The 107,646-nt window shown below is 32.3% G+C and overlaps 9 protein-coding genes across 21 annotated transcripts; 3 read left to right on the top strand and 6 right to left on the bottom strand.

Annotated features, from left to right (window-relative positions):
- The first annotated feature begins 1,766 nt into the window (after window positions 1–1,766).
- LOC114196012 (probable E3 ubiquitin-protein ligase RZFP34) lies at window positions 1,767–8,641 on the top strand. Of its 8 annotated transcripts, none has more exons than XM_028086491.1 (13): window positions 1,771–1,926; window positions 2,041–2,149; window positions 4,334–4,536; window positions 4,621–4,708; window positions 5,126–5,185; window positions 5,298–5,330; window positions 6,349–6,426; window positions 6,689–6,732; window positions 7,049–7,089; window positions 7,198–7,280; window positions 7,380–7,471; window positions 7,569–7,680; window positions 8,148–8,641. In XM_028086491.1, exons 2-13 carry the CDS (start codon window positions 2,135–2,137, stop codon window positions 8,256–8,258), a joined length of 960 nt encoding a protein of 319 aa, XP_027942292.1. In that variant the 5' UTR covers window positions 1,771–1,926; window positions 2,041–2,134; the 3' UTR covers window positions 8,259–8,641. The 8 variants fall into 8 exon arrangements, with proteins under 8 accessions (XP_027942299.1, XP_027942300.1, XP_027942292.1 ...); XM_028086494.1 differs by adding an exon at window positions 2,921–2,966 and having other exon boundaries at window positions 1,772–2,149; window positions 3,804–4,536; XM_028086498.1 differs by lacking the exon at window positions 2,041–2,149 and having other exon boundaries at window positions 1,767–1,926; window positions 4,285–4,536.
- A 2,561-nt stretch (window positions 8,642–11,202) lies between these two features.
- LOC114196011 (FCS-Like Zinc finger 11-like) lies at window positions 11,203–14,149 on the bottom strand. The gene is made up of 3 exons (XM_028086490.1): window positions 13,579–14,149; window positions 12,023–13,144; window positions 11,203–11,763 (listed from the first exon to the last, which is right to left on the bottom strand). Exons 2-3 carry the CDS (start codon window positions 13,129–13,131, stop codon window positions 11,607–11,609), a joined length of 1,266 nt encoding a protein of 421 aa, XP_027942291.1. The 5' UTR covers window positions 13,132–13,144; window positions 13,579–14,149; the 3' UTR covers window positions 11,203–11,606.
- A 9,721-nt stretch (window positions 14,150–23,870) lies between these two features.
- LOC114163020 lies at window positions 23,871–26,365 on the top strand. Its single transcript, XM_028047065.1, has 4 exons — window positions 23,871–23,981; window positions 24,184–24,235; window positions 24,390–24,547; window positions 25,649–26,365. Exons 1-3 carry the CDS (start codon window positions 23,915–23,917, stop codon window positions 24,535–24,537), a joined length of 267 nt encoding a protein of 88 aa, XP_027902866.1. The 5' UTR covers window positions 23,871–23,914; the 3' UTR covers window positions 24,538–24,547; window positions 25,649–26,365.
- Window positions 24,554–30,032, bottom strand: LOC114163021 (potassium channel KAT3). The gene is made up of 13 exons (XM_028047066.1): window positions 29,864–30,032; window positions 29,547–29,765; window positions 29,286–29,447; window positions 28,284–28,341; window positions 27,874–28,191; window positions 27,331–27,567; window positions 27,133–27,231; window positions 27,025–27,057; window positions 26,622–26,807; window positions 26,393–26,464; window positions 25,588–25,666; window positions 25,073–25,225; window positions 24,554–24,783 (listed from the first exon to the last, which is right to left on the bottom strand). The coding sequence occupies exons 1-13, from the start codon at window positions 30,016–30,018 to the stop codon at window positions 24,680–24,682; spliced, it is 1,875 nt and encodes a 624-aa protein (XP_027902867.1). The 5' UTR covers window positions 30,019–30,032; the 3' UTR covers window positions 24,554–24,679.
- A 571-nt stretch (window positions 30,033–30,603) lies between these two features.
- LOC114163864 lies at window positions 30,604–67,152 on the bottom strand. 5 transcript variants are annotated; one of them, XM_028048228.1, is made up of 36 exons: window positions 66,229–67,152; window positions 65,269–65,413; window positions 64,039–64,317; window positions 63,737–63,904; window positions 63,423–63,638; window positions 63,036–63,130; window positions 56,022–56,196; window positions 55,005–55,429; window positions 54,150–54,273; window positions 51,679–51,753; window positions 51,499–51,570; window positions 50,416–50,553; window positions 49,421–49,574; window positions 48,820–49,187; window positions 47,683–48,146; window positions 46,690–47,028; window positions 46,083–46,307; window positions 44,991–45,081; window positions 44,417–44,494; window positions 43,888–44,178; window positions 43,574–43,771; window positions 41,324–41,812; window positions 40,943–41,104; window positions 40,437–40,760; window positions 40,256–40,338; window positions 40,001–40,105; window positions 39,331–39,559; window positions 37,861–38,223; window positions 37,091–37,192; window positions 36,105–36,248; window positions 35,707–35,795; window positions 35,120–35,202; window positions 34,898–35,013; window positions 33,699–33,784; window positions 32,878–32,977; window positions 30,604–31,320 (listed from the first exon to the last, which is right to left on the bottom strand). In XM_028048228.1, exons 1-36 carry the CDS (start codon window positions 66,981–66,983, stop codon window positions 31,255–31,257), a joined length of 7,416 nt encoding a protein of 2,471 aa, XP_027904029.1. In that variant the 5' UTR covers window positions 66,984–67,152; the 3' UTR covers window positions 30,604–31,254. The 5 variants fall into 5 exon arrangements, with proteins under 5 accessions (XP_027904029.1, XP_027904030.1, XP_027904031.1 ...); XM_028048229.1 differs by having other exon boundaries at window positions 54,177–54,273; XM_028048230.1 differs by having other exon boundaries at window positions 65,269–65,408; window positions 66,229–66,576.
- Window positions 67,153–72,460: 5,308 nt separating this feature from the next.
- Window positions 72,461–77,153, top strand: LOC114162767 (DDT domain-containing protein DDR4). Of its 2 annotated transcripts, none has more exons than XM_028046742.1 (11): window positions 72,461–72,827; window positions 72,997–73,107; window positions 73,766–73,852; window positions 73,932–73,969; window positions 74,061–74,142; window positions 74,355–74,461; window positions 74,550–74,706; window positions 74,793–74,885; window positions 75,002–75,125; window positions 76,266–76,308; window positions 76,624–77,153. In XM_028046742.1, exons 1-11 carry the CDS (start codon window positions 72,708–72,710, stop codon window positions 77,048–77,050), a joined length of 1,389 nt encoding a protein of 462 aa, XP_027902543.1. In that variant the 5' UTR covers window positions 72,461–72,707; the 3' UTR covers window positions 77,051–77,153. The 2 variants fall into 2 exon arrangements, with proteins under 2 accessions (XP_027902543.1, XP_027902542.1); XM_028046741.1 differs by having other exon boundaries at window positions 72,498–72,827; window positions 73,745–73,852.
- A 3,072-nt stretch (window positions 77,154–80,225) lies between these two features.
- On the bottom strand, window positions 80,226–81,818 carry LOC114164598 (acetylglutamate kinase, chloroplastic). Its single transcript, XM_028049323.1, has one exon. It carries the CDS (start codon window positions 81,700–81,702, stop codon window positions 80,659–80,661), a length of 1,044 nt encoding a protein of 347 aa, XP_027905124.1. The 5' UTR covers window positions 81,703–81,818; the 3' UTR covers window positions 80,226–80,658.
- An 885-nt stretch (window positions 81,819–82,703) lies between these two features.
- LOC114163152 (DDB1- and CUL4-associated factor homolog 1) lies at window positions 82,704–92,320 on the bottom strand. Its single transcript, XM_028047280.1, has 14 exons — window positions 91,888–92,320; window positions 91,538–91,619; window positions 91,315–91,431; window positions 91,037–91,218; window positions 89,996–90,857; window positions 89,767–89,864; window positions 89,244–89,667; window positions 88,482–89,078; window positions 88,225–88,407; window positions 87,515–88,081; window positions 87,195–87,305; window positions 85,670–85,788; window positions 83,966–85,544; window positions 82,704–83,668 (listed from the first exon to the last, which is right to left on the bottom strand). Exons 1-14 carry the CDS (start codon window positions 92,067–92,069, stop codon window positions 82,964–82,966), a joined length of 5,808 nt encoding a protein of 1,935 aa, XP_027903081.1. The 5' UTR covers window positions 92,070–92,320; the 3' UTR covers window positions 82,704–82,963.
- A 2,340-nt stretch (window positions 92,321–94,660) lies between these two features.
- LOC114196159 (glucan endo-1,3-beta-glucosidase 5-like) lies at window positions 94,661–98,476 on the bottom strand. Its single transcript, XM_028086709.1, has 2 exons — window positions 97,828–98,476; window positions 94,661–95,996 (listed from the first exon to the last, which is right to left on the bottom strand). Exons 1-2 carry the CDS (start codon window positions 98,178–98,180, stop codon window positions 94,880–94,882), a joined length of 1,470 nt encoding a protein of 489 aa, XP_027942510.1. The 5' UTR covers window positions 98,181–98,476; the 3' UTR covers window positions 94,661–94,879.
- Between the last annotated feature and the right edge of the window lie 9,170 nt (window positions 98,477–107,646).

Raw genomic sequence — 107,646 nt, 5'->3', positions numbered from 1 at the left:
TTCAAGTATCTTGAAAGTGAGTACATTTATAAGTCTTCTGAAAACTTGATATCCAAGTAATTATTTAATTAAACAGGTAAATAATGAATTCTTCATTTAAAAAATAATAAAAATGAACGAGTTTAATGTGTCCACTTATTATTACACCTAAAGAAAACAAAACTCTATTAATAAGATCTAATTTTATCATACTAATATGTATATGAGCAATATTTCAAGTGAACTAAAAAGTCTCTCCTTATTTAATAGATGTCAAAAGTTATTTATATACACTTTATCTCTTTACTAATAAATGATTTAATATCAACATAGATTTTAAATTATATTATTTATAAATATTATTAGTATACATAAATTTGGGAGAAAATAATTGAAGATAAAACCAGTCCAGTTTAACTATCTCAAGTACGAAAAAATTACTATTTATAAAATTTCATAATTTATTTAACGAGAATAAATGATGTGTTGGATATGACTAATTTGAAAAGTTAAAAAATATATGAAGAAGATCTATCAAAATAAAAGGTTACGCGAAATATCTTTAATAAAAAAAAAGAGAAAGTTAAATAGATAAAGTTTAATATAAAATTTTGAATTTTTTCCTGAAGACATTTAAATTACTAATTTATTATACAAGTATAGATTAAAATTATGTGTAAATTGTAATTTTTTTTAAATATTTACATTTATTGCGATTAATTTTGAATTCATTTCTAATTTCATAATTAATTATCATAATATTTCACCCATTAATCTATTGTATATACAATAACCAAAGAAGCATTATGATTTCAGTTTTCAATCATATGTTATTATTGAAAGTATATAAGTATTATATACCATACCTTTCGTACAGTTTACTTTTTTACTTCTTCTTCTTTTTATCGAGGGTCGATAAAAACTTATATTATATAAAATAATCTTGGCCTAGAGAACAGCGAAGGTAAAACATTAAAAAATGTAATTAAATCGGTGTCATGTCAACGATCATCTTCATGTGCAATTTTAAAGGCTATTTAAGGATATCGTTGGAAACCATGGGCGAGGATACTCGCAAACCGACCATGTCAGATATTCGCGGTGCGGTTGTCGTGTTGTGTCATCGATAGCGGTGTCACTTGTAATCACACATAACAAGGTGTTCAACACACGTGCCCTCTCTAAATATCTACGTGCCTTCTTTCAAATTTATACGTGTCCTCTCCCCCTTCGCTTCAAAGATATTTCACATATGTTAATTAAAATTAGTTATCATGAAATCTTCAAAAGAATTTATATCTTAATTAACATAATCCAAAAGTAATATAATTTATAATTTCTTTCTAATTACTTCTAATTACTAAACAACTTATATTCAATCCAAAACAAAAGATATGTGATCATTTAAATTATGAGTATATTCATATGTCTCTTAAATTTCCATATTAAGGAGATCATTTGGATAGATTCATAAGGTTTAAGTGTCTTTCAACTTGTTTCTATAACAATGTTAAAATGGGATAAAAGTCATGACACACATTTTACATAAACAGATAAATAATCTATAGAGAGTTTTTAACAATTCAAAATTTTATAATTTTGAAATTAAAATTTAATTATTTCCATTAGAAAAATAGTGTTGAATATAGATTAAGTTAAGCATGGGAAAACCAATCTTATCTTATATGAAGAGTTGAGATGTAAAATGCAGAATGCAAAAGGGTATTCTTGGAAATTTGAGAAGAGTCTGGAAGAACTTACGTATCCCAGACCTATAAATTGAGATGTGATTTTCAATTACTTTCTCCCTGTGTGTTCCTCCTCCACATCCTTTTGTGCTGGGTCAGGGGAGAGATACCAATCGCAACTTTCGATTTGGGACACCACGACACCACCGTCGTATCTATATCTTGAATTGGATCGCCTACCATTCTCTCTGGTTCTAAAGTTCGTAGTACTGTCGCAAAATTTTCACCATTTCTTCTTCTTTCTTTGCTACCTTTGTCTGCTATTGTGCTTATTTTATTATTCTCTTTAAATTTGTGTGTGCCTTGTTTCTAGAAATGCAGCATCATTTCAAGTATCGGCAAAGCTTGGTTGAATTGATGCTGTCAATTGACAAAATGTGTGGGATTGCGTTTCTTTGTGGTGTTTGATGATTTTATGGACGGTTAGTTTTGGACTTGAATTGTGTGTTATTAAATGATTTGAGAAGCATTGATTGCGTTTATGTTATGTTGTTGTTGTGTTTATAGTTCTTCAGGTTGTAAGGCGATGTGTATGTGCACAAATGAAAATTCAGTGTCTGATAGCGTTTTCTGCTTTTGCTATTTCCTCCATTGTTCTCGTTAGTGTATTCTGCATTCAAACGCAGAATCACAAACAGCTATTTACAGTGGTGTATTGAGTGTTATACCTTTAGGAGGTAGATTCTGCTGCTCCGACTACTGTAATCGTATTTTCTGTTTGTGGAGTCGCATTACGGTGACAATTGGACTACCTAGTATTATGTAAGCGTTTTCGTACTAATCTTATGGAGATGCTCTATTGTGGAGAATCTCTATAACTCTTCTTTGCCAGTCGAATAATATAGAGGATCTGTGACTGCAAATGTTTTGAGGTAGAAGGGTGATGCTGGTGATGTCGGTAGCGTGCATTTTGAGTTGAAATATTTTGCAGGGTATTGTAATTTCAGAGGATGCCCTTTATCAAACATTATCCCTTTATTTAAGAAGGGTAGAGTTTCCCAAAAAGCACATCTTTGTTACCGTATCCTTACCTTTTGTCTGCAATTCCTTTTTTTTTAGTTTGTCTTTAATACCTTTTATTAGCGGCGAAAAAAGATATATGATAGTAATTTGGTCTGGTTGAAGCATTTATGGACTTTCCTTTTGCATAATTCATTACGATTATGCATCTGCTTCTTTGCCTATATGAACAGTGAAAGGGTTGGCTTGATGCTTCGGCTGTTCAAAAAACACTTTCTGGTGAGTTCCACTTATTTTCTCTTCGATTCAGAAATTAAACCACTAAAAATTATGATTTCTAATAAATTCTAACCAAGTCTTGGGAAGAGAGTGTCAGAGACTATTAGCATTATATGACTATACCGATCTTGTTCTTTTTTCTTCCGTCCCGCCTTTTATCTACGGCCTAGTGAAGTTTCTATAAGAGACAAACCTATTTGGAATATGGACAAGGAAATCATGATTTTGAATCTTTAATATGAATTTGTCCTTGGAGTAGTGTGAACCTTCCTTTTGCAAAGGGGTCACGACATTGAACGAATACGTTGTCAAATAAACTAACTGAAATAAGAAGGAGAAAAAAAAAATTAACCAAAAGGGATCTATCAAGGTGCAGATTGAATGAAATTTTAATAAAAGGTTAAACTTTTGGTCCTTTAGTTTCATTGAATTTTCAAATAGGCGGCAAAAAGTCCTGCATAGACTTTAAACAAACATCAATGGGGTCTAAATGGCGTTAGCCAATATAGCCTATATGAAAACATATATGTGAGTGTTTGAAGGGGTTTATTTGGTCTTGTGACTTTGGAAGTTTTTTCAGCTGAAAAGGTTTTATGAGCAAATTTTTCAAAATAAGTTTTTTGGCCTAAATTTGCGGTTATGTTTTGTATAACTAAGCTGCCATTTAATAAACATGTTAGAAACTTGATTAAATTGTTCTTCCAAATGTATCCTGATAGTTAGTAAAATATACCATGGTAAATTTCAGTTTTTGGAGGACTCACGCAGAAAAGTTTAGCAAGTTAGGGACCAATTGAAAAAATAACCTTTTAAGTATTTGCTTTTGGTAAGTTTCAGTTCTTGGAGGAGTCGTGCAGAACCGCCAAGTAAGGAAGGCTCGGTCCTCCATGGAGAATAAAATTAAGACATATTACTCCATCTTCATATTTGGAAGGCATTTTTGGTCGAGTGATTTATTGCTCTAAACATAGTTGGGTTGTCTATTGCTTGGCTCCAGTATACTGGGACTTGATTCAAGAAGTTCTTCGACTTGATTCCAGAAGTTCTTCAAGAAATCAAGTGATCATTGTGTTGGTTGCAATCTATTGGTTTATGTAGAATTATTGTGTATGCTCTTGTTTTGGTGTGTTCCCTCTTGGAGTATTACTGATTGAAGCTGGCCAACCTGAATTCAATTTTGTTGTTGCTGCTTTCAATTGATCTTCAGCAGTGTAGAAGAGAGCAACAGTGCATTCAGTGTTTACCTGGTTTGATGGGGGCGACAACATATGACTTGTAGAAGTTTTGGGCTTATTTCTAAATACTTTCTTGCATGCAGATCATCAAGCTTACTTCTGCTTCTTGATAGCTTTTAATCTTATCTGAAGATAGCTAGCATCATGGGAGTGGTGGCAGTATTGCACACTGAGTCTCTGCAGCTTGACTGCAAGGACACGAAGCATGTGACTGAGAAAGACGTGTATAATCATCTACCATCAAACGAAGAGCGCATACTTGGAGAAGAATCAAGTCAATCAACAGATCACCAAAAGATCAATAATTTGCGTGAGAGAGGATATATGGAATATGGGTAAATTCTATGTTCCCACACTATTTCTATCTACATTTTTGCGTTCCCTTTTCTTTTCGTAAAAGACACTGGTTTCTTCTGCAGATGTCAACATTACCGGAGAAGATGCCGTATTAGGGCCCCCTGTTGCAATGAGATTTTTAGCTGCCGCCATTGTCACAATGAAGCAAAAGTGAGTTAATTTCCCATCCTAGTATTATCCTAGTATTTCGCTATGGTTGTTTTCATTCAAATACTTTATCTACGCTTGTTGTCCTTTTGACATAAATTATAGTTTCCATCCTATTTCAGAATTAGGAAACCTTTCTCTCTTTTTCTTTTGTTTTCTTGTAATTAAGGCAATATGCATAGAACCACACGAATACTGATTTCAATTTTTCTAGCCCATTTATTTTGGGGCCATTTTGTGGCCCTGCCTACGAGAAAAGGTTCTGTAAACTTGAACAGCAAATGTCAGTAAATTCAACTTACTTTTTTAATGTGTGATCCTTTCGTATAAACTATTTGCAAGGTGACTCCAGTTCTGTATCAAAACATAACCTTTATGTTTAGCATTCCTTTTAATTTTTGGTGCTGTGTTATTTTCTAGAATAATATCGACATTGATCAGAAGCACAGACACGATATTCCCCGGCATCAAGTTAAACAGGTATCCTTATTTATTTTAACATAACTTATTTGGATATCCGCTATTCCGTGCTCCATTTCCCTTTGTTGTTTCACTCTTGAAGCATTGCTAATTAGTAACTCGACAAATGCAGGTCATATGTTCACTTTGTGAGACCGAACAAGAGGTGAGTTTAGATTTTCTTGTTATCTTTCAGTGTAATCTTCCACAATGTAATGTTAATGGTAATGCAAGATTTAACACTTGATTAGCCGATTAAATAAGTTTTATCAAATAATAGAGTAATGATGACCTATGAAGCACCTCCTGTTGTGACAGGCACCTGGACATAACTAATATCTAAAATATAAGATATAGTGACACCATGGTATATAATCCTTCCAGTCCTTGGTATAAGTCACTTCTATCATAATCACATTGACCAATAAAAATAATTAATTCAGTTATCAACGTACCAAATTTACCTTCACTATTAAAAGAATACACATATTCATTCATAATATTTAATAAGAACAAATAAGGAAAAGAAATTTAATGTTTGTAGAAATTATGAAATCATCTGTACAATAGGAACACCGATTTCTGCTAAAGTATCCTTCATATTAAGGACTATGGGTAGTATATAATTAACACGACAAAAATCATAACATAACATATTTATTAATAGTTAAAATAACTAGTTTAGTCGTACAAATATTAAGCTATTCTTTTAATTTCTTCTTATTTAATTTTAGTGATAGCAGTATCTAGAGAGTATTTAACCAAGAATAGGTGTTTGTTTATTTCTTTATTCCTCTTCTGTATAAGAGGTTTCCGGGGGCCAGGGTATTAGTAAGATGTGTTGGTACTTCCTGGGAGATAATCTCTGCAGGATCTGCATGTGAGTACGCAAGAGCGCTCACATGCCTAGAAAGAAACAGAACGACACATTCTTGAGAGGAATTTTATAGCTTTTTACTTTATGAAATATCTTTTAGATGGTGTAGGCAAAGTGTAAACAGTTACTAGTTTTGTTACAATCTTCTAGATATGACCGGGTAATGTGCCCTTAAAGTTGAAACTACTGAATTATTCATGCATTGTTTGTCAAACCGTCCATAAGATCACTATGAATATTGATATTGCATTATTAAGAATATGCCATGAAAGTATTTTTTCCTTGTGTCGATATATGTTACTTCCAGGTTCAGCAAAACTGTATTAACTGTGGTGTTTGTATGGGCAAGTACTTCTGTGGGACGTGTAAGCTCTTTGATGATGATGTGAGTGCTTAGTCCATGAACTTTTTTTTAATTTGTTTTATGTATAGCTGTCTATTTATTCTATCTGCGAAATAGCCAGATTCTATTCTCTCTACTGAGGTAAGTGGTTTAGTGATGGATTTGAACTGATTATAAGAACTGTTAAGCATCCAGATTTCCATTATGTTGCATGTTCTTCGGTAATGCTGACAGTCTTTTCACATATATGTTAGACAGAATGTGTTACATTATTAAACTGTGTTGTTCATTTTATCTGCTGCAGGTATCTAAGAAGCAATATCATTGCAGTGGCTGTGGAATTTGCAGGTATGAAGTGAGTTAAGGGTCTATTTGGACGAATTCTACCTGTATTTTTAGGAGAGAAAAATATGAACTAAAACGAAAGTTAGTTTTTGCATAAATTTCTTATTTCTTATAGAAGTTTTTGTGAGAATGAAGTTAGAATTATCTAAAATATTGAAACCCCCCACCCCACCCACCCAGCTATATCTTAAGGGTTAAAACTGCATCTTGTGCGTGTTCTTTACATATCGATTGACTCATCAGTGTACTTTGCACTGTGAGATTGATTTTATTTAGTATCAAGACTCAGACTGATTGATTTGGATATGTTTTGATACAGAACTGGAGGATGTGAAAATGTCTTCCACTGCTACAGATGTGGTAAGTAATATGTTCGTTTCCCATGTTGTTTTAATTAACACTAAATGTCAACACTATGGTGTCAAAATGATTTACATACTGATAATGCTTTCATGATTCTATGCACAGGTTGTTGCTATCCAACTCAGATGAAAAACAGTCACCCTTGTGTGGAAGGAGCAATGCATCACGATTGCCCCATTTGTTTCGAGGTAACATTTTAAAAATCTTTTATTTCAGTATTCCGTGACTATTCCCAATTTGTTGAGTTGCTGAAATTGACAAAAGTACAACAAATTTGGTGATTACAGTATTTGTTTGAATCTGTGAATGATGTCCTTGTTTTGCCCTGCGGACATACAATACATAAGAGCTGCCTGAACGAAATGAGGGAACATTTCCAGTGAGTATCACAGCCTTTTCTCCTCTCTTGTGCACTTCTATGTGCTTGAAGTCCTATTGCAGTATATGAGCTGATTTTTTGTTTGATTCTGCATCAGGTATGCATGCCCTCTCTGCTCGAAGTCAGTTTGTGACATGTCAATGATTTGGGAGAAGTTTGACATGGAGATTGCTGCTACACCAATGCCTGAAGCATATCGGAACAAAATGGTCAGTATCTTTATTTTTATTTTTGCTTTCGTGTAATAAGAACAAATTATACGAAAATATATATAGTCCTTGATTTATTGATGCTGAATGATAGAGGGCAGTGGCAGACTTACCTATACACCTGGGTGTGCAGGTGTCTTTGTTGTTTTTAAAATTATTACTAAGTATTTGAAAAAAAAAATTATTTACTCTCCTAGTTTTATATATTTGAATTTATTGGCAACGGTATAGTTGAGAGTGTACAAATACACCTCACCGTTTGACTTGTCCTCGTTAACATTTGACTTGTCCTCAGTTAACTTAGGATCTTAGATCCGGGTCTTAATTTTAATCTGATCAGTAGAGGGTAAAGGTTGTATAATGAATCAGTAGTTAAACTTTTAGAAATTTGTTGTGAATTGAATACTACAGATAAGTTACCTGACCTTTTGATTTGTGAAGAACTAAAGGTGATATTCTCTCTACAGATTTGGATCCTTTGCAATGATTGTACTAAAACTTCTCACGTCCAATACCATCTTGTTGCCCATAAGTGCTTAAACTGCAAATCCTACAACACACGACAAATAAGAGGCTGAGGAAATGTCCTTACATGTGGGACTTTTTATTTCAACTACGGGCAACCCAAACCACATGTAAGAAAAAAAATGGTTTATCATGTGGCTCAGCAGTTATCATGTTCAGGTTGGGGGCAAACTAGTTTTTAGTTTTAGTGTTCCAGTCTTCTTCACTGTGTAACTTGTTTGTTTGGGATGATGCCAACTGTCAAATTAGCTGTTACTTTATATATATGTTCCTATAGGTACTTATGAACATGGTACCAATCTTAAGAGTTGAGCTATGTTCAATTTTATCCTAATTTTCTCAACATCTGTGGTAGTTTATTTGAGTTCTTTGTAGTAAAGAAATGTGTTTTGTGTTCCTTGTATTTGTATTTCAATGATATTGTTTTTTTAAAGAATTTAAGTAGTTTATAATTTTATAGATTCTAATTTAGATTTAGTTAGAGAACATAATAAATTTTTTTATTATTATAATGTCGGAGAAATATCTTGTTATTTTTAAGCTGCAGCTACGTGTAAAAGATTTAAAAAAAGATAAATAAATAGCTTCAAATGTCATAAGAATGTTTTAGCAACTTCCCTTCCACTCTTAAGAAACAGTTTCAAGAAAATTATTATATGGGCAGTAAAAACTACACACACAAAATGAGGGCAGTTTCTTGCACCTTAACAATTTTTTTTCTACACCCATTATTCTGGATTTTACTTTTTGGAATGCACTAAATTAATTTCGAAAATAATTTTCTGGAAGACACTCACCACTCTTAGATGGGTTGCAACAATAAATTTGGTAAGCTGCAGAATGAAATTGCCAAAAATGAGATATTGTTACGTAATTCAAAATGTATTTTTTAATGTGAATACTAAGAAAGAGGGAAGAAAGAAAGGAAACGAAGAAAATGGTGGAAGAGGAAGAAGATGGAGGAAGAAGAAAAAGACATATTGGTCATTTCACAACTCTACGGAATGCATGTTGAAATGTACCGGAGGTGCAAGAAGAAGTTTTATTAACATGGTCAGTATTTACTTTCTTCTTTTCTCATTATCTGTAGTCACTGTGGTGGGTTTGTTAATAGTAATTTTGCATAAAAGTTATTTTGATTCATAATAGTTATAGAGATTTTCAGGCTTTGTTTAGATTAAAAGAAGGTTGGACGTCAGAAAAAACAACTATAAAAAGTGAGTTATTTAAATAGAATGAAAGTGGGTGGATTTTTTTTAATAAATTTTATTAATGTAAAAAAATTTACTTGCATACTTACATGTTTAGAAAATAACTTATAAAATATTTTTTTGAATAATTTAATATAAAGGTCATTTGAATAGAGAGAAAGTGGCTGAATTTTTTTTAATTGATATGATTGAGGAAATAAAAAAAAATTATATGTTTAAATTAAAATTATACTGAATTTTAAATTAAAAAAATTACTATAACTTTTAAATACATCAAAATATATTTTAAAATAATAGTATAATAAAATAAATTATTTTACATAATAATAAAATTTAAATTAATTAATTTTATTTATTCACAAAATATCATTATTAGTAATATTAATGCATATATTTTGATTTCAGATAATAGAGATAACATTAATCATCGCAATACTAATACTTAAGATATTATCTGCTTTGAATTATATATATATATATATATATATATATATATATATATATATATATATATATATATATATATATATATATATAATTTGTAATATTAATATTGACTTTTTTAAATGATGTATCAAAACAAGTCCTTAATCAAGGACCAAGAAAACGAGGTTAGTCTTTGGATTCCTGGTGAGTGTTTTTCAGTTAAAAAATGTCATTTGCTTTAATTCATTCTTAAGCTACCAAAAAACTTTACTATATTCATGAAACAAGTTCGTATTTTCCCCTCATATCATATTTGGTAAAAAAATGTCCAAGTTTTATGCGGCGGATTGTAATCTGGATAAGAGAATAATCTTTTGCATGATATTGGTGGTGCTGTTAATAAAGGTTTCTATGCAGATTCTTCAACTTTTACATTATACAATTTTTTATTCTATGTTTCTAGTCCAGTGATTCTAGTTCCTCAATTTTATCACGTGTGAAAATTTAGTTCCTTTATTATTATCCTCACATCTAAATACTAATGAAATTTATTTATATGAATACTATAAATTTTATGCAGAAGAGAGGGGTATTGTGGACTTTCAACACCCCTAAAGAATTGGGGGATAAAATCATGGGGTGGCAGAAAGAAGAAGCCGCATTTCCAATGCCACTTTAACACTTTATACTCCTTCAAATCTCGTTTCTCATTTGTTTACTTTGGGTACTATTATTTTCACTACTTTTGACAAACTTATTTTTTATAAAAGATCTCCAAAAGCTAAAGTTTATTTTTTAACACGTACTAAACTTTTTTCTTTTCTTTCAAAGTCATTCTAAATATTTTTTTCATATTTTTTCATTTCACCACAATGTTAAAAAATATTTTTCCTACTTCTACAGAATAATTTTACACACATTTTACTTCTATTATTTACTCTTTTTTTAAATGACCAAAATATCATTGTCAAGTACAAGTTGTGTCGAAAAAATATTTCCTTTTGCCTGGATGCTTCAGTTTTAAAAATATTTGATGTGTAATATTAATTCTAAAAGAAGGTTAGTTTAGAAGATATGCCCATACTCTCACCCTTTTGCTTGAGACCTATAAATGCATTATTATTTTGGTTTTTGACCAGTAAAATGTAATTTTGAACGTGAGATACATCCACTTCTGACATTTGAGGAAAATGAGAATAATGGAAAGAAATTACACATTATGTAAAATGTATTTCTCTAAACTCTGGCAACTTTTTTACCAAAATAGGAGTCACATGAACCATCTAAATGAAGCATAACCAAATACACTCAGGTTCAGCTTTCCGATTTTCAGTTCAAAAGCTCAGGAAAAGGTAAAATGTTGTGTAAACTAGGACAATAGCATATATCATTGAAGTTTATAAAAAAAACTTTTTTTTTTGGGTTGTATACATTGACACAATATAGAGATAATGCAAGAAAAGTTCAAAAGGGTATAAAGCCAGAAAAATAGACCTCAACCCTTTGATTTTCTGCAGGCTATCAATGGTTTGATAACATATAATATCTCTATTTATATGGAAAACAAAACTAACTTATTGAGAGCCACAATTCACCAAAGACCATGCCAAAGCTGAAACACCAATTCCAGCTTAGACACAATGATGTACAAAACGATCATCCATGGCTGCTAACAGATGCACATAAAACAGCTCCTTCTGAACAGATGATCAGGTGCGTGTGTCATTCTCATGAAGCAAATGGTGCATGTGGCAGATAATTCTTCTATGAACCTGTGACAATGCTTGTTTCAAAAAGTAGCTCACCGAGTTTTGGCTTTGCAGAGTTTTCACAAGGAGGGTCGGTGTTGGATTTCTCCAGTTCCTCATCAATCATCATCTCCATGGCACGACAAGTTAAACTGCAGAATGCCTTTTCACCCCTGCAACATATCAAACCATGCCAACCTCAAAATCAGATTAAGGAGCATCAGCATAATTTGGAATGTCTACTGGTTTTTCTATGTTTTTCTATTCTGCTTTCAAAATACACTAATTTTTAAAGTGCCAGTATCAGTACCAAAAAAACTCAGTAGGGTATAACACACACTGATAGCATACTATAAGCTTTTTAAAATTACATCACAATGTGAACATGGTGTGAGTCACAATATAAAGGATGTTGTAAAACAACTAACTCACCCATAAATATAAATGTCCTTTCCCTCTTCTAGTTTCTTGTTGCAATGGTGGCAGAAACTCAAGAAGTCGCTTGAGGGGTATGGGTTTGGACTCCCTGACCAGTTAGCAACAGTGTTCACTAACTTCTCCTTCTCTTCATTCTTAGAATGGATTTTGAATGCATTGGAATGAGTCTCCAGAATGCAATCCCCAAAAATGTGAGTTGTTTTGGGATTAGGGCCGTAGGAAATCACACATGTGTAGTCCTCAGAGAGTTCAATCTCAGTAGCAGACAGAGACTTGATAAATTCATTGGAGGAGCTAACAGAAAGAGGGTTTGTGTTCAACTTTGTAGGTGGGAAGGTATTTGAGTTCTGGCTTCCCCCAATAAAATGAGGGGGAGAGCTCCATTGAATGTTCACATCTTTCACAGCAAAATTATCAGTGTCTGAATCAGAGAAGGAAGTGTTCAAGCCAGAAAGGCCTTTCAGTGGACTGCAAGAGTCCAATGAACAAGACCTGGTTCTGGTTCTGGTTCTCCCAAACAGTTCATGCTCAAGGTCACTTTCTCCAATTTCAAAAAGAACAGTGGACTCAGATTCACCCTTGTGGGTAACAGAGTCATTTTTAGGGGCCTTGCAAAAATCTTTGGGCAAAGACTTGGATCCCTCAAGAAAATCCCTATGGTTTTGGCAATTTGGGGCTTTGATCATCACTTGGGGACTGAGACTAACCCTCTTGCTCTCTGGTGACTGCAGAATTTTCCCAGAAAACCTAGAACAGTCTTCCAAAGACTCCACAATGCCTAGACCTACTTTGCAACAATCCCAACTCCTTGGGTGCCCTTCATGAGGTGAAGATCTTGGCCTCCTAACAGGGTTTCCTAGATTTGAAAGAACTCTAGCATCAAGTGGAGAAGTGGGGCTCCTAACTGAATCAGAATCCAACAACCCTTTCGGACCTAGACCCACAAACAGACAAGGAACATTGAAAATTGGGTGTCCCTTGATGTTGTTGCGCCCCAAACCATGATGAGTCTGCGAATAGTGCTCTGAATTGGCTTCACACTGTGTCAGATTACTCATGTGGTGTTGTTCCTTCTGCACGGACCTGTTCCTCTTCCTCAGCATTATCTCAAAACACCTGCACACGACACCAATACGACCAATTTCAAATCGCAGACAATGCTACAGAAGTAACCAAACCGCACCCCAGAAAATAAAAATCACAACTTTGAAACCATGTCACTAATTGCAAGATTCCCTCAAAACTCAGAAGAGAAACAAACAAAAAAATGGAAGTAAAGAAGCCAAACACAATCTTTAGCCATTTTTCGTGACAATTTCACCCCATGAACTCCAATCACGAAAAAGTGAATTAAAAACCCCGAAAGAACAAAACTTTTTTTATGTGATTGAAAGATCAGTGAGCTTCCCAACTACAAACAAAACCCCAACAGCCAAAGGGTACAATACAATACAATCAGTGAGCGACATGGGGCAAGAAAACCAGAGAATGAAAAAGAAGAACAAAAACAAGAACAAGGCAAAGGAAAAGAAAACCACTAATTTACCCACCCGGTTCTCTCTCTCTGCTATGGAAACTTGACAGAGATGAGGGTGTGTGAAGAAGAGTGTTGAGTCCCGAATGCAGTAAAAAAAGATAGCAGATGTGTGAAACTTGTGCAGTACGAATCCTCTCTCTTCTTGCATGCCTCAAAATCAGCGAAGCAGTGAGCTTCTGAAATACTCCTCTCTCTCTCTCTCCCCCTCTCACAGACACACACTCTCTCTCTCTAAATAAATGTACTATACAATAATACTGTATCTATCTGCCCACAGAATTGTTTTCCGTTTGTACTTTCCCCATTTTTGCTCAATGCTTCATTGCGAAGCGGTGCTTCTTTTTTTGCTAAATTAGCAATGAAATTGAACTCAGCAAACTAATTCATGGAAGCGGTGAAGGGTTATGGTCTTAATTAAATTAACTACCGATTAAATTAATGTTTAAGACAACTGTTTGCACTTTCTGTGGACAACAACAGATTTTTTCCTTTGCCCAATTTACTCTTCAGTGTCTCTGAATCACCCATAAATTTCTATGCAGAAATATGCACACGCATAATTGATGCCTTCCATTTACATATCTTGAAAATTTAATGTTGATGCTGCTGCAGTATTCACAATGAATTTTATTTCCATAATATCTGTTGTAGTACATAAATCAAAATTACATTGTGTGGCCCTTCTGTTTTTTTCAGTTTTACTTTGATTATTTACATTCTACAGTTAGTTTAACGTTAATTTGGGATTCTGTGTTTAATAAAAATGTTGAATTACTTAATTAATATCATAATTGATGTTTTTGTTTTTAATCATATTAAGAAATGGAATGAAAGGGAAAAGCTAGCCGAAACAGAATGACAATTGTTGCTGGTTCGAAAACACTTTAACTGAAACCAACAAAAACGAGAAACACTTTAACTGTGTGATTTCTCTAAACTTAGTAGTTATCAGTGTTTTATAAGCAAAATGTAAATATTAATGGAAGTTTTTCTAAACAATTTTTAATTTTGTATTGGCAGTAAGTAGGAGGAAACATGATCCAATGTATGGGGATAAACTTGTTCTTACTTTTGTTTTGTTTGAAAAATATAATCTTGATTTTAAATAAGTATTTGGCTAACAATTTTTTTAATGTTGTTGTTATTTCTAGTTTAACAGTTCTTAAGAAAATATTTCTTAAAATTATCATTGAAAAAATACAAGAAGTTAAACTACCATGATGAAAGGTAACATAAAATGATAACCATGATTAAGGTTATTTTTTACAAAAAAAAAAAAAAAGTATTGGAAATGATAATCATGATTAAGATTTTTTTTTTCGACAAAAAGTAACTGATAAATTAACAAGTACTTATGAATAGTTTTCATCTAAAGTGTAATGAAATTTTGTTACTTTAATATATAATTTAAGTTTTTCCAGCTGGAATTGCATGAAAAACAATAAATATAAAAATAGCATAATAACTAATAATAAATGAATAGAAATTTATAACAATATATTAACCAATATCATATTTAATAAAGGTGGTAGGTAATGTTCAGTGTTTAATTCTGAAATAAATGCTTAACAGAAATAATATGTTAAACTAGTATTTAATGTTATTCAATGAAATTAATGAAACGAACATCACGAAAAAAGAAAACACCTAATTAAAGAAAAAATGATCCTACAAAGTTGAAGATTGATATATTAAAAGGGTGAGTTTGGTATGATTAATTAGTGTGTGAAAATTGTAGTTGTTGTTTGTGTGAAGAAAAATGATGAAACATTTGGAAGCAGAAAAGGAAAAAAAGAAAAAAAGTTAGTAACAGAGAGAAAGAGATTAGAGAGTGAGTGATGAGAAAACGACAAAAGAGGGTTTGTGATGATTGAATTAGAACTGACAATGCGTCACGGTCTTGGTCAGTTGACTGGGCAAGCTGGGCCCACAAAACCATCACACATTACAAAGAAGAGCAAAAGATGCTAAAACAAAACTGCACCGTTTTTAATTTTCTACCCTACGCAAACCCAATCCCCAAAACTTCAATTTCAATTCAATGTTTCCTTTCTCTCTCTCACAAATTAAATCCTATCTCTATTTTCATCATTCCTATTAAAGGTTACTCTTTCTACGCAATAATAATATACTCGATATTTTTAATATATAGTGAGATTCATTGTTTATAGAACATTTTTTATGTATAAAATTTAATCAAACCTTGAAAAACATTGTTTAATTTTCTCTACAATATTCTTAAGATACAGAGATTCAATTCTCAGATATTTTTCGATACATAAATTTTAATTAACCTTGAGAAATATTTATCCGTTGAGCTTTTCATTTGATGGAAATATTAGCATATTTAGATTTCTCTTAATTATACCACGAGAATATATTATACATTCTTTACAGTGCTTTTTTATTAATTTAAATTGATTAAAATCCATAAAATTGTTAAAGACATTCATGTAGTAAGACCGCTGATTTAAAAACTTAGTAATTTATGTAAATTTTTAAGTAATAAAAATATATACGTAAATTTACCTTAAATATTATATTATCTAATACTTCTAATATATATCAATAAAAGCTTATGGTTTACAAATATAATATGTATCGGATATGATACGTATGATAATACACTAATTTTAAAAATAATATATATATATATGTGAATTTAAATTAAAATTAAATGTAATAACTATTTTTAATATAAAAAATTATAAATTATTGTCCTTATAAAAATATTATTGATTTATATTTTACATATTTAATTGATAAGTATCGATAAAGTATTTGAAAGAATCGAGTACAGAGTACAGGTACAAAATACATGTCAGATACGGATACATGACACAAATTGAAGTATTAGTGGTATAAACACAATGTGTATTTGTGTCGATCATTTTTATTCTAATAGAAATTTATTAAACTATAAAATAACTTTTATTATGTTTACATTTTTTGAAAATTAAAAGGAACAAAATTATTTTTGTTATTTTTATAATTGTAGCTTTTATTTATTTTATAGGCAGATTTTTAATTAAGAAAATGGTTAGGGTTTAAAAATCTGTCAATAGGTCATAATTTGTTGGTCAATTTGATAACTATGAAATTGGGTTGAATTGAGTTAAAATTTCTTACAAATTTTAATATGGATTAATTTTTTATTCGACCACCAAAAATCTAACTGATTCAAATTGAACTTGTAGTCAACTTACAAATCCACCTAGAGATAAACGATCATACAATTTTTAGACATGGAAATTATAGTAAAATTTGTCCATTTAGATGAATGGAGTAGAAGGAAAAATGATGGAAGATAATAAATTGGTTAACAAGCATCTTAGATACTGTACATGCTCAGATTTGCTCTCTTTCTTCAGAATAAAACGAGGTTCTTTAGGACTTTATTTCTTTCTTCTTCTTCCACGCACTATGTTGAAACCTTAAATTATCATGTTAAACATTTATATTGTGGAGACATATATTACTTTCTACTCTTTTCACATGTGTTGCTCTGTTTCCACAACTATATATCCTAACATTGGTAAAAAAAAGTTATTTTTTTTTTTCAAATTATTATAAAATATTATATATATTTTAAATCAAATCATAAAATATTTTATCTATACATTCTTATAAAAATTATAGAAAACATTAGTTTCAACGTAATTATTATTAGGGTAGGAACTTCACACGAATAAATTTAACTAACGCTTTCGTAATTATTTATTAATATAGGCCGAAATATAAACTAGCAACATATTTTTCTAGTGATATATTTCAAAATACTTCATCGTTGATTGAAATTTCTCGCAAAAGAAAAAAAAAAAACTATGTAGGTTTTATAATTTTTATCTAATGAGTTTAACTCATAATTTACAAATCTTAACAAGTTATAGGTAATAATAATAATAAAGTACACATTAGATTAATGGTCATTGGTCTTATTATTAATACCTACCCACGGAAGATAAACAATCACTGAGTTAATATCCTGATAACTTATTTCAACACATGTCTTGAAAAAAAAATTAAAAAAAAATTAATTTATAACTATTAAGATTAAGGGTTAAATGTGATTTTGATCCTCAACTTAATCATTTTATCTTTAAAAATAGTAGATTTAATACTTCTTACCAAATTTTATTAAGTTTATTTGATATTTTAAATGTATTTTATGATAATATTTGAGTTAATATTAAAACGAAAATATGTCAAATAGTGTAAATAATTTGAATATTATCATGAAATGCGGTTAAAACGTCGTATAAATAAAAAATTTAGTTGGAAGGACTAAATTTATGTATTTTTAAAATAAATGAATAAATGAATAAAAAATAAATAAATTTTACTGAAAACTAAACTATTAACCAAGATGATTATTTTTAAAATTAATACAAATTTTTAGTAATGCGAAGGTAAAAAATGGGTGATCGGAGAGGATAATTATTGATTTCACCGTATACGGAGCGGTGATAACTGGGTGTGGTGGTGAGTGGTGAGAGAAAAAAGTGAGGTGAGTGAAGAAATAAAGTGGCATAGTGTATTTTATGGTCCTTGCTTCTTGTCGTTTTCCCTGACTCTACTTTTCATGATTTAGTACTCACTGTGTCTAAGAAAGAGAGTGAACAGTTAGCAGGCACGTGTGTGCCTCTTCGCTTATCTCCATATAATCCAACCGTCCTCATTGCAAGATTCTTCCACAATCATTTTTTTTTATCTTTCATTCTGCTGCTTTCTTCTGCACCACACGCGCACGTGTTCTAATATCACTCGCCTCTTCCTTAACACTTTTTTTTTTCTTTTTTCTTTTTTTTTCTCTTTTTCCTTTTCGCTTCACTTCGTCAATTACTTCTTTTCCATCTTTCTCACTCCCTCGAAATAACAAATACCACTATATTTTATTTTAAATATATAATAAATTATATCTAAAAGAGTGTCTAGAATAATCAAGGGCATATTTTTTCGTGTTATTTATTTTCACTTATAAAAGAATAGCTGAAAGAGGTTTTTCTTCTTCCTTTTTTTTTTCTGTATCAAAACGATAAACCTTTCTCAGCTTCTTTTCAATTTTGTCTTCGTATACATTTTCTTTTATTTCTCTGAACTCTATTTTATTCGAATAAACTATTAGTATTTTCTTTTTATTTTCCTGTTTAGATCACAAATCTTTTTTTTTTCTAGTACTCGTTTGAGTGGGGATGTAAAATAAAAAATAGCTAATAAAAACACAATTTAAAAGGAGTGAATAATTTGAAATGTGTTAAAATATTCATATAATTTTTTGTTTAGAATTGATAACAATGGTAGACCTTTATAGTTCACTGGTTAATGAGTATTGATGATGATAAACAAAAGTAAAACTCAATAAATATTTTTATAGAGATTCGACTCTACTTGAATTAAGTCAGTTGATCCAAAAAATCTGAGTTAACATTTTCATTGAAATGTTCAATTAAAAAAAATATCTATATAAAATAGGATATATACAAACTACTTCTTGAAACACTTAAAAAATATTTATAAACGTTGAGTTATCCTATAACGTAACTTTATTGATAAACATTGAACACTTCTTTTTTCAAAAAAAATTAATATGTAAAAGTATTACTCATAAGGATTAAGAAATCAAGCCTCTTGAAAATTGTGAAGTTATATCTATGAATGTGGAAGAACTTTCTTCTTAAATAATTTTCATGTAATTGAATTGAATTATCATTGTTTTTAAAACTAATTGATTATTGTATTCATTCATCAATTGTAAAAATACTTCCAGATAATTATAATCAATTATTTCTGAAATATTAATTTTTTAAAAATTATTTATTTATATAACATGTGACTACCAAATTTAACAAAAGAAATACTTAAAGATTGATTTATATTTTATAGTTTAATCAAATTAAAACGATACAAAAGAAATCAACACAGAATAATACAAACATCACCAACTCATTACATCATGCTTTGCCGCGTGCGCTTTAGTAACAATAAAGAAAAAAATGGTATAATCTCTCCAGTTTCAGTAAAATTTGAAATCGGTTTTTTTTTAAAAATTTTGATCAATTTTAATTTTTAATTTTTAAAAGTATGTGAAATTAGTTATTTTAAATATTTTTTTTAAAGTTAATTTAACATTTCAAACACGTTTTATAATAATATTTAAGTTAACATTGAAATAAAAATATGTTAAATGATATAAACAATTCAAATACTATCATGAAATGCATTTGAAATATTAAATAAACTTAACAAAATTTCGTTAAATGTACGCATGTCTAAAAATAAAAGACTAAATTAATTAAAAAATTCAAAAAAAAAACTAATTTTAAATTTTACTAAAAGAATAAAAATATATTTAACATAAAAAAGAACTCTGGAAAAATAAAAGACCTTATTCAAAATTTATTTTAAAGCATTTACTTTCGTTTTACTTCAACTAAATAACAAAATACATAATTTATTTTCTTTCTCTTATATATGTTGTTTAGGTCGTTTAAAAGCGAAATAGAAAAAAGAAAAGTACAAAGAACAAACAAAGTAAAAGAGAAAGAAAGTAAAAATGTATTTATTGATTTAAATATAAATGAAAGATAAATATCTGAACTTCATTTATTCCATGATTTTTTAATATCGATAAAAATTTTATTCCTTCTGTATTTTATTTTCTTTTTGTGACTAATATATGGTTATATATATATATATATATATATATTAAATGGGTGTATTTATGATGACAGCAGCATTTAATGGTGCGGTGTGGGGAACTTGATCCAAGAAGATGCATGGATGATGATGATGCATTGCACATGAACATGCACGCATGCGGTCAATCGATTGACCAATCAAAGTTGCGAAAGAAGTAGCTATAAGCCTAGCCATGCCATTGCTACTAATAATACTGAAAAAGGGTCCTATCTCGCGTCTTCCAAGCTAATGCACAAAATTTATGTACCTCTGTACTCTAATTTTTCAAGCTTAATCCATATTTTTATCACGTATTCCGTATATTCTGTCTCCAACAACACTCTCGTACAACAACCATTGACCACGCACGCCACAAAACAAAACACAAAACAACGAACCCTCACCATGCTCCACTTTGCTCACTTAACCTAACCTACTTCGTATTTCTAGTACAACGTCACACAATGTTTAAAACATATATAATATTAAAACAAAATGTGAATATGTACATTTTCATATTTATATTCATTTTTTCTTTCGATTATACCTTTTCATGTTTCATAGTTGTATATTTGCACACAGGTCTACCGGAGTTAAGAATATTACAGATGAGTTACTTATTGTGTGAAGTCTGAAATGAATAATGAGTTATCGTGAAGCAGATAATCATAAATTAAAGGGCATTTATTTGATGGATCAAATCGTAATGTACAACATTTAATTCGAACGCATCGTTTTAATTAAGAGCCTGACACACAATATTTTCTCTCAATTTTGAAGATAGGGTATCAATTGAAACCCCACTTACCCTATTTCCGCCGGCCTATTTCTGAATGGGTGAAAAACAAGTCATCTTCCAACGCTTCAATTATAGCTCTATAGCTTCAGCTGACACCCTTTACAACCCATCAATTTATTGCATTCATTTGCTTCACAGATATATTTATTCATATACTTACATTTTTAAATATCAAATTTAACTCAATTATTCTAAACATTTCATTCTAATTATTATAAACACACATGCCTTTATTTATACATAACATTAGTAATATTAAATATAACATCTTATTTGTCAAAATACTATGTATGATTATAGTAGCATAGCATTCACAGACTCTTTCAGCTCATATAATGTTACAACCTGTGTATATCTTATTCTCTAAGTTATTCGAGTTTATATAATTCAAGATTTCTTAAACTTTATTATTTATACACGTTTTTTTAAAGAAAAAAAAATGTAATAGATTTCATTGTACATAGACATGCATCACAGACATGTAGATTTAATTAGGGTTGGGTTTAGGTGCTGAAATTTCAAAATATTGTGGTTAAACTTAGTCTATGAAATATATATTTGTAAAATTATATAACATATATCCATTAAACATAAATATATATTTGACGAATTAGATAGACGTGACCAATATATTTTATTCTTTGCACATTGTATATAACCATATTGGTTAAACGACTTGTATTGTATTTCTAATTTTCTCTTGTACATTCTATTGAATACTTGCCAAAAAAATTGTGAGTCAAGTGATAAAGAAGAATGCGAGATTTAGAAAATGAGAATTTCATAAATGAAAAAGTAAAAAATAAAAAATGAGAGAATTTAAAAAACAAGAGAAGTACGAGAAAATAAAAAATATAACAAAATTGATAATTAAGAAAACAGGAAAATACACTTAAGTGAGAATAGATTATATATATATATATATATATATATATATATATATATATATATATATATATATATATGTGTGTGTATGTATATTTGTTTTTAAAAAAATGGACTTTAAAATATTATAATTTTCTGACAATTAGCAAATTAACAACTATACTTTACATAATAGTAAATATGACAATTCTACTACTATCATATTATTAATGTAAAAAACAAATTTAAAGCTGTCCCGTGTACATGATTAGATTTAACAATTTTTTTTTTGTAACAAGAGACTTGTATTAAAAAAAATGATTTATTAAAAAAAGAATATTAGAAAGATGTTGACTAGGCCAACTTCTGTCTAAAAAGGCTAATTCGAAAAGCCAATTGCGTTGAAAGAGTTCTTTATCATATTCTTACAATGCGTGAGACATTTAAAAAGTATTGAATGATTTTTAGTGTCCAATGTGTTAAATATATACATCAATTAATCATGTCTATTTAATAGAATTACTTTATATTTTAAAACAAAAGCTATCAATTTCTTAAGATAATGATGAACAAAAGCGGAACAAAAGGTCTCCTTCATTATTTCGATAATAAACAAACATAAACATGTTGGAGCTTTATCCGACAGATTCGATAAATGACACGAAATAAACACTAATCTATTAGCCACCATTTGATGAAATTTAAAAAGAAAAACTATTTTTTGCCGTCATCATCATGTATAGTATGAGGTTATAGTTAGTTAATTATTTGGCACCACCATTTTTTTCTAACGTCTAGTGAGGCTTCCTATGTTCCCAAGTACCCAAAAATTCTTGCGGGGAATTATGAAGTACTATTCTAAGCCAATTTGTATTGTTTCGTGGGCACTGCATTTGGTTAAGTTACGAATACACGTGAACATGGAAGGGTACCACTCAAGTAATCTTTCTGCTTAATACTAATTTATTAGATTTGTTCCAGATGCCACAGATTTGTCTGCCACAAATATAATTTTGTTTTTGGCAAAGTCTCCAATTAAACTATTTGGCGGAAAGTAGAGTATTTTTTTTCCGTCTTCGGTTAAGGACAAAAAGTCTGATAGGTGGGAAGGTTGAAATACCTTATTTGTTAAGCAAAAGCAGGAAAAAAAAAACCTTTTTAAATTATGTTCTAAGAACTTTGTATAACCTTCGCAGAAATAATAATTTTATCTCAATAATAATATCTTATTAGAATGGTACATTATCAAACTATATTTAAATTCAATATTATATTATAGTTTTAAAATTAGTTTATTTCAAAACTTTAGATTAATTTAGTTTTTTATTTTTTAAAATACGTGAATTTAGTCATTTTAATCAAATTTGTTAAATTTATTTGACATTTCAAATACGTTTCATAATAGTATTTGACTTAACATTAGAGCGAAAATGTGTCAAACAGTATAAACAACTCAAATACAATCTTGAAATGCGTACGAAATATCAAATAAACCTAACAAAATTTGATTAAAATGATTAAATTCACGTATTTTGGAAGATGAAAGACTAAATTGGTCAAAAGTTTTGAAATAGACTAATTTCAAGATTAGTTAGGGAAGCAAAAATATATTTAACCCTTTAATTTTTGATATTTTAATTAATGAAATAGTTTTTATGATTCATTAAATGATATGATACTCATGATTATGTGTAGAATTCAGTTCAATTAAAATAAAAATTATAAAACACATTAAAAATTAAGGATTAAACTAAAATCTTTATCTTGCAATGAGAAAAACTAAATTCTGTGACGGGCCGAAAGAACACTGTGAAAACAACTTGCTCAACAAGCTGGGCCTGACGAAAATAAAGCCCGCCATGGATAAAAAGGTAAAAGGCTTATGTTAAATAAATTAATTTCCTTTTTTAACCCGTATGTATATATAGACACACACATGTTATAATTTGAAAATAAATTCAAAGCGCGGGTATAGTTTGCCATTTCGCTCGAAGCAAGGTTCACGTCGATGGCGTCCTCAGAGCTAATAACTACAGAAGTAGAATCCGAAAATCCCCTTTCTTCTCTCATCTACGGTGAGTCGTAACTGCTCCTTCCAGCTTTCATTGTAATAATTCATCCACATTCATGAAATTCGAGGGTTAATAATCTCTGCAAATGCAAGTATTAAACCTAATTGTTAATTCAAACCACGCGTGACGCGATGCGATTTTTCGCTTGTTATGAACTATAATCATTTCGTGTGTTTAATCGTTTTCTGTTTGTTCCGCTGTGCAGAGGTATCTAATGAAGCCCAAGAGATCATGGAGAACATATTTAAGACGATCACGTCAGTTACCTAATCATCGTTGCTTCTTCAATATCAATATTATATCCGTTTTTTTTTTTTCATTACAGTTACTATTTATTCATTACGATTCGGTCAAAACCTGTGATTATTTTATGGTGTTTAATTTAAACGGAGATTTGTTTCTTCTGTGCAGTGAAATCAATCATAGTTCTGCAGTTATAGAAGAGGAGATAGAGAAATGCAAAGGTTCTGCTCTTGAGAGGAAAAGAGCCTTAAACGAAGACAGAGATAACTTTCAAAAAGCTGCTTATGCTGTTCTGGACATGCTCAACAGAGAGTAAAGCGCTCTAGGTATTGTTCTACATTTTTCATTTTTATACATTTTATTCCCATATATCTTGTTTGATTAAGTAGATCGCCACCTGAAACGGAAACGTACCGAAATGAGCAGAGCACATTGTTAATCTCTCTTTAGTTTGATCATTAGAGAATATACAACTCATCATTCTCCCTTATCGCGTTTAATTCTTCTACTTCTGTGCCGTCAGCCATGAGAATTTTGCTTCCTCTTTTTCCGAATTTTCTCTCTGCGTACGCAAGGCTTCAATCAACTTAGTTATCCTATTGAATTTGTGTTACCTCAGTATGTTCAGTTCTATGAATACAAGTGCGAAATCATGATAATTTTTTTGTCCAATATATTTCTGTTGCTGAACGTAAAGGCTTTAAATAATGAGCGCTGTCTGTGTGGAATGCGGGCAAATGAGGGATTTCAGATTATTTTGTGATTAGGTTATTTTCTGTAATTGATGTCATTTAATCATGAAACACTGAGAATCTTTTGTAGGCATGCATGCATGTTAAATGCAATCATACCTGCAGCTCTGAAAATATCTTCTATCGAATTTGGGAGAAGTATGAGCTTTGGCGTTGTTCCATTTCCCATTTTGTTTTCATTGGGATGGTGTCCGTGGATTGTAACTCTAACGGGGACTGGTCTTCTCAGTGGTTTGAAATTTCCTATTTTTCCTGCAATTAGTAAGTAGCATGAGCCTATGCCGTTACTTTAGGTAAGCAGGTAAGTTGATGAATTCCATAGCATGTTCATTTTTTGGACACTGATAAAGCAATGAAAACAAATAAAGCAACCTAGGCTACATTTCGAAATGAAACAAATAAAGGAATGTAAAGATAATGTTACACTGTTTGGGATGTCATCAAATCAGCATCCATATCCACAGACAGAAATGAACATGAAGTTTCTTGGGTTGTCATTTACAGAACCCCCTAGTGTCTGATGATTCTTTTTCTTAATTCTACCGTGTCTAACTACTATAGATTAGACTATTAAAATTTCGTATTGCTGTAACTAGATACTGGATTAAGGCTACCTTCTTTATATGGATCTTGATATCTTGAAACTTCATGGAGTGTGCCCTCATTTTGTTTCAGATGCTGCAAAAACCAGTGCTCATCATATATGAAGCGATTCACATATGTACATTTGGATTACTAGTAGTACATATAGTCTAAAAACCATTGTTCACTCAAAAATAATGTGTTCGGAAAGGCAATTAAAGAGTATGCTGTTGCCATATGTGGCCAAAATTATCATTGATTAATTTGTCATAAATTTTACTTGATGGAGTGTAAATTATATATTTAGGAATTCTTTATTCATTTGCCGGTCTATGATATCTAATGCTTGAGATGTAATATAAAACTATTCTTGTGCTTTTACCCTAAGCTTTCGGGGAGCTGTTGACTTAGTTCCACACGCATGATATAATCAAATCTTCTTTGAGATGTTAACGTGTATCTCAACGGTACATACGGTTCAATTCAAAGAAAGCGATTATCCACGCATCATCAGGTAACTTTAAGGTCCCTTTAGGGAAAAACGACGAAGGGAAGTTTTCTATTTTTATGGGCTTTTCTTCTGTTCTTAATTTATCCAATATATCCTTTCTCAGAAACATGGTTTAAAGAAGGATATTGAAGAGCTTTGGGACTTCCTTGCAGAATTCTGTACTTTGGCAGTCATTGCTCTGTCATATACTAATTGCATATAAGTTTGCCTAAAGTTTTAGCTCTGCCAATGCAACGTTTACCATCCAAGGAGTTTTGTGCATCCTTTTCTTATATTCTATATTTGCGCATTAATTAAATGTATATGCTTCAAAATTAAAGAAATACCTCAAGGTCACCCAGCAATTCCGTTACATAAGATATTTCTTCTAGCACCTTGCCTTTGAGGCCGTTCAAATGCTGAGAATAGAAGAACCAACATCAGCTGGGAAATGTACGAGCATGTTGACGTGTGAATTGAGATACCGATACAAATTTTGGATATAATGAATTGACAATGATATTTGGTTAGTGTTAAAGTGTGCAAATTAATTATTCGGTTGATGAACTTTCAAACCCGAATAAAGTTGTACATGATAGCCTTCCCATCGTCACTAAATGGTTGCACCATCTGCTTGAAGTGATGATGATTGATTCGTATGACCTGGGAGAGCCCTCTACTTCTTACTGTAAAAGGTTGTGGAATATTAAACATCACGCCTATTTCTCCTGCCATGTCTCCAGACTCAAGTTCGAATAAAAACTGAAAAACTTTCACGAGCTCAGTCAAGCAATGCGTGAATTGTTATCTGTGTAGAAACATAGATACTTCTTTTAAATCATTACTATTTATCCTCATTGTAGTAGTTTATGCACTACTCCTTCCATTGACTAGGTATCTAGGAGTTATTACCTCTTTACTTTCTTTTGAATATGTTACATATAGCCTTAAATTAATCACTTGGGAGATCTCATCTTACCTGTTCTGACCCATTATTGTATTTCAACACATCCTGCGGAATAGTTCAGTTAGTTAGCAGTTAAACCTTGTTCAGAGGGTAGGATTTGAATATGCAATAGATGTTTACCAGTGACCCAGATACCAAGATGTACAAATATTTTGGCATCTCATTTTGCAAGATAATGTCAACCTTAGATGGGTAGTATTCTGCCTTCGTTTCTGACACCTGTTTAGTGTCATGATTTCGAATTTAGTTACTGTTGAGATGTTCAGAATATCGCTACCTAGAAGAAAAAAAGAAGAGAACTGGAACAAAAAGTTTTACCAGCTGGGTGATAAAATAATCAGAAACTCCTTTGAATAAATATGCTGTTTCAACTATGTTTCTGAAAAGGTGGTGAGCAATACAGGATCTTATAGTTTTAGGCAGGTCTTCTAACAGTTCTTGCTGCAACTCTGCAGTCTTAAACTTCAATTGCATGTGTGCCAATATTTGCTCCTTTAGTCGTCCCGGGAGTCTATTTTTGTTTGCATACTGTAATATTTTGTTGAAGACATCCCTCTGTGAAGCCTGGAGGTGAAATGTATTAGTTTTTGGCCGGAAAATTATCATTTAACACCAACTTTTATATTTGGCTACCACTTTTTGATTATAAAAAAAATATATAAAAATTCAAAAGAAAATAATAATAATAATATATATAGTTGTTATATGATGGTGTAAAAAGAGGGAGATTGTCAAGCTATCATGATGTTTTGGTATATAACCATTCAGATAAGCCTTTTAGAAGCATGATTACTGCGTTAAGGGTTATATGAAAAGTAAAGCTAAGAGTTAAACGATCATGGAAGTCGTCGTAAGACTTACTACGGCAAAGGTTCCGACAGAGCTATGAACCAACAGAGTTGTCATGTTTCCAATAATATATGCACCGAGGCCGATGTTAAAGAGCATGTAAAAAATGCAGAAAAGCATCTCCGTTAAATTTACTGCATAAAAATCTCCATATCCAACGCTGGTAAGGGTTGAAACAGACCAGTACACAGAATAAGTGTAACCCAACCCGACTCCCAATTCATGAAAGTCCTGTGTTTTGTTCCCTAACCACGTGTGTTTCGGTGTCTTGTGCTCGACAGCCAACCAAAAAAACATGCAGCCTGCGAAGTGTGCTGCAAATAGTGTAACCTGTGACAAAAACAAAATGAACCAACTTACATTAATAAAAATATTGCTAAATGAAGATACGCTCAAAACAGAAGATTTAGAAATTTCCTTACACATATAAGTTTGCAAAATCTTGTCGCAGAATAATTGATTCGTATGTCTTTCTCTAGCCTGGGAAACAGTTTGCAGTTTCAGTTACAAATAGGAAATCCTGATCATTCCTTTTTCTGCTTAATGGATGATTGATAGTACTTGTATAATCTGCAAAACATCTATTTCACATTCCTTATTCTTCTTTATATTTCTTTTTGTCACCTTATCACAACCATATGATCTTCCACACTTTATATTGTCAACCTTATTTATTTACCGGGAGACTTGTAATTAAAAGAAAACATAATAGTTAAAAGATTTAGTATTCTTTTTAAATTTTTTTTTAAGTTTTATAACTTTGGACATTTAATTATAATGTTTTGATATTACATACTTATTTGTTTACTTAAAGACTGAGATCCTTTGACGTACATAAAATTTAGGTTTATTAATTATTTAGACATAGGGTTATAGGCCCATTTGAAGTCTTAGTATAATTCACTTGTAAATAATCTTTAGAAAAATATCATGAAGATATTTTTTAAGGTAGTTATAGGCGTTACTTTCTATTTTAGTTTTATTTGGTTTTGATCTTTGTTTTTTTGACGTGTGAACGGGTTAGAAAATTTTAAGTACTTTTCTATTTATATATTTTTTACTGTTAATAAAAAACGAAGGGGGTTTTTTTATGTTAAAAAAGTACGAAATAAATGAACTAATAGCTTTTATAAGCAATAACTGAATATTATATCTAAACTTATGAGGCCTTTTTAAATTTCACAATTTCAAAATTAGGTGGCACACTTATAGTGAAGTTGCCTGAATGGGATTGATATTTACCAAGTATATAATCAACTAACACACTCCTATAGTCCAATTATATCTTTGCAATTCACTCCCTGAACAAGGAAGAGGTAAATGTATTTCCCACAAAAAAATGAAGAGGTATAAATTTGACTGTTTTTTTATTGTCGTTAGTTGCTTTTTCTTTCGTTCTAACTTCACTTTGTTTGTGAATGTACCTTGCGAAGAGTTCGCTAACACGCCTCAATCTCCAGAGTCTTAGCATAATTAGGAAACCAAATAACTCGCTTCTGCTTGGCTTGCCCGTCAGAATTTGATATATCTGCTCAATTGGCAGAGTGGAGGCTAGATCCATGGTGAAGTGCAACTTTTTGACGTACCTGTTGAAATCAAAATTAAAAAAATTTCCATAAAGAGGACAAAAAATATGGGCCTTTAAAACTGTAAAATGCTAGAACTTCTCCACATGCATGTGAAACCTGAGAGCAATCTTGTTATGATCATGGACGAGGAGATAAGTTGATGTATCGAAGTAAGCCACAAAGAAAGTAAGGATTATGTCAACTGCAAAGAAGGCATCAACAAGGAGATCGACAACGGTCAACAATGACCCAGCTAACAGTTTTCTGAAAGCTAGCTCGAATGGAGATGCCCATGCAGAGTACACTACCAAAGCCACTACCAACGTTTGCCACAATCTACATGTAAATTGCAATTCCATTCCACAATTAATGCATGTATAATATATAATAAACTGAATAACTAATTGTGTGAAGGAAATTAATTAAACACGTACTGATATCTACGGTCATAGGGAGAAATGACGTATTTTCTTAGGTTGGAATAAGGTTCTACATGAAAGATGGGGGTGCCAAATGCTGGAAAGATGGTACTTGAAACAGAGGCCATTTCGTTGCTTGAGCATCTTCTCTCTCGAGACGACATCGACATTCTTTGAGCCAACGTCTGACAAAATGGTTTTCTGATGACAGAGAGATAGAGAGTGATCAACACTTTTCTTGTTATCGACGTTGTTACAGATATGCACAAGGCAAGACCTTGGCTTCTTGTTGAGACTTCAGACTCTCAAAATTATATGTAGTACAACTTAATGACATAATTTAGCACAAAGAGAGCTTTGTATATGGAGCGAGGAGATGCTGTACGGGTGAACCAAGGATGTGTCAACGTGCAGAACATGACAAGACAAAACCTTTTGCTTTTGTAGAGAACTAGAAGAATTACCCATGATTTAAGAATGTTCGTAAAACCAAACACAATGTCAACGGAGTTTTTTCCTATATAAATCTAAACTCCGTCACATATATTTCATATGATTTAATAATGAAATTATCTTAATAATTACGTGATGAACTATTATATTATATTATATACTTTGATAAAATGGTACATAACGGGCATTTCATGACGTAATATCATGGACGTAGCAGACCTCTTTATTGTTCAATTTTTTTAGAAAAAAATCAGTGAAGAGATGGTACCCCAATTAATGGACGTTATTCTAATAGATACTGATTAAAAAAAATGTAAAAGCTGTTTATATATGCTTAAAAAATTGGGAATAGATGCTACCCCAATCACTGACTGTCGTAGAATCAAATTAATGACATCTTTACAACTAACTTTGATACAATGAGAAAAGCTCAAAATTCATGTACAAATATTCTATTCTAAAAGATCCAAATTGTACTGAAAATTTTAGACTTATCTTTCTTAATGTCGTATTAAAAGAGTAACTTTTCTTGGCTGAACGAGAGTCATATTCATTGAGCGTGTAAAAACTTGATGTATCGTTACTCACATTCAGATGGTCTCAAATTCAGTGATTGTTTGAGATTCAAGGATAAAATAGGACCAATTTCTGCGTAGGGCATGTGATGATTTATTTCCCACCAATCTTTCAAACCTGGCAACGATAGCAATACCAGGCAGATGCTGGACGAACTTGGATGTTGTATGTACCTCAAGATCAATAAACCAACTTCAACTGTGAAATCAATGACACAAAAGGAGATATTTTTTATTTTTTCAATAATCACGGGTAAACAATTGCTTTGGTTAATTCCACTTCTCCCGATAAATGGCTATGATCTAACTCCAGCTTTCTCTGTTGAATAAATAAACCAAAAGATGCGCTTTGGACACTCAGATTCTTCTAGCAATAGGTTACATGTATTGAGCCAACCATTGCTTACACATATCAAGCACGGGAAGTGCATTTGCATGCAGTGCCTGCACGAAGAATGATAGCAAGTTAAGAGAAATAGAACGTTTTATTTTCAGAAATACATGTCTACAGGCCATTAAAATACTATGTCAAGTTCACCCATGATGAAAAGAAAATTCTTGATAAGTAATGTGCAGGTGGTATTGATAACCCAGGGCAAGTACTAGCCTACCAAATAAAAGGAGCTGTAGGATCCATCAAGTCAAAGAAATGTATTTTTCTCAATTTTTCAGTTCATTGGATGCATTATAGGAAGTTGAGAGAAAAAAAAAAGATGACAAGAACAAGTCCCTAGACATTGAATGTAGCATCAGGTTCTTTCCAATGAGATTCGAGGGACTTCCTCCTTTATCACTGAGAATTTTCCTCAAGTGATTGCCGATTAGAAGTCAGATGCATAACAAATTGTTAATTTTTTAAAAGTTAATATATGAAATCTTAGTAGAAAGACACGGCAATGGAAGAGAAGGATATACGGTATACAATGATACACAATAACATGACCATTTTATTGATAAGTTTGGTATAGTATATAACAGAAGAAATAAATAAGGGTGGTGTGCCCAGCAGTTTTTGGGAAGGAAAAGTTTAGAAGAATTGTAGGGAGTGAGGTTCTCGCGAACAACCTCAGTGGGAGAATACTTTGTTAACATTGGTAGGAGCGGAATTGGAGTAAAGCAATAAAACATTACAAGAGAGTCTTGTATTTCCAATTCTTAATACGCAGTTCTATCAACTAGAGCATCGGTCTTGGTACTGTGGTGATTGTGTGGGGGGTTATGGTCAATACCAGGATGGAATCCAGATTGGACGCATTAGAAAGCATGTTCCAAGAAGTTCTTCGACAAAGAGAAAGCGGAAAATGAACAACATGAGTGGTTTCAGAGGTTGGAAAATCTAATCAGTGGTCTTACAGTGGTGGTTGAAAAAATGTCGTGCAGTTTGAAATCCATGGCAGATCATAAAATAATAACAACACGAACGGATGAAGGGAAGAAGAAGAAGCGTTACAACCACAAAGTCATAATAATCCATCCTAATTGTCAGTCAATCATTATTTTCCAGTTCATAATTTAAGAAATGAAAAAGCACAATTTCTATTAACTGGGTGGTACAGTTAGAAAACGCTATGAATAATGCGAATCCAAACTTGGAAGTGGCTTGTAACATGCCGGAGTCAAAGATAGAAAACAGTACCAATGTTAGATAATCCATGTGAAACTAGTAGAATGAATCAACCTTGACGCAACAGATGAGGTTAATCAGAATATCCGACCACTCAATCAGAATACCAGATTTATTATTAATTGAAAGACATGTAATTCCGAAGTTCGAATATGAAAATTTAGAATACACACACATATGTAGGGTATTCAATCCAAGCTAATATGTATTTGAAGGTTAGGATTCAGTGTAGATGTTAGGTTAATCCCCATAACTAACTACAAATGGGGATTATCTAACAGTAAACCTCAATTGGCTAGCTGATTAGTTAAGTTTCCATTTGGAAAGTTACTAAAAAAGAAATCAAAGGATGAGGATAAAATAGATAGATAGTTTACCTGATGCGCAACATATTGAACATCAGCCACACTACCACTCCTTGAAGCAATTTGAAATGCACTTTTTAATCGACCACAAACAACACAAGCAAGAACCTTCCTGCATGACCAATTCAAAAATAAAGCAAAACATGTTACAGCGGTGAATTTGATGGACACTCAGTTCAGGGCAGTTGTGAAAGTTGTGTAGAAAATAAATTAGAAAACAGTTCTGCATTAGAAATTCTAGAATTATGTGTACACAATAACTGGGTACAGTTACTTCTATGTTTTATTATATTAGAAATTGAAGGATGACATAGTTATAGAAAATAACAGCTAGTAGTTATGTAATAGGAATAGCTGATGGAATGCTGTGTAATCGGGGAGTGTGAAGTCTATTGTTTGTAGTTTGTAGACAGAGAACACTCTTTGTAGGAGACTTTGTCTCTGGGACAGCAGGGTATTGCTGCACTGTATGTGACAGGAGACTTTAGTTTCTGAACTATCAGTGTATCGCTGTATTGTGTGATCAGTGTTCTATATTATATATTTTTTTACTTTATCAATTGGTGTTCTATCAGAATAAATACAAAGAAAAGCCTATGGAGAAGGCACCTGGCATCATGTATTGAGAGCATTATAGTTAGAAACTGTTTGTCTAGTTCTCTTTCGAAAAATGGCAGTAGATATAAGACTTTCAAAATTTTGCCATTAAATCTTCTAGGGAATGAAGATAGATTATAAAAATATCAAAGATTTTCTATATAAAAGTCCCCCGCCCCCCCCCCCCCCCAAAAAATATAGGAGGTGCATGAAGAAAAATAGATAAAAGCCCTCACCTGTGGCTGCTAGTTAACATGTCTATCAGACGGTCTGGACGCTCTTTATGCTTATTAGCATATACATTTATTGCGGCACCTAACACCTGCATCATTGAAAACGTTCAAAATATTTCTTTAAGATAAGTTCCCTTGTTACAATAGATAGAATTCCCTCTTGTAACAGGACCAAGAATCACTAATAATAAACCATAAGCTCAAGTGATTAGAAAAAGCAAATTTTAGCCTCCTAACCTGTTTTGACAGTATAAAGCTCATGTCTATATAGGACTCTACGAACCTACTTTTCACAGTCAAGTTTCATCATTAACAGAACAATAATCTAAAACAATTTTAATAAAGAGGGTGGTAGACGGATCATTGACAAGAAACAGAAAGATAACCCTATCTGTAGAAAAGGACTGTTGGATATGAGAGGACAAAAAAGAGAACAAGGTCAGAAATAGGATTTTTTTTTTTAATATTGTTTTAAGAGGTGATATGTAATGTGGAGGCAGTTATTAAACTTTTAGTTCGCGTGCTCTATATATGGAGCAAAAGTGTAATACAATTCAAATATTAACATATCCTAATCTTAAAATCAAACTGAAAAGGTCCTAAAATCTAAATGTTAAGAATATTATTTTGTAAACAATTCCTAAATTTCGAAACAACAAAATTTCCTACAACCAAATTATTTAAATCCAAATTACGTAAATTTAGGCATATACTTTCAACAGGATGAAAGGGACTGAAGGAATGGAGAATTTGGTTGGGTCAGAAAAATGACTAACAGTATGGAAAGTTGGAAAGACAGAATTGGAGAATCATGGGCAGAATAACAAGAGGAATGATATTGGAGAGGAGCTGAAATATGAGGAAATCATCAAAGAATTTGGGAAGGAGGAAGCCTTTGGCCTGGAGGAGTGGCACTATGTCTGGTGTCCAATCTTATTTTCCATGTTCTTTTTTGTTTCCGCTTTCCCCAGTATGCCATGCTGTATGTTTTGGGATTGTTTGTTACAGAACCTTTCTAGTGTAAGGAGCTGAGCTCCATTTTTAGAAGTGGAATTTTGAATATTTAGGTCTATAAATCTGGTAGAATCAAACACATGCTATAAGATTTATAGTCATTGAACTTTTGAGACACATTATTAAATCATTAAACTAAAATAAAAAAAAAAATTTAAGAGTACTAGAAAAAAAAAAATTAGGATTACCTGATCCCAGTCATCGTCATCTATTGTACCCTTGATGTTTCTAAAGAATTCTGTCAATTGGCTGCCTCTTTTTCTCTCAGCAAGAGATGCAGCAACGCCAGCATATATATCAACAGCTGCACGATACAATGAAAAAACCTAGATAAGTATGCTGAAAAACTTTGTGGAGCTAAAAAACAAGAAAACAGAGCCAGATTGTAAAGAAAGAAAAATCAATGTAACCAGGAAGATTGAATTCATAGATCAATTGGAATGCCAAATCAAAATTCTTCTCGACAAGAACCTCTGCAATTTTACATCTTCGTCTGAAATTTCAAAAAGATCACGAGCATTTGTAATAATTGTCATTATGTGAATAGCAATACTACATATCACAACAGAAACATGTAAAAGCATGTAGTATAGACAGTGGAAAGATCCATATAGCATTCTACAGTTAACTTAAGCAGTCTTTAAGAACACTATAATCACAGTTGACCCTATCATTATCAAATGACTTCAAAATACTTGAGAAGAAAGATAAAAACTATATCTTGTCATCTAAACACTTTTGTGTTTTAACCAAACAGTATAGCTTCTAGGATAGATGCTTTATAAAATGGTATCGAATCACGTAGTTATTAGTTTAACCCCCATTCTTCTATATAATAAGTTAATTTCAGCAAATGTTGTCCATGCTAACTATTTCACAAACATTCATGTGCTATCACCCACACTTTTTTACAGTGAACTTTAAAAAAATTGAACTAACCCCATTAAAGAGGAATGGATAGTCGAAGTTGCTAAATAAAACTTAAAATTGAACAAACCTAAAAGTTTCTGGATCATTTGGATTCCCAAAAAGTGAATGCTTCCACTGTGGTCCTTCCGAGTCATTAAAGGATTTAACAACTTCAACCTACAAAATACAACAAATCTGCATAACCATAGGCTTTCACAATCCATTCTTCATCAAAATATATTGAAGAGCAGAAAAATTAAAACTAAAACGAATTATTTGAGAACTCTAATTCAAAGAAGAAAACATACCATGAAATTTCTATTAATAAGAAATAATGCCTTGAATCAAAGCTTACCAAAAAAAATAGTCGACAACTAAGCAGCCACATATATTTACATGTCCATTACCGTATAGCCACATTTACTCTTAGAAGTTGATAGTTAAACCATTTAGAATTCAGTATTGGATTTGGGCATATCTGATTACCTGGATTGATACCCGAGCAGAAAATTTTACAAGACCTTCTTCTGTAAGCTTTTCAGATGCACTTTTTCCTCTAACACCTTTTGTTACAAGCTTAGTAGATTCCCCACCTTTATGCCTTGCAGACAATCCTTCGTCAAAGTGCATCTATATCAATAACCAGAGAAACAAAGAGTTATTAACAAATAATAACATAAGTTAAACAAGATTATTATAATTGCTATAATTAAATGTCTTTTTATGATTTGTTGCATTATTTTCTAGGTAAATTTATAAGAATTTACAAGTAAAAGGATCAGAGGACAGAAGTTGAAGGCTTCTTTTGACTTTGTAAGTCGAATAAGAAGGTTGTCTGCACAAGAAAGAATGCTTGCCCTTTCGTCTATAACTCCCAAACTCCTCTTCTTGTCCGTTGTTCAGTTTATGACATCTCATGTAATCCAGGAGCATCATTAACCATTTAATAACTATCTTTGTGACTAAAAAATGCTTTAACTTAAGTTCTGCATCTACTAACAGGATATACCTCGAAAGATCTCATCCTTCTTTCCAAAAAAAAAAATCTATTTAAGGGTGAATCTATATTGGTACTTCAAAAAAATCAACCTCCATATGTTAGCAACAAATAGTAATATCTAGCTGGATAAGTTAACTGTAACTTCTCCTTGAATTAGTCTTCAATGAACCAAGCACAATTCCAGATTATGTCCCATAATGATGTCCTTTTGCCTTCTTTAAATGTAATGTTCTTCCTTGTAACAAGGTGCTCAAAACAAAGCATGTAGAATGTACTTGAAGAAAAAAAGAAGGTACTTAGAAAAGTAAGCCAATTATTACTTATAAATTTAACAAAATAAGCATTGTTAAAGATTTCACATTGATTAGACATATGACCTAAAATACACTTCCTAAAAACCATAAATGTATTGCGCATGCTGAAAAGTCAGTATGCTATCTTTGCCTTTTATTTTATCAAATTATGGACATACCTTGGCATGTTCCAAATGTCTAATGGCTTCCTCTAGTGAAGAAGAATTCACAAACAACTGAATGCAACACAGTCCAGCAGCAACATGGTCCATTTTGATTACCTGAGTATTGTACATCATTAGAAACTAAAAAGATCCCCATAAAAAAAAATTTAAAAAGTCACAACACGTATGAAAGCCTGTTATTGTGGTGATGAAATATTTTGTTCCATGCAGATAATATAAGTTACACAAACAATGTAGTTTTGCTCCATGCACGAAACTGCGTTCTAGTTGACAACCTCTTTCCTTGCTTGCATAAGATTGTGTATAAAGGAGGTCATGTGTTTATGCATTTTTTTATGAATTGCTGTGGATATTAGGTCTGAGATTTACGGATATATCTCAAGAAGTCTCTTATCTTTGCGGGCATTGGCACTGACTTGCAGTCAAACTGAAAAACATGTATAGGTTCTCATGTTGTCCAAGAAAGTATTTCTAAAGATGTTTTACACTCTTGGGCCAAACATTGGTTAACCATTGCGTTTTGAATTATAGGACAGAATAAGAACTTAATGATCACTGACAAGAACCATACTAAATGGAAACTAAAAAAGTAAAGGAAACTTGTTACAGGACCCAAGAGAATTTTGGAAAAAAGAGCAAAGAATCCGAGCATATAACTCTAAATGATCTTTTGTGTTCCAAATGAAAAATGCAGACACTATGCTCTCCAAAGATAAAGGGCAGACACAGTAAAATTTTATAATGACTCATTACTTGATAATTACCTGAAACCTGTATAAATAATTGAAATGCTTGTGAGTTTCACAATAGAGGCAAATCCGGGCAAGGGCTGTCATTGTATACTGATTCACCGCTGCATCCTGAGATTCAGTTGATGACATTCTAGTTGAAAGGACTTCCTCCAAAATAGGCATAGCACCATAACCAATGCACAATTCACACAGATCATCAATTGTTCCATAATCAGTTGCCAAAGAATCTAGTCGTTGGGGGGATGAAGAAGACACTCCACTTGTTATTGATGGTTGTGGTGGTGGGGGAACTTCATCAGGGGGAAAGAACAAGAAGCAAGCATCATGGTAGTGACCATGCCTAAACATAAAGCCAAGCAAATGCTGGCGTGCATACTGCAAAATTTGAAACAACCATCAGGGAATCCAAAAGTTGCAAGCAAATTATAAAGAACACAAGTCCCATATGGCTTAGAGACTGCCAAAATAGAGAATATAAGTGGGAACAATTTTCATCTTATAAGCTGGTTTTGTATGGTTAAGTTAAATTCACTGTGTAATATGGTATCAAAATCATTCAAGGAGTCACTTAACATGTCATCCTCATATTAAGCTCAATACTGCTAGACATAATGGATGATGCAATAGGATAAATCCAAGTGGAGACAATTCTCGTTTTACAAGTTGATTTTATAAGGTTGAATTAGGCCTAAACTACTTTAGTCCCAATAATATATATATATATATATATATATATATATATATATATATATATATATATATAAGCATGTTTTTATCACCTATAAGATGAACTTATTTTTGGTTTGGTCTGTAAAATATTTTTCTTTGGCTTTTAATCCCTCCAATCTAAAGTAACTATTTGTGGTTTCTAAAGTTCTTTTTAAGGTTGATGGATAACATTTAGTTTAGGCATCCAGAAATTTTTTTAACATATTGCATGTTGGCATGGACCACAGCTCTATCAAGTGTTACTTATGAACAGTTACCTGACCTTCCACTAAACACAAATATTGGATGACATTAGGGACCAAAAGCAAATTTCAAGCTTTATAGGGATGAAAACCGAAAAAAAAAAATTTTACTAGGATGAAATCAAAGCAAATTTTACAGGACCTAAATACATATTTAAGCCATATATATACAAGATTATCAATGGAGGCATAAGGCCAAATTTTGGCATATAAACACAACTGAAAACCCTAAGGCACCACCACAGCGAGCCTTGGGTCACAAATTGTCACACAATACCATTATGGTGGAGTAACACAAATATATTAAAAGCATGGATTAGTCAAACTTTTTAAATTTTAGTTTAACAATAAAAAAAGGTAGAATAAAGACTTCCTACACAAGCCCAAAATCTACATACATTTTTAAAAATAATGTGTAGCTATTATAATTTGACAAAATATTAAGCAAACTGTGACGTTATGAGAGCATTTGTGATCCATTTATTGAGATACAAGGGAGAGTTATTCTCACCTCTTTTAAGTAATTAACACATTCAGCATATCTAGCATTATCCAGGTTACTCCGAGGACCATCTTCAAAGTCTCGACTATACACAGAATTACTATTTGCAGACAGTTGTGAACGCCTTGACCTCTCAGAACGGGGGAATGTTGATGGCATGTATAAGATGTTGAGATATGAATCAGCAGAAAGAGAATCATCCAAGATTGTGGGTGCACTTTTAGCCAGGTGTTCATACCTGAAGCAAAAACGTAGTCAGATTTTACTTATGTGCAGTGTAAAGGATCCAGAGGAGCCATTTTTAACCATTACTCCTTCCTTTTCCCAGCAAGCAATAATCACAATCAATACTTTTAAAAAACTGACCAGCTTTACCAGTCAGAAGTGAAAGCATAAACATGTTTAGGATTTTACTTGAGTACAACAAAACATGTACCAAGACATCAGATAACTTTTTTTGTAAAATTAGCAGCAAAAACCCAGATATCCAAACATCTAGTTATCTAATTATCTGAACAACACCTTTAACCAAAAAGATAAAATAAATTTGAATAGGGAACACAATGCAAATATATGATACAAATATAGAGACATTCTTGACTCTTGACTATGATATACCAATAAAAGCTCGAGCACATTGCAGCAAAAAGAAATATAACATGAATGCATAACATCTTACATAGAACGAACAGCTGAAACATCAACTGGGGGGCCACCTTCAATTGTATTAATAATGTCTAGAATAACTGGTCCAGGGTCACCCTTGTGCAACTGAAGAGCTTGCCTGAAATGAGATAAATATATAATTTGTATATCCCCTTGTCCTAAATACATATGTAATATTTATCTGTGTTTGAGTCCTGACACTAAAATTGATTCAAAGCTTTAACGATGAACTAGCAAAGGCAAAATCACCAGAAAAAGGTTAACATACTTAAATTTCACACGAGCATGTCCATAGCGCTCCATCCGAATTAATGCATGACCCCATGCATTCCACACTGGGAAGACATCAATCTAAAGGGCAATATTCTTTCTTTAAAACCCATAATAACATAAATCAAGCACTTCTAGTACATTAAAGAGTAAGACTGGTAGGCAGGAGATTTGTTTACCTTACACTTTTTGCAAGTATAAACAGCCATGCTGTACCGTTCCTCTGCAACCAATCTGTCACGAAGACGGGCAGATGAGTCTCCATCAGCTATGTCATCAAGAGAAGCTGCAATCCCTGATCCCAAAAGGCTTTGGAGCAGCTCTGCGCGACCCAGCCAGATATCTGCCTGTGACAAGATTTCAGAAAGCTCATCTGTGGATTGACTACCCACACTGGAGCTACCAGCATCAGATGATGTGTCATCGGTATTTCTTTCCCAATTACTTGCCAATTCACTACCACCTGCAAGTTTTCTTAGCAATGATTTGGCATAAAGTAGACCCTGTAAATTTAACATTAGATTAATTACATTTTTATTACAAGAAAATGATAATGATGGACATTCACAGCAATTCCGACAACTTACTGTGCAAGTAAAGCATTTACATATGTTACCTAAGACCCATCGTTATTAACCACAGATAAAACCTAAAATCAATAAATTACTCTATTCCCATTAAATACCTGGACAAATGTTTCTGTGGCATGATATGCTCGCCCAATTGTTTCCATAGATGCATTCTCAGGCAACTGCTGAGAATTCAAGACATTCTTCATTTGATTAATGCACAAGTCAAGGGCAATTTTGGCGGACACTAATTCATCAGAGCAAAGAGCAAGCAGTGCCTATGGAGTGGAAACCCAAGGAGTCAGCAGAAACGAAATGAGACATATTGTATGAAGACACTAAGCAACTACAATCGCTTCAATTATCACTATCAGCAGTCCCAAGTAGGATGGTTTCAATTATATCAGAGCTTAGAAATGCAGAAATATTCTTTGAAGTAAACAACAGCAGTAAATTCTAATATGATATCCTAATGGAAGATCATCTCATTGCTATACCTTGAACAATGTGATGTCAGGGGCACTTTCATATCTGTGAGAAGAACGAATGCTTTCATCTTTTGATGGGTCACCTGTAAGCATCCATTCCTCAGTAATTGAAACGGAAGGAAGCCGCTCTTGCCCATCTGTTGAAAAAGATGAAACACGGTCCTCTTGTATTCCAGTCATTGCTTCCCAAGCAACTCTATCAGAGGGAGACAATCCAGAGCTTTTTCTTTTCCTATAAACATCTTTTGGAGCGTTTTTGTCCACAGTATTTTTTGGAGCCCATGAAAAAGCTCTACGAGCCTCTTTTTGTAAATTACTTAGACTGCTTGTAAAGGATGATCTTTGTGGGGCACCTGATCTTGTCTTCTGTTTTGGTCTGGATCCTGTAACAGATATGCGATGTTCCCTAGGAGGCAAGCTGATACTGACAGCAATAGCCTTAGTAGCATATGTAGTAATCACATGATTGTCTCGTAAAGAAGGAAATTCCTTTAATATCTACAGAAATGGAGGAAAACATTACATTGAATTAGAGATAAGTAATTTAGACGAGTAAACAAAATGTTGCATAAAAATTACAAACATAAACTTGTCATACATAAGGCAGGGGTATCCCAAATGTTTCACTATCGTAGTTCTAAAAATCACACACTTGCCCATAGGATGGCCCAACTCTATGCTTTCATGAGGATGAGTCCCATTTCTACACAAGATTGAGGGCTGGTGGGATATTTAGGGAAGATTGTGACGATGATGGAATAACCAATCTTCACAAGCTGCTGTAACTTTAAAGAGTTGAACAGAAGAACCATGACCTAAGTGGTTTTGATCAAACTATCCTTGTCTCTCTCAATTGCCTATCAGTTTGTCATGGTTCATTGCTCTTCATCTGTCTCCACTCTTAAAGATCCCTCTAGACATTATCAATCTTGCAAACCAGCAACCTAGCACTATGTTCTTTGCTGCTCTCAATAACAGCATGAGTGGTTCTTTGTTCCCAACATAACCACTCACACCCACAATCTATGCTTACGTTCCTTGCCACCCTCTTTTGCAGGGTTAGTGGTTCAGTATGCTAGACATCTGCAAGCTACATCTATTTTCTTCACCAACATCTAGTATAGGACGAAGGGTTCAATTTTAGTAAGTGAAAGTGTCTTTAACGCTAAATTGTTCTCTCAAATACGCATGTCATCTTTTTTAGAGGGTTACAATTTTATTATGCATAAGACCGTCATTATCCAGAAGCCACTTTGGGCCATCATAGAATTTGGATTTATGTCTAGCAATTATGGCATGTCTACACACTACTTATATACACTACTTTGGCGTAATCACTAGCCAACATAGGACTAGAATTTTTTTTTTCAATACACGCCCGTGTCCACTATTGGGCTTGGTTCGTGGATAATATGGTAGCTGACATGTTAATAGATTTAGGTTAGACTCTACTATTTTAAGATTTGAGTTTACGTCAGGCAATTATGGCATGTCTTGTTAAAAATATTACGTTGTTTCTATTAGGATATTAAGCTTTTGAATTGAGTGATAACTTACTGTACGGAGTAATATAAAATCTTTATATATAATTGTTATTTGTGATTTGTTGGTCTCTAAAGGGACAAGAGAAAAAGGTGAGGGTACCAAAATAAGAATGTTACAACATATTGTGACAGCAAAAAAAGGACAAAAATTTAGCTTGAGCGAGTGAAATTTTCAGCATTCCCTAATCAAAAACAAAACCAAAATACCAAATATAATGTAATTGCCCTAATTAGTATACAAAATGATTGTATAGGAGGAGGTATTTGGAGGCATCAATGCAAAAAGTAGATAATAACAAACTGAACCAATAGAATACTACGTAAATAACATCCCTAGGAATTTAGCTGTGAAGATGGGGAAACGGAGAGCACAAAGGACATTATAACAAATTGCTAAGAGGGAATACTACGTAAATAATATCCCTAGGAATTTGGCTATCAATTAAACCAATGGAATAGTACAGTAAGTGTAGCCAACCTCACTTAGTAACTTAAGGATTTTGTTGTCGTTGTTGCTGTGAGTTGTCATTTAAAGTTTCTTTTTGTTATTTTATGTCTATACAAATTTAAACACAACTTTGTATTTTAGGAACGATTTTAAAATCCATGTTTCATGTATTTCAAGATCTTTATTTTGACAACCTTACTATCAATACTCCAAAATAAATTAGTAGATGGAAAAGAATTTTTGCTAATTGAAGTAAATTTGCGTTACCAATGTGGCAGATTGCAATTGTTTTCTCATCAGTAGCACTTCCATAATCAGATGAGGATGCTCATGCAGGGAAGAACACCTTTGTTGCCATGGTAAGGGCAAGACAGCCAGCACACGAAGCCCTAAAGCCCATGAATTAAGCCGGGAAATCTCAACATCTGACAGATTCCCTTCTCTTCGCTTCAGGAAGAAATGAACCTTCAAATATACAGAAATGGTCATTTGAGAGATTGAGTTTCAAAACTTCAAAGAACAGTTTAAAATAATTTACAGATTGAACAAGGTAAAAATATGCTAAATAAATGCTTGATTACAAGAAGTTGCTTTGACCGCAAATTGGGTAAAAGCTGCATTGCACCCATAGCAACTGGCAAAGCATCATCTGTGTCCCTTAATGAAGAAAGAAAGCGTGAGGCTTCAGCTGGTCCTCCTCCATTAAGGGGGTCAGCAGTCAGAAGCTTCACAAGCTGCCGCCCCTGCAATTCTCTCCGTAAATCAATTGATAATCCTGCACTTTCTGCCACTTTAAGTGCAGCAGAAACAGCTCCTTTTCCAGCTAACCTAAGTGCCAGACCCTCTGGATCTTCCTTGCAATCTGCTTCAACCTGAAATACAAAGATATTTTAAGGAGGGAATATGAGCGACCACAGAAAACAGGAAATTGAAAAGGAAAAATATGTTACCTAAAATCTAATATATTATTGGCTTTGGCATTTAATTACACGTAGTTCTAATTCAAGCTATCATGTACAGAGATGATATAGAAACCTCTGGAGAAAAAGAATAAAACTGGCATAGAATTTCTACATCAGACATGTAACAGTTCAAATGAAAGAATAGAACCTCTTGCCAGCTTGTATAATGATCATCTGCACTCAATATGTGGCTGTACCTCTGCAAAGCTTGTTTCATTTGCAAAACCTAAGCATCACAACACGATAAATAATGTGAATTAAGACTAAAAAGAATGGATGAGATATCGGGGAAAAATTAAAACCAGAGTACAGGTATGGGAGAAAGAGTATATTGTATAGTATATAAAAACAAAGAAACAACAAAGTCATTAAATCATAAAATACATGTAGTAATGTGAAATTACAAGAGGGTGCAAGATTTAAAGGAATGATGTCTCTGCTTTTTTCATTTAGAGAAAAAAAAAAGTATCTTTTACATGGCTGGCATGTATTTGAGTGCTGTTAAAGTCATTGTAATGCTTGACCAAGATGTTGGCATTTAATGCAAGAGAAATCAATACCATTTATCTTTCATTTACTAGCAAAAATGTACCTTGCACCCAACAGCCTACATTAGGTATGTACTTTGTTCACACAGTAACCATTTAAGAGTATCCAGGCATCACACCATGGTAGTAATATTGATATAACAATAGAGTATCAAAATAAAAGTATAACTTCACCTCCTTCCTTATGGAAACGTTTTCAGGAAGATGGCAGCTGCACATTGTAAGAACATCCAAAGCAGCATCTAATTCCCATGAGTGCACATACCTGTGACAATTTTGAAATTTAAAATTGACATCACAGGCTGAGAAAAATAATTATAAACATGCTACAAATAAATAGAAACCATTAGAATGCCTTTTATATCTCCAACATGGCCCACTCATGCACAAACCCACTTTACCAAGTGTTGAAATTTAATTACTTATGAAAAATGAGGCAGAATGGACTGAAATCTTGACCATTTGGTCATAGCTACTATGATCCCATGTAAAGAATTAAATCACCTAAAAACTTAAGCTGTCAGGTGAAGGAGGCTTATGAATGGTTTGATACGAATAGAATAAACCCTACTCATGTATTTATATACTAACTGTTTGTGATTTCATGGAAAGTCAAGCAACGGAAAGGGCTATCTACAGGTCAGATTAAGTTGAAAAATAAATATTAATAGGTGAGTGAAACCATGAAAGGGAAAAGTATACCATTGACCCAGTGTCAATGAAGTGGAAGTCATTGTGGACATTGGTTGTTCACAGGAGTGACAATGCTAGGACCCCACAGAGTAGAATAAATTAATAGATTTGGTACTTAAGCCTCAATACTTTCTTACTTAATGGACAAATCTTTGGATCTTTGTGCTCAAGTCCTAACAGGCTTCTTGTCTCTATCGGAAAAAAAAATGCCAATCACAGGAGAAGACCCTTGAAGAATGCAAAATCACACACTCTTTACAACATACCACTATCAGTAAATGTAAAATAAGTCCCAGCAAAAACTTTAAGCCAACTACTCTTTTGGGATCCACATAAAATTCACCCAATAATAGTTTGTCGAAAAGAGTATTTAAAATAGTTGGTTACTAGCATTTCCTATAAATCCTTCATCAGATATATTTAAGGCTACTTTCTTTTTAGTGAGATCCACATGAAATTGACCCAAGAATAATTTGTTGGAAAAAGTTCACCGCTAGCACTTCCTAGAAACCCTCCACCAGATATATAAACTTGCATCCCACAAAACCATGAAAAAGGAAATTATTTACAAACCTTAGGGCTAATCTAGCAGCCAGCTGTTTGTCTTTCAACCTTAGGCAGTATTGCCAACTATTGCTCCAAATATTTCGCCCCCCAAATCCTTGATGTTGTGCAGAATTTGAATGGACTTCTTCTGTTCGTTCAATGACTAACTGAAGAAGCTGATCAGAAGCCCCATTCCGTAGAAAGCGATCAGATAGTGCAAGAGCATCCATTAACTTTCCTTCATCAATCAGTCTAAAAGGAAAGCACAAAGGACAATCAGTAACATGTAAATTGCTAAGAAAGGCAAGTTGCAATTATTAAATGTCTCAAATATATTCAAGAATATTCAGAATATTGGTAAAAACACTGATCGTGGTACAAAACGTATGCTTGTTCTCTGTTCCATCTCATAAAAAGGTTTAATGGCTTTTCACTTTAAAGTCAATGCAAAGTTCTGATCACCATGAATGAAGCAAAATTGCAATTACAATAGCATCACTAATCACTAACATGAAACAACGTTGAGTAAATAGTGGATGTGTATATCCTGTTTGCATTGATTATACTAAACTGGCAACATTCTAGTTTAAGTGTAATGGATCGTGAAAAAATACTACAATTTGAACTATAATACCGTTCTACAGCCCTTTCATATGGTTGCTCATTATCCCAATCAAAGGAAAGGAAAACTGTCGTGTCAAGTTGAGAGCCTTCAGATTTTGAGGAATCCAGCCAGAAATCTGTGGCTTCAATCCCATGGCTACTTAGGTCAGACAGAGCTCCAGGGATTGTACTACTACTCACAATGTCATCAGCATCTGACTCTGTCTCAGTGTCAAGTTCACGAACTCTCTTAACAGAAGTTCTTGCTTCAAGATTGCTGTCATCAGCTGTTTGATTTGCAGTTACAGCAAATTCTGACACACGATGGAGGTTAGTTTGCATCTGTATCCACCTGTTCAGAGTTGGGAACCTGCACACCAGGAGAAAAGGTTGAACTAATTATTCAATAAAATTTCCAAAGAGACAGAGAATCAGCTGCCCCCCACCCCTTAAAAAAAAATAATAATAAAGAGAGCATAAAACCAGACACTAAAATAAGATGTGAACAAAATGTACAAGGAAAAAATATCAAGCATTATGTTTGTCTATAAGCACCAAAACACAAAAGAAAAATTATGAAAGGATGTTAAATATTTTCTTCTACCAAACCCATTGCTCCTTACAAATTCCAATTCCTTTCTACCTTACATCTTAAAATAAAATACTTTTAATCTTATCTTTATAAAATTTATGAAAGGCTTTTCTTCAAGAAAAAGTAAGAACTAGCATGACCTACTAAAATAATTTTAATTGACATACCCTAACTCATACATTCATAGTATAAATGTAAGTTACAAAAGGGTGGATGTGTAATGTTATTTATATCTTGGAAAAGGGGGGACTATATGTTCATTTGCGAACAAGAATACTTCATAGAAAATCTAATAAAGTCAATAATATTAAAATGAAGAAGACTTTTAATATTTTACATTAATGATTAAGTATCTAAGAACTTTAAGATTAGGTAAATATATTGTATATATAAAACTGTCATGCCAACCAATTCACACAATAAAACAACTACCTTTCAGATTGATCAAGAGCAAACTCGTAAAACAAGCGATCAGCATCAGGAGCCTGAAGTAATCCATCACTCAAAGAGCTTGAAATTGATGAGCTACTGCTGTTGTACAGTATACTACTCCCAAATACACATGCTAAAACAGCCCTCACTGGGGATATTTTTGCCAAATGTTTCACCAAATCCAGCTGGAGAGGGTACAAAGCAACTCCAGGTGTTGCTGAAGAACGGCAATAGCAATTAGGTTTTGCATCTTTAGATGAGGGAGACAGCACTTTGTTTTCAGAGCTACTCTTAGGAAATGTAGGAACAACAGGAATGCATGCCCACCCATTTCCAGATCGTGGAGGATAAACTGGAGGCACACATGCAGAAATCACCTCATGTACAAAATCCGCGTACATAATTTCTGCTACCTTCCCAGCAGCATCAGTACTGCCTCTTTCAAACACAAGACGGGTCAAAAGCTGCAAGACATTAACAGTAAAACATAGGCAATCAAAAGAACGCCACATATGCTTAACGCATAAAATATGAAAATTTCTAAAATGGCAAAATAAAAGGAGATTAAGCACATGAGGTTCCATCATTGCAAGGTTTAGAATCAAATGTCTTCAGCCTTATCTCCGGGAGCAGAAAGGGTATTCTATAGAATACCTGACCACCTAGTCATAAGGCACCAACCTTACCAACATCAAGGCCCAACCTCCACATAAAAAACCCAAACAAGACTTTATAAGTAAAAGCATATTTTATTTCTAATTATATGTGAAAGTGCCACGATGGCTGTAGATGTAAATACAAATATATAGTCAATGTTGAACACGTGCAGTAATAGAACAGTTTTTTTCTAAAATAACAAGTATGTTGTCAACAATAAACATAAGTAATGATAAAACATGTTTTTACTTTAGTAAAAAAGAGATAGGTACTTTTTTCAAAATTTTGCAAATCCCCGTGTGTAGCAACAATTGCAATACAAAGGGGTAAGAGATATAAGAATAACTTCTGGTTATGAAAACAAATCTGCCCTCATGTGCAACAGAAACTTGCTTATGATATTCATAACAACAGTAGTTCTCATCTCTAAACTCTAAAATAAAGCACTGTCAAATTATTTAAATATTTTGAGAACCTTACATCTTTAGGCCATTCATACACGACGGAGAAAAAGTTAAAATCATGTGTAGTATCAGTCCCATCAACTATGTCACCAATTGCAGCAACATGAAGAATGAATTGTGAGAGATATGTCATGGGTTTTCCACTCAAGGGAACAAATATTCTCTTCCCAGCATCTTTAATGTCATAACCAGCAGACTGCAGGCTAGATTCTCCGCCACTTGAACTTAAAGGTATTTGTTTAACAACTCTTAACCCAAGCCCAAGTACAATGTCCTTGTCACTGTTGGAAGTAACACCCTGATCAGCATACAATCCTTCAGCTCTAGTAGTACTTGACTCAGTTTCTTCATCAGCAACAGCTCTTGCAAGGTTATGAAGCTTACCTGATTTAAGTATAAATATATACTATAACCATATAAGAAAGAGAACTAAAATGCCTCCACGCATGCACCCACCCACCCACACATGTGTATATATATATATATATATATATATATATATATATATATATATATATATATATATATATATATATATACATACCTGTGTGGATACAAATTTTTTTCTAAATAACAACATTGTTAACATCATGCTTAAAGGAAAAAGAAAGACATACCACTCAAAAACTGTCGCTTGCCCATGTGCGCATCTTCAATCATCAGATGTAGTAAAGCAAGAGCACGCTCCCTCTGCTCTTGCCGGTGGAACTCTTTAGATGATGTGAAAACAATTTCCCCAGATAGGATTGCCTGAAGTGCTGGAGGGTTGTCCTGGAGAAGCAGATGATATAAAAGTCATTACCAAGATCACAGCATTTGCATGTGCCAACTTTTTTGGGATGGAGTTTAGATGTGCTCTTAAAAGGATAGAGGCATGAAAGTATAGGTGGAACTTTGGCACAATCTCTGATACAACAGAAGCCCCAACAAGTATATACCAAACCAAACCATAAATAACTGAATTTGACAACTATCAGTAACAAAATCTGAATAGCAAGGACAGGATACAATGGCAGTCACTTTAAAGCCGTACATGCAGCACCAAATTCTGATGTGTACAAATTCACTCGGCATATCCTGACTTACCAAAGTAAATCGTGGGAAAGGACCAAATGACAAGTACTTATGCTAAGTGAAGCTTACGATAAGAAGCGTTGCAGAAGGAGGGAAGTCTTTTAAAAAAAAATATTGAATAATTAATGAACCAAGCTGACCCAACATACCCCCAAAAACTTTAAACTATGACCACTTCCTATCATTCAAAAGCCCATTAGGTTTTACTTTTGCAGAGCATCTTGTGCAAAAAATTGCATTGCTAAGTGAGAGAAGGATATTCAACTCTAAATTAATTACTTGGAAAACCTACGGTACCATGTCAAACAATTGCATACCTTCAAAACTAAAACAGCTAGCCAAGGAAAAAGAAAGTGTTTTGTATCTGTGTATACAATTCAATGGAAATAACAAAAGCTGACATGGGCAATATAGTTGGCTGAGGCCTCTAAAATAAAAAAATTTAAAAAATATTATAGCTTGCGAGTTGCAAGGGACATTCTAGTTTTCTTGAAATTGGTTCCTACTACACCACTAAATAATATATTCAAGTCCTCACCTGCTCCAAGAACTTATGTAAGCGCTTCAGAAGACGCCCTGCCACAGAGATAACTCCTATCTCGAGGATCTGGTCCCAATAAGTGGAGCCATCTTTGGGAGATCCTCCTGGATATATATCGGACAACATATTTTCGGCCTGCACATTGTATAATAAAGCAAACATCCGATCAACAGGACAAAAGCTTGTAAGAGTAAAGAACAAAAAGAGGACTAGATATCAACATTATCCAAAGCATATCATGAAAGTAAAATATGCCAACTGGGTGACAGTCAATGGGAAAATTACCAAATAGAATAATGAATATGTCTAGAATGGTTAGTTCCTCACCAATATAAAAAAGAATTTACAACTTCTTTACTCTAAAAATCTCTCCCTTGTCTAGAACTTCTAAGTTCTTCAATAGAAGAAGGATTAAAACTGATGAAAAGAATTGGTTTTACCCTATTTGTTATTGTACGTTGAGATCACATCTATAGATTTGACAAAAGAAGAGTTTACGAAGGCTTGGACAATCCGCATCTAATAAGTTAGCTTTTGAGGTTATTATGTCTAACCAAAACAAAAGATGGTAATAGAGCTTACCATAGATTCGATATTGACCACCCTCCACTATCCAAAAAATATACCTGGCCCTCTGGTTTTCCCAATGCAATATTAAAAAAAAAAAAAGTCCTACAGTCTTCTCACTAAAGATCCTCAATCCCATGGATCACAGGCTTTCCCAATGAAACATAAAAAACAAAAAGCAGACCTAAATCAGCGCACTCAAGATATTCAATCTTAGGTATGAGAGGCTTGTTGAAATCTCACATCAACTATAGATATAGCTAAAGTAGAGCTCTTAAAGGCTTGGACAACCCAAAGAGAAAACCCAATCTACAATTAGAAACAAACTTCCCTAAACCAAAAATTTGTAAACTTCATTGTCTGTCTATTCCTTAATTAAGTGTGTCGTGAAAATTTCTTCTGCTGCTGCTTGATTTCATCTTCCCATTCTCCCTTCCATCTAGGTAATTAGTTTTGTATGACAACGGGAAAAGATTAACCTGAGTGAAATCTATTGAAAAAAGATAGAAGCACCTGTTTAAGTAATTGCTGAGACATCTTTGCCGACTTCGCAGAAGTTGCAGCAACATCAATACAAAGAAGAATCTGGCAAGAAGTGTACATTCTCAGAACTGATGATACACCAAGCATTTTTTTCCTTTTCATTTGAAATAATAAATTCTAAATTGCTCTCTTATTATTTTAGGCACTTACTGTAGCCAAGGGACCCAACTGGGAACATAAAGACGAAAAATCTAAATCCTGTACACGAGACACCACGTCATCAACCTGCAAACATGCAACAAAAGTATGTGAAATAGCAATTAGAAACCATTAAGAATGTACTAAAAAGAAAGCCATACAAAAGATTGCAACCCTGACTAGTCAAATGAGTAAGTAATACTGAATAAAAAGTATATTTCATAATTTGAATTGCTGTTGCGAAAAAGAGTGGGGTAAGAGACAAATCATACAGGTCATGATTTGAGAGGGGCTATGCTGCCTATCAACCTTTCAACTTATGACCAGTGTAGTAACCCAAAGAAAAAAGCATGCCTCACACTGCTCTTCCTACACAACATAGTACTTATACCGTGCAGTCATTGCATGATCACTGCACATAAGCATTTTTGGTTGGTTAATTATAAGTGTCTTGGCAGAATTAGAAAAGGAACCAGAATTCTGGCAATGAACAGTGCCTCTATTTTGTGGTGCATTTGACTGGAGCACAACATGCATGGGGTGTCCCCTAAATATGCTTTTGAAATGTGATTCAGGTTTTTAGTTTCTGTTTGATGTCTGCCCATGGATGTTTTCAGTGGAAAGATTCAGCTTAGGGATGTCAATAGGGCGGGTAGGGTACGGGTAGTAGCTTCCCCCTACCCTACCTGGATAAATATTTGTCCCGTACCCGTATTTATATCCGTCCGGTATCCGTTATGCAGGTACCCGCCTATTTTTTTCATATCCGCAGGTATCCACGGTTACTTGAATGTATTTGCAAAATTATTTAAAAAACAAATATTTAAACATAAATTCAAATAAAATACATTTGTCATAAATTTTAAATAGATTTCAAATAAACTCAAGTTGATACAACTCCAAATAATAAATAATTGTAAAAGTAAATATAAAATGATGTTCAACACAATGAAAATTCATTAATTAGTGTTTTGATCAACAAACTCACTTTCTTCGATTGATTCCTGAAAAATAAACAAAATAAACAAATAATAAACCTCAATTGCCACGTGCCAAATATTCTTATTTTGATTCCATCATTTGACAACAAACATACCATAAACGTCATTGTCTATATAAGGTTTGATGTATATGTCTAATTTCAAAGAAAGGAAAGAGAAGAATGTCAAGGGGTGTAAGTTTAGCAGGTACGAGTAGATACTATGATACCCGTACCCGCCCCGTTAACATGCGGATATCAAAAATATTCATACCTGCGGGTAGCGGATATCCATTTTTAATATTCGTTTTCTACCCGTTGCGGATTTTATTCACGGATATCCGCGGGTATGGATTTTTTTGACATCCCTAGTTCAGTCTTGTGTGATATGTGGTATACCACTTCCAAAACCTTTTCCACAATCATATGCCTTCCTGAGACTAAACCAGATATCAAGCATTTAAAACAGTGTCAATTCTCTCCCGAATACCAAACTTTACTTTTGTTGAAAAGTAGCACTTTGAAGCATGTAAACTCCGGAACAACTTCCCATGCATATTTCAATTGTCCAAATGCTACTTTCTAATGGACTAATATGATTGGAGCACTTGGAAAATACCCAATTCCATTGGCCAAGTAAGAGTTTCTCATAAGGCATTCACAGGTTTCAACAAGAATGGGAAGGCAAAAACTCTATACTAGTGTGCAATTTACATGGTTATTTATGCATTACTAGGTTGGAAGAAACTCACATTTATAAGGTTGTCTTTTTGAACTTACAAGTGATAAGGATACCTAATTGCTCCTCTACCATGGTATTTATTTTAAGAAGTTTCTTTTTTGTTAGAAGTCTCTCATTGACTAGAAATAAGGTCAATTTACAGTATAGAAGTGGGTGTAAATCTCACCTTATAAGTTGATTTTGTGGATTGAGTTAGATTTAAAATTCACTTCTTGACATGATATCAAAGCCATGGGTTAGAATTTATTCTAGCAAGTTTGTTGTTTGTTGGTGTCTATTGTTTCATTACTAGACCACTCATTAATATCTAGTTCGACAATCGAGATGTATATATCTCGGCATGAAGAGTTGTGTTAGAAGTCTAAAATTAACCAAAGATAAAGCTAATGTACAATTTATAAGTGGGTGTAAACCTCACCTTACAAACCGGTTTTATGGGGTTGAAATAGGCTTAAAGTCCACTAATTAACACTTTCATTATTTTTCTTACCTGCTAAAAATAATTTCCGCACCTACCCCGCTTTATTCTCTTTTCTCTCATGGAGTTTCAGCTTTTGCCATAAAAAGAATTGCAATTTACAAGAAAATCACTTCCAGAAATGTAAATGGCATCTGGTAAAGGAAAATACAAGATAAATATTTTCAAAATCAATAACTAGATCCTGCTTAAATGTTCCAATAACACATTGGTAAGGCAAAACAAGTTGACCAAACCCACAAGTTCAACCGTTATAGGAAATCTAAAGGCAATAAAGAACATACAGATTTTGTTCTAAAGGCACTATCTACCCATTCAGCTAACTCGAGAGTAGCTTTATCTTCAGCAGATAATGAAAACCGATGAACTGCTTCTTCTCCAATATCAAACTTTGCCTTCTGCATGCAACTGCAAAAGAAAAAATGATATAAAATTCTTAGAGACAGAGAAGATCAATTAAAACAAAAACTACATTGAAGGACAACAGATTTCCCAAATAGATAAATAAACAAAAGAAAGAAAACCGGTAAAAGCAAATTGACAGAATCCCTTGATTTATGCTATAGTTAATATTTTTTTGTACAGTTTTAATTACATAATTAGGAGATTTAATTACATTTCATAATTAAGAGGATTAATAGGCTGATAGTATAAATTTTTTTAAAGAAAAGTCTCATGTTAGGCATCACTATGATCCTAAATTTAGTCACTAGCCTTAAAATTTCCTATATTTACATATTTGGTTCCATAACTGTCCTTAATATCAATGAGATATACTATTATTGATTTTTTTTTAAAAAAAAACATTGACTCTAATTTTTTAATCTCTCTCCTCATTCATATATTTATTGCTTTAATTTTTATTGGATGTGAATGTGAAGGGACAAAGTAAGGTTTTCAAAGAAATGATTTGAACTCAGAAATGATTCATAAGGATATTTTGGAAAAAAATAATTAATGGAGATTGGTTCTTACAAAAAGGACCAGAGACAGTATTGAATATTCTTATTAACAACAAAAAAAAAGGATAATCAGTGTTATTGTGACTATACCCCTTCCATGTGTAACTCGATATACAAAAACAAAAATGAAGTTGCACATTTGTTGAATTTCATGCATTAGAAATAGGTAAAACTCACAGGTTGAGTAGCTTGGAAGGAGCTGCACGTAACACTGTCAGTGCCTCTTTCCATCTCCATTGGCGTTCAGATAATGGTAGGAGATGCTGCAAAATTGACAAACGCCATTCCCACTCTTCAATGAAACTCTTTGAGATTAAGATTCTCCACTCGAGAGCCTGTCTGCTGGTTGTGCTTATACTATCATCTAGTGAGTTCTCTAATTCAATCATAGAGGATGGAATATTATGGCGCAATATATCAAGTAGCACACTAGTAAAGGATATAACCATTTTATTGCCCCCTTCACTTCTAGTTGAATAACTATCTTCTGAAGACCAAGCAGTTGATAGTTTGAAACTGCTTCCCGGTAATCCACAATGCATCAAGTTAACAGAGGTATTATCCATATGCAGTAGTGAAATGATGACATTCACCATCAAAATCTACATCATCAAAAGATTATTCGTACACTATAATAATAACCAGAAAAGGAAGTCACCACAGCTCTGGACAATTGATATCAACACTTCAAATATTAAATGTAATAAATGTCAAAGATCATGAAAAATGCAAAAGAATGTCAGATAGGCCCTTTTTCTTAGATGTATCATACCACATAGATACAACTTGATAATTTTTACAACTGGTCTCAGATACATAGTAAGTTACATCCGACAGAAACTTTTCCCCCATGTCTTTTTTAGTGAAAAAAAATCAATTAAGGATACAAAATAGAACATATTTTTATATTTTAAGTCAACTGAAGTAATATCATAAAGAGTAAAAAAAATTAACAACATGTCCTAATACAGCACCGAACACTTGCCACCATGAGATACTTCATCTAAGTCAGAAGGGACAAAAATGATTGAAAAGAAAAATAAAAATAAAAATACATGTGTGGACTGAGGAGAATAAGATTATTCGAAAATCTTGCATATAAAACTACATAAAGAAAGTTGCTAATATATTACAATATTATCATTTGGAGAACAGAGTATTTAGTCCAAAAAAAAAAAATGAAAAGTGACTTACCTTGCGTGGAAGATTACTAATTGCATCCAAATGGTTCTGCAAGTCCTTTAAATGAAATAATGGCACATCTTGGTGGATTTCTATTTCGCCAGACATACTCCTTTCCATTGCTCCTAAAGCAAGAACAGTTGATTCTAAAGCATAACGCATATGCATGAGTTCTATATCTTGTTTCCTATGCCAAAAGAAGGAAATTCAGAAGAGCAAATAAAGCACAAAGAACAAAATAAATCGTAATCATAAGAGATTACTTATAAGAAAGCATAATGTCAAGGAAGTCAAACCACCCAAGTACAGATTTCCCCCAGTACAGGGCCATCAGGTTACATGGGAATGAAAAAAGAGATAATACAACTGAGTCAAATCTAAAGCCAAACCAAGCGGCATAGAAAAGAAAGGTCTAGGCCTGGCATTACTCTTTAAGTTTAATGTATGAACAGAACCCACTGCAAGTTGGTTAATAAAATGCTCATCATACACAAACAGTAGTCAAAATTATCATTAATCCCATCTTAAACAAATAAAAAATAATCAATTATCACATTTTAACTGCAGACAAGAATAACAAGATAATTAAACTGATGAAAGGACACTAATAGATTGCAGAAATAAAATAGTCGATGTAGGAAAACTATAATTTTATTCTATAATAAACACATGTGAGAAGTTGTTGGCAGTCTTGTGGCATTCATGAAGCATTCATCTTCTGTTTGCTTTTTATAATGCTTTTGGTACATACCCATTGGTTAGTTATACTACAAATCTTATGGCATTTTTCAATTGCTCTTTTAATTACCGCCAATGTACTCCTTATAATGCTCACATAATAATAAGTCAGTTTTGTAAGACTGAATATAACATGTTAACATACTACTGTAGAATTCTCAGAGCCTGCTCTCATTCTCTTCGCTCATCTCTTTCTATATACTCAATTAAAGTCTGACTCATAAACACGAAATTGAGTTAGTTACCCTTGGCCTTGCACTTTTCCTGGTTATCCTTGCCTTCGGAACTGCAGCCACCTGTCCTTTCTCTTTTTCCCCCAATTTACATTCCAATTTGGCATTGCCTTGATTGTACTTGTGTCATTATCCTCCCCTTTAAAATCAACTTTCTCCTCAAGGTTGAAATTAGGATAGTCATGTTCAAAGGAGTGAACATCTTCCAAATAGCATTAGATATGTCCAAATCTTCCCATTTAATTAAACAAATGAGACACCAATCAGTTGCCTTTAACGAGGGCACATGCTTAGTTTCTAAAATAAAAACCTATTCATTGGAAGGCAAAGGTAATGGAGTATTTGATGCTCCACTATGCTCAACACCAATTTCACAAACATTTGCCAATATCGTGTTGGAAATCGACTTCTAAAGTGATATTCGCACTCACTTATATCCTATAATTTTATCATACTTTTAGTCTATGGGATCTCTAAGACGCCCACTCATGCGGAGGACTAAAATCTTGGGGCTAGATGCTTGTGGGTGGTTCAATAGCACATGGTATAATAAGCCAAATAAACCTCACTAGGATATACTTTGATATCATCTTAAAAAGTAAACTTTAATTCTTACTCAACATTTCAAAATTAGCTTATAAAGTGATATTTGCATCCACTTATATAATATAATTTGATCATATCTCTAGTCAACAAGGATCTTCAATAACTCAAATCAAGGACTGGACATCTCAAATATGGAACTAGATATTTGTGGGTAGTTCAATAACAAACCGATAGCAAGTAATATGATAGATCCAACAAACTAACATAGGCTCTAATACTACCTTAAAAGGTGGACTTTAAATTTAACTCAACCTCCCAAATTATATACTATCATTTGATCATATCTCTAGTCAACAAGGATCTTCAATAACTCAAATCAAGGACTGGACATCTCAAATATGGAAGTAGATATTTGTGGGTAGTTTAATAACAAACTGATAGCAAGTGATGTGATAAACCCAACAAACTAAAATAGGCTCGGATACTACCTTCAAAGATAGACTTTAAGTTTAACTCAACCTCATAAGACTAGTTTGTAAGGTAATGTTTGCACTCACTTATATACTATAATTTGGTTGTCTTTCTACTCGATGTGTGATCTCAAACATATTCATTAAAAACACAAACATGAAGATTTAATGAAAAAGAAGCACTGAAGCATCATCATGCTCTAAAAAAGTGCATAAGAATTCTAAACAGAGAGTTATACATTTGTACCAATGTCACCAAAAAGTAATTGAATTTGTAGTCTAAAATTCAAGTCTCACTAAATCAATTAAGAAATTATCTATCCAACGTTTTCAAAAGGTGGAACTTAATCCAATAACGTTTGGCTAATATGTGAACGAATTGAAACACAAAACACCAATCTTGCAAAATTATGATAAAAGATTAAGCCTTCAGTTCTCATTAATTGCCCGCTCTTCTTTAATCACAGTCACCAAAAAGTGATTAATTATAGTCAACGTAGTGTTATCAATATCGGATAACGGAAAATAGCGGTGACCCCCAAAAACCTTTATAAAGTTATAACGGAACCATAACGGGTTATGGCGGAAATATTGTAGTAAACAAAATATAATACCACCACATATAATTTTAATGAAAAAGTAATGATATTATGTCTCTTTTCAATTTTTTGGAATCTTGAATTGATACTAAAATCTTTTGAATGACATTGGTCACTTGTGAGCCGATATAACTAAAACAACTCTTCAAAGAATTTCAATTTGAAGAAAGTTCCCAAATGCATGTGAATTGTAATTTCATAGCAAAACTGGAATCTAGATATATCAGTGCTAGATTTGTCAAATTGGATGACAATGTTTCCAATCCGGTCACTTCTATGAGATGTTTTTGAAGTATCATGATCATTGCCCATTATTATTGCTGGAAAATAAGTATATTTTCTTCAAAATAATTATAGTCATAGAGAAGTAGAAAAAAAAAATAAAAAAGACTTAGGAGACGGCCGACGGTGGCTTACGGCGACAATTAAGGCCGGAGGTGGCGGCCGGAGGTGGCAGCAACTAGCGGCAGTAGTGAGTAGCAGTGCAGTTGTCGTAGTACCATGGTGAAGGAAGGAGTGATGTTTTATTTCTAAAGAGAAGGAAAGAAAACTTTATGGGGGTTGCAATAACAGAAGTAAATTAAGTAAAAGAAAAAAAGAAGGTAAAAGAATGATAATGGTTAGAAATATTCGTAGGCTTGTTTAAATAAAAAATTTAGTGGGCCAGGTCCAATTTGCTGAAGACTAAAAGGCAAAGATCAAATTAGGGTTTTTGGTCATCTTCTATTTCTCACCATGCCACCGCTGCAAACCACCATCATTTTGGGCGTTTATTCTCTTCTTCTCTTCTGTTCAAGATTTGGGATTTTGATTTTTGGTCCGCTTTTTTCGCTAAAACCGCTACGTCACCATCATCCGTCATGCCAAAGCGGCCACCATGAAAACCCGATTCGCCTCCGCCTTGTTATGGCGGCAGGCCGAAAAACCGATACCGATTTCCGCCATGGCCAAAATTCGTCATGCTCTAAGCATTTTATGCTAGTTGAAATAAATCTATTATTTACATCTCTAATATAGAGCATGTGAATTTCATAGAGCTTGTTGATCATGTCTTCATGAATGTTCCCTCCACTAGGCACACAAATTGAAATACAATCTTGCATTTGTAGATTTTTTAACTCTCGTTGACACGGCTATGAGTGTCAGGAAATAGCATCGATCAAGAAGATAGTATTGATCCTCATCACATAAATACTTGAAATATTGTGCAAAATTGTGTCTAGTTTTCATGGTGGCCGCTTTTGGCATGACGGATGATGGTGACGTAGCAGTTTTAGCGAAAAAAGCGGACCACAAATCCAAATCCCAAATCTTGAAGAGAAGAGAAGAGAAGAAACGCCCAAAATGATGGTGGTTTGCAGCAACGGCATGGTGAGAAAAAGAAGATGACCAAAAACCCTAATTTGATCTTTGCCTTTTAGTCTTCAGCAAATTGGACCTGGCCCACTAAATTTTTTATTTAAACAAGCCTACGCATATTTCTAACCATTATCATTCTTTTACCCTCTTTTTTTCTTTTACTTAATTTACTTCCGTTACTGCAGTAAAGTTTTCTTTACCCCTATAAAGTTTTCTTTCCTTCTCTTTAGAAATAAAACATCACTCCTTCCTTCACCATGGTACTACAGCAACTGCACTGCTACTCACTACTGCCGCCAGTTGCTGCCACCGCCAGTTGCTGCCACAGCCAGTCCCCACCGCTGGCTGCCACCTCCGGCCTTCACCATCCCCGGTCACTTTTATTTCTTTTTTCTACTTCTCTATGACTATAATTATTTTGAAGAAAATATGCTTATTTTCCAGCAATAATAATGGTCAATGATCATGATACTTTAAGAACATCTCATAGAAGTGACCGGGTTGGAAACATTGTCATCCAATTTGACAAATCTAGCACTGATATATCTAGATTCCAGTTTTGCTATGAAATTACAATTCACATGCATTTGGGAACTTTCTTCAAATTGAAATTCTTTGAAGAGTTGTTTTAGCTATATCGACTCACAAGTGACCAATGTCATTCAAAAGATTTTAGGATCAATTCAAGATTCCAAAAATTGAAAAGAGACATAATATCATTACTTTTTCATTAAAACTATATGTGGTGGTATTATATTTTGTATACTACAATATTTCCGTCATAACCCGTTATGGTTCCGTTATAACTTTATAAAGGTTTTTGGGGGTCACCGCTATTTTCCGTTATCCGATATTGATAACACTGGTTAATATTCTAAGGGACTCGATAGTTTGATCACCACATAGTATATAAAGACCAACGTGCTCATTTCAAAACCACACTAGAATCTTACTCACAAGGTTTTTAAGTTTGGACTTTGCCTTCTACTCATGATGAACAAAATCACAGCTTTGTTGATAAATAAGAGACCCAAGCATGCATTGCTTGAGCTTGATCTAGACCAAATCGGATGTACACTTTAGTGTTTGTAACATTGGAAAAAAGCCTTTGTAGCATAAATCCGATTGGACATGCAGGAGAGTTATCCGATGTTGGGTTTCTCAACAGTATGAAATAATACAATCTAGAATTACCAAGCAATGGGCAAAATCTAGGTTAGAAAGTAGATAAGCACGTAAAAAAGCGTATGTCGCCTGTACTAGGAGTCTAAATGTTTGAGTTTCCACCAACAACAGTGGTAAAGCAGCAGTTGTGGCGGATTCAGATTGCTTGTTGAAGAGCATAACATGAAGAAAACATGGGTGCAAAGTTGTTTATTTTGGACAGGACTAGACATGAACGTCATATTCATACATCTTAGAAAATGGGTTTTTAGCATAATCCAACCTTACAAACTCACTCTTGTAAAGTAAGGTTTGCACCTACTTATATGATAATTTAATCATATCCCTAGTTGATATAGAATCTTCAATACACCCTATCACTTGAATACTTCATTTTGAATATGGAACTAAACATTTGTGATGGTCAAGCAAATAGATGACACTATAAACCCAACAAACCTCATTAGGATAAGCATCTCAGAAAATGAACTTTAGGTCCAATTTAAACTTACAAAACTGGATTGTAAAGTGAGGTTTACACCTACTTACATACTATATTTTAATCATATCTCTCTCTATAAGATATGAAATCTTCAACAATTTCACTTTTAAAGTGCACATATCTACAAGGCCACACTTTGGCAGAATTGCTACCATGCAAAATATTAATAGACTCCGATTAAATAATAAGGAATGACAAATGGAATGATGTGACGCTAGTATTATTAAATCAGTATTAAAATACTAAGACTCTTCTATAAGGAAAAGCAGAATCCATGATTACAGAAATATTCCACGAGAGAGAAGATAACAGAATTCTCAGTTCCTGCCCCATTCCCTTGCCTCATCCTTTCCTGCATACTTATTTCAAGTCTCACTCATAATCACAAAATTAAGAGTTAGTTTCCACTTTTCCTGACTTCTCTTGCCTTCAAATCGGCAACAACCTGTTCTTTCTTTTTCCTCCAATTTATCTTCTAAGTTTTCCCTTGCCTTGACTTTACTTGTGACATTGAGTTAGGTCCAACGTTCATATTTTAAGATGGAATTAAAAATCCAACCTTACATCCCTTAGTGGGTCGCTCATATTTGTCTATGCTCTATATGTCTAACCCTAGGTATGAAGTGGTACCGTAATTGTCACCCATATTTGTTCGGATTCCAAATGTTCAGACTTGAATGCAAAAGAATGGCTTAAGATCTCACATAAACTAGAAATATGACAAGGTCCTTATAAAACTTGGGAAGTTTCTACCTTATAAGTTGGTTTTGTAGAGTTGGCTTAGGCCCTAGACCCAAAAATCTAAGAGTTGCATGAAGAAATAAGGCATGTTCCCTATAACTAGGAATGGAGGTGTTGATAGATCTATTGTCTAAATTTGAGAGAATTGTGGCCTTTGAACATCGGGAGGTGCAAAACCTCTAAGTCCTCCAGTAAGTTATATTTTGTAAATTCGACAATTCTTCCCAGACTTACTGTTGTTCGACAAATAAAATTTTATCTTCATCACTGTAAAGATACCAGTTCTATCCACTGAACTTTGTAAGATATTTTATCCTACTTCATTTCACTTTTCTCTTAAGCTCTTTATAGAATTCCTTTTACTTTTAGAAAAAAATAAACGAATATAACTTCTAGGATGAAAAGTATATGCCTTTCTTTATTTTCCAATCAAGATGTATGTTTATTAAGTGTGTGGACACATGCACAAAAGACAACAAATTTCACGTCTCAACATCATTCTTTTTTAAAAGTATTCCATTACTTGTATTTATTTCTACGAAAATATACTCTAATAATGATGTCTTATCTATTAACAAAGAAACTCAGTGCAACCAAACATTTGGGAAATATCTGTCTTAATATCAAGATGAATCTAAAAGCAGACACTGAAAGAGAAAACATCAGAAGCACACCTCTTGTTGGCTTCTATAGTAGAAGAAATTGGCTGCATACTAATCAATTCAATGGCTTCCTGGAATTTTATGCCTGGAACAACATCAAATAGTACCTACAGAGAAAATGATGCAAACATATTCAACACTAAGATTTCTTAGTACAACAAATCCTGAAATATTTCTTTAAAAGTGTTACTACAATCAACATTTGATATATTTCATTTAACATAAAGGCTGCACTTTTATATTAATTAAGTGCTATTTAAGGCTGAGTAATTGACCTTTATGATTTTACATATCATCACAATCTTTCTTAATCAATTCTCTTCATTCTTCAACAATAAAGATAAGCAAGAATATTATCTATACCAATTAAAAAGCCATGTCTTCCACATAAAGTATTACCCGAAGAGGACTCTGGACCGAAAGTCGCTCCAACACAAAGTTCTCAACAAAAGGATCAGAATAAGCATCTTCGTCTCTAAATTCCACTTGTTCTTTTCCGGAAAGCATTAATGAGAATTCTGAATTCCAAGACTGGCCAGAATTTACACAAGCAACAAAAGAGGCAAGATCAAGCTGATAGCATAAGGTATCACATAGATGCTCCACACAGGACATCTGCAACAAAATTAAATCAGTTTTTTCACTATAGTTTCACCAACTCGCTCATTTAGTACCAACAAACCACATTCCAAAACATAAAAGTTGAAAAATACCTCATCTGATTTATTACCATAAAGAGAAGATTCTTCAAGCCGAATTACTTGTGACTTACTTGTCCAGAGAAGTTGGATTAATTTCCTTCGTGCTGCTATTTTACCAGCCAATAAATCCCAACCCATGGCCGCTACCAAAGGCTGAAGTAGTGGGAACAACTGGAGGACCTGTCACAAAAATTAGTACTTAAGCATTAGAGCTACACGAGTAGACTTATGTCGGAAGTTCACATAACAATTAACATAATATCAACTTTTATACAAAGGAACTTATCATAGAGTTAACAAAGATGGGTACATACACTGCTAGCTTCATCCAGCTGCTCCCTCTTCACAGCAGACAGAGAAGTATCCATAATACACTCAAGAACGTGTAGTCCAGAAACACGGGCATAATGATACATAGATGTCTTGCAGTGTCTAATTACGTCATGCAGGGGTAATGCTTTATCATCTGAATTCTTACCAGATTTTACTTCTTCTAGATATTTTTGAAGACGTACAAGAGGATGTGGAATGAAGTTCTCAGTTTGAACTCTATCAATTTCAATCTCTTCAGACAATAGCTCATCGTGAATGCTCTAAAGAAAAGCATTGCCATTGAATATAGTTAGACAAAATAAAGTTTCTTTCATATTAAATGGATAGGGGAGGGGGACTATATGTTGTAAACTCATTTCATCAACAGTAAGACACATAAACCCCATAATAATCTGACAGACTGAAGGAAGAGTGTTCAGGAATCAATTCCTCCAAGTTGGTTTCATGGAGAAAGAGGAAGAAAGCCGAAAAATGTATGCATGGTTCTCTGTAAAGGGGCCTTATTTAAAAGAAGTTGGAACAATTTAATAAATCATTAAAATGACTCTTTAAGGAGAAAAAGCATTCCCAGAATTTTCTGTTAGCCTGAAAAATGGTTTAGCCTGCTTTCTTTAACAAGAGGTGTTTCCAAATTATATGATTCTTATTACTTTTTGCTTTCTCTTTTATTAATGTTAGATATTGTTTAGATATTGTTTGATATTATTAAGATATTGTTAGATATTGTTAATCACAATATCAAACAATATCTTCTATTTACTCTATTTATTTTCAGTTACTCGTTTTAATTGTACCTCTCTCTATTATAAATAGATTACCCTATGTGTCGTTTATACCCAGGGAGATTAATCCCAATCCCTATTTTCTTTATTTTCAACATTGTTAGATATTATTAATCACAATATCAAACAATATCTTCTATTTACTCTATTTATTTTCAGTTACTCTTTTTAATTGTACCTCTTTCTATTATAAATAGATTATCCTATGTGTGGTTTATACACAAGGGAGATTAATCTCAATTCCTATTTTATTTATTTTCAACAATTAACAAGCGCTTGTGTGTCACTTTGACACTTCCTGAGAATACAATATGACAAAGAAATCTTATTCCACGCAAAGTATTCTACAAACTGAAGGCTTTGTTAAGATAATATCATCAAGAAAAAAAAAACAAAACAAAATCCTGTGGAGAAAGACGAGAGACTGACCTGCAACATTTGAACAATATCACTGCAATTTGACGAAATGGCTTCACTATAGATCTGTAGCAATTGATTACGCATGATAAGCCATGAGTCCCCAAACTTCTCACTTTTTGACAAGACAACCTTGAGGAGATCTTTCAAAACTATGCTACAAAAGAATTAGAAAACATGCAGGTATGAACATCTAGGGGAAAAAAATGTTGAAAGGGAACTTAAAAAACAAATACAATATAATTAATTAAGACAGAGGAAGATCCTTAACTACTTCAAGAACAAGTTATTACCTATTCTTATTTTACCTAAATAAAAATAAATATGAGAGAGCGTCCACCATAACTGAACATACAAGTAAGAATGAATTTAAAAAATGAGTGTATTATTTGCTTACTAATCTAGAAACAAAAAATACAAAATCTATACAGGCTTCCTGAACTTGATGAAACGTTCTATTTTAAAAGGTCAAATATGTTTTTAATCCCTAAACTTAGACACGAAATTGAAATTTTTGCCTGTCTCAAACTTTGATACATTTTAGTCTTCAAACTTTAAAAATGAATGGATATAGTTTTTTTAATCCAATGACATTAAATTTCTTTTACATAATAAATTGTGTTCCTCGAATGTATAAATGAGTTATATCTATTTATTTTTAAAATTTAAGGATCAAATTGAACAAGGACCAATTTTAATTTCATATAGAAGTTTAGAAACTAACGCTTGTTTTAAATACTATTCTATATCATAAGGGATTCACCTGGTGCTATGATACTTCTTTCACTACTGTTATTACAATAATATCAAAGGGGAAACTAATTTTTTCATTGAAGAATGGTCCAAATTCCCTAGGCAAAATGCATGCATCTACTTCAAACAGAAAAAACAGGGTCAACACTCTACACAAGAAAGACAACAAACCACACAGCTTGTTTGTGTTTGCAAAGGAAAAGATAGAGAGAGACATACCGGTACTCAGATTGCTCCTCGACTCCATAATCAAAATGCAGATAACGTATATGAGAAACGGCCCCTTCTGCATCACCCGATTCAAGACTGTCCCTCATAGCATTCAAATGAACAACCTGCACCGTTCTCTGTATCCCACGAATCACCCTAACATCCTCCTCTTCCAACTCTCCACTTCCCTCCCCCGAATCCTCACATTCCCAGTGCCTAATTTGCCTATGTATATTCCCACAGAGAGAGTCAAAAACACGCGCGTGATCCAAAATCAATTTCCTCATACTCACCAACTCTCCTTCTTCGATCACAGTAACACTCACAGTCCCATCAATTTCACCATCTCCGTCCACTCTCAACCACTTCGCTCCCAATTCCAAAAGTTTATCCAATACTCCTCTACAATTCCCCAACTCTCCATCACCCTCCGGCAGTACGTCTATCAAATCCTGAACTAACAACAGAAACTCGGCGCGCAAACGCAGCGTTTCAGAGTCAAAGTTCCACGCCGAGGATGCGTTGTCCAATTGCAGCAATTCCTGCGTGGATAAGAAGGTGAGGAGCGCGGGGGACGAACAGGAACTGGACCACGCAACATTAGGGACCCGACCCGATCGGGCAACGATGGTCTGAAGAATATCGCGGGCGAGGTCACGGTTTCGCGCCCGTAGGGCTAGGATAACACCGCGCAAGGGCTCGAATTGAGCGAGGTGGAGGTGGTTCGCGGCGAGGCGAGAGAGGATTTCTGTTTCTCTCCCCATTGCAATGCGATGATGCTTCCGATTTCACTGCATCAGGAACCGGTTGAATTTAAGGTGTGTGGGTTTATCGGTATGATTTCTTTTCTTGTTTGGTTTTGCTGGCCCAGAGATGAAGATGAATTGAATTGAAGGAGTTAGTGAAAGAGAGAGGGTTGTATTGGAACATGAAAGTGTGAGATATTCAAGAAATGGTGTTTTATTATGCAATTATTGGTGCTGTGATTTTTATATTTAGACAGTAAAATCATTTTAAATGGTTACATTTTTCAAACCAACATTATAATGTAGGAAATTAAAATTAACTATTATTATTATTATTAAATTTTAAAAATATATTTATAAAACTATTATTATTGTTTTTAAAATTGAAAAGTATATGTATAAAAATAAAAGTAACTATTTTTTATTAGAGGTACTGTAGAGTAATCATTAAATTAAAAAAAAAAAAACAGTTTTAAAATTTAAATATATAATAATAAGAAAGATAAAATTAATAATAAAATATTTACACTAAAAAAATTAAAAATGTTATAAAAAATAACTCTTTATTATAATAATAATAATAAATAAGTTAATTAAGTTTTCTTATAAAATAGAAGATATAATTTATATCATTAGATTAGAGGAATTTTGTACATAATCTTTTAATTAAAAAATTGTTAAGTTTAAAATATTGGTTAATTCGAAAAAAATATTAAATTTAAATAAAAGATTATTTAAAATATAAAATTAATAAAATTATTATTTTAATTTAAAAAATATATTTAAGTTGTTAAATTTAAAAACAAATATAGATTGAAAAAATCCTCTTTATATATAATTTTATATATAATCATAGATACATAAATTAAATGCTTTAATAATCAAATAGTGAAAATAAAGTCATGTGCACGTGAATTTGTTTTTTTAACCGATGATACGAGTTATTTATAATTAAAAAAAAAGTATTATTACAATTAGGTCAGTTTATATTTTAAAGTTTATATTTTAAGTTTATGAAAATTTTGATAATTTTTATTTGACTCCTTTATAAATTTTGTATAGTCAATTAAGTATTTAATAAATTTAAATTATTCTATCAAAACATCGCTGTTAACTTCTTTTTTAATGTTAATTTAGTGAAATTTAGTGATGTAGCTTTTAAGTGAATAACATTATTATTATTTTGACATGGTTTTTGTTGTCGTCATATATAATTTTATTATTTTTAAAATTTTATAACATAATTTTATAACTTATTTATAATTTTAAAATTTTATATCTTTATAATTTTATTGTTATATTATCATATTGTCAGATCGTTATATCGTTGTATCTTTGTATTATCATATTATTTTGATAGTCATATTATCATAGTTATATTATCATGGTCATATCATCTTGTATATATTTATATTGTTTATTGTTATATTGTTATATTTTTATATCATATATCGTTATATTGTTATATCACTATATGATCATATTGTGATATTGTCATACCGTTACATCGACATATATTGTTGTATCGTCATATTATTTTATTGGTAGTGTGTCATTATTATATCATCATATTGTTATATTGTCATATATTCATATTCTCATATTATTATATCGTCATATCTTCGTATCGTTATATACAAGGACAGTGACAAATCTTAGTATAGACAAATTGGGATCATGTGCCCCATCATTTTTTTATATATTTATATAATTTCTATACATTCATTGCTGAGGAAAAGTTTTTCTTTTTTTCTCATTCATTCTTTAATTTTACCTTTCAAGTTTTTTTAAATAAAAATAATTATTTTATTAATATTATATTTTAATTGATTATTTTTTTAATTTAACTATATTTCATTTGATTATTTTTTAAACTTAATCATTGTAAATGAAATTAATTATAGTAAGAAAATATTTATATTTAATTTTATAATTATAATAATAAGAATAATTATAATTTTATTAATTTTTATTATCATAAAAAAGTAAATATAATAGTTTACTAGTTTATATAAAAATGTTGGAATTACTCTTTTTGCTTGTATTTTATATTTTTTTTCAAAAATATCAATTTGGTCCTCTAACTTTTTTTAGTCTTAATTTTAATTTTTTGAAAAAATGATGCAGTTTTGTTATTTTTTCGTTAAATATCTTAAATCGGATAAAGGTTTTTTCATCAAAAACTGAGTTGTGAATAATGATAGTTTGATTTGTTGGTGTAATTGACATAATCTTATTGTTGATTTTGATAACAAATTATTGTTTCACTTAAAAAAAATTAACAAAAATATATCAAATTACATCAACAGGGATGACATATAAACTTTTGTTTGTGGGTATTGTTCGAACTCATCCCCATTTTGACGGAAAATTCTCACATTTATTGGGTTTGAATATCGATATGAAGAATTTCTGACTATTTCAACTGGGTATAGGGATGTACATATCCGCCTCATCCCTGCCAAAATACTCGTTCCTGTCATATCTCATCTTGTTTAAATTATTAAAATATTTATAGTCAATTAAGTAAACTTATATATATATATATATATATATATATATATATATATATATATATATATATACACACACATTTTATATATTTTTTCTAATTATTTGGTTTGCCATAAAATTCATTCGCATCTCCAATATATTTTACATCTTGTCTCTCCAATATATTTTTTATCTTATCAAAACATTTATGCAATTATATTTAAATGATGTATGTCAATTAAATACTGACTTATCTTTTATCTCCCACATTTTAATATATATGTTTTTTAATATTTTTATTTTACATGAAAACGTTTGACACTCTCAATTTAAGTGTTCAATAGTATAAATCTTTAATTTAGTAATTAATATAAAAAATTTATCTTTTTTACTCTATCATTATTAATTTTTCTTCTTTCTTTTGAATAAATAATTTGTTTTGCTAATTTTTTTTGTTATTTATCAACAATTGTCTATGTTAATATTTGAAAAGTCTTCTTATATATGTAAAGTATTTTTTATTTTATCAGATACTTAATTATATATATATATATATATATATATATGTTCATTTGTCTCATTTCATTTAACGGTCGTTCAAAATGTTTTCGAGACACACATTTTATCATTTTTTTAATATTTTTATTTGTTTTTTATTTGAATAGTGTAAGATACTATTTTGATATATTTTATATACTTATTTTTTATTTTTTAAATCATTATCATATTATGATTTTGTCACAATAATTGTATAAATAAACTTTATTTACTATAATATAAAATTTTAATGCAATTGTCCTATATTTTTTTATTATCATCCAACATATATTGAAATTCAAAAGATTAAATTCAAAAGATACAATATCCATGTTAATTTACTATTATTATTATTAATTTAATATTTGTTTTTTGTGTTATTTGAATCAAGTGATTTATTATAACTTGTATTAGTGTATTAAAAAAAATATTCATTAAAATTTTAAAAAATCAAGTAAACAAACATTTAACATGTATTTTAACCTTAATATTTGTTTTCCTTATATATATATATATATATATATATATATATATATTTAAGAAAAAAAAATTATCAACTAGAATTCATTAACGTTTGCAAATTTAATAGATATTTTGGTTCTCATAAAATTTTATTTGATATTTTAATTTAAAATGTATAAAATTATAATATAATTATAATATAATTTTTTTTAATATTTGATATCAAAAAAATAACCTTCACCTTAATATTATAATATTATACTTCCTTTGTAGTAATTTTTATTATTTTATAAAATTTAATTATTTAATATTGAAACAGTAACAAAATGGATATGAGTATATATTCCTTATTTGATAGGAATGATGATGAGACAAAAATTTAATACACATTGAATTTAAGTATTTGAATGAGGATGAATTTTGTTTTTTTGTTAATAAAGATGAGTATAAGATAGCCAATCTCGTCCCATTCCATCCCGTTACTATCTCTATTTTGTAAGAAAAGGCGAGGACACATAAAGTATCTTAACCTAATCTACCTATATAGTCCACAGTTTGTGTTGGCCAACATCGAAGTGGGAAGGGTTGACATGCATAATTTGTATTATATGATTTTTTAAAAAAATGTTTTCATAATTCAGTATCCTCTTATACAAATATTGTGTATATTTATCTCTAAATAAGTTTGTTTTTTTTGATGATCTTGAATTAGTTGTAAATTCCATTTGAAATTTAGTTTCTGATGTTAGTTTTATTCATATACATATTTTATAAAATTTATAACAATTTGTAAAATTATTATTTATTTTATTGAATAAATTTATAAAGTTTATTATTTGTACTAATTTAATTAAATGAAAATAAAGTTATTAAAATATTGTATCCTAATATTCTAAAATAAGAAGTTAGTTTATACTTTACATGTTATAATTATGTTATAATTGAGAGAATAAATTACAAAAAAAAAATTATGTATATGTTGATCAAATATTATGTAAGACAGGTAAGAAAAATAAATTGGTATTTCTTTTGTAGGGTGAGATGACCCCAGATGTAGATAAGTGGGTTGTGACAACATGTATTGTCATTCCTACTTTTTTTTTTTTTTTTTCTTTCTACACATATCTTTTGTGTGTTAATATAAATTGATATCATTGTTTATATAAAATAACTTTTAAATAAATAACTAGGTCGTTATGTTTTTTACACATAATCAGTTACGATCATTAAGGGATTATTCCACGTCAACATTAACAATATAAAAGTAATAAAACGCACATATTTTACATTAATCACAATATTATATCATATTAATTATAAAAATTCATATTATTAGCAAATTAATAAGAGAGAATAATAATCATATAACTTTATTGGCAAAAATATTAAAATGACACATACTAAGCAAAATATTAAATATTAATTAAATATTTATTAGATTAAATTTATTTTAATAGAACTTAATTAAAAATATGAAAATTCGTGATCAAGTTAAACTTATAAAAAATAAGTTGACATATGAGGATAAAAATGAATAGATTTTGATTAATGTAAAATGTAGATGTAACATGGAATTCAATACCTCAATTAAATAAATTCTTCACCTTTTTTCAATTTTATATAGCACCAAACTTTCAAATTATATCTAAATTTCTAATATAAATTTTTAACTGAATCAAAAATAAGATATTATTGTTGCTATTATAGTAGATTTTCAAATATTATTGCGAAGAAAAATACTTTATAATAATGATAATATAAAATACTTTATAATATAAAATAACAAACCAGATAACACTGTCACAAAATATTAGCACAAAAAATAGTAAAATATGATTTTATATGTTCCCCTACCTATAGTAATAATTGTTACAAACTTTAATTAATTTACAAATTGAAATAAATTTATGTCAAGATTAGTACAAAAATGTGCAATAGTAGTAGTTACTATTACTTTGGCAATCAATACTGTGAACATATTGCTGGGATTAAACTGTGCGTTTAATGAACCGCGAGGGAATCCAATTTTGAAGGCGCCATTCTGAAAAAATTAACCCTAGAAACTACAAAATACAGAAGAGTGTGTTATGTTATGTTAAACTTTCCAGTGGTAAAAAGTGAAACTATATTTGAGCGGGAAACTACAATGTGTTCTTTGATATCTTACACATCACAATATTAGTGTTTTAATTTTTCATATTGATCATTTGTTGGTGGTTCTAATTGAGACGGCAAAGTTACCGAGAAACCATGCAGGCAGCAGAAGAAGGTGGTGACAATAAGCAAGGTTTTGAGGAGAGCGATTTGGAGATAGAAATATCGAAGCTGCGCGGGAGATGGGAACTCGCGTCCGTTCTGAATTTTTTGGAGGTAAGAGATCTGTAATTTATTTTCCTTTTGAATGGCGTTTTGAGACAGGTGTGAAATTGTTTCAGTAGGTCGCAAATTGCGTAAAGGATTGTATATTCTTTATTTTTTCAGTAGAGTGACTAATGTTTATGCCTATTCTTATGTACTTGCTATCTTGTTATCTGTTTAGGTGTTTAATCCCGTACTTGGAAAAAATTTGAAGCTTTCTGCTGAGGATATTGAGATTGGGCTTGTTAAGCCTGACGCTTCGCTTGCTCACCTTCATATTGAGCTTTTGAAGGTACTTTATTGTCCGTGGGTTGTTGAAAGTTCTATTTTTGTGTGTGGAAAAGAAAAACATTTTTTTTCCAGAATATTATTAATTGATGTGTGGATGCATGAGATTGATAGTGGTAGTAATAGAGAGGTTTTGTACAAATGTAGAAATGTTGCAATTTTGGTAATTTTTGTGTTTCTAGATTGAGTTCTTGCATGTAGAATGGCTGGAGGATTGTTTGTGTTTTTCCATGTCCTTGTGTGTGGTTTCTGGTATGGGTAAGAAGTGTTAGACGGTGATAATTACTTGGTTGATGTGATTGTATGGCAATAATACGAGTTGAACTTGTTCAATGCTCCAATTTATTAGTTTTTACTTCAAATGAAGTGTTTCATTGGATTTTAATATTAATTTTAGATCCACTGGTCAAATACTCCAAGTCCAATAGAGACACAGGAGAGTGGACAATTTTTGGTTGCCTGAATATTGTAAAGATAGCCCCAAATATGCAATGGGGTGCATTTTGTCATGAAAGTTGAATATACTAATTCTGTAAATTGGTTTACTCCCTCAAATCAATCATATTATTATATTCTTCACATGGATTTTATTTTTCTGTCGATGCCTTCCTATCCTATCATTATTTTTGTTGTGGATTTAGCATAGATTGTGTTCCTGCCAGGGAATGCCACCTGTGAGTAAAACAATGGAGGATTCTGACAAATGGGTGACTGCACTCTGTAAGAAACTTACTATGTGGTGGCCATGGGTAAATCACTAACACTGTGTTTGACTTTGCTTTATCTATTTTCTTAATTTCTGACTGAATATACTTGCATGTGTTACAGGTTGCTGAGGGTGAGATTCCACTTGTACCATCAAAAGGGTACTGAGATACACCGATCATGTTTGATTGTTACTGATTGCAATGATTTTTTTTTTTTTTAATAAAACTATTGTCATCAATGCCTGTGCAGGCAGGAGATATCCAAGTACAAGGAAATTGATCCATCAGATCGCTTACTACTGCTAAAAGCGCTTTGCGAAGTTAGAGCTGATGTATTATCATCTCCTGATTGGTTTCTTTATATTTTTGTTTATTTAATATATAAACATATGAATACTTTTGCATTCTCATGACTTCATAATCCTCGTAGACTATTTTGCTGATATCATCTTTGATTATTCCACCCTTTTCTTATTTAATCCCTTTTGCTGTTTTAATTTTGTCTGATATAAATTATTTTGCTTGGTTGTTTGTTTATATTCAGCAACATGATGCAGTGTTATACATAAATAAAGCTTTAAAAGAAGGAACTCAAATCTCATCTTTTCGCAAAGAAGCCTTAGGAAGAGATAGAACTGGCACATCTTACTGGTACTTTTTCCTTATCAAGTATGATCCAATCTTTAAGATTCCCAAAACCTTAAAATTGTCATTGCTAATGTGTCTATTTTTGTCATAGGTACGATGCAACTTCAAAAGGTCAGAGTCACAGATTGTACAGGGAAGTTATTAAATCAGACTCAATTCCAAAAGATGAGGGTAATAGGCGTTTATCACTCCCCACCATTCAGTGGGAAACCCTTGCTTCCAATCTTGAAGAATTTTCAGAAGCAGCTGTGAGATGAATTTATCCACCTTTTGCCATGCTTTTCCCCATGGATTCGAAACCTTTATTAACTTAATCTTTAAATGTTAATTGCAGGAAAAACTCTCGCTCAGCAAGTCTGCCGTGGAAGTTTCTGTCAGTACAAAGCTTCAGAGCGATGCTATTCCTGCTCTTGAAAAGCTTCGGGAGGTATGGACATCCTTTTTGTTTAGTGTTTGATAGGTGGACATTCACTCTACAGAACATCACATCACATCTTCGGTTGTGATATTGATGTATGAGAATATTTCCTTTAATTTGTGCAGAAGAAAGCAAAAGCAATAAAGAGAAAGCAGAGACAGGATATGCTGTTAAAGGATGTTCAGAACTCCTACTGTTCTGGAAATACACGTGCCTGTCGCACTCGAAGACCTATTTGTTATACATTTGGTAAGTATGTGTTAAATGTTCAATTACACCGCATCAGCATCTTGCAATCTGACACCTACTAATTCTGATGCACTTGACAATTGTTATCCTGCATGTTAATGAATTTGCCTGTCTTGTGCATTGCTTTGTAGTTTGTTTATGTATTGCATGCTTGGTTAGTGAGGATGGGTCTTGTTCACTGAGCAGGAGAGGATGTTTGTACACTTGTGAATGTCCTAACATTTCATAATATTATGCATAGAACTTGAATTCTTACTTTTCACTGTTTGGAATTCCTATAAATTATTTATCTAAACTTTCTCTGATCGAATGAACCCAATCTTAGTTTCACCAGTTTTGTGTACTTTATTTTAGTTTCTCTTCGGGAGTGATGATGGTGTTCACATGAAACAGTTAAGGCTCGTTCAGGGTGATTGCAGGTTTTTTATTTTCGAATGCAATTTTCAATATAAACTCATTTGGTAAACGTGGAGTTGTAATGGTTTTTAGCTAAATTCCAACACACTTCTACGTTCATTTTCAAAACTGAGAAAAACATATTTGAGATTTTGGTTCAGATTTTAAGATTCTCTTGCTACATTTGACAATTTTTTTTGTTACTATTGGAAATTATCTTTCTCACCTTTATTCTCAATTATAAGATTGCTGTATGTATTGTATCGTCACCATTGATATAACAACTGTTTTTAATGTGACAGAATTTTGAAATTAATATATTTTTGAAACTAAAAGTTAGAAAAAGCTATTTGTTAAAACATGCCTTAAACTAGACTAGTTTTTAAAAACTAAAACATGCTTAGATTTAAAAATCTTTGAAACTTAAACTATCTAGAATAAGATTTTAAATTATTTAAAAATCAATCCTCATCTCTGATATTTCAATCTTATAATTGAGTTTCTAATTTTATCTTGACCCCTACTTTTTCCCCATTGCTGTCAATTCAAACGTGTTTGTGAATTAGATTGAGTGAATCGTTAATGGCAAAATTCATAATATGACAAGTATTCACGAGTTTTTTTTTAATGCTTCTAACATTATCAAGCGACTATAAGTTCGTTTTGATTCTTTCCTTTGCCAGCTTCTCTATGGTATCAATTTAAAGTTCAGATATTGATTAGTTCTGTTTGGGTATATCGCAGAAGCTTATGATCGAACAATGAGGGAGGCAATACAGCTGACAAAGTATGTTTTACATCATATTCTCTACCTTGTCATCAATGTTCTATTTGCTTTTAGGATTATCCCTGCTGAATAGGAATAACTTTTTCAACTATTAAATGAAACGAAAAAAAGGAGCGAAGTAAAACTTTTCTTTCAACTTATACTCTTTTACATCATTGCTTTGTCACACATGCTCACTCGATGAACTGGAAGTGATGGAGAACAACTTGTTTTGACTTCGGTTAAAGCAAAACATGCTAATATGTAATTGTTGTTTCAATTTTCTAGATGTGTTTGTCTCCATCTGACTCTGGTTGTATAATTTTTAATATTCAGTAAAAGGAAAACATCTCATGTTGCTGACCAAGACAAAACCAGACAATCAGAAGATCAATCCAACACAAAAGATGTTTCAACAGGCAGTGATTCTGAGCAGGATATCGTGCAAGTATCTGATGATGATGATGATGATGGTTATGATGTTGAGAATCATGGTAGCAGCGAGGAGGAGAATTGTGTTGATGGAGAGTTAGTGAACTCAGAAGCTCCCTCAAGCCATGCAGTTTCTTATCCCAAGGGGGTTCGCTGCAGCAAGAGGCTAGCTGGAGTTCCTAGCCATGCTATTTTAGAAAGCAGAGGCTTAACTACAAAGCAAACATTGAGACAGAGACCCACTCGCAATTCTGCATTAGAATCTATAATGGTATTGGATTCAGAGAACGAGTCACATGAAGGGAAGACAGATTTGTCCGAGTCTATTTAGGGCTGGCATGAACCTGCATTTTGACTAAAGCATATGTCACCAAATTTTGGGGGATTTGAAGAGCCATAATTTTTGAAGGATTAAATTTTTTGCTTCTCCGATATTTGGTCTCTTTGATAAGATCCTAGAAATTTCTTGAGTATTTGAGTATATAATATTTAGTTATGGCTAGAGAATCTATATGCAGTTTAGTTTGATGTATGCGCACTGTAGGTCATCATGAATCTAAGAAAACAAGGGCAGCCACCTCTGCATGATTCACAGGATTTAAATGCCACAATAAAAACATTTCCCTTTTATTTTAGAAAGAAATATAAATTAAATAAAATTTGGGGAATAAATTAAATATACTCTTACATCAAAATTAAATAAATTACATTTTGAAAACAATTTTTTAAATAATTTTGAAAAATTATTTTCAAAATGTATTTGATGTAAAATGTATTTGATGTAAGAGTATTCTTGAAAATTTATTCCAGAAAGCATTATAGGCATTCTGAAATTTTGATTATGAAAATCTGATTTAAAGGATTTTGTTCTGAAAGTTTTATTTCAAAAATCTTATTTTGAAAATCCCATAAACCGGTTCAGGATTTTTTTTTAATATATTTTCTAGAAGCCACTTTTTCAGATAATAAAATGGTTATTTTGAAAATTTGTGAGGAAGAGCTGGAATTGAGGGAAGTAAAAGTCTGATGAATAAGAGTTGTTGCCAGCAATTACAAGTTAAAAAAATTACTTTTGAAGAAGTTGCCATACGTGGTACCTCGACATCATGATCATTTTCATATGGATTTGGAATGTGGAGTTAACTACAACGTTGATTTTATAGAATTTAACAGGTTAGTAAAATGAAATTGGTAGTAAAACAAAACGAATAAATAAGAACATTTCCACAGGAAACATCAACGGAGATTAATATTTAGTTGTACTCATTTTTTCTTTCATAAATATTGCTTAAGCTCTTTAAAACTATGTTAAATTTGTTTTCGATATAAACTTGAATATAAAATTGAAATTAGTTTCAATTTCAAATTTTGATACAATTTCTAAGTGAATGGTGTAAAATATTCTTGATATGTTTTTATATAATGTTTGATATATTTTAATTTAAATATAAGTATGAAATATTATTTAATACGTGAAAAAATTAAACTTAAAATTATTTAATTGTTATGATAAAAAGAAATATATTTATTCATTTTTAAATTTGACAACTAAAATTAATTAGAAAAATATACGGTCGTCCTGATTTTGTATCAAATTTGGATATTAAAAGTATATTTAACCGATTAACAAAATGTTGGCTTGGACCCAGCTTTTGTTATACCTTACCTTAATATGTCTAAAACATAAATGAGATTTGAAATTATTGTAATGCAATCAAAATTTCAATTTATGATCATCGTGGGTTGTAATTAAATTTAACGTTTTTAATTATATTTAATAAAAATATACTGCTGAAATTACTATTATTTATATGAAATTTTGATAACTAGTGTTACATTAAGTAGTAATTATTCATTTATACTTTTGTTATTTTATAAGTTTTCAATTATAAAGTGGTTCACCCTTTTGTTTAAAATTATTTCTTGTTATATATTGCTCACTTGATTATTTAAAGTTTTGGTATTATGTCTTATTTCTTTTATGTTGTACTAACGTAAACACACAACATTAACACAATACTAACGCAAACACAGGGACACTACCACGCCTACGCCTATTTTTATGTAATTTTTAGATATGAGTGATATTATATTAATAGGTGATAATATTATAATATTATTAAGTAAATATATAAACTAAAATTATATTTATTAAAAATAAAGTAAAATATATCATAACATACAAATAATAACCATTAATAAATAAAGAAGAAAAGAAAAAACAAATATAACTAATTTTATAAAAAGCTTGTAAAAATACCCATCAATTTTTAAAAATTTAATAAATTATTATATTTAAAGGATAAAATTAATATTTTTAAATGTGAACACAAAAAGAAAAATCCCTTTTATATATTATTATAGATTACGTAAAATATTTTAATGATGATTCCTTTATAGTTTAATTTAATATACTTATATAAAGAAAAAAAGATAAAAAAAAAATGCAAGTAATTTTAATTTACTCTATACATAAAAAGAAATCACTTACACAAGCTCTGTTATTATAATTATATTTTTTAATTATTCTTTAATGTTCTTTGGGATTATGTATATAAAAATTGATTATGTAAATCACATGAATTTTAGTAGCCATGAAGTCTTATTATCCTTTCAATCACATGTCACACAATATGTAGTTGAACATATGCTTTAAGGTGAATATTTATGTGAGTAATAACAATATGTAGCTGAACATATGCTTTCAAGGTGAATATTTATGTGGGTAATTCTCCAGGATATACTTTTTGACACTTTTTTTTTTTTTTACAATTTGACAAAGTTTTCTTTTCAAACCACACCAAAATTTTCTCTTCTCTTTTCAAACTACATCAGACCTCTCTTGTATCAAATGATTTTATCAAATGAGGTAAGTCACATCAAACCTCTCTTTTATCAAATGAGGTGATGTTAAGACGACATTGTCAAAACTGTCAAAAAATAATTTTCCTATTCTAAAAGAAAATGTCCTTAGTAAGAACAGGGTTGCAAAATACTCCAAAGCCACAAATTAGTTCAATCCTGAGATGATAAAGCATGTTAACCTAGACTTCCACAAAATCTAACATAGCTTATTTCAATCCCATAGTCCCAACACATGCAAAAGTTAAAATCTGTAAAAAGTACTAGTAATTGTAATCTCTAGTGCCAGATGTGAATTATAGATTGAGTGAATCATTGACTTCCAGAACATTGCATTTGATAAGTAATCACACATTGCTTAATATCTCTAACAAACTCTCAGTTGAGTATAAGTTATGTTGATTTTTTTTCCTTGCCTCTTCATGATATCAATTGCAAATTTAGGCATTAAACGAATCTGTGCTAACAAAATAAACCTTCCGTTTGCTTTCATCACATTACAAAGGCTAGTTCTCCAAACAAAAAGGGACCAATTCAAAAAAAAAAATCTGCAGGCATTTTATTATGATGATTATGCATCACAGCATTGTAAAAAATGATCATCATGAGATGAAAGTGGATGTGAGTGACAATAACAATGGACACAAACCAAGCAAGCCAAGCGGTAGTGATATAAAATGTTCATAATCAAATTGCAGAATCCATTAATCAAACTTTGGTACCCTAGCCAAAGGCTTCTTGTAATGCAGAACTAAAGAAAAAATCATTATCCATAACCCTATCCTTGGGGTGATACTAGCTCCCAAGTTTATTGGAATTAATAACCCAATTTGTGTGCCTCATGGAAATGATCCATGAAATCTCTTAAATAATTGACCATTCAGAGATGGCTAATGACTCTGCATGCTATGATTGATCAACTACCTTATATTCAATTCAATTCTACATTAGACGCACTTAAAAAATCAAGAATCTAACAAAACAAATGCTGCAATGCACCTCAACTGAAGGTAGTTCATAGGGGATTGAGAAAAAGAGAGGATTGAAACAAAATAAGAAGAAAATGCATAAATAGAGTTAGCCAGTTATCATAGTTCCAGCACCTTCATCAGTTAAAATCTCGAGCAACAAAGAGTGAGGAACCCTACCATCAATGATACTCGCAGTGGTGACCCCTTGTGCCAGTGATCTCACGCAACAATTAACCTTAGGTATCATTCCACCTCCAACTTTTCCCTCTTCAACCATTTTCTTCACTCCTTTTATGTCAATCTTCTTCACCAAGCTGTTGGGATCGTTGCGATCCTCCAGGATCCCCGCCACGTCGGTCAGCAGAATCAGCTTCTCCGCGCCGAGTGCTGCAGCCAGTTCTCCAGCGACGGTGTCGGCATTAATGTTGTAGGGCTGTCCGGACTCATCGGCGGCAACGGAGGTGACGACTGGGATGTGGTTGGTGTCGATGAGGGAGCGGAGGACGGCGGGGTCGACTCTGGCGACCTCGCCGACGAATCCTAGATCGGCGGCCCTGGGGCTGGGGCGGGCGGTGAGGAGGCGGCCATCGAGGCCCGAGAGACCCACGGCGGTGGCCCCGGCCTTGTTGATGAGGGAGACGAGGGTTTTGTTGACCTTGCCGACGAGGACCATGGAGACGATCTCCATGGTATCGGCGTCGGTGACGCGGAGGCCGTCGCGGAAGACAGCGGGGATGTTAAGGCGTCCAAGCCAGGTGTTGATCTCGGGGCCGCCGCCGTGCACCATGACGGGACGGAGGCCCACGCAGGATAAGAGGACCAGGTCGTTGATTACGGAAGCCTGAAGCTCCGGGGACTTCATGGCAGCGCCACCGTACTTGACGACTATGGTCTTGCCGCGAAATTTCTGAATGAAGGGGAGCGATTCAGAGAGCACGTCGACTCGGTACTGACCCGGAGTGGTTGAGTCGGTGGCTAATTGTGGAGGTTGAACCGGGTTGGCAACCGCGTAGATGGCACGGTGGCGGAGGCGAGAGGAAGGGAAAGATGGGTTATTGGTGTTTGTGGTGAGTGGGTTTTGGGGTTTCGTTGTGATTGGGAAAGAGGGGAAAATATTTGTTAGGGTTTTGGATGTCCCTGCCATCATCATTGTCTCACAAGCAGACTACGAGTGAAGTGATAGTTAGTGAAGCGAGAGTTGCAGAGTGAAGGGTTTTGGACTTCGACGGCTATTGTTGTTTCAGGATACAGTGAATACACGCGCACTTCTTGAAAACGTGTTGTGTTATGACACTAAAATACTATAATTTTTTTGAGTTATTAATTAAAAATACGATAATAATATAATTTAAAACTATGTATAGTTTTCGTAAGATAGTATTAAAAAAGTATGTGACAGTTATTTTAAAATAAAAATTATTTAATAATCATTTTAAAATAAAACAATTATTTAATTACTTATTTTATTAATAATTTGTTTATTTATTAAAAACACATCAAAAGAAGTTAACTAATGAAATTTAAATAATGTAGATTATAATACCATATATATATATATATATATATGCTATCGTATCACCATTTTGGCTGTATCGATTAGAGGTACGCTTTCACAGAAAGTAACTTTACACATGACATTTAAAAATAAAATAAAATAAGAGTTAAAATTCAAGTTTTAACCAAAGGTATGTGTTTTTTTTCACGTTCGTGAATAGTCTGCAACAGCATCATCCTTTCTTAGCAAATGAAACTAGATGGGAAAACAAGGGAAGTATATATAATGAAACTTCACCTATACTATGTGACTATTTACCAAAAAAAAAAAAACTCCATTTGGATTATATTTTTGTTATATATATTTTTTATTTAACTTCATGTGCACTGATATTTTAAGCCATACTTCACTACACATACACCTAACCTCTTATTTTAGACTAGTAAATTGTAATTAAAGTAAAAATTTAGTTAACCACAGTTTTTTTAATTTATTTAAATATGAAGTTATATGGAAACAATAAAAATCAGAAAAAAAAAAAAAAAACCTAGTCTGATTTTGTCGCTGTTAAGATTCAGATGTGATGCAAACTCCCGTTGTTAAGTATAGTCTTTCTTTTTGGTGGGAAAAAGTAGAACACAAATGAAGATGATTGATAAATACAGTTAAGGGGTAGACTCTTCCTTCTTCCTCTATTAGATCATAGGAGGGAGGACCACAAAGTGGCTCTCGGTAGAACTGCGGTTTGTAACAATTATTATATACAACTGCACTTCTAAACCTTCCGGCATAATAAATTCGCTTGACATAAAGGTTAAAGATACCAGCAAAATTTTGAGCAAAAATAATTGACATTTCGCTCAAAAATGAATATAATGAAGAAAGAAAATAATTACAGCTTATCCTCGATTAAAAATTAATACCCAAAGCCATTACCCACAAAATCCTCATCATCACTACTTAAGGATTCAAGTACCTGACTATCATCATCATCTTCGTCACCTTCTGTCACAATCTCCAATATGCCAGGTCCACCATCAAAGTCTACATCATCCAAAATAAAATCCCCATCCTCATCTTCATCAAGATCACTCACACTATCATCCTCCTCGTCATCATTGCTCATATCATCAGCATCACTGCCACTATCCCCACCAAGACCAGGGCCTAAAAGAGGATCAACATCCCCATCATCATCGTCGTCATCCTCATCTTCCTCCTCACTTTCAGCATCATCAGGATCAGAATCATCATCCGTTGGCCTCCGACGACCAATTTCATATATTCTGGCAGAAGCATACATCTCATCCTGATCATCCATGGTAATCAGCCCAACAAATGAGTCTGTAGGCTCAGTTGCAAAATCAAGAACACAGCGATCCACAGGGATAGTTGCAATGTCAGAATAATTAACTGCATCCACTGTGCGGAAAGCTGAAAAAAGAGGATGCTTGACGCGTCGAGTGTGGACTGCTGACATTACATCCTCAAGATTTCTCCTTAAGATAGCATACATTACATCACCACGCGCATTGAATGTTATTGATGTTTGATCCAATGAAGGCACACTGCGTAGCAATCTGAACTTGCGCAGATCCCAGACTTCAGAGTTTATAATAACCTGGTCCAAGAACATTTATTTACAAACATTAAAAAAGAATCACAACCTTTCTTCAAAAAAGTTGAAAATATTCAAAGCTTTACACATCCCTTCATCGACTTCCATACAGACTTATGAGAAAGTAGTATACCCACATTTTGCATATGCCTTTTTTATTTTACTTTTCACTAGTAGTCAATTTAAGATAATTTTCTTCCAAAGTTACAATTCCCATTATTTATAATAGAATAATATGGTGCTTTGTCTGATCCATGTTTCAAAATTCTATTGTTTAAACGGATGTAAGATTATGCATACCTCGTTGCCAGCAGGATGAAAGCCTCCACCACCATAATCTGTAAACTGATCAAAGCGATGAACAGGACCAGAGACACGTCGATCCCACAAGACACCATTCCAAAGCAGCATTGAGTCAGAAGGGTTAAAATGGATTAAAGAATAAACGTGACCTCGCCCTGTAGAGGCTGCAAATGTATCTGTCAACTTCGACTCTAAGTGACATGTTTGGATATCATACAAGAGGATCTCCCGCCGAGAAGATTCTGATGACAGGGCTGCAAAAACATTCCCAGAATTGCTAAACCTGGCTGCCCTGCATCCTTCAAATGAATGGCTAGGACCACCTAAAATTGAAGTTGCGTCCCACAATCTAACATCTTGGGAGCTTGAAGAAAGTAATAGCTGGGTCTCGCCTGAAACAAAAGACTGAACAAGAGTCAAAGGAGCCTGATGACCTGTGTAGCTCTCTACTACATTACTGTTGTTGGATTCAAAAAATTTCAGCTCCCCGTTATGGCTTCCAACAGCAATATGAGACGAATCGCCAACAAATGTAATGCATGTTAACAAGGCACCAGCATCATCCCGACATGTGCGCCAAGGCCTAAACCGACTGTAAACAAATTGACGATCCCTGCGATTCCCATGTACTCCACCATACATATATTTAAACTCGCGCGTACCAAGCCTAGCGGTCACATTAGAAGGCGCGTCAAGGCTTCGCTTTGGTTCAGGACAGACATGCGGGTGCAGAAGTGACAATGGAGGAAGTGTTGTAATAGGAGCTGGACATTGCCGATGTTGATGCTTCAAATACTGAACCACTAGAGAATCTAATGTTACACGCTCAGGGTTGCTGGGCTGAAGGTCGTTTAAAACTTGGGAGGATGGTGTCATCTGACCTAGATTTGATATACTGCACTGATTCTCGTCCAAGTCACCCATACAACGGCTATGTTGATTTTTCAGGTTACAAGTTGGGGTGAAAAGTCCAACTGCATCAGGCTGCAGGCCGCTTTTACGAATTGCACTTGAACAAATAGGAGAGCGGACTCCTTGATCCCCAACATTTAATCTTTTTCCAGATGAAGAAAACATTGAAATGTCCTTCAAATCAGACAACTTCCGTTTTGCTGGCAAAGCTATTGGAGTCTTAAACTGAGAACCAGTATCAATGTTATGTTTCACTGAATATTCCGATCCAGTCTCTACTCCACTAGTTTCTGAAGATTCTTTAGCAGTATTTGATAATTTCCTTACAGATGATTGCTGAGAGTCAAGAAGTTGGAGTCTTGAATGAAAAGATGACGAGAAAGTTAGTGATTTCTTCTTTGCAGAGACAGAATCACTTTTCAAGACGGCATCCTCATCCTTTGCATTAAACTTTAATTTGTTAGAGAGAAATCCAGACGGAGTACGACCAGAGGGCCACTGAATATGTGTTGAAGAAGCTTCCTGTGTTGTGGGCTGCTGTGCAAGAGAAGAGGGAGGAACCAATGATGGCAAAGGAGTAACCTGTGCCTCTTTAAGCAACATAGAAGCAGTTTGTGCCAACCCAGATGCCTGTAGGTGTTCATGAATTAAAAGCAAAAGTTCCCTGCACAAGAAAACATAACACGGAAGTCATTAGCAATCAGAGAAGAGTTCTCCCAAAAGGGAGGGGAGGAGGTAGCACCGGAATAGGAAAATCCAGAATGATAAAATTTGAGAGAGGACAAAAACCTTGAATGGTAAGTAATAGGAGTAGCAGCAGCAATAGCTGCTCTTTCTATGCGCCTTAATGTAGGAGTAGCTGCATCAGTAGCAGCTAATGTACTTGCACGGCCTGAATTGGTCACAATCTAAAAAACAATTACAACAGCAGTATCAAAAGCAGCCCTTCATACAGCTCATATTTTATTTGTTTATATTCTAGTAACATCATGGCAAAAGAGCATATTAAACAGCAAAGTAGATCTAATTCACTTTGTTCTCAGAAAGCAACTTTATTAGATAATAAACCACCCGTTCAGATAGCGTGCAAGTGTGACAGTCAGCTAATACTTAAAGTCCTAATGTAAATATTTCCAATACATTTCACTACTCAATGAGAAAATGACCTCTGCAATTGATATGAAGCATGAAATAGGATCAGCTTTCCCTAAGAAACTTATGAGCTCAATTGCTTTCAAGAGAAAATTTGAAAATTTAAGATAAGAAATAACAATAATAAATTCTTTAATTATTCTCACCCAACCAGGCATTGAACTGATGTTCATTAAGCTTTGATTATCAATAAAGAAACGTTAAAGTTGTCTTGAATCACAAGCAAATTACCAAAACAAAATGTCCAATGTGACAAAACATAAACTAACACCAACTTCATCTCTACCAAGCTTGTAAATAAAAAATTTTATATTATGAATCAAAAAGTGAAAAAAAAAATTACATACTTTATTTTTTCTTCTAAAGAGTATAAAATAGTTCAAATTGATACTCAATGGCAAACAAAAACATAAATCTCGTTTAAGTCATCCAATGGGCTTTATACACTAATATAGTAATTCTCCAGCATATACCCAGAAGCCTTAATTTTATGGCACTAAACATTTTAGTGTATATCAGATTTGTGGCTTAAGTTTTCAATTTTCAAAACTGAAATCCCAATTCGTATCATGATTCAAAAATTTTTGAGGTCCAATAGTGAAAAATAGATATTCACTTCGCAACACTTTTGTGGCCAACAGTCAAAACCCAGAATTACAAAACACAAACAAATCAAAACCAAAAATTAAAAATACAAACACAACCCAAAAGTCGAATACTTGAAACATTTAGGTCCAGTACTATGAAACTATATTTGCTACCCTATGATTTCCAGAGAAACAATCAACCAAATAAAGAAAACGCTCGCATTTGTGCATGACCTCCCACACTCACAAAATATTGGTCGCAAACAAACAAGCAGATACACAATTTTGTAACTACATCCTACATAGATGCCAAAGATTCTTTGAATTAATTCTAATACCAAAATTTTGCCAAACAAGCACACATGGATGAGTTAGATTGAATAAATTCAGATCTTAAACATGTCTGAAAATATCTCTTGTCATGCTCTCCCCAGATGCACTTTTTGTCTGGACAATCTTAAAGCTGAAATTTCTTATTTAGATAGACCGATAAAGAAATCAAGTAAATTAAAGAGATGCCAATGAGAAACAGTTAACAAACTAATGCATTCGCAAAGACTGGAAATGCGTCTCACCCCAATAAGCTCAATGGCAGCCTGGGAAAGTTCAGCTTGCCACCTACCCTGCTCCGTTCCAGGAGTTTGGCTACCAGAATCCCGAATCAGTTCTGACAGCTTTTTCCCAACCTAGAACACCCAAACAAATAAAACACGATATTTGATTAGAACATTTGACAATATGTACTTTCTTTTTCTGAAGTCATCAGTCGTCAGAAGATAATTTAAACTGGTGCAAAAGAATAAAGTTGAAGCAGATTTATCTCAACTTCCAAATGATACTGACAAGTACAGTTTTTGATGACTCAGTTTAATAAAAATCAGTTATAGGTGTCCACCTGAAGCTTTGTCAATATGTGTGCAATTGTATCATCTCTGGCTAATCCAAGCAGGACTCGACATGCTAGAGCACGAAGACAGTCCAGCGCAGCAGGAGGTGAATATATCCGTGGTTGGAGGAGATGGAGAAGAACCTTTATACCATTATTAGATCGGACAGTCTCTCTCGCCTGACGATATCCTTGTTCCAATTGTGCAGCAAGGCCTGCACAACCTGCTCCCACACCCAAAGATATTCTTCGGTCACCAACCAATCCAGAAGTTGCAGAAGCAACTGGAGTCTGTGGAGTACTACCAACAGCCTGTGTACTTAAGCTTGCAGCACTGCCTCGATCTATGGCATTGGACTCCCCATTCCTCTCCCTAGGATCAATCTGGCTAGTAGAGTGAACACCTCGATCTGAAACACTTCGTTCAGCATTTCTATCTCTAGCCTCTGAGGGAGGACCATTAGACGTCTGGGAGGATGGCAACTGCTGACCTTGTGCAACCATAGCCGGTTTATTGCTTATTGAAGGAGGAGGGCAAACAAGATTGACTAAAACATTTAGTGCTGGTTGAATTATCTGAAATGGAGAAGATTTTGCAAACAAAAGTTAAGAGACCATATATTGGGATATCCAGTATGTCTATCAAAATCCTAAAAAACTCTCACCACCGGCTGAAATTAGGGCAATGAGCACTAGAATTGCAACCAGAAAAAACTTACCTCTGGGTCCACATGATTACTAGCTATATTTGCAGCATCCAAAATTACCGCAATACCAACACGATTGTTGCTTAAAGTTACATTTACAATCATCTTACGACTGCTAGGTACCAATGTAACAATGTGCAGAACACCCAAAGCATACTGAAGCAGATCATGCAGATATCGCTCCACAGGTGGGGCCTACAAACAACCAAGAAAATGATAAATAAATAAATTGCAAGATACAGGACAAGTGTACAATAACTATATCATACCTGACATAATTCCAACATGGTAACATGTCCATTAGATGCCAAGAACTTCTCAACTGCTAGCCAACGTGTTCTAACAAATGCAGGACCTAGCTTCCGGTCTTTTTGTAATTGTAGGAATACTCCATCCATTGCCTCATTACTAATATCAAGGGGCTTGTACACTGCCCTTGCACTTGGATTATTTCTAGCAGCACTACGATTGCTCTTGTTAGGACGAATGGAGTCCACTAACACAAGGAGATGGGCCCTGAAATATTGCCTCAAAGCAACACAAGTGTGATAGGCTATCTGCTTTTCAGATGATGTCAGCACTTCTGCAGGCGATCGCTCATTTCGAAGTGATCCTGAGTTAGATAAACTCAAGGCTCCAGAATTTATTCCTGATCTTACAGATGCAGCATCATTTAGAAGGCCAAGTAATTTCTGTAATCCATCTAGGGAATCAAAGGCATCGAGAACAGCTCTGAAGACAAACGAAGCAGCAAAAAACAATGCTGCATTCTTACGAGCTTGATCTTGATTGCATTCAAGAAGTTGGAGAGCTAACTCAACAACGTGATAAACCACTTTTGAAGCACAGACCCTTTCCATTATAACCTGAAATAAACATCTAGGGTCAGGAAATGACGCAGTGTTCTGTGTCTCTGTGTGTGTGTGAGAGAGAGAGGGAGAGAGAGAGAGAGACAAGAGAGAGGGAGAGGGCATAAAAACATTACTGGGAGTCTCAATTCACAACTATGACTACTAAAAAAACAAGAATACCTGAAGAGAGCCAATAGTGAATAGACAAGAAGAAAGACCAAAGAAAGTCTGTGCCATTCTAGGGACAGCAAGAAGCTTTTCCATGCCGTCTCGGTCCACAAAAAGTGCAGCAAATTTCCTATGTGCAGCCAAAGCACAGATTAGCTTCATGACATCGGGCAACAGTAAAGCAACCTTCGATGGCTCCCGATGTTTAGAATTCTGCTGTAGAAGTGCAAGACACACATCAACTCCCTTCTCGTGCAACACAGGGCCAAGCACTTCTACATATTCTCCAAGTAACTCAAGACACTGAATGCAATATTTTTCCCTCAACTGTGCGAGTGATTGAGTATCTGGAATGAAGTATTCTTCCACATCCTCATTAGTTTCTGTTTCTTTGCCACTCTCAGTCTCTGTTACAGTATTGTTGCCAATAGAACTCCTGCACCAAACAAAAATATAGTATTAAAAAAACTACTCTTCATATGCGTTCGTGTATGTAATCAGATCTTAAGGTACTGGTAAATACATTCTAACATACCTCGAAACTTCAACTGCACTTGCAGCATCAATAACAGTTGATGCAGCTTTAGAAGCAGCCAAAAAAGCTGCTTCTTCATCGTTTGAGGATTTATATTCCTGAATATAAATGCAAAGTAAACTATTTTAGCATTGAGATTAAACTATGAAGTATTCATAAACAAACATATAAATAAGCACAAAGTACAATTTTTGGTTTTCAAAGGAAAAATGGATGACCCAGAGCATACCTCTGAAGCTGCACTTTTAACCAGGTCAGCAGCAGCATCACCAGCTGCTTTGACAGCTTCTTCAGGTGCATTGGCTGATCTAGCTTCAGCTTCAGCAGCTTGAACTGCTTTCCGGACAAGATCAGTTATATCTTTATTTCCAATTCGGCATTCATGGAAACAATCATCGTGGTCATCTCTTTCAAAACCAGAAGACTCCAAAGAGGTCCTGCCAAGGATCTTCTTAGACTCAGCCACCCTCCTAACATCAGCATTCCTCATTAGACTTCTATCTCTCCGACCCTGTACTAATCTACTACCGGAACCAGGAGATGATAAAATGGAATCACTCTCTACAGTCCCTTCAGTGACCCTTCCTTTCCCTTTAGATCTTCCCCATCCACGGTTTGAACGCCGCCTTGAAGAGTCATCTCTAACATTGTCATCATGATCACTGTATTTTATCCTTCCATCACGTATATCTCTGTAACGCCATCTATCCTCCCCATCAGAATCTACCTCCTGGACATCAACACCTTCACCAAGCCCATCAGGTGGTTCACCTTCTATCCAAGATCCTTCTTGAAGTGTTTGTCCACTAATGCTTCTGTCTGGAGCCCTTTCAAGACTTACATCATCTAAAGAGCTCTCATCAATCATCCTAGTATCATCCAAATGATTTGGTTCAAGGAGCTGGCGAAATCTGCCACGACCATCATCTCTAGCTCTGCCTGAAGTATTTGCAGATGCATGCCTACTCTCTGTGATATGAGAAACATCTTTCTGGTTGCTACTTGTCTCTCCCAGAACACGTAAACGAAGATATCGCATAAGCTTAGCTGACAAGCCTGATGTCAATACATCTTCGACAATTTGACCTCCACTACAATCAATCCAATGTCATTCACAAAATCAGAAAAAATGATAGTTAAAATAGAGACAAGCAAGATTGAACAGTTAAAGCATCAACTGGAGGCAACAGTTAAAGACCATAATTAAGTCAAACATCAAAGCAAAATAACTTAAAAAAGCCTACAGAATGAGCAGAGCATAGTAGCATACCCAACCAAACAAACAGCAAGGAGTCCAGTAGAATAGGTTTTCAACATTTCAGAGTCTGATGCCTCCCTTCTCCCTCCTGAGCTATGCTTCAGATTCTGCTCTTCAGAAGACAGCCCAGTGTTATCATCCATCACCCAATTTTTTATGTTTTCCATGACCGGTTCTTCAAAAACATGAGGATACTGTTCATTTACAGTCCATCAGATCAATTCAATAACACATGGACATCGTTAAAAGAATTAACAAAGACAAACATAAATAAACGAAGACAATCTTACAATCCATGTCAGGGAACAGCATAGGAGAAGTCTTCCAGCAGCAGCTTGAACAGAAGTTGAGTATCTTGTTTCTGACAGAAACTTTGAAGATATCAACTCAAAAAACTCATCATTTTCCTGCAAAGGACGGAAGAGCAAAAATACAATCACAATAATTAATACAATACATTAGCTTAAGAAGCTATATACCCGAATTAACAGCCACAACTGAATGAGAATTTACCCGAATTAAACCGCCAAGACGACCAATGACATGCGCGGCACGGGCAGTACTGGAGGAAGAATGGCCATTCTCATCCATGTATCTACATTGTAAAAATAAATAAATTACCCATACACACTAGAAGGAAATAGAAAAATAAAAACTAACCAAGAAGAAGTGATAGTTACATAATTCGAAACCTAAACCTACACTAAGCATGTAAATGATATAAAATTGACAATCATACAAACACAAATCAACACCTAAGAAATTATTCCAAGAGGAATCAAATACTAGCGCGTTCGTGAAGTTTGAACATGTGAAGAAAATAAATTCATTGAATAAAAAAATAACAAGAATAACAAATATACCTCGACTCTTGCGTTTCGAGAATAGATGCAAGGGCGTGGAGAACGGTGGCGTTAGGGTTATCAGGCGCAGAAGTGATCTTCTCCATGAGTTTGTTAACCTTCGTAACCAATTCATCTTCTTCCTTCTTAGAATCCTCCTCTTCATCGTGCGGCGGTGGCGCTTGATTCCCTTGATCCTCCATCAGCGACACTGAGAGAGGATAATCTTATTATATATGATGATGATGATGATATATGTGATATGGTTCCTTTTTTGTTTTGTATTATGAATTTAATATGAATAGTGTGTATATTACAAGGTAGGGTTATGAGCGTATGCGGTTTGTTTCAGTTGCAGAGGTGAGAGCGAGCGAGAGAGAAGAATAAATGAAGAAGAAAGAAAAAAAAGAGAAAGAAAGAGAGACAGTGGGAAAGGGCACCGCACAAACCAACGCCAACACCTACGCGATGATGGATCAGAAGCTTCCGGAGATATCCGACCCGCTACTTTAAACCTACCCTTACCCACTCTACTAAGCCCATTTCCTTCGAGGCCCATATCCAACATGAAAACCAGCCCAAATTATATGCATTTTTTCTTCTAAATTTAGATTTTAGACCAATTTCCATTGAATTTAATTTAATATCAGGTACATTTGTCCAGTTTTTTTTTTTTTTTTAACTTAAAGTACCTTCTAATTCTAAGTTAAAGTTGAATATTAAAACTTAAAGGACACAGGTATAAATTATTTGTGAAATTTTAGTATTTTTAAGATAAATTCTTTTAAGTCAAGAGGTTTTTGGTATATTTTTACACAACTTAAATGTAGTTTATTTATTTATTTATTTAAGATCAGTTTTTTCGTCTACAGAAAATAAAAATAAAAATATATTGCAAAATTAATGTCTCACAGGAAACTGCATTTTTGTTTAAAAAGAAAACTAAAATAGAAAAGTGGGCAAGATTCATGCAGGAATAATTGGTAAGTCTAACAAGAAGATTTTTTAAGGAGAAAAAAATTATCAGTGGATTAAGTCAAACGGACATACTTAAGTTAAAAAGAAAAAATAATTATTTAATTAAAAAAACATATTTTTAAAATAAGTTGATTGAATAAACCACTTCGTTTATAAAAATAAATATTTCCATATAAAAAAGAAATAAACTCACTTGATATACTGCTGTAATTATTATTACTGGAACACGCGAATATCTCTTAACGTTTTTATCATAATAAAAAAAAAGTGTTATAATTATTATTAAAAATAATAAATATTATTCAAATTTACATTAAATTTATGAAAAATTGTGTATATAAATTGTAAAAATATTTTTATTATTTTTTATAATATTATAATTATACAATGAAACACTTGTAATTTTTCCTAAAGATAATTACAAAATATTGTGAGAAATTTTTTAATATCATAAAATTACTAAAATTGATTGTGCTTATGAATAAAAAAAACAATAAAATAATACAAACAAAAAATAGTTACAGAATACTTTTATGACATTAGGCCCACATTCTTTTATAGTAAAAAACAATATATACAAATAAAAATTTTGATATAATTGTTATTAGTACAATGGAAAATAGTTACAGAACATAAGAGAAAAAGTATAATAAAACAAGTATAAAAAAGAGTTATAAACATATTTTAATGTTTAGTAATTGTTATAGTTATATAATAAAAAAAATTACATGTTTGATCGTGACTACTAATATGGTAGTTTTTATGATGGTGGGACAAAAACTTGTTTAGTAAGGATATAAAGTTAGATCATGCTCTAACGTTAAGTTTAAAACAAAATATGAAACTACCTAAATAGTAATAAAAAAAAAGACCTAAAATTTAATTTATCCTTTTCACCAATTTCTTATAAATGTTGACAGAGGATTGTCTATTTTTTTTTCAGAACCAGCGACAGAAAGTAATTTAATTGAATAAATTAAAACTATATTATTGTTCTTATGAATGAGTAATAAATCAATATGCAAAAGTAAAGTACGATTCCAATAAAGAGTTCATTGTCAAGTAATTAAGCAACATTCTTTATTTAAAATATAACAAAATTATACACAACAAATTAAACTAAATAAGAATACATTTTTTTAAAATTATTATCATTTCATACTAATTAAATTCATAACAGAAAGAATGCTTATCCCATCTATCATTTTAAAAGTGAATAATTATATTGTTCATCGAGATTAAAAGTTAAATAGGTGATTATTACCAAACCCTTTAAAAAATTAAATTTTTGTTGTCATTACTAAATGCACCCCACATTAACGAAAAATACGAAAATACCCTCACTTTGTATTACATTACATCATTGTTGCTGTCACAGCTATTACTGTCGTTGAAAAAAAAAAGAATCGTTGCAGAGGAAAGAGAGAGAGAGAGAAAGAGAGAAAACAAAAAACGTTGTGGAAAAAAGCTTATTTTTGGAATTTCATGCATTTTGGAAATATTGTTCCAAAATACTCATTTAGGAACATATACATTTTGGAAAGTTTGTTCTTAAAGTTCTGATAAAAAAGTTTGTTTTATAATGCACTTCATGCGCTATGTAAACCTTGTTCCAACATTTTTATTGTACAAATTTTGTTTTGGATATTCTATTTCATAAATCATATTTTGAAAATTCTGAAAAGTTTGTGTTAGAGAATATTTAAAAGAGTAATTCTATCCGAGAATCACTTATAAAAAGTGCAAAATAATTCCTAAAATCAATTCAGGATAATAAACTGTTTGGAGTCACCCAAGATCAATTGTAGATAAAAAATTAACATAAAAAAAGAAACAATTCTTTCTAACTTCTTTCGATCAACTAAAATTGATTTTACTACATCAAATAGAATCAATTTTCTCGGAAATGTTTCCAAACACACCCTAAGTAAGATAACATTAGTGCATTAATAAACAATTGAAGTCATTTTTTTTTTCTTACAGTTGCTACACAGTTACCTGCACGCATTGAAATACAAGTCACAAGGCAAGCAAATCAAAACAAAAGATTACAACATAGGAAAACTACAAAAGAAAACAGCAGTGTGGTTAGAGATCCAACTTTTCCATGCAGCACTGCAGAATCTGTCTGGATCATGATTCTGAACTTGCAATCTCCAACAGAAGGATCCTTGTCAGTGACCATAGAAAGGCCAGGGAATTTGCAGGCACTGTCCATCTGGTCATTGACCTGATAGTAACTGTTAAACGCATAAGAAATGTTACCATGCACATCCAAATTCCCACAAGAAGTTCCATACCCAAGACTAGTGCAATCAGCATTCTGACAGGCATAGGCCACACTAGGTGCAACTTGGTCATCGTTAAGGTTTGCAGAAGGTTTCAAAACGCACCATTTTTTAGCCAAGTGATCAACCCCATCAGCACCCACTAACCCATTATTACCTCTTGCAGACCCAAGATTAAGCTGGTATTTTGGTTGTCCATCCAAGTAAAACATGCCCCAGTGACGCTCAAAGTTCCCTGGCTGAATGCTCTTCGCATCTTCATCTATCAGACTGAACAAATAAGCATCTATAGGATTAGGCCTCATTGGGGTCCCTTTTCCAGACATGTAACGCGACATGAAACCTTGGTTGAAACGTTGTGCGTATTGAAGGTTTGCGTTTCTGTCTCCATCTGTGGGCCACCCAATTTCCCCTACAATTATAGGCAAGTTTCCGAAGCCGTTCTTCTGCAGTGCCCACACCAAAGTATCGTGGTTAGCATCAAACACATTGTCGTAGGTTCTTCCGTTGTCGTTTATAGCAGGCTGGTAGCCGTTAAAGAAGGCATAGTCAACAGGGAAATTGGGGTCGGCGTAGAGGCTGATGAAAGGGTAGATGTTCACTGTGAAAGGTGCGCCATTGTCGTTCAAGAACTTCACAATCTGCACCATCAGACTGTTGATGTCTGGTCTGAAACCGCCGTCTGACGGCTTCTCTGACGAGCTTTGGTACACGTCGGCGTTTAAGGGGACTGTCACCTTCACACGGTTGCTCAAACCGGACTTTGTTAGAGCTGCCTGAATGTTTTGAAGTGCTGGAAGAGTTGTGGTTTCGTAAGTGCCATTGTATGTTGACAAGAATGGTTCATTCCCCACTGCAACATACCTGACACATAAGGTATTGACATAAAGTTACAACACTCTCGACTGATATAACACCAATAAGATATAAGTCTAACTCACACATAAGTAATTGACACCATTTTCGACCAAAATTTTAAAACAGTAAGTTTATGGATCTTCTTTCTTGTATGGTGTTTAACTTTCTAATTTTTACTCAATGAAACTTAGTCTCGCATTTGAATTCCCAAGAATTTGAGATTCTTGTTATAGTAAGGGTTGGGAGAAGTTATAATACAAAGGAACAAGAATTTCACATCAAACTTGAACCACACCCTTGGGTGGCTATACGTGACTGAAATCATTATCAACAACAATGATTGAGTCTTCTGCTACTATGTGTGGGGTTGGAAATACGGATCAATAACCATTCAACTCTACGAGTTATTACTAAAGTGATAAGCTTAATCTTTAGAAGAATGAAAGGCTTTTTGTTTCCTAATTGGGAAATCATGCTTGTTTGCCTAATTGGAAAAGGGCCATGAATGAACAGAAATGGAAATCATAAGTTTATCGACTTACAAATTCCAATATAAAGGAATATTACTGCAACAGAGATCTTATGTTACCAAATAACTAATTGAACGACCCATAGTGAAATGTTTGGGAAATTATGGGGGAGCAAGTTTAATCTCCACACATACAGAGATTAACAATCGAATGCCTTTGACAATGCAGAGAACACAAAAAGAATGACTATATTTATAACTTAGGTCGACCAAAAACAAATTTTCCTTCAATTAACATTGCAACAATAATCTCTTTCAAGAAAAATAATCACAAGTGAGTTCGTCATGGAGGATGAAATACAAGGTAAAAAATTCAGCTAATAAGCATAACCTTCTAAATCTAAAGCATAGCATGAAAGAAGAGCATAACTTTTGATGCTGGGCAACATTAATTTCATACAAGAACAACAAGGATATGATTAATGATTGGCATTTCAACTTATGGTAGGGATATCGACCAATTCATACATGAATGTAAAACTAAGGAGATTAGGCTATTAAAAAAAACCTCAAATAAGAGGCATTTTTCATTCCAAGTACATTAACAATGAGTGGAGCTTTCACATATCGGCATATATGAGAACTAAGAGGAATATATTAGGCAGTAAAATAGGTGGAAGATTAAACATTGAACAATTTTCCAAACAAAATAAGTAAAAGGAAAACAGGTTCACAAGCTGAACCCCTGAAACAAATGCTTTTCATTGCATATTCCACAACAAATTCACCTATGAACTATACTTATTTCCCATTCACTAAAACTCTCTTTGGTCTGGTTGCAATGTTTTACACACCACCACTCTCAAAAGCATTGTATCAGATATGAGATGTGATAACACAGTCCTTTAATTGGCAGCAGAAATATCCAAAACATAAGAACTTTGCATCAAACAGTTAAAATCTGTCAAACACATTGCTCAGTAAAGAAAAGCATGGATTTTCACAGCATCCGAATCACGGTAGTGCTAAGTATTGTAGCCATAGGTAGAGTATACAATATGCTGAATTACACATGCAAAATCAAAAAGACAGACACAAATTTACATTTTCTTCGAAACTATCAATGCCTGCATTCTCAAACTGCGCCTTAATTCCAATTTGTCACAACAATCAATGATGTTTTCCACTCATATCATACTTCTAAATAAACTGGTTGTTTATGCATAACCATTTCATCACCAAAAAAACAAGCCAAGCGACAAGAACAGCGAGAATTGAAACCACAGCATGAACTCAAAGCCAATGATTGGTAACAAGTTATGAAGCACAGACACACAACAAAGGGGTTTGTAATGTAATGTAATGTACCTGATGTCTACTCCTCCAGAAGAGACATGTTTGGAAACATTCTTGGAAACCCATTTTTCAGCTGCTTCAACACTGTTGGCGAGCGTATAAAGCATGTCATTGGGAATCCCCACCATGACCTGTATCCCAGACTTCTTGAGAGCATCCAAGATACCAGGATCAGCATCAAAAAGCTTCACCTTCTGAATGCCATTGTCCTTCAGCATCTTCACCACCTTCGAAGGAGACAAAGGGTGTGTCGATTGTGTCCCCCAGTTCACACCAATCCCACCCACTGACCCCACCAACACCACCAACACAACAACATCGACAACAACAAAAAAATCACACCTTCCAAACTTTCCACCCCCCATCAATGCAAAATCACCAACAAACCAAAATCTGAAGCACCCAAAGTTTAATTCGTTGATCTAAAAGGCACAGTGAAGAATGAGTCAAGCTCTGGAGTTAGTTCAAAAACAAAAAAAACATAGACCGAGACAACAACAACTACAGTGAGTGCAGAAGGGATCCTAGGGACATTTGTTGCGTCTGCTCTTGAGTTAAGCCGATTTATGCATTAAGTACAGAGAAGCGGAGTGAATGAGGAACAAGTTATGTGGTGGAGAATCTTTTTTCTTTTGTTTTGTTTTTGTTTTTTCTTTTTAAATTTGAACTCAAATAAACAGGCAAAGCAAAGCAACACTGCAGAGTGGTGTCTGTGTCAGACTTTTTTCAAAAAATCTCGATAAAACCACATGCTTCAGTTGCAATTATGACGAAAATGTTTTCTGAGTCATTTACACATTTTAACTTTCGAACAATTACTGTTCATTTATCCAAAGAAAAAAAAAAGTTTTTGACAGTTGAAACGTGTATTTTAATATATATTATGGTCCATGAAACTTTCAATTTTGAAAATAAAGTATTTTTCTAACGATGAGTTTATTATTTTAGGGCGGTGCAAAAGAAAATAATAATGTAACGCCTTTACCAACCGTTGCATTAAAAGGATATATTAAAATGCCATGGGTTATATAAACGATGTTTTCGATAACATTTTTATATGTTATAATATCAGTTTATTTTTTCTATAAACATTTTTTTTTAATAACTGTCATTTTAAAACAAAATAATTATATTTTGGGTTAAATATATATTTTTTAATTTGAAATTAGTCTATTTTTGTCATTTTAACCAAATTTTATTAAGTTTATTTGACGTTTCAAACATGTTTTATGATAATATTTAAGTTAACATTAAAGAAAAAAATGTGTCAAACGGGATAAACAATTCAAATATTATCCTAAAATGCGCTTGAAACTTAAGATAAACTTATAACAATCGGGTTAAAATGACTAAATCCACTCATTTATAAAGATAAATGACTAAACTGGTAAAAAAAGTTTCAAAAAATGACTAATTCCAAAATTCACTCCAACTTAAAAGATTAAAAACATATTTAACTCTTATATTTTTATTTTTATCCTTTAAATACTGTTAATTTAAATTTAATTATTTTTTAAATTAAAATAATTATATTATTATTTTATATTTTAAATCATAATCTATTTAAATCCATTCATTTTTTAAAATTAAATTAACTTTTTGTAAAAGAAAAGAGAGAGGATATATGCATGTGTTTTCATTTGTATATTATAATATCAATTAGTTTTTGTTGTTATTGTATAGTAACCACTTAATTTAGTTTCTGAAAATATTATATTCAATTTAATCTCTGAAAATAATAATTTATTGGTCCTTTTGCTGTTTTTTGAGCGTTTGTACAATTTTTTTTGAATCTTTACTTGATTTTCTAGTCTGAAAAGAGTTCCTGCTATGAAATAAAGTTTGTTTGTATTTATAATTAGTTATAAACGAATATTATAAATCAAAATTTCTTTATTTTCAAAATTTTGTCATGTCTTTGACTTATTATTTTCAATATTTCTAGTTATAACTTAAATATTAATATTTTGGAAAAATATAAATTTCAAATATAATTTATATGTCCAAAAAAATTATTCATTACCCATTTTAATCATGCAGTGATTGTTTTATTTAGAAGATTTATTTATTATAAAATTTAGTTATAAAAAATATTTATTGTGTGTGATTAACACCCTAGAATGCTTATAAAATTAATTATTACAAATATTAATATATACCAAGCTACCTCTTAAAGATTCTGAAAGGCTTAAATTAATTATGATAAATATTTACTAAATCGAATAATCAAATAAAATCACCTCATATTTGTAAATTATAAACTATTGAATTTAATATTTTGTTAAATACTATATTGCAATGAGTAACTTTTTATAGCATTTAGGTATTTATTTTATTTAACTATTTGTTCTATTTTTTTATTTTTATTGTTGTGAAAGAAAAGTTGGCAAAGTGTTTAATCAACGAAACTGGTTATCTTGTTCCAGACGTGTACCTTCCTTCATTCGGGAGTCTTGTGATGCCCAATGCACATAACATTGGCTCCAACCTGGGAGAAGTTCTAACTCGCAAGTTTCTTGCTTTAAACTTTTTTTTTTCTTTCATTTTCCTTTATATTCCATTTTTTATATAAAAATAAATATTCTTTTGCAAAATAATTTAGGTTAAAAGTCCACTCTGGAACGTTAAGTTAAAAGGAAAAATAAAAAAAGGTTGAAGTTTGAATTATGTGTTTTCAAATATATGTTTTGCTTAGAAAGTATAGTAGAGATGAGCAAATAAATAAATATATATATATATATATATTAGTTTTTATGTTTTAACGTGAAATTAAAATTCAATTTATTTATGTTTTAAACTTTGATATTGGTCTTTAAATTTTTGAAATAAATATATACAATTTTTTTAGTTTAACCGAGTTCAATTTTTTTAACATATTAAATAACGTTTGAAGTTGGAGTTTAACATGTGATGAAATAAATGTTAATTTGAACGTTGTTCGAGACTTAAAATAATAAATAAAAATAAATTTAATAAATGTCAATTTGAACGTTGTTCAAGAAAACAAAAATAAATAGTAAAGAAATTATATATGATATGAAGTGTTTGACTTAATAAAAAAAACATTATTTTACGTGAAATTTACTAATATATAATAAAATCATTCACTTAAACGGAAATGTACCAGTAAATATATTTTACAAAAATATAAAACATGTTCTAAATTATTCTAAATCAATTCAGAATAAATTACCACATTTTGAACAATAAACAGATGTCTTAACATATTTGTTTTTATAGTTCAAAACAATAAATAAATAAATAAAACTAAATTATTTGAAATTAATTCGAAATAATTTACCACATTTTCAAAAAGAAACAAACATCTTGATTCACTTATTTTAAAAAGTTTAAAACAACTATACTTGATTTTCAACTATAAAGAATTATCGCAAATTTTATTTATTTACTCGTTTTTCTTCTGAGTTCAAACCAAACAACAAAAAATATTCGTTCGAGATATCTAGTTTCCAAACTGAAATATCAAAGTTAGAAACAATATAACCCCTTAAACTAAAATACTTTAATAAAATTATTTTAATAAAACTTATGAAAACACATTATATATGTGCATGTGTTATTTTTTTATGATAATAAAAATAATAAAACTATTATTATTATTATAAAATTAAATATAAATACATTTTTATTTTTATTTAAAGTTAAATTTATTTAATTCTATAGATTTTTTTGTAGATAGTTATTTTAGAGTAAAAAATAGTTAAATTAAAAAAATGTTAAATCGAGAAAAACAAAAAGTTTAAAAGGTATTAGTTAAAAGGTAAAATAGTTAATTTAATTTTAAAAAAAATGTTATATAAAAGATCAAATAAGAAATAAAATGTAGACAAAAAAAATCCTTTATCTATAACTATATATAAAGGGGATTCCCTCTTTTGTGTCCACATTTCATAATTCCAACTTTACCCTTTATAATTTAATTATTTATTAAATTTTTAAAAATTAACGGTTACTTTTACAAGTTTTTATAAAATTATTTACTTATCTCTTTTTTCTTTTTTTCTCTTACTATTCATCAACAATTATTTTTCTCTTATTTTTTCCGTACATTTTATTTTATTTTTTATAAATATACTTTTATTTTGTTTATTAAATTAATAACATTACAATATCATCAATTATTAATATAATTTAAAAAATGCGTACACACAGGCGCGATAGCGCCTGTGTTTACACTAGTATAATATAATATATTACTATAGATAATAGTATAGATATATGGAATTTCAGAATACGCGTGTTCTTCCATTTCAACCAACTTTCAATTTTTGAAAATCAAATTTTCAACTACAAAACCATTAAAGATTATTAAAAATTAAAAAGTTATTGAGAAAAAAGAGAATTTACTCTCTTTTAAAAATTATTTGGATGGATGTGTTTCATAACTTACAACCGTTTATAGAACTTATCATTAAAAAATGAAAAATTGGAGTTAAAACTGAAGGGCAGGAAAATAAACATTGAAGTTAAATTGAAAAAAATAAAATATATGGGAACGATCTTGTAACAAATACAATTTTTTCTAGTCATTTGAAACAATAACAAAAGATTTAATAAATAATTTAACTTTAAACTCACAATATTTATTTGCAATGGTAGCCTCTGAAAATACAGATTTTGTACATTTATATTTTCTATATCTATATCATTATACAAAACGAATCGTTTTTTGAATTTTATTCTTTAATAAACAATTATTTTTTAAATTAAGGAATTAATTATCAATTTTGATTATTTCTTTTCCGATTTGATTGTTTTTTAGTTTAACTAATTTTCAAAAAAAATATTATTTACAAACAAAAATTATCATTAAAATAAATTAAAAATATCTTTTATTATAAAAATTATTTATATTTACTTTTACGATTATAGTTTAACATTTCATTTTAATAGCACAATATTTTTAAAATAAAAAATTTCATTATGAATATTCATAAACAAAATATTTCAATGTATATCATATAGTTTTACAGGATAAGACTATAGTAATATCCGCAGATGACAATGGATCGAGTTAGGTACGGATATTGTCTATCCATAACCCGACCCACAACAAAAAAAATCATTTGCTATCCATCTGTTTAGTTGCCGGATATCCGTTTAAAAAATACCCGCAGATATTTTAAAACACACGGATGCTTCTAGATACTTGAGAATATTTAAAAAATATATTTTATAATATTTTAAAATCAAATTACATATAAATACAAATTTAATTAAATAAAAATATAAATCTAATATAATCTAATAAAATATAAATTAAATTTTAATTTTAATTAAATTTAACTTAATAAAACATAAATTAAATTTTAATTATAGTTTGTTGTGGGGTAATGGGTACCCGCATGTACGGATAATATGATATTTACACCCGACCCGTTTATAAACGGGTATTAAAATATTAACTACTGCTATCCGCGGGTATCAACTATTTGTCGCAAATTTTATCCGCGGATACCCACGAACACGAGTATTTTTGTCATCCTTATACAAGACTATACCTAACATGATTTGACACAACTAAACTGTCCAAACAATTGACTCTCAACCACAAGAGGTGTCTTTTTCACCTACATCCCCATCAACTATCAACTTACATCAATAAGGTGATCATTGTAAATAAAGAACGTAACACAAAAAATACAAAACAAACAAACAAAAGAGAGTAAACTAATTCACAAAATGAATATCATATTTAAAACATATAATTCATGTAATAGGATTCTATAAATCATTCATACACATATACAATCCACAAGAGAAGACTATAAAAGATTCAATTATCTGCATTAGCCAAAAGAGTGTCACCATAGAATCTACACATACGCCAGTAGAGAATCTACAAACAAAACACCTGGAATTACACCAAACACATACGCGGGGAGTCTACGCACGACACCGCTAAAATTATGTCAAACATGTATGCCACCAAGGAACCTACGCACGAGACCCCCTGAAATTATGCCAAACACATACGCCACCAGATAATCTAGTCACGAGATCCCTGAAATTTCGCCAAACACATATGCCACCAAATAATCCATGCACGAGACCCCTGAAATTACGCCAAACACATACGCTACTAGAGAGTTTACACACAAGACCCAATTACACCACACGCATGTTCGTCCACACTCTTAATTCAACATCAAATTTCAAATTCCAAAAATCACCCGTGTTTGTATTCATCCATCCTAAGTAATATCATGTTTGTGATAAACTACAATCATCATATAGTTCCATACATGCTCATATCTATTAACAAGTCCGTCATAGTTTCATACATCATTATATTCGTGCATATTCATAAATGGATCCATTGAAAATTCTATAAACAATTACATACCTTATTTTATTCCAAGATCAAACCAATATCATGTAAGAAATGTTTTTCACAAAAAGAGAAACTAAAACAAATAGGACAAACATAAAGGACTGTTTTTCTTTTAACTACAAACATTAAATTAAAGATCCCACCGGTAAGAGTAACAATTCGTGTGTTTAATATTTGCTATCAAAATTTTTACTCAATTTGATGATTAATGAAGTGGGAATCCCAATTTCCCCAATAAGACTAAGTGTTGGAATACCCAACTTGCCCAGCGAAATTTCCTCTCTACCAAAGTCAGTTTTGGCACTCACTACTCGCCCAATTAACTATAAGGCTCACCTAGTGAGTATGTATTACGCAAAAACTCAAATTCTACAGTTTAAGCACTACCCAACATATCAGAACAACCAAACTCAATTATACCAAGTCAAAAGGAGTTCCAAAACATGTTACATCCTCTGAGTGATTCAAAATCTTCTCAATTAACATGCATTCAACAAACCTCAATTTTTCATAACACATGCACATAAGACATGTAATATGAGAGATTTACTGCCTCATACTATAAGGAATAAAATCAACAACCCCATATGAGCTACCATTTATATAAATTAACACACGATCACACACAATCAAACCCACACAAAATTCATCAAGCAATAGTAAAAACAATTATAGCTTTCATCACCTTAGCCAAAGATGTTTCCCTAAAACATCCAAAATGCACAAGATCCCCTACACAAATAACGAACACCATAGTTAGAGTTATAACCTCGCCATTAAGATTAAATAACAATAGAGAGTCACCAAGAGACACCTTGAGTCACATGCATGACTCTAAAGCCAAGTGCAACTCTAAAGCTCAAAACTTAAAAAGATGATAAAAAGTGACTTATTCATTTGGACTCTTTGATCGCATGATTGTGTAAAGCTTCTCACAAGTATCACAACACTAATTCTTGATCATAAAAAATGAAAGACGAATGAGAAAAGTTAGAAAGAAGTCAAAGAGAGTTTAAAATATTTGGTTATAGAGATGATGGTTTTATAAAAATGAATTTTAATTATTAAAGGCTTTATATAACTTAACATTTTAATATTAAAATATTATAATTTTTTTAATTTTAATAAACCACTAATATTTTTACAGAGCATCCCATAGTTAAATTATTTTATATTATTATACAAAGGAGTAAAACACATAATCATAACTATACGATTGTTTATATGATAATAAAAATTCATAAAATCATTATCGTAATTGTTATGTTTTTATTATTATAATTATAAAATTAAATATTATTAACTCTTATAATTTTTTTGTAAATCATTTTTATTTATTTTATAAATAATTTTATAATTAATAATGGTTAAATTTTAAAAAAATACTCCTATTAACGAAAATAAACAAATTTTAAAAGACATAAAATAATTATTTTAATTTTCAAAAAATATTCAAAGAATAAATTTGAAAAATAAATATAAACACCAAACAAATGAAATTCCATGGATAAATAAATACAAAATTTAAAATAAATTTCCAATAATTTATGATCTATTTTTAGTAGATGAGCACTTGTAGTAGTGTATATTTTCTCTGGTGATTTTTATATAAGATTGCATTTAAATAGACTAATCCAATATTTTAAAAAACGAATTGATAGAAAGATATTATTGTGTGGATATCCTTGGGAGATTTGGAAGATTTCATAAATATACAATTTAGGGTGATTTTATCTAAGTTTGATGTTTAAATATACGAATTGTCCAAACTCAATTTTTTTTTAAAACCTTCATCCTTTTTGTAATTTTATAATGAAATTCACCTTAATGATAAAAAGGTCCATGTTCATACTATAATAGGAAGAAATTGCAATTTGTATTGTGTAGACGGCCTTGGGTCACGATAAATATATTATGTTTTTATTTACATTTTTTGTTTGTGGGTATACTTTCCTAGAGGAAAATATTTTCGGTTTGCATGATTTCTATCAAAGTAGATGTTGGTTACTGACATAACAGTAGTATAATGCATACACTTTTGTCCACACGATTAGAGATATTAACTAATTTGTAATTCAACATTATAAAAATATCAATGTGTAACATGTGATACATATGTATTTCTTGCTTTATTTTACCTATCACGTGTGATTTGTGATACAATTGTTTATATGATTTTTCTTTTTACTTCGTTTATTTTTATCTATTTTTTATAAAAATAAATCTAAATATACAATAAAATGTATTATAGATCCCATAAACTAATACAATTTTCAAATTTGAGTTAGACTTAAAGCCTATTTCTTAATATAGTATTAGATCCACAAATTTGAGTCTATCGTAACAAAATTTGTTGTTTATTAAACTTATTTAGTAACTCTTACTAGGAGATTAAAATGATTTTTTAGTATATAAGTGAGTGCATACGGTTGGATTTTTCAAGAGAGGATCATAGAGATACAACGCATATGAGATATGAGCTCAACTCACATATAAGAAATTGACACAAACTTTAAGATAATCAATTTATGGATCTTTGTCTTAATACAATTATCTACTTTCTCATTTCTATCTAATGTAAAAACTTAGACTCACACTTGAATCCTTAACACATCTTATCTCACAAACGAATTTTGTAAAATTGAATTAAACTTAAAGTTGACTTATTAATGATAAAACATTTTTATTATACCATTTTTATTTTCATATGAAACATCTTTGTATCCTCTGGGTAGTACGAATAATATGATACAAAAGATTATATACTAGATTGATTTTACTCTATATTCCCGTGTAGCCTACCAGTTTATACTTTATTACTAATTTCATCACTTTTATAACGTAGTTTCCTTCACTAAATGAGTTTTTTTCATTGCCTTTCCTAGATAACGATGACAAGGTTGATGTTTAACTTCCCTCACGTGCCAAACATGTACAAATGATCATATAGAAATGTAAGTGCCCAGGTTGTATTTTACCAATATTATACCTAGAAACATCATATTGCATACTTAATTTGTCAATTATTTTCAAAATGTGATGAAATATAGATGAAAATATATTTGATAAGGAGATTCATTTATTATTATTTTACGCCGAGTTGCGATTGGAGTTATTATGAAAAGTACTCAAATGAACAATCCAACAAAATTGTAGTAAAATCTATTAGAACTTTCAGAGCGCAAATGAAAATTAGATTTATTCTTCAGGTCATGTTGCACCTTTATTTATGCGAATTTAACTTCTATCTTTATTCTAGAATGATTAGGTAATTGCTGAAAGTAAAAATATTTATGGTGTTGATGATTTTCTTAAACTCAATACTGCAACATATGTAAATGGTGCGGGGAATCAGGATCTTCTTATAATATAACAATTAATGTTATATTTTGAAGTACGAATATATAAGCTTGAGTAAAGCAAATTTTTGAACCCTGAAATTTAACGAAATTAAAGAATTTCATTAAGGGAGTTTA

Source organism: Vigna unguiculata, chromosome 9 (genome assembly GCF_004118075.2).
Source record: "Vigna unguiculata cultivar IT97K-499-35 chromosome 9, ASM411807v1, whole genome shotgun sequence".
Classification (NCBI taxonomy): Eukaryota; Viridiplantae; Streptophyta; class Magnoliopsida; order Fabales; family Fabaceae; genus Vigna; species Vigna unguiculata.
This window is presented reverse-complemented; position numbering and strand designations above follow the sequence as displayed.

Bases quoted from the DNA above. Each gene is read 5' to 3' on its own strand.
- LOC114196159 (XM_028086709.1), bottom strand. From the start codon at position 98,180: ATGGGGGGTGGAAAGTTTGGAAGGTGTGATTTTTTTGTTGTTGTCGAT. The intron at 95,997-97,827 runs GTACATTACATT...CTTATGTGTCAG, and splicing joins TCTGGAGGAGTAGACATCAG to GTATGTTGCAGTGGGGAATG.
- LOC114163152 (XM_028047280.1), bottom strand. From the start codon at position 92,069: ATGGAGGATCAAGGGAATCAAGCGCCACCGCCGCACGATGAAGAGGAG. The intron at 89,865-89,995 runs GTATGCTCTGGG...ATTTATATTCAG, and splicing joins TTAAAAGTGCAGCTTCAGAG to GAATATAAATCCTCAAACGA. The intron at 85,789-87,194 runs GTGAGACGCATT...ATTGTTTTTTAG, and splicing joins CTGCCATTGAGCTTATTGGG to ATTGTGACCAATTCAGGCCG.
- LOC114196012 (XM_028086491.1), top strand. The intron at 5,186-5,297 runs GTATCCTTATTT...CGACAAATGCAG, and splicing joins CCCGGCATCAAGTTAAACAG to GTCATATGTTCACTTTGTGA. The intron at 6,427-6,688 runs GTGAGTGCTTAG...TATCTGCTGCAG, and splicing joins GTAAGCTCTTTGATGATGAT to GTATCTAAGAAGCAATATCA.
- LOC114163864 (XM_028048228.1), bottom strand. From the start codon at position 66,983: ATGGGGAGAGAAACAGAAATCCTCTCTCGCCTCGCCGCGAACCACCTC. The intron at 48,147-48,819 runs GTAAGGTTCTCA...AATGTCTTGCAG, and splicing joins TGTATGAATGGCCTAAAGAT to CTTTTGACCCGTCTTGTGTT. The intron at 44,495-44,990 runs GTGAAGTTATAC...TGTGATGCTTAG, and splicing joins ACGTTTCCATAAGGAAGGAG to GTTTTGCAAATGAAACAAGC.
- LOC114163021 (XM_028047066.1), bottom strand. From the start codon at position 30,018: ATGTCGATGTCGTCTCGAGAGAGAAGATGCTCAAGCAACGAAATGGCC. The intron at 27,058-27,132 runs GTAAACATCTAT...ACTATTCCGCAG, and splicing joins TCTTGGTATCTGGGTCACTG to GATGTGTTGAAATACAATAA. The intron at 25,226-25,587 runs GTAGCCTTAATC...TACTAATTGCAG, and splicing joins TCAAGATCCATATAAAGAAG to GAAAAATAGGAAATTTCAAA.
- LOC114163020 (XM_028047065.1), top strand. From the start codon at position 23,915: ATGGCGTCCTCAGAGCTAATAACTACAGAAGTAGAATCCGAAAATCCC. The intron at 23,982-24,183 runs GTGAGTCGTAAC...TCCGCTGTGCAG, and splicing joins CCTTTCTTCTCTCATCTACG to AGGTATCTAATGAAGCCCAA. The intron at 24,236-24,389 runs GTCAGTTACCTA...TCTTCTGTGCAG, and splicing joins AACATATTTAAGACGATCAC to TGAAATCAATCATAGTTCTG.
- LOC114162767 (XM_028046741.1), top strand. From the start codon at position 72,708: ATGCAGGCAGCAGAAGAAGGTGGTGACAATAAGCAAGGTTTTGAGGAG. The intron at 74,143-74,354 runs GTATTATCATCT...GTTTATATTCAG, and splicing joins TTTGCGAAGTTAGAGCTGAT to CAACATGATGCAGTGTTATA. The intron at 76,309-76,623 runs GTATGTTTTACA...TTTAATATTCAG, and splicing joins GAGGCAATACAGCTGACAAA to TAAAAGGAAAACATCTCATG.
- LOC114164598 (XM_028049323.1), bottom strand. From the start codon at position 81,702: ATGATGATGGCAGGGACATCCAAAACCCTAACAAATATTTTCCCCTCT.
- LOC114196011 (XM_028086490.1), bottom strand. From the start codon at position 13,131: ATGCTGAGGAAGAGGAACAGGTCCGTGCAGAAGGAACAACACCACATG. The intron at 11,764-12,022 runs GTGAGTTAGTTG...GATATGTTGCAG, and splicing joins AAGGACATTTATATTTATGG to GGGTGAAAAGGCATTCTGCA.